Source organism: Sebastes umbrosus, chromosome 10 (assembly GCF_015220745.1).
Source record: "Sebastes umbrosus isolate fSebUmb1 chromosome 10, fSebUmb1.pri, whole genome shotgun sequence".
Lineage (NCBI taxonomy): Eukaryota > Metazoa > Chordata > Actinopteri > Perciformes > Sebastidae > Sebastes > Sebastes umbrosus.
In genome coordinates this window covers 19,419,905-19,564,083 of record NC_051278.1, presented here as the reverse complement: position 1 = coordinate 19,564,083, position 144,179 = coordinate 19,419,905, and the positions used below count along the sequence as shown (strand labels likewise).

The 144,179-nt window shown below is 41.1% G+C and overlaps 7 protein-coding genes and 1 long non-coding RNA gene across 15 annotated transcripts; 4 read left to right on the top strand and 4 right to left on the bottom strand.

The window, feature by feature from the left end:
* Positions 1–13,969: 13,969 nt before the first annotated feature.
* On the bottom strand, positions 13,970–25,268 carry ubac2 (UBA domain containing 2). The gene is made up of 10 exons (XM_037783265.1): positions 24,902–25,268; positions 24,564–24,688; positions 21,310–21,429; positions 20,847–20,953; positions 19,931–20,054; positions 19,735–19,782; positions 18,732–18,840; positions 17,484–17,626; positions 17,139–17,285; positions 13,970–15,340 (listed from the first exon to the last, which is right to left on the bottom strand). Exons 1-10 carry the CDS (start codon positions 24,930–24,932, stop codon positions 15,233–15,235), a joined length of 1,062 nt encoding a protein of 353 aa, XP_037639193.1. The 5' UTR covers positions 24,933–25,268; the 3' UTR covers positions 13,970–15,232.
* A 4,761-nt stretch (positions 25,269–30,029) lies between these two features.
* dachc (dachshund c) lies at positions 30,030–60,536 on the bottom strand. 7 transcript variants are annotated; one of them, XM_037783178.1, is made up of 11 exons: positions 59,371–60,536; positions 51,503–51,651; positions 47,807–47,917; positions 42,697–42,875; positions 41,701–41,821; positions 41,441–41,575; positions 35,413–35,600; positions 33,738–33,888; positions 32,928–33,056; positions 32,645–32,719; positions 30,030–30,642 (listed from the first exon to the last, which is right to left on the bottom strand). In XM_037783178.1, exons 1-11 carry the CDS (start codon positions 59,919–59,921, stop codon positions 30,581–30,583), a joined length of 1,851 nt encoding a protein of 616 aa, XP_037639106.1. In that variant the 5' UTR covers positions 59,922–60,536; the 3' UTR covers positions 30,030–30,580. The 7 variants fall into 7 exon arrangements, with proteins under 7 accessions (XP_037639106.1, XP_037639108.1, XP_037639103.1 ...); XM_037783180.1 differs by having other exon boundaries at positions 30,030–30,618; positions 59,371–60,512; XM_037783175.1 differs by having other exon boundaries at positions 32,645–32,752; positions 59,371–60,336.
* On the top strand, positions 43,216–43,762 carry LOC119496103. Its single transcript, XR_005208633.1, has 2 exons — positions 43,216–43,273; positions 43,394–43,762. It is a non-coding gene; the product is annotated as an uncharacterized LOC119496103 (long non-coding RNA).
* An 11,646-nt stretch (positions 60,537–72,182) lies between the features above and the next one.
* On the bottom strand, positions 72,183–76,576 carry mzt1 (mitotic spindle organizing protein 1). The gene is made up of 3 exons (XM_037783204.1): positions 76,290–76,576; positions 74,000–74,145; positions 72,183–72,733 (listed from the first exon to the last, which is right to left on the bottom strand). Exons 1-3 carry the CDS (start codon positions 76,339–76,341, stop codon positions 72,710–72,712), a joined length of 222 nt encoding a protein of 73 aa, XP_037639132.1. The 5' UTR covers positions 76,342–76,576; the 3' UTR covers positions 72,183–72,709.
* Positions 76,577–76,622: 46 nt separating this feature from the next.
* On the top strand, positions 76,623–83,024 carry bora (bora aurora kinase A activator). 2 transcript variants are annotated; one of them, XM_037783202.1, is made up of 12 exons: positions 76,623–76,771; positions 77,040–77,200; positions 78,654–78,760; positions 79,628–79,673; positions 79,782–79,860; positions 80,010–80,054; positions 80,171–80,227; positions 80,323–80,603; positions 80,763–80,925; positions 81,069–81,652; positions 81,784–81,924; positions 82,258–83,023. In XM_037783202.1, exons 2-12 carry the CDS (start codon positions 77,045–77,047, stop codon positions 82,276–82,278), a joined length of 1,680 nt encoding a protein of 559 aa, XP_037639130.1. In that variant the 5' UTR covers positions 76,623–76,771; positions 77,040–77,044; the 3' UTR covers positions 82,279–83,023. The 2 variants fall into 2 exon arrangements, with proteins under 2 accessions (XP_037639130.1, XP_037639131.1); XM_037783203.1 differs by lacking the exon at positions 76,623–76,771 and adding an exon at positions 76,828–76,927 and having other exon boundaries at positions 82,258–83,024.
* A 1,981-nt stretch (positions 83,025–85,005) lies between these two features.
* On the bottom strand, positions 85,006–93,795 carry dis3 (DIS3 exosome endoribonuclease and 3'-5' exoribonuclease). Its single transcript, XM_037783258.1, has 21 exons — positions 93,371–93,795; positions 92,261–92,418; positions 91,911–92,107; positions 91,593–91,666; positions 91,294–91,461; positions 90,914–91,078; positions 90,369–90,482; positions 90,024–90,161; positions 89,725–89,871; positions 89,472–89,588; positions 89,292–89,393; positions 88,917–88,981; positions 88,664–88,748; positions 88,363–88,490; positions 87,831–87,917; positions 87,532–87,688; positions 86,977–87,191; positions 85,942–86,110; positions 85,650–85,811; positions 85,416–85,538; positions 85,006–85,283 (listed from the first exon to the last, which is right to left on the bottom strand). Exons 1-21 carry the CDS (start codon positions 93,587–93,589, stop codon positions 85,215–85,217), a joined length of 2,859 nt encoding a protein of 952 aa, XP_037639186.1. The 5' UTR covers positions 93,590–93,795; the 3' UTR covers positions 85,006–85,214.
* Positions 93,796–95,898: 2,103 nt separating this feature from the next.
* Positions 95,899–118,953, top strand: pibf1 (progesterone immunomodulatory binding factor 1). Its single transcript, XM_037783334.1, has 18 exons — positions 95,899–96,440; positions 97,460–97,560; positions 98,169–98,367; positions 98,492–98,611; positions 100,484–100,617; positions 100,894–101,002; positions 101,122–101,241; positions 101,345–101,406; positions 101,564–101,689; positions 102,165–102,263; positions 108,644–108,809; positions 110,681–110,831; positions 111,220–111,310; positions 112,472–112,574; positions 114,715–114,845; positions 116,780–116,864; positions 118,304–118,483; positions 118,781–118,953. Exons 1-18 carry the CDS (start codon positions 96,165–96,167, stop codon positions 118,832–118,834), a joined length of 2,307 nt encoding a protein of 768 aa, XP_037639262.1. The 5' UTR covers positions 95,899–96,164; the 3' UTR covers positions 118,835–118,953.
* A 2,173-nt stretch (positions 118,954–121,126) lies between these two features.
* klf5a (Kruppel-like factor 5a) lies at positions 121,127–133,030 on the top strand. Its single transcript, XM_037783042.1, has 4 exons — positions 121,127–121,782; positions 122,758–123,901; positions 125,059–125,118; positions 129,296–133,030. The coding sequence occupies exons 1-4, from the start codon at positions 121,603–121,605 to the stop codon at positions 129,472–129,474; spliced, it is 1,563 nt and encodes a 520-aa protein (XP_037638970.1). The 5' UTR covers positions 121,127–121,602; the 3' UTR covers positions 129,475–133,030.
* The last annotated feature ends 11,149 nt before the right edge of the window (positions 133,031–144,179 follow it).

Genomic DNA, 144,179 nt, shown 5'->3' with positions numbered 1-144,179 from the left:
ACTGATTTTTTCCAGGTTACCTGTTTCATGTACTACTGTCACGATATAGCGACCGTTTTATAAAAATAACTTTTTTTAATCATATTTGCTCGATTCTCGCCTACTTCAGCTTTAATCCATGGATCTGAAGCTGCAAATTGGAGGCCAACTTCAGCGTCTTGTAACATATGATGAAAAGGAAATTTCATCTCTTTGGGGATAAAGTCAGACCTGTTACACAAAAACAATGGACTCTGTAGAGGAAACCCTTATTTTGGCATTCTTTACAACAACATATTACCATCAACCAATCTCTCCATCTTCATCTCCAACTGAGTGTCATTCACTCACACATCATGCTAAACAATGACTAACCGATCCTCCCCTCCATTTCCACCTCCACCGCCTCTAAAATTGCCATTAACACCTCTCCGTCACCATGGCATCCAAAGCTTTGAGTTTAATTTTAGTAGGGTGGGTCAAAGCAGGTCAACAAAACAAAGTGGTAGATACAAAAGCTGTCCTTTTTCACTCAACACCTGCTTTGTACCACATTGTCATCATCACTGTCGACTCGTCACTGCAACTGTGTGCAATAGCAAACTCGTGGCATTTTGATATTTACAGCAGTGATAGATAGATAGATAGATAGATAGATAGATAGATAGATAGATAGATAGATAGATAGATAGATAGATAGATAGATAGATAGATAGATAGAGAGATAGATAGATAGATAGATAGATAGATAGATAGATAGATAGATAGATAGATAGATAGATAGATAGATCGATTGAATGATTGAATGATTGATAGATTGATTGATTGACTTTATTGATCCCCAAAGGGAAATTAAGGTGTTACAGCAGCAGCAATTTACATACATTCAATTGGAAAATTACGTGTATGTTTTTGGCATCATTGGGCAATAATTCCAAAGTAACCTTTCAGCATATTGTAATTCAAGTGTTGTGAGAAAACTAGACTTCTGCACCTCCTCATGGCTCTGTTTTCAGGCTTTAAAAAATCTAGCCCGTGACGGGAGACTTTGGCCAATCACAGGTCATTTCAGAGAGAGAGCGTTCCTATTGGCTGTTCATTCAACGGAGGCAGCTGTCAATCACTCGTGAACTACGATCAAACGGTCAAACTAGGCAGCGCTGAACAAGTATGAATCAATATTCTGTTACTATGATGTCTATTTCTCGTGTAAAATGTTTTCAGAAAGTTTGCTCCGGCTGGTGGGCGGTGCTTTGTATTTCCTCAACTGATCTCAACATGGCTGCCGGGTCACAAACGTTCTCATTTTACAGCTAAACAGTACACTACAAGATGTTTTTGAAAACATTTAATGTGAGAAAAAGGCATTACAGTAACAGAATATTGATTCATATTTGATCAGCGCTGCCTAGTTTGACCGTTTGATCGGAGTTCCCGAGTGATTGACAGCTGCTCAGAGACGGCAGGCTCCAGCTCGGCTCTGATTGGTTGTTTTCTTCCTGTCTGGGAAATCTTGCAGATGCCATTAGGAGCACCGGAGGACACCGGAGGACACCGGAGGACACCGGAGGACACCGGAGGACACAGAGGCACATGATTTTTTTCAGATGTCTCATGCACTACTGTCAGGATATAGTGACCGTTTTAAAAAAAAAAAAAAATTTTCATGTTAATTTCAATCGTATTTGCTCCAATTCTACCCACTGGAGCTTTAACTGCTTCCTGAAATTCCAGTTCACCTGTAATTTGTTTCATACAGTGTTTACTGTAACTGTCAAACCAGATTTCCCCCAATGTCAGTGTTGCCAAATGGTTCCTCTGAAATCTAATGTGAAAAATGTATAAATGGTAGGCCACCCCTCAGACTCCTCACCTCCACCAATAAACCCCTTTTAAACTGAACATCCAAAGGAGATGAAAAATGGGGCCAAGTCTACATATTGACATTTCAGCTTAAGTTGTTAAACGTTGCTTTGTTTTTCTGTGTCGCTATCTTACAATCTGAATGTATGAGAATGTGCGTGTCACAGGATATTGTTTGCACTCTCTGCTTGTCACAACCTGTACCCATCAATCAATGTTGAGCATGGCGTTACTTATCAATACAAGCGGTTTGTTTTTCTCCTCAGATTTGACAGGTCACGTAGTCTCCCTCTGACTGGATAAAAGCCATGTTGCATGCAATGCTAGACAACCAAATTACCCTTCGTTTTTAGACGGAAAATATCATCTCTCTCTCTCTCTCTCTCTCTCTCTCTCTCAGTTTGTCTCCTGTGTACCCACACATCCACACGAACACACACTGAAACACATGGTTGATTCGGGACTGCTGTTCTGCCAGCAACATCATCACTCTCCTTCCCACCCTTGTCTCCATGGAGACAAGCTTCCAGAGCTGGCTGGTTCCAGACCGTTGTGAATCAGCACAGACTAAAAAGGGAAGGGGAGGGAGGAGGGTGAGGGTCTCTTTGTGTTTAAACATGACTAAAAGAAGACTGTGAGCTCTGTGTTATCTTCTTCCCAGCACTGAGGTGATCAAAGCGTCCCACCATTCATGCATGCAGGTGTGAAAAGGAACCAGGAATATTCTGATAAAGATGTCTGTATTGGAGATTTGTGTTGTCATCCATGTATTCATGTGGTACAGGTGCCTGCATCTTTCATTTTGATATCATTTTTATCTGGTGGCATTTTCAGGCACATTAAATGTAATTTCCCCTTTATCTCATGCACTCTAACAGATTAGAAAACATCATAAAATGCAGCGAACATTGTTTTATTGGTTTTATTGGAATGATTGTCCTCTAGTTCAGCATATTGTGTGGCTTTATTAACAGGATGTCTGCATTTTACCTATTTCGCAACTCTACCGAATAAACTTGATTTGTTTTTGACGTCAGTTTATGCTTGCATATGCTCTTTTCCTTTACAATGGGACCAAGGGCTGGAATGACTTTGGACATCCAATTAAAGACAACAGAACATGTATTATCATTGTCTTTCAGCCATGCTAGCGACATTGCTCTAGGAATGGCAATATTGGTCTGGTGGTCAGTCAGTCACTTTGGTCCAGACTGAAATATCTCAACTATTGGATGGATTGCCATGAAATTTGGTACAATTTTGACATTCATGTTCCCCAGTCTTATTCACTTTTGTGATCCCTTGAATTCTCATCTAGCGCCATCATCAGGTCAATAACTTAATCTGTGCAATACTTTGGTTTATGACCAAATATCTGTAAAACTATTGCAAGCTACATGTCATTCAGGCGATGATATACTCTTTCCCTCGCAACATATAGGCCTATTGTATCAGGGTTCAATGTTAATGGTTCTTTTTTCACTCGTTTTGTCGGACAAGTGGGTCAGAAATCGACTTGCCCATATACAAATTGTTGTATTTATTAGCGGCTATAACAACAATAATAACGGAGAACATATTTAATTGTCATGTTTAATCTTTATCTAAAGGTCCAGTGTGTAGGATCTTGCGGTATCTAGCGGTGAGGTGAGGAGATTGCAACCAACTGAAGCCTCTCCTGTGTGCCAAGCGTGTTGGAGAGCTATGGTGGCTGACGTGAAAACGCAAATGGCCCTCTCTAGAGCTATTTCGATCAGAGCCAGTGTGTGTGTGTACATGCAAAGTGAGTGGTGAAGCAAGAGAGACAGAGAGAGTAACGTTATTGACTCCGGCCCAAGCGGGAGAAGTCAACAGTGTTTGGCTACTGTAGAAATATGGCGGTGCAACATGGCGGACTCCGTGGAGAGGACCCGCTCCCTATGTAGATATAAACGGCTCATTCTAAATCATAACATGACAAACTCAAGACCAGCAGATAACAACAGCTGTCAGTGTGTCAGTGTGCTGACTTGACTATGACTTGCCCCAAACTGCATGTGATTATCATAAAGTGGTCATGTCTGTAAAGGGGAGACTTGTGGGTTCCCATAGAACGCATTTTCATTCACATATCTTGAGGTCAGAGGTCAAGGGACCCCTTTGAAAATGGCCATGAGAGTTTTTCCTCGCCAAAATTTAGCAACAAGCTAGTATGACATGGTTGGCACCAAATGGATTTCTTAGGTTTTATAGTTTCATATGATGCCAGTATCTTCACTCTAGCTATAAAACTAAGTCCGCTTCAACCTCTGAAAGATCGATTGTGTTAATGCATTAAAGAAATTAGTGCCATTAAAACGGCTTTGTGTTTATTGCGTTATAATCGCGTTGTTTTTGACAGCCTTACTTTAGAATAATGGGCATTAGGACCCCTTGTATAGACCTGCTGAAGTAGCTGTAGTGACTGGAATAGGATGTTGAGTCCTTGAATTTTAGAAACAGAATACCCATTTAGCACTACTTAGAAAGACCGATGGAGCACAAAAACAGGTAGAGTAAGGTCATTAGTAGGCAGAGAGCAAAAGAGAGTGTTGAAAGAAGATGGGTCTGCTAAAAAAAAAAGCCTCTCTCCCAGTACTTGAGCCAAGGAAATGTCTTCCTGCTGTGTGTCAGCGGTGCGGACAGACAGCCAGAATCAGCTCCAAGCCTCCGTGATAAATGCACTAACAGCTGGACGCTTCCACAGTCAGTACGGACAATGTCGGAAGTGTCTAGTGAAGTATGTTTTAGACCGGATGTAATGGATCTGCTGGAGCTGTGTGTGTATGTGTGTAAAGTTCACTCAGAGGAAGAGAAAGCTTTCATCAGCTTAACACCTTCACCTTAACTAGAGGTCTGAATGGGTACTCTGTGTCCATCACATTTATAGACACACACACATAAGCATGCATAAAAATAAACGCACCCGCGCACGAAGCATGCCTTCATGCCATACCATGTGTGTGTACAATTACAGAGGAAGTGAACCTTATTAAAGGTCAGATGGCACGGAGATTTCTGGGAGTGCAATACAGGGGTACAGAAAGAGCAACGTATAGTTAATGAGGAGGGAGAAAGAAGACTGTTTACTTAAAGCAGCAGTAGGTAGAATTGGAGCAAACATGATTATAAAAGGTTATTTTTCTGAAATGGTCACTTTATCCTGAAAAAAATCATGTGCCTCTGTGTCATCCGGAGCTCCTGATATCATCTGCAAGATTTCATAGACCGGAGGAAAACAACCAATCAGAGCAGAGCTGGAGCCTTGCTGTCTCTGAGCAGCTGTCAATCACTCGCGAACTCCGATCAACGGTCAAACTAGGCAGCATTGATCAAATATGAGTTGATATTCTGTTACTTTAATGCCTATTTCTCAAATAAAATGTTTTCAGAAACATCTTGTAGTGTACTGTTTAGCTGAAATGACCTGTGATTGGCCAAAATCTCCTGTCACCGGGTAGATTTTCTAAAGCCTGAAAATAGAGCCATGAGGAGGTGCAGTCTAGTTATCTCTCAAAACACTTGAAAAACAATATGCTGAAAGGTTATTATGGGATTTTTGCCCAGTGATGCCAAAAACATTCTGCCTACTGCAGCTTTAGGTTTCACTGTGAGTGTCTGTGGTTTCTCAGAGTATCAGAGCAGGAAACGGAGTGAAAAGGAGGGATGGTGAGAGAGCGTAAAGGCCACATTAGCTCATCATTTTTCAGATGACACTTTGCTGGTCCGGTGACTAGTTTTTTTCAGATGAACTCTATTCCAAAACCATTCATTTTGTTTTGCTATGGTCTTTAAATCTCACATAATGACATCTGTTTTTATCTGGAGTTACTTAGGCTTCACCTCAAATAAATTATATCTCCTCCCCGTCACTTCAGCACAAACAAAGATGGTAATCACATCTTTGTCATACGAACAATAAATCCAAATGCTGTTTATGGTGGAAGGACAACTACTCCCAAAGCTTTCATAATTTGGAGAACCATGGATGGGCATGTGCTCGGGGTCAGTGACGGGTGATGGCCAAGAGTGATGGCTGCTTACCTCACAGTAATGCTGATTAGAGAGAGCTAGCAGAGAGTGCTTTTGTGGAGATGCCGGGGTTGCAAATGATTGTTTTCCAAATAAGCATCTTGTGGGATTGTGGCTTTCTTATAATTGGGCTCAGGCAGGTCCAGGCGCAGATCTAGTGAGAGATGTCAACAAACAAAAGGAAAGGAGGGGAAAAAGGAAAAACAAGTCGCCCATCCACAAGCCGTCATCATTGCTGGAAGTTGGAAAACAGGTTGAACAAACCCACAAATCTTAAAGTGAACCCAGCCAAGCCCAGATGATTAAAGAAGATTGCTCTGCTTTCAACGTAACCGAAGCAAGCACAGACTAAACAGACCACAAGTGGCATACAGGAGCCAGCGCACAATGGAAGTGAAATGCCAAACGCCTGAATGGCCTAAGGGCAGGTACATTGTTGTGCCCCATTAACTGTGAAGTTCCTCTGAAAATGACTAGGGGAAAAACATCAGTGGCCTTTGCCGCTCGCTCTCTGCCCTGAGAACGGGATGCAAACATTCACACATGTGCTACACGGTGCACTCACGCACATACAAGTAGATACATGTGGGCAGACATACATGCATGCACACACACATATATATACAAAGACGCAATAACCTGTGAGCGGGAAAGACATGGACAGACTGTAATTGTTAGGAAGGAATCAAGCAAACAAATGATGTCATTATCTCAAAGCGCACTAGCTTCAATATTATTACCATATCAGTGGGAGGCATTTGGCATTCTCGCCTTTCATAGCTTTGGGCTCACAAGTGAGAGCGAAAAAAGAGATGCCATTGTTCTGAATTATTCTCATACATGTGGCATTTGCACATATCAAACATGCAATGTCACAGTGAGAAAGTCATTTTTGGTATTTCTGCCAGCCAGTGAAGCAGCATCATGAATACCTGGACATGTTTCTACAGAAGGCAATCCCTGGGGGCACTCCCCGGTGCTGCTAAAAGCATTAGTGTACAGGAAGCATACAAATGATCATGAAACATGATGAGAGCAGGATGAAAGCTGTAATACGCAGGTCCCCATGGCAACCACACAAAACGGCATGCACTCACCATGGCAACAGAGCTGGCGAGGGAATATAGCGGAGACAGGGTTGGAGCTGGTGCTGGCCTCTGGCTGGTTGAAGTGATACATGCATGCCAGCGGCAGAGCATCAGTAAGTAGTTCACTCACACTGGAACATAAACACTGACACATTACTTCTATGAATATATACTGGTACTGACATGATAGAAGTGTACATTTCAATAATGATTTTATATTGGACCTTAAAGGTGTTGTTGATAACATTGATTACATTCAGCCACTAGATGTCGCATTCTCCCCCGTTCCATTGCATTCACTTCACTACAAGTCATTGCCAGTCAGTCTCTTATCCGTTCTTTCCACACTAACTGACGACCCAGAGATACTGTGATACCAACGTTTTTATATTATTGGCTCACAAGCCTTGTTAGAAGTGGGAACGAAACATCACATATTTTTCACAGAGATAAACAAAACATTCATTTTGGACACGCCAACATTTTTTAAATGATAAATTCACAATCAAAATCCTTTTTTTCTGGAAAAAACATTTTTATTTGGCACCTTTCTAAAAGCTCTGTGGATGTATTATTAAAAAAATATATTTCTCTATGTAAAAATGTTATCAATAAGACCTTTAAAGCTACATTAATCAATATTTATATGTTGACAGCGGATAAATTGATTGAAGTGTAATGTGAAAGAAGCCACTACCACGGAAAACAAACGCTGCAGTTCCCCTTTTAGCATCGTTCAGCTCTTTGTTTTTGTTTTTCTTTACTGTTTTGGTTCACTCTTAGAGCTCTCATCACCTTTCATCAACAAAAAAAAATCTCTAAAAACCCAAATGTACACTACCTTCCCAGCACCAAGCAGTAGACGGACAAAATTAGCAACTAGCTGGCAAACACAGTGGAGCATTTAGCAGCTAAAGAGCCAGATATTTTTCTCAGGAGTTGGTGCAACAGAGATAATAAGAGAGTGAATATTGGACTTGCATTTGCCAGCGTGTCAGAAACATGATTCCAAATGAATGACAATGTTGCTCCATGGCAGCTGGATGTGTAAAAAAAAACTGTTTGCTAACATGTTCACCAATGGTGTGCGTAATAATAGCCCATGCCAGTGTTGTTTTAAGATCTTGTTCCACCCACCCCAAGCCAATTTATTTGTGCTTTAAAGGACTTCTACATTTTTATGAAACGGGCTTAAAGGACTAGTGTGTAACAATTAGGGGGATCTATCGGCTCTATTATTAAGTATGTTTTCTTTAGTGTATAATCACCTGAAAATAAGAATTATTGTGTTTTTGTTACCTTTGAATGATCCGTTTATATCTACATAGGGGGTCCCCTCTCCATGGAGTCTGCCATGTCACCCCGCCATGTTTCTACAGTAGCCCAGAACGGACAAACCAAACACTGTTAACTCTTCCTGCTTGTGCCGGAGTATTACTTGATCCCATCGTCGCCGCTCTCTCTCTCTCTTGCTTCACCACTCACTTCCCACATACACACACTCTAATCACTCTACTCTCACAACAACTGGCTAGAGGGCTATCGCGTTTTCGCGTTGGCCACCTTAGCAATCCTTGGCACACGAGAGAAGTTGTAATCGCAACCTCTCGTTAGATACCAACAGATCCTACGAAGTGTTCCTTTAATCGCATTCTGGCGGCGGAGAGTTAGATGAGAAGATTGATACCACTGTCACATTTGTCTGTTAAATATGAACCTACAGCCAGCAGTTGGTTAGTTTAGCTTTGCTTAGCTTAGCGTAAAGACTTGAAACAGGAGGAAACGGTAAGATTGGCTCTTTCGGAGGGTCGTGTCTATGGGAACACGCAAATTGTGAAATCTGATCTGAGATCTGCAAAAACTTGCAAAAACTCTCGCGAGACTCGCTGCCCAACGACATATCCTAACCTTAACAATCTCACGAAAGTTTCCCCGCTTTTCCTAAACCAATCCTATCCTGACCTTTATAATTATTTTAACCTTAGTCCAGAAGCTAATTAGCCCTAAATAAAATAAAAGAAACTCAAAACTTTTCTCAAATGGGTAGAAGTGCAGGAGCATAAACACACACATAGTTCCTATACAATAGAGGTACATCATGATATAGCCTTCAGTACAGTAGGCCTTGGTTAATAGAGCCGCAGACGGCTTACCTGAAATGACAAATAGCCCGGCACAACTGCTGATACTTCAAGGCCCCAGTCGGCTGTACTGTAAACGATAATGGTTTCCCTGCCAGACAAGGAGAAACCCCCAGAACATACATCATCATCCTGTTACTGTTGCTCCTTTTAAGAGCTTGCTCACACATAAAGTCAAAATAAACCCACTTATGGACACCCATTATGATACATAATTTACCTAATTTTGAAATAAGAAATGACTAAAACGACCTCCCAAAGCTACAAAAAATCTAAATCATTACCCCAAAACGATGCACGATTAGTGCTGCACATTAAGTGGGCATTTCACAAAAGAATCTCCCTAATGAGGTTGGTTGTCAGCGAAGTATTTATTCTTTCATCGGTGCCTTTAATTAAACACTGAAACACAAAGAGACAGATATTAATCACTCTGGTTTAAGCTGCTTTTCAATTCAGCAGCCATTAAAAGTCGCGCCGCTTGACTGGGTTCCACATCAGCTGAGGCTGAATGGAACTGTGTCACGGTGAACTCAGGAGACCCTTCGGTTAAAAAAAAACATGATTTCTTGAGTGTCTGTGGGAGTTCAGACGAGATTCCAGGTGCAGCATGCAAGATGCAAAACATAGGCTGCTCAAAGTGGTGTTTCAGGGAACAAACCATATGCTTTTTGAAATTCTTTGACTTGAAGATGTGCATAATTTGTCTACATTGATATTCAGCCACCCTGGAGCGAGACTGTCTGCTGGAGCTGTCTGCTCAGTGGAATAATCGGAGCGGGTGGGTGTGGCAGAGGGCCAACAGGCAACAACAACACCACAGACCCCACTCAATGTCTCCATCTAGTGACGAAACCAAACTTAACATTAACAGGTGGATTTAAAAAAAAAAAAAAATTAATCATGGTCATGTTGCTTTAAAAAGTATTTCTCAAATCTGTTTTTAGCACAGCTGGACTTTTTTTTTTTTAAATCTTGTATTGTCTTATTTCAGTTGAATGATCTTCTATAGGCTGAAAAAATGTAGCCTATACTTTCCACTGGGATTGTGCAACTCTTTAAATGCCCATAGTGAATATTATTGCTTGTTTAATATCTACTGAAGTCTCCTGAAATACACACAGTATTATGCAAAATATAACAGCGTTACAGATGAATCCTACATACATGTGTAAACCCCACTTCTATTGCTTTCAGAATTATGTAACATTCGAGAAAGATGTGTAGACTGAAGTTACAGAAAGTTTGTATTGTAATAATGCACAGAGGGATATTTCTATTGGGCATCTCTGCTGTGGATTCCATTTAAAAGCCTAAAAAAAGCAGATACAAGTATCCCCTTACAAGGCTCTTGGACAGGCAGTGAGTAAAGGCAGACTAAACACTATAGCATAAGCAAAATTGTCCTGTTTTATATTCACTGGTTTCTGCCTGACAGATCTCGGGTAGTCTTGGAGAAAACAGACCACTTAGAAGGAAGTGGAAGATCCTTAAAACAGTGGCAGCTGCTTTAGTAGAGTTTACTGAGACTTTTTTGGGTTGTGACCTCTTAAAATGGAGCTGTGTCTATTTGTGACCCCTCATCACAGGATACATATGACTATCAGTTGTGAGCAGGTTCACTAAAGTATTTTTTACCTTTTCATTTCATTTCATTCTCACTGTGCATATCATTTTTCCACTTGTGCATTTTTTTAACAGTCTGTTTATTGTCAATACTGTATACTGCTCCTATTTTTATACTTCCTTCTATTTAAATGGTTCATATTTTGTTTAGCTCTTTTTTTTTACTGTGTTAGCTGATGCATCTTGTTTTTTGCACTATCCCCTTTGCTGCTGTACACTGCAAATTTCCCCACTGCGGAACTAATAAAGGAATATCTTATCTTATCTTATCTTATCTAATCTAATTGATTTCCAATAATAAATATCTATATACTGTATTTGCATAAAGCAAGCATGTTTGCCAACTCCCATGATGATACGAGTATTAAATACTTGACAAATCTCCCTTTAAAGTACATTTTGAACAGATAAAAAAATGTGCAATTAATTTGCGATTAATCGTGATTAAATATTTTGATCGACTGACAGCCCTAATTCGAAAACTTGCTAGAGGCATAAAAACTATTATAAAACATTTCACCAGAAAAACAAATCTGACCCTGCGGAACAACTGCTATTGAGTATAACTATAATAAAACTGTGACTTGTTATTAAAACGTATCTGATTCTACTACTACTACAATAAATACTATTTCTCCGACTAGACACAGAGGATTTAAACAAGCCATTATTTCAATTCTATTTTTAAAAGCCAGTCTGAATTATACAGTCTCACCTTTCATTTTGTCGACATTGCTTGTATGTGCTGTGATTTATCATTTTCTCTTGATACCAATGAACCCTAGTCTAATCGTATCACAAGAGTGCCATCATGTGTTGAAAAGTAGTACCACAACAGCGTAGTGATTCCCTGTAAAACTGATAGATTATTGTAATAAATCTATTATTAGAGTATGTTACTCAGATTGTAAATTTGTATTTTTCAAAAGTTTCATATGATAGCGTCATCTCTCTGAATTATTATATATGACATTGCCTGCATGGAAAAGATGTAGGGAATAAACGTCCAGCCCAACAGATGTTTGCATTGCGTCCTCCACTTACTGAAAATTAGAAAAACTCAATATTAGCATGAATGGTATAAGAGTGTGATTAGTAATAGAGAAAACCCTGTAGACTGCTTGTCATAATGAATACCTCCTATAAACTGCAAATATTTCAGTCTGCATGTTGATTTATTCCACAGATCAAACATGATTCATTACAGGTCATCAGAAAGCTGTTCATGCAACAACTCCCTCATCACACCTCATATACTGTTATATCACTCTAAAAAAATACATACACACAAATGACAGACTCATCTCAGTGGTCATATATTATCAATATTATTACGCACGAAATATAAAACTAGCATCTGTCTTTGACATCAATACATAGCGGCTGCAATGTTACTTCTCTTGCACAAAATGTTTGCACGTTTATATACACAAAGTAGTTTACTATGCAGTGCATAGTCTCCATAGATTTCTCTTTGTCATGATATTGCATAATAATAAATATCATCTGTCTTTTAAGACTTGCAATGATTCGGATATGTGAGCTGGCAGAGAAAAGACTCGGTTAAGACAGAATAAATAAAACCTTGAGGAGTGTGTGCATGAAATGATGAATAAAATCAAAACAGTCAAGGGTGTGAAACGTCCTCTTCGAAGGGCTACTGTGTGCATGAGCACTCGTGTCTGTAAATGTGATTATGTCATCAACAGAAGAAGTCGCCTCATAGACCCTGAGATAGCTGTCTGTCACCAACTACAGTATGTACTTGTAGAGTTACAAATGGAAAACAATGTTGCTCCTACAGTAGCTGTCAGTCAGGCTTTGTTAAAACATCTCGAGCAGGAAAGGGTTGAGCCCTGCTACTCCCATGAAACACTGCCAACGTAGACATAATAACTGTGTAATAAAATCATGGTAATGTAGGTTATATTGTTCATGGATACTTAAATCATAAATTCTGAAGTCGTAATCATGACCTCTGCACTTCCTCGTGGAGTTAAACAAACTTCTAGCAGGTGCTGCTTTCCTGTTTTCACTCCTATTGTCTCAGTGAAAAACTAAAAACTATCCAAGAGCGGATGGCCTAAAATAAAAAAAGTCTTTTACTTTATCCAATATAAGATTAAAACATTATGTTCTCTCATTCACTGTCTCAAAAACCTTGTGCACCTTTATCTTTATCTATGTCATACTTATCATCTGTAACCAGTTATCAGGGTCTAATGGTGTGTTCACACCAAGAGCGAAAAGAACATTCTGCACGGCATGATTACATACAAAGTCAATGCAAAGAGGCGAATAGAAGCGAATTCGCGCTGGGCGTCGTGAATGACGCGAATTACGCAACGTGAAATTCATGTCATTCGCGTATTTGCTGGAGTTCAAATATTTCAGCTCGAGCAAGACATTTGCGCAACGCCGTGTCGCGAAAAGCCCATCAGTGTTGAGATTCTCCTCCTGTCGTCACTGAATCAGAAATGGAGGAAAAAAATATTGTATCTGTCTGTGGTCACCCAGAGCTATGATAGTACATCATATCTGTACAGAGACCAGACCAAACTCTGTATACACCGATCAGCCATAACATTAAGACCACTGACAGGTGAATTGAATGACATTGATTATTTCGTTACAATGGCACCTGGCAGTGGGTGGGATGTATTAGGCAGCAAGTGAACATTTTGAACTTTGAACTTTGTGTTGGAAGCAGAAAAAATGGGCAAGCGTAAGGATATGAGCGACTTTGACAAGGGCCAAATTGTGATGGCTAGACGACTGGGTCAGAGCATCTCCAGAACTGCAGCTCTTGGGGGATGTTCCCGGTCTGCAGTGGTCAGGACCTACCAAAAGTGGTCCAAGGAAGGAAAACCGATGAACCGGCCAAGGCTCATTGATGCACGTGGGGAGCGAAGGCTGGCCCGTGTTGTCCGATCCAATAGAAGAGCTACTGTAGCTCAAATTGCTGAAAAAGTTAATGCTGGTTCCGATAGAAAGGTGTCAGAACACACAGTGCATCGCAGTTTGTTACTAACGGGGCTGCGTAGCTGCAGACCGGTCAGGGTGCCCATGCTGTCCTAATGTTATGGCTGATCGGTGTATAAACCCCAGGTTGTCTATGGTAGAAACAACATTTATTGATGCCTAGATGACTTTATCTTGAGTGTTTATGAAGCAGCTGCAAAGCCTGGCACTGATCGATCCGAACTCCATTCAGAAAACAAGCAATTTAAAAGTTATTTAATTGTCTTCTTGCGGACAAACTTGACAAAGCATGAATTCAGACTTTTTACAAATCGGCATCATTATGTTGTTATTTCGGCATACTTTTGATCCGTTTACAACAATGTTGCTGCCGTATTTATGCCTAGATGACGCTATGAGTGTTAAAGGAGCAGCAACAAAGTTAGCATAGCCTGGCACTGATTGATCCAAACTCCATTCAGGAAACAAACATCCTAAAAGTTGTTTGCTTGTCGTCTTGCGGACAGACCTGACAAAATCAGCATTATTATGTTGTTATTTCGGCATCCTTTTGATCTGTTTATTGCAATTAAATCACAGCACAAACTGTTTATGTTGGGTTCATACTGCAGTAGTGGAGTGTGGCTCGCTAGATACAGTCAGTGCAATGGCACTGTTTTTGAATACAGCTCGCCGCAGGGTGATGTTATGAACCCAGACACGACGGCGTTTGGTTTTCTGACATCTGGGACTTCCACAACATGTACAAAGCAGCAACAGTGGTTATTTCTTCCATGGTTGATGGCGAAAATGGTGTTAAGAAAACTTGTTGGTATCTACGGAGACAAGTTCCTTCTCCTCTCCGGTGCGTCTAGCGTAAATGAACACAAATGATACTGGCGGTCCAACTCGTAATGTAAAGCAATGCGAAAATTCGCTTCACTCTTGGTCTGAACACAGCAGAAGATGCTGGTTACACGGTAGCCTTTTTGGAAGTAGAGTGGCAGTACATGACAGTGGTTTGTATAAAACTCTAGTTCACACAGCTATAAGTTGGTATCCCTTTGGAGGGAGGGTGGGATCTCAGCTGATTTGTGTGTTTCAGCATTAGTTCTGTTTGAAAGAAATAACCCACTTTATATTCCCTCCACTGCACTGCAGACTCCTGTTTGGTTTCTGTATATTTTTCATAGGGAACCCCTCGGAGTTAGAGCTCTAACTCGTCTGCCTCGAGCGATGACGTCCGTTTCACACTACGGCGGCCATCGGAAAGCTATGACGCAAATGTCTCCCACTTTGTGCTTCACACCTCTTCATTAATCAGCCTGCTATCGGGCTCGGTTCAGGTTGAGTCAGCCTGACGACTGCTTCGGCGAGCAGTGACACAGACTTCAGATTATCTGTACAAGTTGTCCATCATTCACTGTCTTTCATTCTGTCCATTTTGCTCCTCTGCTTTGGTTGCTTCTCTTCCAGTTTTCTCTCTCTGTTCTCATTTACCTCGCTGAGCTCCCTCGCTCTCTCTCAGTGTTGCAAGAGGAAGTTGGTTGCCATGTTGATGTCGTTGTTTGAAGCTCTGAGGGCCTCGAGGGCATCAGTTCTGGAAAAGCCCATTTCAACCAACCGTGCAACCTGAGGGACAAAAAAAGCATCAGCAGAACGCCTCGGAAGTTCATTCATTCCTATGGCAACCTCCGTGATCTCCGATGTGTTTGCAAAACTCCTCCTTCCTTGTCCGTTTATATCCATGCAGAAACTTGAGATGAATTTCCTTGCGTTGAACACTAGGGGCCGTGATCCATATATTACTATATGGATTAAAGTACACAAAACAAAAGCCTGTGGAAACGAGGCGTATGGCCGGGGACGTTTTTTTCATGCGATTAAGTCGCACGTCAATATATTTTTTCAAACTGTTGTTTTTGTCATGAATACTACAAATATTACTCTGCAAAAAAGCGACATCATTTTTCTTTTTTGGAAGGAGGTCCATTTTTCTGAGCTTTCACACTGCGAATAACGGCATCGACCAATCACAATGTGCGGAACGGACATATTCAAGACACACACTATAGTGTACAACAACACAGAGGCCCAATTCCAAAGCACCCTCTACATCCTCTCCCTACCCACTTCCACTCTGTTTGCACGTTCGCATGGAGGGTACGCCGTATTAAGTGCCATCCCAAACCAATTAGCGGGGAATGGAAGTGGGTTATTAAACCGTCAAACAGCGAGTCTGCATAGATGCCGACTTACCAGCTGCCCTTACTGACGACGTGTAACGCCGTTTTGTGTTCGTCATTTAACAAGCTCCAATGTAAGTTCCGTGTGACTACCGGTACAAACATTTACTCGTAAACTGCTCAAACTAAGAGAGACATTCAATTTATTCTACTTTATTGTCATACAGACGTTCTCAACATAAAATAAATAGATTGTTTTAGGATCAAATATACCCTTGTCTAGTCTAGAAAACGGTGACATGTTCATTTGATTGTAAAGCATATTTATACATATACATATTTCTGATTGGGAGCTAAATGTAACTCAATTTGCCCCCCAGGGATCAATAAAGTATTTATGATTCTGATATTTATTTATAGTTTCCTTGCCGGAGAAAGGGAAGTTCGTCCTCTGAAGTGGCCACTGTATTTATAACCTACACCTTAAAGAAGAGTGCTTCATTGAGCTGTGAGTCTGACTACAACTGGAGTTCACTCCGTTATGGAGTGGGAGGCTGTAAGGACTGGAGTAGAATTGGGCCAGAGGCTCCGTAGTCCGAACAAAGATGGCGAACTTAGTCACAAAGGCAACGCGGACCAGATCCACTCCTTCCGTTCTTACCTTTCACAATAAAAGCCCTAGACAAATACACTGCGTAACTGTTTACCAGAGGCAAATTCACTCACAGCATGTCGCTAAAACGAAACTCAATAAAATAGTTTACAGTAGTTTAGGCTGTACAACAATTTACCTCAGGCAGACACTGCTCTGGGTCTCTCTCTGGGTGTTCTCCTGGTAGTTAGTCCTCTGCCTGCGCAAATCTATTTGAATCTGTTATTGAAAAAGTGTTGCAACTGTCGCAAATTCGCATCACTGCTGGTAAGAATAGTTTTAATGGGTAATATTCGCAGGCGAGTATTTCACATTTTCGTGCCGTTTATTGTGTGTAAAGGCCTTAAGACAGCAGCAGCAGACAAATCACCACCAAGGGTGCCCCGCACAAACTAAGGTGCAGAAGGGAGAGAATCAAGATCTGGTGAACAAGAGTTAGCGGTCTGTCTGTCTAAGAAGATTTTGAGTCATCCAGGTAATAAAATATGTGAAAGAATATCTAGAAATGACACAAAGTAAACCAATACAACCAGCAAAAAACGCATTGCAAAGGATACAGTAAATGAACACAAACACACAGGCGATCACCCACCTGATCCTCTGCGATAGGAGAGTTGTCCGGTAGAGGTGTCTGTGTAGATGGGGGTGTCTGAGCCTGGGGGCGTGGCTGCATTGGGGGTCGGTTCTGTCCTCTTTGTCTCAGGGAGGGGAACAACCTGGTCCACTGTAACAACCCACCCTACACAGACACACACACACACGGAGGCAGAATCAAGTACTTTGTACATACAGTATGTAGATACTGTAAACTGCAATTACTGACATCTGATGCTTGAAGTGAATTAAGTTCTGACATTGTGTGTATTTGTCAGTCTGTGCATCAATGTAGCAATAAGTCTGTATGTGTGTGTGTGTGTGTGTGTGTGTGTCCATCTACCTGTGGCTGTGGTCTGGTGTTCCTCCTGGACTCGTTGTACTGGGCCAGCAGCAGCTGCTGGTCGAGAATGTCCATCCTCTGCTGCCTCTGGATGTCCAGAGTGGCGCCCATCCCCACAGGCGTCTCACTGCTCGGTTGGGAGCCTTGATGACCACAAATGTTCACAACACATTAATAGGCAGACAACAAAAAACATGTAACACTGTGTAAAAGATGAGTACAATCAATGTGTAACATCGTGAGAAAAAATTCTGTTTTTAAAAAAGATTCCTCCAGAGTTGGTGACAGGTTTCAAGATATGCATCCGCTGCTTGTGAATAGCATGAATATTTTACTTCACATTGATGTCCCATCTTTTGGACATAGAAGCACAGCAGTAACCATTTTTTATGCAATTGTCGATTAATATCCTGTTTGCTAATGGTCGGCATCAATAAAATTGGGAACATGATTCTTACTTTAGCCTTATTGTGAGCATAGCAATAATTCTGCATCACAGCACTGTTCAAATGCCTAACTGTACACATACTATTATTCCTTGATTAGACAGAGAGGGACAACAACTCCATGCCAGGCCCTGCAACACTGGTCACTGTGCAAAGTAGGGATTCGTGGATGTTTTTCAGCCGAAAATTTCACATTTTTGTATTTTAAAAGAACTTCATAACCTATAGTTTATGAGACACACCTGAGGTTAAGAACGGCTAAGATGTAGAGAGCAAAGATAGATGATTTTATATTCCATAGCTCCCACCTAACCGAATCTAACTGACATCACTATTGTTAACACAACTAAAACAAAGAACATTTTTGACTCTTCAAATGTTCATTTATTTTTCTAGTAAAGTACATCAATAAACTTTGTGTTATCTTCTTCCGAAACTGTGAAAAACATCCACACCGGCGGCGACGTCTTTGGCTCTCTAGTCAGGGTGCTGCACTTGTTGTTCAGCTTGTTCTCTGTGTTTGTTGGCGGGTCGCAAACCGACTTTAAAAGGTGCATACCGCCACCTACTGTATCGGAGTATGTAGATGTTGCAATAGTTCAGTCAATGAACGCAATTTGACTTTGTGTTATCAGCCGATAATTTATCGTCTATAATTTCATTATTGGAATAATACAATACATAATAATATAAACTTCCCATTATCGACTGATAATTTATCATGCCGGTATATATCGTGCATCCATAGTGCAAAGAGTTTGCACAAGTTTTGCGTCTGATTACTACTAACGGTTGGACTCACTTGAGAAGATTGGCTCCAGAATATACCGTCCAATCCAAGACACCCAGGCGGGTACAAACAGGAGCTTCTGTAACCAGAGAACATTGGAGTGGTACAGTGCGCCTGAGATCTGAAAGACACATAAAAATAGGTATATAATATTGAAGTTACAAGGCAAACCTATATTAAGCAATATTACAATGAATTAAATTACTTATGTGAAACGATAGCTTATAACCTACAGCGAATTAACACCAAACTCTGCATTTTGCAGTATTTTTTAGCCCCTTTAAGCTTGTTGTTTTGATTTTTCAAGATAACAAGCTTAAAGGGGCTAAAAATCTCTGGCCCACACATGTGCTGAGTCCGACTTCAACAAGCACCCCATGTACTGTACCTCCTACTGGTCATAACTCACATATTGCAGTTTTAGGGCGCTTTCACAAGCCAACATTTAGTCTGCTTTAATCAAACCCTGGTGTGGTGCGTTTGGGCGGTTGTGAACGCACTGAAGTAATTGTACTCTCGTGCGGACCAAAACAACCGGTCCGAGACCGCTTGTGAGAGGTGGTCTCGAACCAAAACGCATGCTGCCTGCATGGGCATTTGTTGAGATGGACACAGCTTATTATGAGTGGGAGAGGACTGACCTGGACTTCTGCAGAAGTCCGATATTTTCCTTGGCATCCGGGCCATAAAGAACATACAGAATATGCTAAATAAAGTCCACAAAAATAGTGATGTTTATAAAGACATTCGAGAAAAACTGGAGGAGAAGGGATTTGTGTGTTCAGTAGATCAGTGCAGAGTCAAAGTGAAACCACTTTGACAGCAATATTTTAATGTCTGTGATTCCCTGCATAGAAGTAGCAGCTCTGTAGTCAAAAAATATAAATTCGCTCCTTCGTATCAATTTCACTCTGATTTAGACTAGCTAAACAGACTATGGCTTGTGAGAGCGCCCTTAAAAACCGGTACACTTCCTAGATACACAGTAAATAACAAGAAGAAGTTGGCTACTCACCAGTCCACTGAGTGCAAGGAGCCACATGAAGGGACCAGAAGTCAACAGCTGCACCACAGAAGGAGGGAGGAAGACAGAGACAATCAAGATCAGACTAGTTGGAAAGCGATTATTCTCAAGAACTCATGAGCAGGAAAAGAGAAAGAAAAACAAATACGTACATCCCCTTATACTAACTAGCAGAACATGGGCTTACCTGTAAGCCTACTATGTAGACCAGAGACTTGTTGGTGATGTGGATGTGGCCCAGGACCTGGGTGACTGGCACCCTGGGGATCAACCGGTAGAAAGGCACAAACAGAGAGAAGACTGGAGCGAGCCTGTGAGAGGAGTAAAAGTCAAGAGGATGGGGATGACAGGAAAAGACACGTACAGAATTTAAACAATAATATCAACATTTCAAACTTGACAGTGTAATTATTCGATTTTGTTATATGTGGTTTAATACAAATCACTGAAACAAGTATTCACCAGACATTAAAGGTAGGGTGGGCGATCTTGAGAAACTAGCAAGAGTACACTAGATGTTTAAAAATTATCCAGGTAGTCCATCAAATCACTACATTCGGGTTGAATGAAATGATTGGACGGGATTATTCCAGTCCTGTGACATCCACAGATACCGGATTTGGGTTTTTTTTTTGGTCAGAGCATTTGATGTATTGATTGCTGTCGGGATGTAAAGAAAATTTCAACTAATATAACAAAAAACGTTTCTAAAATCTTGACCAACCCTGCCTTTACCCTCTGAATAACAAGTTATTATTTCACTGTTTGTCAAGACATTTTTATTTCCTTGTCTTTGTGGAGGTGGATTGTATGCTGCTGTCACAGTCCACCACCATCTAAATACCGTATACTCAAATATAATGCAGGCAGGGGATTAAGAAATTAAGAAAATGGATACTGCCCGAGGCTTACATGGTGATATGTGGAGGTGAGAAATGAAGATTTTCCACTTAGGTGACATAAACCTAACTAAATACCAGCCTATTCATATTTTAATTGCAAGATCCTGTCCATAAAAGTGACAAAAAGCTATTCTCTCCTCAGAGATGCAGCACAGACGTTAGTGAAGCTCAGCATGTATTGTGGCTACTGAAGCTACTCACAGTCCTGCAGGCAGTTCCTCCACCTCATAGTCGAACAGATACTGGAAAGCCTGGGCCAGCAGGAAGTCCATCAGCGCAGAGAGACACCAAGTGCCAAACAGGAAGGACTAGAATTAAGAAGAGCACCATATATATGATAATTAGAACAAGTGTTGTCCATGTCTTCAAACAAGTCACCACATTTTCACAAATGGAAAGTCAGTGTCAAATGTGCCAGATAAGGAAGTTGTGTGTCTACTTCCCTAAAAAATGATAGGTGAAGCTCATATTAATGATCATGCTTATAATCCTATTACAAAAGATCTTAACACGTTGCTTTAAGGAAGTTTAAGGAAGTAACTGGAGTGTGAAATGGCAATTCTTCACTAGATTTCGGGAGAATCTAGTTCAGCTAAGAATATCAGCAAGTTCATTAAATTTGTATGGATCTCGTATTCATCTATCAATGGTTTTCTGTACTTACGGCAAATTTCCTGGTGCCAAACCTCCTCTCAAAGATTCGGAAGTTGTAAATGAGCAGGCTGCTACAGAAGGCGTCCTTCACGTCGAGACAGACCAGCCTGCCACACAGCAAACTCCACACCTACAGCACGAAGGAGAGCAAAGTTATGACATACACCTAACACACAGGTGAAGGTGGAAGACATTATGACTTCTCTGAATAACACAGCGTATATATCTCACATATCAGATCCACCAAGAAGAACATTTCAAATAATTTTTAAAACAAAATAATATTAAGTCACTGTCCATTTGGTAGTAGCTTTTTCAGAGCTTTCAACGGCACCATGTGACCAAAATATGGAACTTCAATCACGTTATAACAGGTGGTCATATATGGGGGGTGAGAGAGCAATCCCAGTCTCTGTTCAAAGGTCTTTGGCATCAGATGTGAATGGGCTTGATCTTTCTCCAGCTGTACTCTCTCTTCTGATCCACAACCTTTGACTCCTCCTACCCCCAGTTGATGATGCTCTCACCAGATTTGGTCAGGTGATCACAAACAGCTGGTGTTGTCAGTTTCTAGTGCTGCTTCCGTCTCTTGTCCAGGGTCCTTTTGCAGTCTCACTAATGTGGTTCACACTACAATGCGCCTATTTTTCCTGGTATAGTGTCTTATCGAAGTTCCTCAAGTCTCTCTGTTTTAAAAGCTTATATTTTATGAAATAGTTGCTTCATGTTGGACAGGGGTCTTCTACGCCAAAGTGAATCCAGGTGCTGGGAAGGGTGGTGCGCTCAGCCCGACACATCACCGGGTGCGAGCTGCCCAGTCTGCAGGAGCTGTACACCCAGCGGTGCCTCAGGAAGTCCCTGAGGGTCATTAAGGACAACACAAACCCCCACAACAGCCTGTTCTCCCTCCTGCCCTCTGGTAGAAGATACAGGACCCCCAGGACTCTCACCAGCAGACTGACGAACAGTTTTTACCTCCAGGTCATCAGACCTTTAAATAGATAATTCACACGACACCTTCTCACACAAAAATATATCTTATACTGTATATACTGTATATGTTCTTTATGTATATGTTCTTAATGTGCCTTGTACAAAATATTTTATAATTGTAATATAACTTATTATTTTTAATGGAGCTTCCCAGCAAAAAGCATTTCACACGATGGTACTTGTATAACCGGCGTGACAATAAACATCTTGAATCTTGAAGGTGTTTTGAAAACTCTTGTCCTGATGATGGTTATAATGTATTATTCTCTCCAAGGAAAATCTATTAAAGCAAGACATTAGAAAGAGTCTGGCTGGCATCCAGGCAGAAACATGCACACTATTCTGGAGATAGTAGTCCCCTCACCACTGTGTGTCTCACTCATTAGCACATAGTCACAGTGAGTGAGACACAGTGGTGAAGGACACTGTGTCTCACCACTGTGTCCCTCACTCACTAGCACATAGACACAGTGGTGAGGGACACTGTGTCTCACCACTGTGTCTCACCACTGTGTCCCTCACTCACTAGCACATAGACACAGTGGTGAGGGACACTGTGTCTCACCACTGTCTCACCCACTAGCACATAGACACAGTGAGTGAGGGACACTGTGTCTCACCCACTAGCACATAGACACAGTGGTGAGGGACACAGTGTCTCACCACTGTCTCACCCACTAGCACATAGACACAGTGGTGAGGGACACAGTGTCTCACCACTGAGTCTCAACCACTAGCACATAGACACAGTGAGTGAGGGTCACTGTGTGTCTCACCACTGTGTCTATGTGCTAGTGGGTGAGACACAGTGGTGAGGGACACTGTGTCTCACCACTGTGTCTCACTCACTAGCACATAGACACAGTGAGTGAGGGACTCTGTGTGTCTCATCACTGTGTCTCACTCACTAGCACATAGACACAGTGTTGAGGGACACAGTGTCTCACCACTGTGTCTCACCCACTAGCACATAGACACAGTGAGTGAGGGACACTGTGTCTCATCACTGTGTCTCACTCACTAGCACATAGACACAGTGTTGAGGGGCACTGTGTCTCACTCATTGTGTCTCACCCACTAGCACATAGACACAGTGAGTGAGGGACACCGTGTCTCACCACTGTGTCTCACCCACTAGCACATAGACACAGTGAATGAGGGACACCGTGTCTCACCACTGTGTCTCACTCACTAGCACATAGACACAGTGAGTGAGACACAGTGTCCCTCACCACTGTGTCTCACCCACTAGCACATAGACACAGTGGTGAGGGACACAGTGTCTCACCACTGTGTCTCACTCACTAGCACATAGACAGTGGTGAGGGACACTGTGTCTCACTACTCTGTCTCACCCACTAGCACATAGACACAGTGGTGAGGGACTGTGTGTCTCACTCACTAGCACATAGACACAGTGAGTGAGACACAGTGTCCCTCACCACTGTGTCTCACTCACTAGCACATAGACACAGTGTTGAGGGACACAGTGTCTCACCACTGTGTCTCACCCACTAGCACATAGACACAGTGAGTGAGGGACACTGTGTCTCATCACTGTGTCTCACTCACTAGCACATAGACACAGTGTTGAGGGGCACTGTGTCTCACTCATTGTGTCTCACCCACTAGCACATAGACACAGTGAGTGAGGGACACCGTGTCTCACCACTGTGTCTCACCCACTAGCACATAGACACAGTGAATGAGGGACACCGTGTCTCACCACTGTGTCTCACTCACTAGCACATAGACACAGTGAGTGAGACACAGTGTCCCTCACCACTGTGTCTCACCCACTAGCACATAGACACAGTGGTGAGGGACACAGTGTCTCACCACTGTGTCTCACTCACTAGCACATAGACACAGTGGTGAGGGACACTGTGTCTCACTACTCTGTCTCACCCACTAGCACATAGACACAGTGGTGAGGGACTCTGTGTGTCTCACTCACTAGCACATAGACACAGTGAGTGAGACACAGTGTCCCTCACCACTGTGTCTCACCCACTAGCACATAGACACAGTGAGTGAGGGACACAGTGTCTCACCACTGTCTCACTCACTAGCACATAGACACAGTGGTGAGGGACTCTGTGTGTCTCACTCATTGTGTCTCACTCACTAGCACATAGACACAGTGAGTGAGACACAGTGTCCCTCACCACTGTGTCTCACTCACTGTGTCTCACCACTGTGTCTCACTCACTGTGTGTCTCTCACTGTGTGTCTCTCACTAGCACAGACAGACAGATGACTGGTACCTACCTGTGTCTGCAGGGTGTCAGCCTGCAGGTCGTATGAGAACAGCTCGTGGTAGTGAGGCAGCAGAGTGAGCATCACAGTCAGCCCGTTGAGGACCAGCAGGAGGCCTTTAGACAGAGGAGCCTTGTCTGAGCACAACACAAACACATACAGCAGATTAACGACGGGACAGAGACACTGACCCCTTCTCCAGCGAGCAGCTTTGCATATACTCAGGTATATTAAGGTAAGAGGAGCGGAGAGAAGCGGCTGGTTTGTGTTTGTAACAGCAGAAGCGGTGAGTAGTGGTAGTGGCTGCCACCGCTCCGGTAGTCGGTTAACGGTGTTTCCGGGATACTTACACAGGCCCCGGGAGCCGGTGGTGGTAAACATGGTGTACCGGTGAGTTAACGGGATCCAGACGAACACCGGGAATCCTAAAGCGACCGAGAACTAACGCTAAAACACCGAGATAAAGTTGTAGAAAGGCTCCATGCTGAGGCTGAGAGGAGAAAGAGACAGAGGAGCTGCTACAGGAGCCGGAGAGGACCAAAAGAGTCTCATACGCGTTAATTCGCTAATTTTCAGAATAAAAGTTGCCTGTTGAGATTTCAGAATAATTTGTGTGCCATAGGGTGTTGTCTGTGTTTTATTTATTTTTGTTTTGTTTTTGTGTTTTTGTTTTTTTTCTCCTTTCACTACTTATGTTCTTTTTATTTGATTGTCTCCATTTTGGTTTGCCCTTAGTTCCTAGTATTGTCTGTTTTTTTGTTTTTTTTGTTTGTTTGTTTGTTTTTCCCTTTCACTACTTATGTTCTTTGTATTTTCTTGTCTTCATTTTTGTTTGCCCTTAGTTCCTAGTATTGTCTGTTTTGTTTTTATTTATTTTTTTATTTGTTGTTGTTTTTTGTTTGTTTGTTTTTCCCTTTCACTACTTATGTTCTTTGTATTTTCTTGTCTTCATTTTTGTTTGCCCTTAGTTCCTAGTATTGTCTGTTTTGTTTTTATTTATTTTTTTATTTGTTGTTGTTTTTTGTTTGTTTGTTTTTCTCCTTTCACTACTTATGTTCTTTGTATTTGCTTGTCTTCATTTTTGTTTGCCCTTAGTTCCTAGTATTGTCTGTTTTTTGTTGATGTATATAAAAAATGAGGCATGATACACACCCCACAGAAGTCTGTATCACTGACATTCACATGCTTCCTAATAAAAATATTTGAAACAAAGATTTCAGAATAAATGTTGCCTGTTGAGATTTCAGAATAAAAGTTGCCTAAACATGCAGAAGCAGCGTTCAGTTTTTATGCACCAAATATTTGGAACAAGCTCCCAGAAACCTGCAGGACCAACTCCAACTCTGAGTTCTTTTAAATCAAAGCTTAAAACTTTCCTGTTTGCTGCTGCCTTTTATTAAACCAGATAATGATCTTATACTGCACTACAGCTTTTACTCTTGTGTTATATACTCTATTTTAGCTTCTATCCTAGCTTTTATTTTTAGCTTGTTTTTATTTTCTAATCTTTAATGTTTTTATAGCTGTTTTAATTATGTCTTAATGTTCTTTTCCACTTTGTTGCAATGTTCTTGAATGTTCATGTAAAGCACTTTGAATTGCCCTGTTGCTGAAATGTGCTCTACAAATAAAGCTGCCTTGCCTTGCCTGTTGAGGTCGCTGTTGCTCCACGTTTGAAGACGAGTTGAGGATCCCCAGATATGTTTACAGATAATAACCTTATTCTAATAATCTATACAACACATTTTCATGAAGGTCTTTAATACTGAGGGAACAACAGATAATTAGGAATAACGATAAGTTATTTCAGTGATCAATTGCTGAAGGAATGCAACTAAATAATAATAATAATAACTTAATTTTTCTAAATTATTTAGCAAATAAAGTAACAAGAATGGAAAATTAATTTGGGTCTGCAGTGATAAATTGCTATTACGTACTACTACTAGTACTACTACTACTATTGATAATAATAATAATAATAATAATTGTAATAATTATAATAATAATTAAACAAAATAAGCGAGCAAACACACAAAAAACTAAATATAAATACAAACTAAAGCCACAGTAAAATAATAAAACATAAGAAATAGATTATAATGCAGACTGTGCCTTGGTCCATAAAATGAAATAAGATAAAAAATAAAATAAAATAAAATAAAATAATGTAAAATAAAATAAAATAAAATGAAATAAAATGAAATGAAATGAAATAAAATAATAAAATAAAATAAAATAAAATAAAATAAAATAAAATAAAATTAAAATATTTTTTATATATCTGTTATTGTTTCTAAATGCACACTTAACGCAGTTCAGCATATTTGCTGAAGTTGATGTACTTGCATGATTCTTACAATTTTTGGGTTGTATCCACATGATGGAATGCACTTATTGTAAGCCACTTCGGATAAAAGTGTCAGCTAAATAAATGTAATGTAATGTAATGTACTACTACCAGGCCCACTGCTGCTACTACTACTACTACTACCACTCGTAGTAGCAGTAGTAGTAATAATAATAATTATTATTATTATTATCATTATAATAATAATAATAATGATATGTATTTTCAAAGCAAAGCAGAGAAGAAGAAAACAAGCAGGCAAACAAACAAAAAACAAAACATAAATGCATAAAGTTAATAACATCAAAGTAAAATAATAAAACATACATATAAGAAATAGATATAGAAATAGAAAAAAAGGGTGTTAGTACAATAGAAATAAAACTATGGGAGCACTGGGGGGGAGCAAATTATTCAAGCAAAAACACACCACATCACAGTGCATCTACACACATAGCATTGAGAGCAGGGTCGTCTCCATCTGTAGACTTAGTGACCACTAAGAGGTCTGTACATACTCCCAGGTTAAGAACCACGAGATCTAACGACTGCAGCAGCCCTGCAGCTGGGATTTAGTGTCCTGCTCACAGGCATTCCAGCCGGGATGCTGCAGCCAATGATCCTCCTGATGAAGGACAGCCTCCTTACCCACGATGCCACCCTGCTGTTATCTGATGCACCTCAGACTGGGTATTCCCAGGCCCTGAAGCACTGGTCTAATAATGTTTGATCTTTGTCATCTTTGCTCAGTATGCAATATGTGTTTATGGGTTGGGTATGCATAGAGGCAGCAGACAGGGAGTGTTTCATGTCTTGAAGCCGTGTGGTCAGCTTTCTGACAGAGGGGTAACAGTGTTAATTATCCTTGGGGCCTTGAGCAGGATGTGGCTGCACACAGTCCACATTAATGTCTTTTTCTTATGGTCCTCTTGGCCTTATGCACGCAGTGTCATATCTTGTCAAGGTCCAGACTTCCTTTGCAGAGGCCCTGCTTTGTCTTTACACTACAGGCTGCCAGTTTTCCTCACATCAAACCGAGCGTGTACCTTCATGCCTGGCTGTGATTGCTCCTCAGCCAATTGATCCAATGCTTATGTTACGTCCAAGTACATTTGAAAAGATATGGCGAACAGCTGTCTAATAGTGTTGCATTTCCCCCATCATCCACAGATGCAGCGCGCGTGTTAGTTCCCATTGGTTAGTTCCCACCCATTAGGTCTATTTGGCTGCTTGTGGTCAGATGTGACTGCAAAGCAGAGCTCAGGAACAGCTTGCTAATTGTGTTTCAGACCTTCTCTGTCACTGATGTAGGAGTGAGGTCTAAAAAGGTTGCTTTGCCCCTGTTCTCAATCAAAGATAATCAGATTAAACAGCGCGGAGATGTGCGAATGTGTATGTGTGTGTGCGTGTGTGTGTGTGTGCTTACCAATAAAGAGACTCCAGATTTGGAGACAGCCTTGACTCCTGCTGTTTGCTTTGTTCATTAAGAGGAGATGAGCAGATGGTTTGCTGGTCTGTTGTGCAGTACACACATACGGGCACACACACACACACACACACACATGCAAATACACACACACACACACACACACATGCATGCTCGGTCCTGTCACCTTAGCTTTATCCTCCATTTATCTTTTCCATTACACATCTCTCGGCAGGACAATGCTACTCGGTGAATTGTGAGGGATGTGTGTGTGTGTGTGTGAGAGAGATACAAGGGAGCGTGAAAGACTAGAGCGGTGCTGAATGAAGAAACAAACCTTTTTAGTCAAGACAGACACAGAGGTGGTCATCTGAAAAGCTGATGACTCATTCACACATTCATTTACGTGAATCATTGCTATTCACTTGTCAGCCACTCTGTATTCAGGAAGAATTGCTTGTAACAGAGGTATTGTTTTAGTCCCGGCATCACAGCTTATCTGCCAGTGTCCAGGAAATGGCACGCTGCACATTTACACATGAGCAAAATCTAAGGATTTTTTGTCTTTTTTTGGCACAACAAATAGCTTCAGAACAGTGTTAAATATATATAAATATTACTTAGGACTTAAGAAAATTTGAGAAAAACCTGAGCATCGTGTGTCCTGGAGAAAATTATCTGCTTGAATTATTTCAAAACAGTCAATGTTCAACAACATTTGTGACCCTTGACCTCTTACATGATTCATTACACATTCATTCATTAGTTTTGCAAGTCTCCAGCTACACACTCTTTGCTTTCAAATATCTCTAATATGTATGCTGAAAAAAATGCTAAATTACAAGTTGAGCCTCAATTGATATACGTTACCAGACATTTTCAGGGCCGCAATCCAAATCGAGTCAGAAATTATTATTCATTAGTTTAATTAGATGTGGTTCCGTCTCCTGCAATGCTAATATTTGGCCAGTAAAGATGATAAAATAGCCACAAATTTTCACACATCAAAAATGTTTTTTTTTTTACAGAATTCTTTATCTATTTCTTGTCTTATATTTCTATAAATTTACCAAAAATGTGCTCTCAACTATTTATGTAAAGCTTTTAAAGTCTCTCATCCTTTTCTATCCTGAGAAAGAAACAGAGACAGAGAGAGAGAGAGAGAGAGAGAGAGAGAGAGAGACACACACACACACAGAGGGAGAGAGACAGAGAGCAAGAGAGAGAGAGAGAGTGAGAGAGAAAAAGACACACACACAGAGAGAGAGAGAGACAGAGAACGAGAGAGAGAGAGAGAGAGAGAGAGAGTGCATCGTCATCATGTTTCACTAAAGGACAGCTTACATGTGACCCTGCTCACCAACCTTCTTGTCTGTCTGTCGATACACATACGTGCATGTTTTTGGAGATGGTGCAATAGTCAATGTCACATCACTCCCCACACCCTCACATGTGTACAGATGTGCAAGCACATAATCTTCCCCTCCTCCACACACACACAAAACAAATCTCGAGGGATAATTGTACCACAGAATGCAGTGTTGTCTGTCACTAAAAACCACAACTAAACTGCAATATAAATCCACATTTCAGACAGGTGCAATGTATTTAAAATAAAAAAAATCAATCTTTTCTCATAAAAAACAATTAAAGGAATGATGCGTTCAAAGATTGATATGAAGAAAGAAGCACTGACACAATTTAATAAAAAGGATTTGTATTGTTTTGTATTGTCAAACTGCACTACTGCATAACATACACAATACAAGTCATTTACTGACTGTACAACATGCCATTATGTTTTTGTGATAATAATAATAATAATAATAATAATAATAATAACAAAAATGAAATGACTATATTCTGTATATGTACACAACTCTGGTACAAGTTATATTCATCACTTGTGTCCAGATAAACAGCACTGACAAAAAAAAACAACTAATGGTCATCTTCATCTAGGATCTAAAAACCTTGATTGAAAGAAACACAGTCAAACACATCATCGGAATAAAGTACTGTTCCCACTACGGCCGCTGATGAATGCAATAAATTAAACAAGAGAACAATGGGAAAGTTCAAATGTCACCCTTGGAGCGTAGGGGAGTCCTCTCGGGGAGGCGGAGATGTGTATGTTGGGTGCCACTGAGCGACCGAGCATGCCTGTCGATTGTGTTTCTCATACGTGAGGAGTCTTCGTCACTCCGTTCTTCCATTCTATCCATTCATCCGTCCATTTATTCCACCTCGTCTTCAGTACATCCCGGTGGTCTGCAGGAACACTCTACCCTCTGAAATCCAGAAAGAAATCCAGTCTAATAAAACACAATCAAAATTCTATAAGTTATAATGAATTCAGGAGGAGGAGGAGAAGAAGGAAAAAAATGCTTTATGCTATAAATTCATTCATATAAATATTGAACAAGGTCTCCTACAACCTTGACCTAATATCATTAATAAAAGATCATTATTGAGTAAGGCTCAGTTCAAAGTGTTTTTCGGTCCCTGATCCCTGTTTTTGGCGATAAAACTTCCTGGCACAAAGGAAGCACATCCTGCCCTGCTGTCTGACAGACAATTCCCCTTTAAATGATTTATTACTGGGTGTTAATTATGCAAATGATGTCCAAACAAACTCGTCACGAGGACAATTAAGACAGCCGTTAATTAGTGGCCGGTTCTCTTCTTGCTTCACTGACATTCAATTAAAAATTGGCTTTGAACAAGCACGCTGCCTGGTGCGGCGGTCCTGGCGCCGCACGGAGCATAGGTGGGCTGCAACCGTACACCCTTTTGATGAGGCCGGGCTAGAGATCACGGCCATTTCTCTTTCTGTCTATTTAAGACGTTACATGTGGGATTTTCTCATTAATGTATCCCTGTGAAGACAATAACGTTGGCAAAATAAATATATAAAACGCCCGTCTCCTTTTTAAATGGTAGCCCCGGTGAACTGCCTCATGCTTCATTTCATTTTGTTCAACTTCTCAGGAGCAGTCTCCCCGTGAAATCTCTGAAAACCCTTCCGGTAGACTGGTCAGTTGAGCATCAAAAGCAGCAAGTAATAATGAAATCTGCTCTCCCAGTTCAGTTGATAGGAGCTAAATAAACCCACAGCAGCAGGTATAGCTCTGTTTATTCCACCATTCTAACACTGAAATGGCATTTCTAGTCAGTCAATTTACCACTGTTGATAAGTAAATTATTCCCACAAACTTGGGGCAGTGCCTTTACGAGTGTTTATACACGTAACTTTGCTTTTAAATATATTAATTCATACTATTTTTAAGTACTAGACTCACATTTATCTATTTATGTAGTTGTTATATGTTTTTAATGTAATTTTGTGTCTTCATGGATGTATGTTTTATTTTGTTTATGAGCCCCTAACCTAAGACAATGTTCTATCACTATGTAATAGACAATAGAGTTTTTTGAATCTTTGAATCTTGAATCTTAAAACATCACACATAATTTTAGGGCAGTCAATCGATTAAAATAGTTTGTTAATCGCAAATTAATCACACATTGTTTCATCTGTTCAAAATGTACCTTAAAGGGAGATTTGTCAAGTATTTAATACTCTTATCAACATGGGAGTGGGCAAATATGCTTGCTTTATACAAATGTATGTATATGTTTATTATTGGAAATCAATTACTAACACAAAACAATGACAAATATTGACCAGAAACCCTCACAGGTACTGCATTTAGCATGAAAAATATGCTCAAATCATGGCAGGCAACAATGTGCTGACTTGACTATGACTTGCCCCAAACTGCATGTGATTATCATAAAGTGGTCATGTCTGTAAAGGGGAGACTCGTGGGTACCCATAGAACCCATTTTCATTCACATATCTTGAGGTCAGAGGTCAAGGGACCCCTTTGAAAATGGCTATGACAGTTTTTCCTCGCCAAAATGTAGCCTTTGGAGCATTATTTAACTTGGTGGTATCAATGTATTCCTTAGGTTTTTTAGTTTCATATGATGCCAGTATCTTCACTCTAGCTTTAAAACTGAGCCCGCTATAACCTAAAAACTGCAAGTGGCGTTAATGTGTTAAAGAAATTAGTGGCGTTAAAAAGAATTTGCGTTAACTCGTTATTATCGCGTTAACTTTGACAGCCCTACTTAATTTCCTTTAAGTTGTCATTTGGTGCCAGAACGTTTTAACCGTGACAGCAGCTTTTCCACGTCAGTCTTTTCTGCCTATTAATGGCACGACTACTACATTTTCACTGATCAGAATATGAGGCTGTTTTCACAGCTACACACTGAAGAAGCAGTATTTTGTCATGTGGGCACCTGTACCTTGTACTGTTGCCTTGGTGGTGTCCAGCCTGTTGTCATCGTGACTGCTCCCGTCCACGTCCTGGGTCACAGATTCTGTGTGAGGAGGGGCTGCTGATGATTGATGGCCTGCATTTTGGTCATTAATTAATAAAGACACTTAATTAGAGGCAAATGAACAGTCGAGGCTGTGTTGCACCGAAAGCTTGCTGACATTTAATATGAAAATGAGAGTTGCGTTGGTTGCGATAACTTTAAGATCACAAAAAAAAACATCCTGCAAAAGGGTTTCCGTTGCCTGTACCTGTGTGTGTGTTGGCAGTGTGCAGCAGGGTGTGCTCTGCCTGGTCACGCAGTTTCACCTCCTCCTCCAGGGCCTCCTGTAGTCTCCTCTTACTCCTCTTCTCCTTCTTCAGGCGCTTCTGGATCAGAACTGAATAGAGAAGGAGGAGAAGAAGAGGAAGGAGAAGAAGAGAAAGGAGGAGGAGAAGAAGAAGAAGACGAAGGAGAATGAGAAAGAAAAGAAGAAGGAGAATGAGAAGGAGGAGAAGAAGAAGAACAACAACAACAAAGGATGTCAAGTAAATGTGTTTAGCAAATATTCAGATGCTTCTGGTATTTTTAAACTTTTGTATCTATTGATGTAGGAATGTGTTTATTATATTTCTGCTTCCTGACCGTCGCGGATCTTTACATCAAGGGATGTGAGGGACTTTGAAGGTATTGTGTGCTTGTTGTGGTTTCAATGAGATTTTAATTTTAGAGTAATAGCCTGTAAATGAGGCCAACATGCTCCTGGCTCACGGTTACTAATACTGAAACTACAGTATTCTGTGCATTAAATCAAATTGGATTTAATAAACAGGTATGCCTCCCCGTCCCTATCCCCAAACCCCTTTCCTACATCCCCCTTTTTTTGGTTTAGTTTTGTGTCTCTTAGTTATTTTCTATTATTTATTCATTTAACTTGAATAAAAAGTTTAAAAATTTGCAATGAACTACTGAACTTTGAGGTAAACAATTGTCTTGAAGATGATGAAATGGTGGGTTTGTCTGCAAAGTCAACCCTTGCATTTTCTCCCTAAACGATTGCTGGATGTGGTGCACGGCCTACCTCTGTTTTTCTGCTCCATGCTGAGCTGTCTCTCCAAGGTCTCTCTGAGCTCCCTCTCTCGGACCAGCTCCATCTTCAGCTCCGTCCTCTCCATCTGGTCCTGCTTCTCCTGCGCCCGGGCGTTCTCTATGGCAACCCTCAGCAGACCCTGCTTGGAGACAAACAGGCGCACATCAACAGGTTACACACCGATCGGAAGGAGGAGGAGAGGCGGCTGTCCTCTTCAAGAGAGAACGCCTACTTCGCCTAATCCTAACTAAAGGCGGTGTGTTTTTAAACTTTCAAGATTAAAGTGGCAGTAGGCAGTATATTTTTGGCATCATTGGGCAAAAATTCCATAATAACCTTTCAGCATATTGTAATTCAAGTGTTCTGAGAGATAACTAGACTGCTGCACCTCCTCATGGTTCTGTTTCAGGCTTCAAAAAATAATCTAGCCCGTGACGGGAGACTTTGACCAATCACAGGTCATTTCATTGAGAGAGCGTTCCTATTGGCTGTGCTCCGGTCATGTGACCAGCTAAACTGTATACTACAAGATGATTCTGAAAACATTTGAGGCGAGAAATAGGCATTAACGTAACATAATATTGATTCATATTTTATCAGCGCGGCCTAGTTTGACCACTTGGTCGGAGTTCACGAGTGATTGACAGCCAGCTCTCATGGACAGCAGACCTCAGATCAGCTCTTACTGCTTGTTTTCCTCCGGTCTGTGAAACCTTGCAGATGCCGTTAGGAGCACCGGAGGACACAGAGGCACATGATTTTTTTCAGGTTACCTGTTTCATGTACTACTGTCAGGATATAGCGACCGTTTTATAAAAATAACTTTTTTTTAATCATATTTGCTCCAATCTCGCCTACTTCAGCTTTTAAAGTTGCAATTGATAAAATTCAGCCAATAGATGTCGCATTCTCCCCGTTCCATTGCATTCACCTCACAACAAGTGGTTGCCAGGCACTCACCGTCAATCTCGGCCATTTATCTGTTTTTTCCACACTAACTGACGACACAGAGATACCACATGGCTACTATTGGCTCACAAGCCGTGTCAGAAGTGAGAATCCAACGTCAGATAACTTCCACAGATAAACAAAACATTCATTTTGGACCTGCCAAACTTTTTAAAATGAATAATTCACAGTCATAATATTTTTTAAATAATTCGTCTACATAAAATGTTAGCAATAAGACCTTTAAGATCATTTAAAATGAGCCACAGTTAATATAAAAAGAGCATGTAAACCACCTCACTGTAAAAGTAAAGAGATCACAAATAATTCGGCTCTTGCTCGGGGAATGTTTTGGTCTGATGTTTCACTCAGGTGAATAATTCCTGGATTTACTCAGGCAGGAAAATAAAAATAAATAAATACATTTGGTTTTAACCTCATGAAAGTAAACGCTGATCTTTTAACTACATGCTATCAGAGTCGGATGAGGTTCCTGTGAAAACCCAGCCAGTGAGTGCTTTCTTTCATTGTGACTCTGCTATAACAAAGACATGTAAAATCTGAGAAGCAGGTCAGCACACGCCCATCCCAATTACTGCACATCTTAAATGTCTGCCTCGTCTGCTATTTACCATTTCAGGAAATCCCAGAGAGTGGCTCATCTCCCTTCCTATTCATCTCGGAGCATAATAATAATAAAGCCCCGGCAGAGCCTCACCTGGATGTTCGTGAGCAGGGTCTCTATGGAGGACAAGCCTTCCGGGAAGATGAAGGGAGCGTGGTGGAGACCTGCTGGGAGCTTCTGTCCTGCGGGGTAAGATACCCTCTCGCAGCCCGATGGGGGTTTCTGGTAGACTTGTCGATCACAGCTCTCCCTGGTTGTCTGAGTGGCCAAGGAGCTGGTATCTGGAGGGCCACAGAGACATTTAGATCTCTAGTCAGTTGAATCAGTTCCGCACAAAAGGCTTACAGTTTATTTTACTTTACTTTCACAGACACATTCCATATTTTTCTTGCCATGAAAACACCAACAATGAATTGATCCTACTAACAAGTATTGACCTGTTTTTAAAGATTGTTGTCTTCAGTAGGAACAGGCTTGGGGTTGAGCAGCGGGGTAGGAAAGTCAGAAAGTATTGTTTGTTTTGGTCTTTCTTGGGGTTTGTTGACAATAAGAAAAATAAAGAATACTCCTCAGCCTTATCATTTAACCCCCTGAGATCCACGATCCCGACCGACTTTACGGTCTTTCAGAGGCTGTTGTGGTTCAGTTTTAGAGCTAGAGTGAAGGTACAGATATCATATGATAACTTGAAAACACAAGTAATCTATTAGTGACAACCATATCATGCTATCTTGTCGGGAAGGAGGCTCAGTTACGCTCCAAATTTAGGGAGCCCAATGTATTCACGACTGATGATATTAGTCCCCATAGCAGCCATTTCATAAAGTGAGACCATTTTTTTAAACGTTACCTCACTGTATAAAATGACCTGTGCTGACCTCTAGGATAATCACAGCCCCATGAAATTGTACAACCACAAACTAGAGACCTAGGACATTCAGAGGATGGATGGCTTTCCTATGTAGATTGACAATAAGGGGTTTCTGTGCAGTTTACACAACACAAGTGCTCGCAAGCAAATCACCAAAAAATTGCAAATCTCCAAATGCCAAAAGTTTTTGATAACAAATCACAGCATGGCTTTTTTCTATGTTGTTCCTCAAGTTCCTCAATGTGGTATTTTGGACGAATTTTTGATGATTTTGATCAATTCTTGAGTGGTAAAAAAAATTGTTAAATTTAGCACCAAATCTGTGTAACAAATGGTATCAACTCAAAAATGGATGCATATGCACACTTATGAGAAATAATAGAGCATGGAAATGGCCATTATATACTTCTATGATCATGTTCTAAGCCCTTATACACTTATACACCCCTACAGCAGTGATATACAATAGTGACTATACTTTCTTTTCTGAAATGAGGACACCTTTAAAATTTATATTTTGAGAGTTTTAAATGTAAGTGTAAAGTGCATTTGTAGTGACTACAGATGCAACTGACTGCTCCTCAACAAATCCTCTCACGAAGTCTGCCAAATAATTACACATTTCTAAAAGTCATCTTAAATTAAGATTTTGTGGTTTTCACATTTTGCACATTTGTTATTATACATTGCCTACTCTTTCTACTACTCTTACTACTCTTACATTACATTCATCTGACAGATGCTTTTGTGCAAAGCAACCTGCAATCAGTGCATTCAACTTCAGCATGAACAAGAGCTATAGAAATTTCTTTTTATTGCCTCCTGTAAAGGACTTTAAAAGTGTTGTTTTGAAAAGTGCTATGTAAATTAAAGGGGAACGCCACCTAAATTCAGAATTCTAATATGTTATTCCCATGGAAAGTTCACTCAATATGTATGAACATGAGCTACTCTCTCTCAAAGCCAGAAACCAGATAGAAGTAAGTCTCAAACTTGTGATGTCATTGGGTATAAAGTCTGGAGCTGCTCCATAGACAATGAATGGGAGACTGATTTTGTGGACCCACAGAATGTTTTTCTTTTTTATACCCAGATGAACTTTATTCTATTTTAGTGTAGTCAGTTGTGAAACAGAAAATGTTCCCATATACTCAGATCATTCCCCTGGGTGCGCTCAGTGTCATCTATAACATCTCTCCCCATTCATTGTCTATGGAGTTCCTCACTTTATACCCTATGACATCACAAAGTTGAGTTTAAGCACTCTAGTTTTTGGATTTGGGAGAGAGTTGTTCATGTTTAATAATATTGTTTGGACTGTCTTAGACCATAGGAATAAAATGTATGAATTTTGGTGAAGGTGAGCAGTTCACACTAGCACCACCAACATACAAATGCTTTCCTGTTTAATATATTGCTTCCAAGCATTCAGGTGCCATGTTTGTCTCGAACCTGCAAACAGATCATCATTCCAGCAACAATATGTAAATATAGGCTGAATGCAAATTTATATAATTTATAAATTAGTAATAAATTGACTTAATGTCTTGCAAGCATATCAAGCCCAACAGTGAATAGGTGTTTACACTAATTCCTGTGTGCGTGTACACATACGCAGAAGTCCTGGTTTGGAGTTCTGAAAATGTGGTTACCCTTTATTAGATGGCACTCTGCCTATTGATAATGCATCACAGCTTGACATCTCCCATAAAAACAGCTAAGAAGCTGCATTATGGATGGCCATCTGTTTGTAAACCTGAGAACTGCGTGTTCCCGATTCGTGACAGTAGGGGAGATGAAGATTAGCCATTTTCTGCATTTTTTGCCCCCCCACATCAGGCAGTTGCTCACTTTCTGCGTTCGCCGTCATCCGAGCCACTGAGGACGAAGACGTCCTGGGAGTCCGGCGGTTACTGGAGCGGAGACGGGTGTGAACGTGCGACGCGATATCTGGCACTTTTCTCTGTCTGTGACAAATGACAGTGTTTTCTCCACTTAGCTGACCACAGCATCTTCTGCTCCAAATCCACCCACCTCCCCTACTCCGCCTCGGCCTCACGTCTTGGCAACTGTCACATTCAAGGTGTTTCACAGATGAGAAGCAATACCCCCCCCTCCTCCTCCTCCTCTTTCTCCCTCTTTCTTGCTAAAAGCATTGCTCTGTAGAGAAAGGTAATTAGCAGGTGCTGGCGAGCTCAGCGGAGGGCATCCAACTACACTCCCGTGGCTCACATACAGACACACACACACACACACACACACACATACACACACATTTGTAGCCGCTGAAGTGCGCAGTCAGCAGCGTGGGCTCCCCAGGCTCCTTGGATGTGACTGATCCTTTATTGAGTTACTGTTTTACGCCTACTTTACCTCACACTCACACACACACACACACACACGCGTTTGGCATAAATACTCACACACACACGGCTGCCAGCTCGTTTGATCATTTACCCATCTCCCTAACCAAGGTCACTGTCTGTTTTTCTCTTTTCTCCCAACTTCATCTCTCTTTTCCCCCCCTCTCTTATTCCTCTCCCACCGTCCCCAGGGCTAATGAACTTCACCACGTGAAGACTGCCAGTCAGCGGAAGAGAACAGGAGGGAGGGAGGGAGAAAGAGGAGGAGAGAGACAGACAGAGAATAAAATTCTGCTGATGTTTGGTTAATGGGAGTGAGGTGTCAGGGATGGCCTCTGATCTTTGCTGCATGGATACGTTGTTCAAAGACTACTGAAACAGCACACACAGCCAAAACTGTCTCGCATACACACACTCAGAGATTATCATACAATGGATTGACAGAATGACAGCGCTGAAGTGCTCTTTGAAACTCCGTTCAATCCACGATAAACCTATCTTGTGATGTTGTAGGTCGAATACAAAAGCTTGCAATCCGCCAAATGTACATGTGTTTCATTTGCATGCAGTAAAATCAATTGAAAATCAATTGCATAAATGCGATGTGTGATGCATGGCATTCACGTCGCCGGTGCCATCACTGCTTCGTCAATATGTTCACAGATACCTGACAGCATCTGAAACCTTACCTGGGAGGCCTTTGTGATTTTTAGATTCGATTACTGAATAATGTGATTCAGTATTTGAATACATTTACACAGGCGCGTGCACACACATACAAACTCTCAGTTCCTCTCCCTCTCTCTCTCGCTGTAGATTTCTGCTGACTGTTTGTCCTTGAGCAGTCCTCATTAAGCTAATGCAAACCTCCCTGACAGAGAGAACCAAACAACTGACGTTGCAGCGCCGTGGCAACGCGGGCCCTAACGACAGGGAGGCGGTCGTTATGCAGATGAGGTCCAGCTGAGAGCGCGGGAGGCCGCCTGGCTCGTTAGGCCGCGGCCCGGCAAATGGCTCGCTAATGTAACACTGCTTCCTGGTCTAATGGAGCCCTGTTTTGCAGAATTATTTGTCTTTGCACTCCGCGGGAAGCCGGGAGGGGGGGGGCACCGACGGCAAGGAGGAGAGAAGGAGGTAAGAAGGGGCGAGACGGTGAATCCTTATCGACCTGTTACTGAGATATTTCTTTCTTGTGAAACTGTTAGAAACCATTTCTCTTTTAAAATAAATAGTGTTAAATAAACCATCACACACTTGCCACAAGTGTTTAAATCCTCAGAGTGTAAATGATGATTCAGATGGATGGATTGGATGGAAACTGAGTCCTTGTTGTACCGTATTGACAGACTTTGTCTAGAGGCAATTGATTTGTCTGAGAAATAATCATTACTCATTATGATAATCATTAAATGATTAATGACTGTAACAAGAAATTCTCAGAGAACAGAAAAAGAACTTGACCTTTGACATTGTCATTCAGCAAATTTGAGTAACTAATGCAGTGCTCATTCAAAACGTGCCTATTCAGAACGGACCGATTGCCAGGCCTCCGGCGTTGCTGCTTGCAGCTTTTCTCGATAACCGCTCATTAAAACAGCCTCACACTCGACACTGCGCTCCCTTGGGTCATGAGCAATACACCTGCCATGACAAAGTTGCATGCCCAATGCTAGAGTATACATGTAATTTGGGTGCAAAAGCTCATACAAACATCGACGGAGAGCAAGCTGTACCCAGCATGCAGTTCTATGTCCCGTAGATCTCAAGAGGGTGCACTTGACACTGCACTGCACTTCCTTGGGTCCTCAGCAATAAACCCGCCAAGTGTGAAGTCAATCGGATGAACGGTTGTTGAGCAAATTGAGATGTTTAGATGTAAGACAATAGAGTGGTACAGGATTGAGTCCTAAAACACAGAAATTAGTTAGCATCAGCGCTTCCGGTTCCCTCGTCTGGAAGTCAATGGGTTTTTTTTAATGGGTTTTTAGTTAGATGCTGGAAATAAGGTCTGTGGTTAACACAAGTTTAAGAGATTTTAACGTTTTGTTCTACGACATAAAATAGTAAACATCCCACTTTTTTAAAGAATTTTCAAGCCTTTTTGTGTCTTTAAAAAGGCGGTTGCTAACAAGTGGCTAAAGGAGACTACTAAACGTCATCACACCAACTCGTCCGCCTTTACAGCCTCGTTGTGTATACTCTGTGGTGTAGTTCATTTATAGCCTAACATTAGCTTTTTAATTCTGGCGCTTGCATTCACACTTCAAAAATCATAAAGTGGTGTTCATTTGTGGAGATTATCTTGCTGAACAAAATGTGTAAATATCATAAACTTGCGTTTGCCACAGAGCATATTTTCATTCAATAATCCAAATCCAATGGAAAAATCCCATCGGTATGACTAAAGACATCTAAATACAAGTTAAAAGTTACATTTAAATTTGCTAAAAAAGCAGAGTTCTGCTTAAAGTAGCGGTGTGGATTTAGCGGCATCTAGCGGCGAGGTTGCAGATTGCAGCTAACTGAATATCCGCTACGCTCTCCTCTCCCTTTCCATGTGTGTCAGAGAACTACGGTGGCCTTCAGGCAACATAAAAAAGGCAAAAGGCTCCCGCTAGAACCAGTGTTTGGTTTGTCCATTCTGGGCTACTGTAGAAATTGGGGACTCAGTGGTGAGGACACGTTCCCTATGTAGATATGAAGGGCTCATTCTAAGCTAACGAAAACACAACGATTCTTAGTTTCAGCTGAATATACACATAATGAAAACATAGTTATGAATATTATATTCCATTTCTCTCTATAAATCTCCCTAAATCATACACACTGGTCCAATAACCAGATCCAATGCTGACCCAAGCTATACAAACATAGCAATGAATCTTACCTCTGTCAGTGTGGCCCCTCTTGTTCTCCTTGCTGTACTCCACTGAGGTCCCATCTGTCTCTCTGGCCCCATGCACCACACCAGGTGAGTGTCCCAACACATTGTGACTTGATGACAGGCCGTCATCATGTGGGTCTGAAACGAAAACGTAAAAAGTCAAAACTCACAAATATAATAACTAATAAATTCCTCACTGGTATTGTTACAGCTACAGCATCCTTCATTGTTGTGAGAATACTTTGTCACAGGTAAGTACGTACGTGTGGTTTCTGCAGTGCGTTCTGTGTGAGACGGTGAACTGGACACACTGCTGCTGTGATTGGATGACATCTGAGCTTCCTCCATTGAGGGAGAAGGGGAGGGGCTGTCACGCACTCGCTCCTACCAAACAACAACAAATGTTATTAAAGTGACAAAATAATATGAAGATTATGGTTTATAAATTACAAAACATACAAATAAAGAAACCATAAAACACGGCAGAATAGAGTTATCCACAAATCACCTGTAGTCAAAACAAAATGACATTGTTGGAAAAGCTTGGAAACATAATATGGTATTCTTTGGTGTTAAGAGGAAAATTTGACGCTCATTTCAATAAGCCTCGTAAACTGTCTTTGGGACTCAGCCCAGTGTTTGACAAACAATGGTCTGCATCGTTAAAATTATGGCCGGAGACAGCACTTCCTGCTACTGACGAGGACATGGTGTTGGCTAACGTAAGACTTTGTGAGGACTGACGCCTACAATATGAAATTTTTGGCAAAAAACATCCTTCAAAACCTCCTTTAATTAGTCTTAAGAGTGAAACCACTCGGACTGTTTTTAAGCAAAGTGACCAACTTGGCAAAGAAGGTCGGGGTTTCTGTTTGTACGCAGGACATCTCAAATATTTATAAATAGATATGGGATTGGCCTTAATCCAAAGAACAACTGATTACATTCTGGTAGTGATCCAGAACTTGGATATCCACCGGTAGACAATTAGCATTTTTTAGCCATACTAACCATTGGATGACAGAAATAGAAACCTAATTCAAATGCATGTAAATGATCAAAAGATCTTGAGTTCAAGGGATAGAAAATATGTCTGTTGATGTTGTAAATGTCTTTTGTTTTCCAAATATCCCATTTTAAATTGAAACAATACTTCTATGTAAATACAACTCATATCATTTCATGTCATGAGCTCCCAGGTGTCACATGGACTCTGGCTGGTGGTCAGATCCACCGGGCTGACGAGCCGCTGAGTTCACCTTAATGACGGAGGTGGGAGCCCTGGCAGGGGGCTTGGCGTGGAGCTGCGCCACGTTGGCCATGCTGGCCAGCGTGCTCAGTCGGTTCATCTGGCCCATCGCCATGGAAACGGAGGCCGGGGCCAGGCTGGCAGGGATCAGAGGATGTGACATCATCATGAAGGGCAACTGATCCAGAACTGGTGGGGGAGAATAGAATAAGATATAATAGATAAGAGAAGTATTGAAGCAGGGAGAGTACAGTAGAGTCTGTTGCTTCTCATAGAAGGTCAGACCAGCAGCTCTGTTTAAAGGACATCGAAGCAAAATGAAACAGGTCTCGACTCCTTCTTCTTTAATTTTCGCTTCAGTTGTATTTATCCATCACAACTTAAAGTGGCAGCAGGCAGAATATTTTTGGCATCATTGGGCAAAAAATCCATAATAGCGCTGAATATAGCTTGACCGTCTGATCGGAGTTTGCGAGTGATTGACAGCTGCTCAGAGACAACAAGGCTCCAGCTCGGCTCTGATTGGTTGTTTTCCTCCAGTCTGTGAAATCTTGCAGATGCCATTAGGAGCACCGGAGGACACAGAGGTACATGATTTTTTTTCGGATTACCTGTCTCATGCACTACTGTCAGGATATAGTGACCATTTTATAAAAAATACTTTTTTACTCATATATGCTCCAATTCTACCCACTGCTGCTTTAAAGGCTCTGCTCAGTCCTGTGCTGTGTACTGAACTGAATGCCCACAGCGTCTCCGGTCCTCTGATGACAGGGTTGAAACTGGACACCAATGTCATTCTTCTGTGATGTCAATATTACCTGGATGACTGCTCTGCTTCTAAACCACGACTCGAAAATATGTGTGCATGTGGTTTAGAGATGTCGAGTGTGGAAAAAGAGCAGGAGAAAAGTGGAGGGAGGTGGAAGAGGATATGACGGAGAAACACTCGGCCTGCTCATTACAAACAGTGGTCTAAATATGTTTATGTGATGCTTTAAATGCTTTTCGTGAGTGTCACCTGCAAGAAAACAAACACAGCCTTCTCTGGAATAAATAAAAAGTGTCTAACTTTTCTTCCAGTGCCCCGGTGTTCTTGACGATAACCCAACATGTTTTCAGCGGTTTCAAACCAAACTCTTATTATCTTGGCCAATCTGTTGTTCGCGCTCCTCTCGTTACGACAAGCATCCACTATCTTTCAAGAAAATCCTTCCTCTCAACAGCACCCTAGTGGGTTGTTGCAGTCCCTCTATTCATGAAACAAACAATCCTGTTGGGGGGGGGGGAGAAAATGACATAAATATTTATCATTTAATAAAAGGAAAAACAAAAACAAAAGAAACACAGGGAGGAAGTGGAACAAAAGAAGCTGATGGCAGTCCTGGTTCTGGGCCAGCAATGCACGCTGGGTAATTATAAACACAAAGGAAAAAATCTTGGACTCTATTCCGCACAATTGTCACAAATAATAGAACGAGTGCATGGAAGCAACAAAAAAAAGGGCTATCCAACGAGGAGGGATGAAATAAAACAACGGAGGGAAAGGATAGAAAGAAAGAGAGAAAAAAGAAAGAGAAAGAAAAGGCAAAGTAAGAAATAAAGAGTGAGGCGTTGACTTTATGAGTCGGGCTCGCCGGACATATGTGCAGTGCTTTGTGCATTTGGCAGATTAGTCTCTCACTTGCCCAGAGCAGAAACCAATCCAAACAAAAGATCTGTCTGAATGGAGCTAAACAACCAGATGCTCCGACAATCAACTAGCAGCCAACTCCAAATATTAAGCCTTGGTTGGAAACCAGCGCTCCACTTTTTTGTCACCCTCTCCTCCCCTCCAACTCCACCCCTTCCACCTCTATAATTTAATTTTCACTCTCCTTCTTCTTCTTCTTCTTCCCCCCTCTCTCTCTCTCTCTCTTCACTTTCTCTGCCCTCCCATCACTCTCTCTTATGTTTCATTAAAAAACATCAAAAGTCAAAGTGCCTCTCTTATGTTTATCCAAACAAACCATTACTGTAAACAAACAGTTACTGTAAATTTCCCAGAAGATCTTGTTAAATGCAGAAATGGCTGCTCCCCGCTCTTCCCCTGCCCATAAGGTGTCACACTCAGCATTTGTGAGTGTGTGCGTGTGTGTAATCTGAGATTGCCTTTGTAGTGGTTAAAGCTCTGGTAGGGGCCTACCCTTCCCATAAGGCCGTGGGTGGCGGTATGGAAAAAACACATCCTTCTCATGTGTGTATGTATGACTGCGCTGTGTGTGTGTGTGTGTGTGTGTGTGTGTGTTTCCACTTGACTCTATCATTAACAGTGATTAGGCTTTACAGGTTTATAATGGCTGGTGGTAACCATGCCACCTAACTGCGCACAGATGCTGGCAGTTGTAACTGAGTGTATACAATGGTAAACAATGCTTAAGACTGGGAGTGTTTACAGACACGGGTAGAGAAAAAGATTTACTACACGCACAGTCAAAGCCAAAAACAAAAAGGACTCTGCAGGGCCGGCTCTAGCTCTTTTGGTGCCCTAATCCAGAGGTTCCCCCTGACAAGATAGAGAATATACCGGGGACCCCCTCATGTACTTCACTTGGAATAATTTGACGCAGCCTATTTTTTACTCTTCTATAAGTCTTAGTTATGTGAAAGAAACAACACAAGAGAGATGTATTAGAAAAGATATTAGACATGTATTAAACATATTTGCAGATTCTAAGAGTTATAGATTTGTTAGATTAGAATGTAATATATGAACTAATTATACCAACCCAGTCGTCAGAAAAAATGAAGGCATTGTACGTTTCTGCAAACCACGGGATATGTTCAGTGTCGACATTTCTACACCAAAAAAACGTTTCATTGATACGTTTCATATCAGCCTCATGTGGTTAACGTTGTGAAACAAAAACTACTTGGTTCAAGGTTAGAAAAAAGATCATGGTTTGTGTTAAAATAATAACGTACCGACGTAACTTAACAACAGTAACTAGCGTGAATAAATAACTACCGCCCTTAGTGTACTTAATTTACGGTACAAGCGTCACGTTACGTAAAAAGCGCAAAGTCAACTTTTACTTTTGGTTTCACACGCGGCACAAACAGCGGTCTCCTGGGTGAAAGTCCTGTGTTTGTTTGACACCTCCATCACACCTCTTACACCCCTTAGATGGCTTTCGAGCTTTGTTATACCCGCTATTATACCACATGATTTTCAATAACGGTCACTCGATTCACTTGCTCTGACCGAATACAGAAATGTCCACATGAACTATGACTACATTCTATGAATTACGAAGCCTTTTGTAAAAAAAATTGTGAGAAATTGATAAAGTGAGGATGGGCACCCACCAGCATATTTTACTTCTTTTTTTTTAAATTTGTTTATTTAATTATTTTTTTTAGAGGGCGACCAGCGCCCCCCCCCCAGGGGGTGGCGTCCTAGGCGACTGCCTATATGGCCTATGCCTCAAACCGCACCTACAAACGCTGTATATTTGGGGTAGCCGTATTGTGCACATGAATGCATAATTAAAAGCTAGTAGGCACTCTAACATAGATCCATATACTATGTTTACAATCCATCTATCATTTTTTCTATAGTTTTTCCTTATTTGAATAGAGGGTTTAAGGACCGAGGGTGTCGCATGCTGTACAGATTTTTTATTAACAAATAAGTGCAGCCGGGCAGATGAAAAAGTGTGAAAAAGAGAGTTACTGGGGTGAAAAGTGTATTTCTTTCTTTCTTTCTGTATTTGTTCATTTGTTACCTCAATGCAGAAAAATGAGGAAGGGCGCCCACCAGCATTTTTTTTTTTTTTTTTTTAAAAGGTGTCACCCTAGGTGACCTCTTATATGTCCTATGCCTATGTCGGCCCTGATACTCGACTTAAACATACTGTGATTTTAGTTCTGTCTCCTTCTAACTTCTGAAAAACACAATGACAATATCTTCCTTTTCATTTCTGTCCTATAAAGCCTTGCAGTATACGCGCCTCATGTTAAGTGTGTGTGTACGCGTCCCAGGTTGATCGCGTATTCCACACAGACCCCCATAAGCCCTGTCATCTGTCTAAACACACTGATGTCGCTTTAACCTGTCGATAACAGTGGGGGCGGTGCGTCCCATTTGTTTCTGTGTGTGTGTGTGTGTGTGTGTGTGTGTGTGTGTGTGTGCGTGTGTTCGCGTGTGTGTGTTCGCGTGCGCGTGTCCGTTCCACCATCGATTGTCCAGCATTTGTCGTTTGCATTCAGGATAGTGAATTAGAGAGAAGACTATTGATTTGGCTTCAGCCTCTCATCTTATTCATCTCTCTATCATCCCGGTGCGCTTGCTCTCGTCCACCGGTGCTCCACTTTAGCCGGCTGCTCTCCTTCACTGCAAAGCAGGCGACCAGTGCGGTAAAGAGAACTATTTTTAATATCATATGACTAAATATTACACCTGCACATGTAGCCAGCGGGATGAGAACACACTGCTTACTTAACTCTGAAAATCAAAGGCTTCTTCCAGTAAACCCTAAACTACTGTTACTCAATATGACAGACTGATGCCATGTTGAGCATGACTAACAGAGCTGGTTTGGGTCTACGCTCTCTTGATGTGATGACTAATATGTGCTAATGATTTGCCGGTAACATTTTGGGGGTTGTTTTTCATCATACGTTTCCTGAATCTCCTTGAATCCCACAAGTATGTAAACAAATCCAAGCTGAAGGAAATATTCACCCTTACAGGCATTTATCATTAAAAAAATGGAAATAAAAAACTACAAAACTGGTGATAAAAATATATCTCCTCATGCTTCTTATGTTGTGATGGTTTGGATTACCTGACCCAGATGTCTATTTCTAATTTCATCTGACTCATCGCTGCTGCTGCAGTTTGTTTTTCATTCAGCGTCTCTCAGAGGAAACGCACCGGCAGCCGAGGTGATGTCACATCCTGGTTTTAATCAGCTTGGTTCAGCAGCCGCGCATAAACACAGCTGCTCAAGTCGTATTGACTTGGCATCTCGGATGTGTACAGACAACAACCGTGCGATGTGTTATACGACCGCAATTAAACATTTCGTGATGCTAGTTTGTGTGTGTGTGTGGATGGACAAATGGATGACACTCACCCAGTCCGTGGTTGTGGTCACCGTTCTCTCCGTTTGGCCCGCCATGTTGCTGGTTGCTGTGGTAACTGGCCATCGCCTCTAGCTTGATCTTCTTGGCCAGGGCAGACAGATCTGAGAGGGAGACAGATATAGAGAGAGGAAGAAAAAAAGAAGGGCAGAAGGAAAAGAAGAAGAATCAATAAGAGCCAGATCAATGGCCCCGGTGGAGGATTAGAGCAGTGGGTAGGCAGGAGGTTGTCATGGGAAGACAGAGGCCAGCCATTCATCCTGACTGCACCGCTGCACCGGCCATTTAGTCTGCCAGGGAATCAGCGGTGATAGGAACAAGCCGAGACATTCATCTCTCCCACACAGGGACATCACATCCCACGGCACAGCACACAGGACGACACTCAGCAGCTCCACCTTTTAGCCAGAAAGTACTTCTTCATCAGTATGAATTAGAAGCATTAAGCTAAGAAACCTTTTAATAGGGGTTGTGCACTTTTGGGTAATACGAAATGGAGAGAATGTGGCAGGGAGGGCTGAGCCATATTTTCAGTTGCGTCTTGAACCTCAGAAGGTAGTTTGACCCACAGATCGACCTTTAAAACTCTGTCTTATGCCGGAGAAAATGAAATATCTCTCGCACTAATACAGACAAACACTGTGAATTATTAAAGTTGGACTACTGTGCAAACACGACGGGGGAAATGCAAACAAACCATAAGTCTTAATTTCCTGATCTTGGATACATGGATAAACATTTGCAACAAACTGAGTGTTTTTTTCTTTCTTACACAATGGTTTCATAAAAAGGTGAACAGTCCGTCTGTCCAAGACGTAGACGACCAAAACAAATTGTTCCTTTTCTTCTCATCTTCTCTCCCTCTCTTCCCTGCCCTCCTCCCATCCCCTCTCCTTACTTTACCTTTTCAAATGTCAGCATCACAGCGGGACATAAGCCACCGTGTTGCGCGCGCGTCTGTGTTTGTGTGTGTGTGAGCGCACGAGGCGAGAGAAAGGGACTAAGGAGGATGACATCAAAGATTCTCCCTGCCTTTTACGCTCAAATGTCCTCCCTCTCTTCCGTCTCTTTCTCCCCTCTCATGTGGCCGACTCTAATCAGTAGCGCTGACATTGCCGCCGTGCCCTCTCCTTTGGTGGAAAAAGACTCTTTTCCCACTGAGAAAGATGCTCTTGAACACTCACGCATGCACAACACACACACGTACACACACACTCAAGCACCTTTGAACAGTGAGAGGAAGCGGAGCTAACAGAAAATGGCTTCTTTTGAGGCGGGGAATGAAAAGATCAGGTTGCAGTGAAGAGCACACAAAGCCAAGGGCAACTTTGAGAGCGGTGAGGTGCCAACAATTACTTCTCTCCCTTTCTCTGCGCTGCACACACACACACACACACACACACACACACACACACACCACAATAAGGACTCAAACACACAACTGTTTGTCACAAGAACAAGCAGCGCTATGGCTTTAAGCAGGCAGTGGGCTAAGACTCTTGAAAAATATAAAACAGACTGACAAATAAAATGCTCATCTTTTCACCTGCCACTTCATTAAAAATACTTTAATTATCCTAACTTAATTTCATACTTGACGAGACAATCAATGGGCTTGAGTGTCCTTTACACAAGAAGAATGGGAAATGTTACAGTCACAAATGATTTATTTCTTTTAATCATTATTATTTTTTGAATTTGAATTCCTGTTTGTGTTTTTAAACAAGAGATTTTTAAGGAAATTAAAAGTTTTAAAAGTTGTGAAATAGGTTTCAGAGGCCTAAAGATTATGAATCTTACTCAACTTTACTTTGTGTACTTAGAAGTAAAAGAAAAAAATGCCAACTTGCAAGTTATGAGTTATTTCTCGCGTGTCAGCAGCGTGTATGCTAATTTTATTAATCAACACGCAGGTCGCCTCCCAGAACCCCGCCTCCTCACACTATTGATGATGGGTAAAATGTGTCATTACGGAGGTCTGCAGGAAAAGTAGAAAACCGCCCCGTCCTGTGTCTATACTGCGTGAGCAACCTGCTCTTTTCTTTAATAAACCGACGGGAGGAACTCAGCTGGCTGCCAGGTCATTGCTTTCACTTTTCCGACAGCTGAAATAGAGAACAAAATTTGAACTTTGCCAACAGCTCCTCTGAGGGCCGGAGCAACAATGTGTCACTAATTCACTGTTTACTGCAGCTCAAGGAGCCAAAAGAGGGATTTCCACTGTGACTTCTGTACAGTTCTGAAGAATTACAAACATTGACCTTATGAGAAACCAAAAGGGGGATTTAGAGGGTCAGAGAGGCTTTCTCCTTTTAATGGGTCTTTGATACTGAATACACTGGCATTATGCCAAATGACTGAAGTCTTTTACCATATTATCAAGTTTTGTATGTTGTCTCCCAAATAGCATAGTTATCTATTATACATTTAATTTAAAAAATGCATTTATCAAAAGTCAAAGTCAAAAGAGTCAAATATTTTTTGTTGTACTGATTATTTCTCTTTAAAATATCTCTTTTTTGTAATCATTTGGTTCTTCAATTTATTTTGATCAATTAATTTGAATATTTCCACATTTTGCATTGAAATACTATACATAACTACATACGTGTCCAGGACCGGCTTAAAGCATAGGCCATATAGGCGGTCGCCTAGGGTGCCACCTTCTGGGGGGGGCTGGTCGCCCTCTAAACATTTTTAAATAATTTTTTTTTTTTTTTAAATGCTGGTGGGCGCCCTTCCTCATTTTTTTGCATTGAGGTAACAAATGAACAAATAAAGAAAGAAGGAAAGAAAGAAAAAAATACACTTTTCACCCCTGTAACTCTCTTTCTCACACTTTTCATCTGTCCGACTTAGTTGTTAATAAAAGTGTAAATTGGAGTGAGACTGACTAAACACTTTTAAGCCAACAATATCAGGGATCAGTTGTTTATTTATATAATAATAAATACAGATATTTGAGAAAATAAAAATCTTAATTTTTGTCTATATACCATTGTGATGTCTGATGTGTGTTGCAGTTTACGGGGCTAGGGTTAAGGTTCTGGGGGGTTGAACCCCTCCAAATCCAAATTTTGCCTATAGGGCACCAAAAGAGCTCGAGCAGGCCCTGTACGTGTCAGCAACTGCAAAAACAAGTCCACACATGGAACATTTTGATCTACTTTCCCATTTCCTTGTTCTCCTCAGTACATGTGGTTAGACCACAGGCTCCGTTGTGTCACTGACTGATCATCATTATGGATGAGGTTTGCCTGTAAAAGTATGTTGATTCTTTGATTGGAGACAAACGTATTTATTTTTCACCAGTCTGCTGTAACATCAGTTCAGCAGATGAACTTCTGTGCGATTCAGAACATTGATGTCTGTAGTTTCCTTATTGATATGCAGAGTGAGGGTAGCAGTTACTGTACGGACGGTAGAGAGCCTGATTGGGACTATTTTTGTGACTCTGTGGTTATTGTGGAGCAAGAAATCATGGAGGAAATAAAAAAAATACAAGAGGTAAAAAATTGGGAATCTGTCAAATTTTAAGGTTATAGTTTTGCCCATCAATCATGGAAAATAGGAAAAAGAAATAGTTAAATCTAACAAAACAACAAAATTACATTGTAATTGGTGAGAAAATGTGCCTGTGCCAGTGTGATATTGCATCTACAGTACACGTGTGCACATGGGTAGCTTACATATGTAGTGTATGTGCGTGGTGAGTCCTGGGTGGTCACCTGCAGGAGGTATGATCCCAGCGTGCATCAGACCGCTGTGGGACAGCATGTGGTGCGTCCCGCCCTCTGTCACACTCTGCAGCCTCTTGGGCGGTCGTCCCGGCCTCGAACTGCAGGCAGAAAACACAAGTTAACATTAGTCATTAGGGAGTATAACACTCAATGCTCCCTCAGTTTATCACGCTGAGACTGAGATGGGTGGCCTGGTTAGAGAAACTGCCCTTCAGTCTGTAAACCTCTGATCCTGCTGAAGCGTCAACAAGCAAAACACTGAAACCTGAGCAGCTCCAGGAAGGCTGCTGTACAGCAAATCTGACCTCCCCGTGGATACGAGCAAGCAAAAAAGGAGTTTCCCTATGGCATCAATAAAGCGCCTCATTACTGTTCAGCTTACTCATTCATTTGTTTGCTTATTAAATGTGTTTGCTCTCCTCCTTCCCTCTCCGTCCTTTCCTCATCGGGTCATTCATTCACCCCCCTTTTTTTATTCCCGCCATGTCACAAATTTCCTCAATAAAGGCTGCGACTGCAAGCGGATTCACATGGTTTGATTGAGCCGGGCATGCTCAATCAATCCTTGGAGGAGGTATGTGAAAAGCTGTCAGACATCACTTTGGCTCTGACTAAACGGTGTGAATGTCCTGACAGGGGAAATGACACGGGCCACATCAGGCTTAATGACAACCAGCGCAGCTCATCTCCTTTCATAGCAGCCTGACATTGGATAACATGAGTCTGTGGGCGAGTGTGTGTCTGTGAAGTGTGTGTGTGTGTGTGCGACATTAAAAGACAGAGTGGAGGGAAAAAGAGAGCAAAAGTAACAGAACAATAATGATGAAAACGGAGATGGAGGGAAAGATGTAAAGTGAAAGGAGAAGATGAGAGGATAAAGGGAGAGTCCGAGAAGAGTGAGAAAAGGTGGGAATGAGTAAAAAAAAAAGAGGGAGAGATAGACTAGCAGCAGCAGCAGCAGCTTCCTAGCGTGGGGTGTCTTTGAGCAGATTTTAATTAGAATCTAATCCAGCCGTCATTAAGGCCCCATAAACGAAGCTGTCAGTCAGGAGATTAATGGCGCCTCATTTGCATATTGCATATAATTCATCAATTACCCAGCAGAAAGGACCAATCCCCTGTTGACACACCCACTGGCTGAGAGGTGGGGGGAGATGGAGGGAGACAAAAAGACAGAGAGAAAGATTGGGTAGTCACTAACTGTGGGAGAAAAACAGGTAGCTCTAGTGTGTGTGTGTATGTGTGTGTGCGTGTGTGTGTGAGTGTGAGCGCACGCCAGTGTGTGCTTGTGGTATGTGTGTATGAAGTGTTCAAAGGTTAATTTGATGAGCCGATGAGCTCCACAGTTCCTGCCCTCAGTTTTAATGAGTTGTTATTATTGTCTCTTATTATGGGCCCAGACCGACTGGGATGTGACAGCTGACATCAGATATCACACACACACACACACACACACACACACACACACACACACACACACACACACTATGGCACGTAGACAGTGAGAGAGACACACTCAGGTAGAGATTCACACATACGCACACACACCTTGACAGACAGACATCAGGAATGTGCAAAAGGGATGAAGTTGTGAATGTGTGTTTTTTTAGGAGGCGGGGATGCATTCACATCACACACATTATTTTTTGCAGTGCATATAGAGAGGCATACTGTGCTTAACAAAAGCCGGAAATGTATTTTTAGGCCTCAAGATCGAAGGTAAGGCAACACAGTTCCACTGCAACTGATGTTGAAACACCTCAAACGAACACACACACACACACACACACACACACAAATGCAGAAGCGAACACCGGTCGGGGGAAATAAAATACACAGAGACCAAAAGACTGTGGTTGTTTTTTTACAGCTTCCCTTTCCCTTACTACTGTTTATTTGCACACACTAATTAATGGCCTCTGTGTGTGTGTTGTGTGTGTGTTGTGTGTGTGTGTGTGTGTGTGTGCCTTTGTATATGTTGCATTTTAGGGGGCATAAAGAACTGGAACCTAATTTTGTGTTTAGTCTGCAAGTGCGTTGATACATCAAAGTGACCCGTAGAGGGAGGTCTATGTGTGTGTTGTGCATGCGAGTGTGTTTTGTGTGTGTGTGTGTGAGGTTGGAGAGCACCGGTTCCCTGAGGTAGGATTAATGAAAAAGCCTTTCATGGAAAAGTCATCAAGCTGTGGGGATGGAATGAGAGAGAGGAGGGGGGAGAGAGAAAACAGTTCATTGTGTGTGTGTGTGTATAAGGTGTGTGTGTGTGTGTAGAGGAGGGGGTGTATGGCTTATGACCTCTTTGTCTCAAACTTTAATTAAAATCTCACCCAGACGTCCTCCCTCATGCCAATGCTCTGGCCACACACACACACAAACACACATTTTTGAAAAAAAAAAAAGGTACATTGAGTTCTGCCCTCCATGCTTAGCTTAGCTTACCTTAGCTTAGTGTGTGTGTGTGTGTGTGTTACCTGAAACATGAAACGCCAAACATGGCAGCTGGAGCTTAGCACAGGTGGAACAGAAACAAAACATAACAAAGATGACAGATCTCTCTCTTCCTCGTTAACACACACACTGAGGGGAAAGAGAAAAGCAATGAAAGAAGAGGAAGTGTTACAGTCAAAACAGTGGAACAGCTACTGGCTTTGGAGGGACTGAGGTGCTGATAGGTAGCAGCTGTGTGTGTGTGTGTGTGTGTGTGTGTGTGTGTGTTTATGTGAGTGCGTGTAGGAGAACTAGCTCAAACAAGATTTTGTTTGGAATACATTAGCGCCGGTTTACAGCTCCCATGCTCCCATCCTTTCAATCTGTGTTTATCACACGGGTTTGTATTCGCCGTCACGGTCCAGTTTGATAAATCATATCGTCGTCGCCGCTCTCGGGAAGACTTATGCTGCTGGTCAGAGAAGGCAGGGAAAGATTGATGTTGCGATCTTCCTCTCAAACCGAAAAAAAAAAGCTTTATGCGCCATTGTTAGGAGGAAAGCCTGTGTGATGATGTCATGAAAGAAGCTGGCAGGACAACACACACACACACACACGGTCACACACACACACACAGGACGTTTGATCATGGCAAGAATCTGATCTCCTAAACTGATACCGCCTCGCATTCCTCTCCCACATTCCAGGGTCAAGACGATGTCAAGACTGTGTTTGTGTGTTCAAAAGTGTGTGTGTGCCTGTGTGTACTCCATTATAACCTGTCACACAGTAGAAGACACGGAGGCCCTCTCAATCTCACCGGGCTCTCTTCTCTATAAAACATCAAAAGAGTGCGGAGGTTAAAGTTGAGCTAATCACCCCAACCTAACACACACATGAACACACACACACACACACGAACACACACACACCTCCTCTCCTTCATCCTAAACGCTGCTGACTGACAGTGAGTTATGGCGTGGCAGTGGGGCTCGGCTTTGAGGAGTCCACCTTCCCACACATACACACAACGGCGGCTCGCCGCTGCTAACTTGCGCGGTCGAGGTTTGCCACAGAGAAACACAAAGAGTGGACTTTTGTTGCACTCCGCAGGCCACTTCGTCTCATTTATCATTCATCGTTTGATTTAACTAACTTTTTTTTTGCCCAATGTGTATTCTACACGTGCTTCATATGACCTTTGTAAAGCTGCAAAGAAACACGTGTGAACACATTTTCCAACATATTAACCTAAATTACAAGAACAATTTGGGCTGTCAATCGATTCAAATATTTAATCGTGATTAATCACAAATTAATCACGTATTTTTTATCGTTCAAAATGCATCTTAAAGGGAGATTTGTCAAGTATTTAATACTCTTATCAACATGGGAGTGGACAAATATGCTTGCTTTATGCAAATGTATGTATATATTTATTATTGGAAATCAATTAACAACACAAAACAATGACAGATATTGACCATAAACCCTCACAGGTTGTGCATTTAGCATAAAAAATATGCTCAAATCATAACATGGCAAACTCGAGCCCAACAGACAACAACAGCTGTAAGTGTGTCGGTGTGCTGACTTGACTATGACTTGCCCCAAACTGCATGTGATTATCATAAAGTGGGCATGTCTGTAAAGGGGAGACTCGTGGGTACCCAGAGAACCAATTTTCATTCACATATCTTGAAGTCAGAGGTCAAGGGACCCCTTTGAAAATGGCCATGCCAGTTTTTCCTCGCCAAAATTTTGTGTAAGTTTGGAGCGTTATTTATCTTCCTTTGCGACAAGCTAGTATGACATGGTTGGTACCAATGGATTCCTTAGTTTTTTTTAGTTTCATATGATACAACCTAAAAATCGCAAGTTGCGTTAATGCGTTAAAGAAATTTGTGCCGAATTTGCGTTAACTTTGACAGCCGTAAAGAAAACATGTTTCCCATTTACCTCTTGTGGTATTTATCCGACTTTGATGTCCAGAGGTTTTCTGCTTCCACCCCAATACAATGGAGGTGAAGGGGAATTTTCTTTGTGGTGCTCACACCATTAGAAAATTATATTTTCAGCGACATCTTTTTTTTTTATTCTCAGAAACGGTGTCCATGTAATACACAATGTCAACAGTTTTCATGGGCACTATTTCTTCAGAAGTAGGTCGAAAGAAGAACTAAGTCCTCTGAGAACCGTTATCTGTTCTCCAGAGTAACATGGAAACTGTTTCTGGAAAGGCACTTGTTATATCACCTCTATTTTATTGGGCTGGAAGCAGGAATCTTATCTCAAAATGAGGGCAAACAAAACCAAAACTTTGGTAGATATCAAGTGGCAAATGATAAAATATTTTGTAATGTAGATGGACTAACCCTTTGATATTTTTCAGGTCTGAATGATGTTCACACGCACAAATGCAGAAACTGTGTGTTGTTATCAACACATTCTTTGTTAAAAAGTCACGAGAGATCCTGTTACCTCGCCACATTACACTACCTTTATGTAACGTGTGTGTGTGTGAGGGGGGGGCATTTGTGTACTCTACATAAAGTATACATATATGTACAATATGTGCACACACGCACAGAGTTTGACCTGAGCGCGCTGTTTGATGTGTGTCCCTAACAGAGAATGAAACTGTTCCTTTGTGAGGGAGGAAGAAAAGGACGGAGGATCAGGTTGCCTCCTACACGCCATGTTCTCTCTGTGGAACTAATGTCATTTAGCCGCAAAGCCAGCAAACACACAGGCGTGACCGTGTGAGTGTGTGTGTGTTAGGAGATGACAGAGAGAGTGTGTGTGTTTGTGTGTGCCACCTAGCCCTATGCATGAATTATAACTAGGCTTTGACTGAGGATGAAGTCGGCCCTTCTTCATGGTTTGATGAGTCAGTGGTCAGGGTGTGTGTGTGTGTGTGTGTGTGTATGTGCGTGTGTGTGTGTGTGTGTGTGTGCGTGTGCGCGCAGCAGGAGGGAAAGAGTGAGACAAAGAGGAGAAGGAAAGACAATGATAAACTGAGGACATTTTCATAACCTCTGTTTAGTTTTAATCTTAAAATAATGAAGAAACAGCCAAAAGAATCAACAGCAGGAAAGCATGTAAAGCGTTCTGTTAGTCATGTTAAACTATCAGACGAGGCTGTTATTCCCCCTCCGGCCTGTCTGACTGTACTGGACTGGAAAATAATAAGTGATGGCTGTCGTAATCAGTAACGAAAACCTCACTGAGGCCTGACGCTGTCAGAGAGCCGCAACATCATGTTCTTGGAGATGAACCAGCCTTCAACGATAACCATCTAGAGTCCCACGTTTTGCCCGCTATACTATACATGTACGTTGCTCCATCCACACCGGGGATTACTTAGAAACTTCTACTGCGGGGGGCTGATGCTAATGGCCACCGCAGCACATTAGAAGCCCTCAGACAAAGAATCGCGGAAGTCGTTTGAAGATTTCAGACGAGTGATGTTTTCAGATCTCATTAACTAAAGGCTGTTTGAGTGTTGTGTGGATAATTAGAGACGGCGGAGGCTGTGTATTTTCAGCGGTTGTAATAACAACGTTCCCATTAACACCTGACACAGACGAAATCCCAAAGCAGCCAGAAGATGCATCTGGATTTTGTCTTGGTTGGAGGGCCTCAGATGCTTAAGCGCAGGTGTTAATCCACGCACATGGAGCCGGAAGCTGATTCTCGTAATGCGTTTCTGGCTTTGCTCAACAAGTCAAAGCTTGTGTCAGAGCTTAAAGATAAAAGTAGAACCTGAATGATTTGACCTATACACCCAAGAAACATAAAAATAAGTATATTGCAAAGTCTGTTTTTGGTGTCTATCTGTACACATCTTGGCGCATCCTCTTTCTGTATTTAATGGCAGGTGTAAATTGGATCATTCATGCTCCAAGGAGCAGGGATTAACTATCAAACAATATAAATTCCCCAAACTAAGGCTAATCCACACTGCTCTGGATTCAAACCCATGCTGTTAGGAACATGTGGTCGGCACAAACAGCAGACTGAGGCACCAGGAAACCACAAATCCTCGCCAATTTACAGCCCCCTTTATCCAAACATCTCTGTGGCGCTCTGGATTGATGACCCATGTAGTTGGTCACCATCGGAGTTCTGCAAAACAGCTAATTTACATAATCGCATCATAAATACCGAGAATCCATTTAATCATCTCCTCTGTTCTGATGCTCAGGGCTAAAGAGTGTTGATATGATAAGACAGCGAGTTATTAAGGAGGGAGAGAGAGGGAAAGAGAGAGCAAAGGGATCAGCGAGTGAGTGAGTGAGCTTGTCCTGATTTAAGCTGCCGCTTGGGGCCAAATGAAAATTAATTAATTTCTGTGAAGAATCAATTTCTCAGAATGACAGTGTCAGATTCAATGTGTGCATGTGTGTGTGTGTGTGTGTGTCAGAGAGAGACTGTGTGTGTGTGCATGTCAGAGACAGCGAGAGATCATAGCCTGTGATAACATGACAAACTTTTAAAGATTTTTTTATTAGGATTACTAAAATTCATTATCGGCAACACCATCATCATCATCACAGCGTTTATCATGCGTTAAAATGGTAAATATAGTGACAGGCCCAGCAGCAGCAGCAGCAGCAGTGGTAGAGGTGGTAAATAAAAAGGGGTTAAACATCAAATGGTATAGGACCTCCAATACAAACACAAATAAATCATATTTATATAATCAGATTAATTTAATTTATGGAATATTCCTTTTGTCCATATATGTTTAGCAGTGACCTATTATGCTTTAATTTAGAGGAATATCGTGAAGATATGCAACGTAAAGCTACAGACAAGTCCTTATTACAGAAATATTAGGACATACGAGGCCATAACCCCATAAGGTATTTGCAAACGAATCATTAATTATCACTGACACATAATTTACAATATTATTTAGATTTTTGTGATGAATCCTGGACGTTTTGTTATGATTTGTCATGTCACCACCTCCATGTAAAGTGTACTAAGCTATATAAATGCAAGTTATTATTATTATTATTATTATTTTTATTATGACCTGCAGACTGATATCAGATAGTATAATGATGGGTCAGTAGAAAACCCCCAATATGTTCACTGCCCTTATACCTGCCCTGTTTTTATGTACCTTTTTATGATTTTATGATATATTGTGTTTTTATTCCTGTTATTTCTTAATGTTAATGTAAAGCACTTTGGGTACCTTTTGGTTAATGTAAAGGGCTATACAAATAAATGTTGATTGATTGATTGTACCTGCTTTAGATTGTCTAAGCCCACCTGCTGCACATAAACTGGGTAACCCTTCCTCAACGACCGGGTCACCCCTCTGTGTCACCCCATCCTCTCCCCCCCCTGTGTCCCCCCATGGTCCCCCGCCTCACCTGGCGTTGGTGCAGTCGCTGTAGAGCGTCTCGAAGTCCTGCCTGGAGATGAGTTTGCACCGGTTCACCCCGGGCTGGATGGCCCCGAGCCCCCGCAGCACCCGGACCTGCTCCACGTTGCACACCACGGGGGCAATGTCCAGCCGCTTCAGCTTGGTGTAGACGGTGTGCAGCCCGCCGACCAGGTGCTTGAGAAACACGTCGAAAGCCTGCGGCAGGCAGATGAGCTCCGTGTCTTTGACCGTGAACGAGGCCAGCTTGGCACCTTTCACCTCCACCAGTTTGCACTCGTTGTTCTGCGGCGTGCTCTCCACGGGCGACGGGGTGGCGTACACCGGCTTAGCGCTGCTGCTGCTGGACACTGGAGCTCCGTTAGCGAGCAAGAGGTCCGCCCGGAACTGGTGGAGCAGCGCCGGGTGCGTCGCCACCGGAGGAGCCGGAGAGGAAGCGGCCGCAGGCGGCGGAGAGTTGGTGGTTGCCGGGGAGACGGAGCTCTGAGCCGGGTGGTGACCGAGGAGAGCCGGAGCAGCCGGAGTTGCCATGGTAGCCATGTCCGAGGATTCGAAACAAAAGTAAACTTCTAAAGTACAACTATTTATAAGAAAGTAACTTCGGGTTTCTTTGCGTAAAGGCGCTGCGCATTGAGTGGAGGAGAGAGGAGAGGAGAGAGGAGAGGAGAGGAGTCAGGGTCCGTGTGTGTAAAAACACATCACATAGTTGAATGAGAGAAAGAGAGAGGAGGCTTGTCTCCTGAGCTGGAGATGCTACTGTCACATTATCATAAAGAGGTGGAGCCATGGCTTTATTCTTAGAGAGAGAGACACTTTCACAGAGAGAGGAGAGAGAGAGGAGAGAGAGAGAGGAGAGATTAGCCCACATAAACTTTGGATAAGCCTATTTATGAACGCCTTTAACGACACTTTAATATTAATGCTGTCTTCTTTATAGCATTTAAAACCTTCATGGCATCCCTGTAATCTTCCCACAACATTGTTTGTGACTAATAGTTGTATATAATCTTTGAAAAAAAAAAAAAATATGGCTTGATTATAGCCTATACTGTTGCTATTTGTCTTGAAAGCAAATATTTAATCTTTAAAATACTAGTTAATATGGATACCATAAGAGAGACTTGGTTAAATGTGATTGTGCTTTGGAATAAAATACAAAAAGAGACTTGAGAAGAGACTTGAATAAAGACATATATATATGATTTTATATTTTGTTTCTAAACAAAATATAAAATCATATCACTTTATACAGAAGTGACCAGGGCCGGCTCTAGCCCTTTTGGGGTTAGGGCTATTTATGAACGCCTTTAACGACACTTTAATATTAATGCTGGTGCTCAATCTTGTCTTCTTTATAGCAATTTAAACCTTCACTGTAATCTTCCCACAACATTGTTTGTGACTAATAGTTGTATATAATCTTTGGGGGGGAAAAATATGGCTTGATTAGTTGCTATTTGTCTTGAAAGCAAATATTTAATGTTTAAAATATTAGTTAATATTGGATACCATAAGAGAGACTTAGTTAAATGTGATTGTGCTTTGGAATAAAATACAAAAAGAGACTTGAGAAGAGACTTGAATAAAGACATATATAGTCTAAACAAAGTATAAAATCATATCAGTTCATACAGAAGTGAACAGGGCCGGCTCTAGCCCTTTTGGTGCCCCATAAACTTTGGATAAGCCTATTTATGAACGCCTTTAACGACACTTTAATATTAATGCATTTTCAACCTTCATGGCATCACTGTAATCTTCCCACAACATTGTTTGAGACTAATAGTTGTATATAATCTTTGGAAAAAAAAATATGGCTTGATTAGTTGCCATTTGTCTTGAAAAGAAAATATTTAATGTTTAAAATACTAGTTAATATGGATACCATAAGAGAGACTTGATTAAATGTGATTGTGCTATGGAATAAAATACAAAAATAAAGTAAAAGTAAAACTGGCATGGCCATTTTCAAAGGGGTCCCTCGACATCTGACCTCTAGATATGTGAATGTAAATGGGTTCTATGGGTACCCATGAGTCTCCCCTTTACAGACATGCCCACTTTATGATAATCACATGCAGTTTGGGGCAAGTCATAGTCAAGTCAGCACACTGACACACTGACAGCTGTTGTTGTCTGTTGGGCTGCAGTTTGCCATGTTATGATTTTAGCATATTTTTTATGCTAAATGCAGTACCTGTGAGGGTTTCTGGACAATATTTGTCATTGTTTTGTGTTGTTAATTGATTTCCAATAATAAATATATACATACATTTATATATACATACATTTGCATAAAGCAAGCATATTTGCCCACTATATATGTATATTTGAATAAGAGTATTAAATACTTTACACTTTCTAGGGTTGGGGTTCAACCCCCCAGAACCCTAACCCTAGCCCTGTAAAACTGCAACACATACAGACATCACAATGGTTTTAAGACCAAAATGAAGATCTTTTCATTTTCATAAATAACTTTATTTATTATAATATAAATAAACAGTTCGTCCCTGATATTGTTGGATTAAAAGTGTTTGTCAGTTTCACTACAATTTACACTTTTATTAACAAATAAGTGTGGCTTTGCAGATGAAAAAGTGTGAGAAAGAGAGTTACAGAGGTGAAAAGTTTCTTTCTGTCTTTCTTTCTTTCTTTCTTTCTTACTTACTTTATTTGTTCATGTGTGACCTCAATGCAGAAAATGAGGAAGGGTGTCCACCAGCATTTCTTAATATTATTATTATTATTATTATTATTATTTTGTACCCCCCACATGCGGGAAGCCGGCCCATAAACTCTGAGGTGTGTCAGGGTGTGATGTTTATGTTCAATTTATCAGAAACAAGCGTTTAAAATGGACATTAATTGATATAAAGTCAAAATAATTTATGTTGCACCTCATTCCTGCCAGGCGCCATTTTTCACCATCATTATGTTGTTTGTGCCGTCATGATCTCAAATCAACATCTGTATCTGAATTTGAATCGAAAGGATCCAAAAAAAAGAGTCTAACCAGAGAGACGAGGGACTGTACAAAAGCTCATAAGGGGGGCAATAACCTTGTCTTGACAAATTGACCCCCTTTACCTGTTCTCTGTACTGTTTCCTCATCCAGTCTACCACACACACACACACACACACACACACACACACACACACACGCTGCCATCATTTACATATGGAGCTCGCAGTCCTTTTCAAAGTGGCTTTCACGGAACATTGTGCTGATAATGATCTTGGTCGTGAGGGAGAGAGAGACACAGATCTCCAGAGACCATCTCACCATAAGACAAGGGGGAAGAGGATAAAACTCCGACTGTACTCCAACTCAAAGGACTTTAACACTCTTTTCCTCCCAACCCCCCAACCCCCTCCCTCTCTCTCTCCAATAAGCCCTCTTGTGTTTTTTAATTGGCAGAAATTAATCTTTAGGATGTAGATGGTAGATTTACATTCATTAAAAGTCAAGAGAGGAAGCCAGGCTTGATGCTAATCAAATCTGCTTAATTATGCTTAACATGAGTATCTCCAGGGGGAGAGAGAGAGAGAGAGAGAGAGAGAGGGAGAGAGAGAGATAGCTAACTCGAACTTTTTACTTTTTGCCTTTGATAACTCCTGCTGAGTATGGCCTTTTCCTTGCCAAAAAGAAATGTCACGACTCTCTTTCTCCATCTGTAGAAAATACACCAATAAAGCCATCAGTGTTAAGCACAGCTGATTCATGTAGTAAATTCCCACCTTTAAGTGTTTAATATAAAACGTTCAGTTTTTCACCTTCTAGGCTGCAGTGCGCTGCGACTTTCTAGGCTTGTGGCGACATCTGATAATAGATTTAATGATATGAACCCAGTTAGCCTACAATGGGTGACAAGACCAAGGACCCGATGAGTAATATGTCAGCCTAAAGAAATGACCTGTGATTATAACCTAAAATGTTTGGTTTAATTTTTAATTTTAGTTCATTCATCCACGGTCTGCTAAGCAACCAGTGTTTTAAGTGAACCCTGTTAGCACTAAGTTGCAGGATGCCCTGGTGGGAAGTGACTTTGTCTCACAACAGGAAGGTCACAGGTTTAATTCCTACAGCAGCTATTGTGCTTAAACTCCCATGAAATGAAACAATGAACCGATACTTACTAATTCTCTCCAGTTACCGACGTAGGCTATAAAATGACAGTGTACCATGCAGAGGAGAAGAAAGAAACATATTCATACTTAAACTGTGTAATATTAAAGAAACTCCACTGATTTTTACACGTCTTGGGGATTACTTACCTTGCACAACAGCTGGATTCTTGCGATATCACAAGATCACATAATGTTTCCGCACTTCTCCACACTGGCTTGGGCAAGAGTTTGATCGACAGATGGTTCAGCCAATCACCTGCCAAGTATTTTTTGAAAGTGCCTGCCCTTTTCCACACAGTCATCAATGACGGCTTCTCAGACGGTTCTGTGTAACCAGTGAGTAAATCCATGGTCTGAGAAGTGAAGCCAATTCGAAAGTGCCTTAAACTTGCATTCTTTCTAATAGCCAGCAGGGGGCGACTCCTCTGGTTGCAAAAAGAAGTCTGATTGTATAGAAGTCTATGAGAAAATGACCCTACTTCTTTCTTGATTTATTACCTCAGTAAACATTGTAAACATGGGTTTATGGTCTCAATCGCTAGTTTCAAGTCTTCTTCAATACAGCATGATGTTCATTTAGTAAATTATGGTCCCATTTAGAGTCAAATAGACCATAAAGCAGGGTATGCTTCAGGGCGTGGCTACCTTGTGATTGACAGGTGGCTACCACAGCCAATCACGCTCGAATAAGTTTGGTTGTCTGCAGGTAAACAGTCCGTGTGGAGAGCAAAAGAGGCGGAACGCAATCTCTGAACCCACCGGCAATCATCTGATGATGTTTACGTTTTTTATTGGTTTGAAATTAGCTTGTAAACTGGCTACTTGTGGAACAATACGGTCATGCACATCGTCTTTGAACTTCAGCTCCAGCCTCGCATCTCAAGCCAGCCCCAAGGAAGAGCACCAGGCTTTGAAGCAAATTTTACATAGTGGTGGAATTACAACTTCCGTGTCCGTCACGTGATGCCTTTGGGCCCAAGAAGTTTTTCCCATAAACATTCATTGGGAAAGAGACGTCTGTAACTCAGCGGATATTTTTTTTTAGGTAAATCAACTTTCCAGTACGAACACTTATATAACCCTTATTTAAGTCATTAGGTCCTGAAAGTTGTAAAATGCACTAATAGCCGAATCCAGAGTTATTTCCCTTCCTCCATTCAATGGATGCGGAAGATTGCAGGGAGATCTGGGTCATTTTATACCTGGAAGTCTAGCTTTTTTTTCTAGCGCCACTGAGCAACTTTCATAGGAACGAACAGGGCCCGCCTCCGATGCTGTATCCAGTTCTCGTTTTACATCCATGAACTCAAGCTGCTATTCGGACTCTAAACAATGATCCATCGTCAGACCGATAGCTGTTGTGTTTTGAAATTGGTTTGTTGTTTGAATGTTTTTGGAGGAAATAGGTGACCTAGCTTGTGTTTGCCATTTTTTGTATGTTTCGATTTCAGGTGGACTTACTGATTAAATTAAAGATTCACTGAAACAACAGTCAGATCCCAAGGGAGTAGCCACCCTGGACCATTTGAATCTGCTTTCAAACACCTTTTCCTTACCGTTTTTACTGTCTGAGACGAATACACACAGCCTCCTTAAAGAAACTAAATACAGTTTTCCTGTTTTAACAGTTCATATCTTGCCGTATGCGCCTTCATGAGCCAAAGAGCCAAAGATAAAGCTCATGTTGTGTCGCTGTTTGAAAGCCAAGCTCTGGTCCTTTCCACATGTCTGTTTTGGCCAGTGAGCAGCAGAAGCATGAGGGAAATGTGTAGGTGGTTAGATCAGCCGATGAAGTGTAAATACCACTCAATCTGTTCTCATTAGAGGAGTAAAAACATACGAATCACTTCGCCTCTATTAAAAATGCCCCAGGGTCCCGGTTAAGTGTGTGCGTGCGAGTGTGGCTGTATATGTGGCTGTGTGAGAGAGAGAAGGAGGGGATGACAGAATGATGTTTTGGCATTTGTGTCTGCGGAGGGGATCTGAAATGCCACCACCATCAACGCTGCTTAATTCTCAGAAACACACTCTTAATCTGAACAGACAATCCGTTCCGACAGCCACTGTTATGGTTCAAATCAACTTGGAGTGAAGGGTGTGTGTGTGTGTGTGTGTGTGTGTGCTCTTGTGAGTGAGAGTGTGTGTCATCGTGTTTTGGTATGTGATTAGGTGTCTGCGTGTGTGTGTGTGCTCATCTCTGAATGTGTGTGTATGACCAAGATATCACACATCCATTCCACATTCCCCTATGATAATGTGGATTGATTATGGATATGATAATGAGAGGCCGGCGCGGCGTCGCGACCTTCACAAGGTCTAATTGAAACAAGCGTTGGTCCTCCGAAGCACTTATCAAGTCACACAGCACATCATTAATCACGGAGAATACAAGCTGTCACTGCAACACACATGCACACACACGCACTCACACATTCTCTATTTTTCTGTTTTTCTAACACACACATGCTCTCTCTCCTGTCTCTTCTCTCCCTCTCTTTCTCTTGAACACACACACGCAGACACACACAATGCAAGCTGTCACTACAATATGCCTGGCATTGTCTTCTTTTAAGGAGAGTGGACAGCTAGTCCACCCTCCATCTCTATTTTCTACAAGAAAAGTTGGAGAACAAACAGGCTGTTGGAGTTAAACCTTTAAAAAAAGAAGAAAACAAGAGAGGGAATGTTAAAACAATTCAACAAACACGAACAGCTGTTCCCTTCACCCAAACTCGCCTGAAATTGCATTAACTCGAGTTGTTTTACTACCTGCTTTTATTGGAAGACAATTTAACAACCAAATGTGATTCCAATGTCTGATTAAGGCAGCATATGGTGCCTACCTGTTAACACGACGTGCTCAACACCAGCTTAACGCCCCAGTGAGCCACTCGAATAAACTAATAAGCCCAATATCATATTAGTCATTACATAGTCCAACACACAAAATTCCAATCTGATAAAAAGGTGGTTTCATTATCATCATCGTAGGGAAAACACAAGGGAGTTTGCACGCGCTGCGTCGATGCCATCGCCCAACTTTGTTAATTGTTATTCAATTAACTGCTTTTGTTAATGAAACCAATTAATACTTTAAAACAAGCAGGGAGATATATGATTATTATGCATCTATGCAGAAGACGGCTAATTACAACTGTAAATCAATCAATTCTACATTAATCAGCTTGGAAAATGTCCAAAAATAACAAAGTCACTAAAAGACTTTGGAAGTTTTTTTTTTTTTTTTTTACATATTTTGATTGCCATGCCATTATCCTGTCTAATGATTGTTAACGATCCTTTAAAGAGTTTATGGTCCAATATCCTTGCTGTGAATTTAATTGGGACCTAAATAGTATAATCTTATGGTGTTAAAGTGTGGCCCGCAATCGAGGGTGGTGTGTCGGGGTGAGATCTAACAAGGTCACAGAGCTCCTCTCAGGGCAAATACAGTCAGTGGAGCTTCACGTTAGTGAAGGATGAGGGCCAGACAGGCTCCATCAGTTACAGAAATATTAATAAATCACTGCAGGGCCAGAATGCCTATATAAGTATATAATCTCTTCAGGATATACACGGCTTTAAATGAGTCTCAGGGCATTAAGAATATGCTGCTATCTATTTAGTTAGATAGTTAGTCATTTATTGTCAGTAGTAGAAGTATTCACATTCTTTTCTTAATTAAAAGTAGAAATACCACAATGTAAAAATCCAGTCCTGCCTTCAAACTTTTACTTAAGCAGTAGGGGAGAGCAGGGTCGGTTGGGACACTTTTGTATCGACACCAAATAACCTTCCACTACTCACAGACTGCTTGAACAGTAATGAAATGTATTTGATCCCTGAACAGATACAAGTGTCTGTTGACAACATATCAGGTTTTTTGGAGCCCAACCCAAATGTGAAAGGCACTATTTTGTTAAATGTATAAGGAGTGCATTGTCCTGGGACAGTTGGGGCACCTTGTTCTGGGCTAAAAAAAAAAAATTAAATTGAAAAAATGTAGTCTAAATTTGAAGACCTTATATGTACAATGTCACTTGTTCACAAATTTCTTTGAGAAAAAGAAAACATTTTTAAAATTATTATTTTTTCATAAATTACTGAGGTATGGACACACTTTGGACTCATATAGTTACCAACAAAAATCTGACTGCTAACACTAGCATCAACTGATAGGCCAGAAAATAAGCTCTCCAACAATACGTTTTTTATTATGTGGCATAACTAAAACAATATTGTAGAAGAAAAATAACAAAAGAGACAAAAATTTACTTACATGCTGTATATTTCAAATCTATGAATACAATGTGAGGAATAGTCAGAAAGTCTCCACTTACAGGTTGAAAATCAAGAGGGTGTGGATGACTATGAGCATGGTGAATGGCACTCTCCTCCTGTCCCAACCGACCCCGCTGTCCCCTACTATGTAACCTTTGAAAGAAGAAATAACGCAACCTCCCTCCTACAAATTAAAGCTGCATGGTCTGTTAAAGCTAAAGTTAAAGCTGTTAAAGTCAAAGCTGGCCGCTGTGAAGCTAATTCCACTTATTTTACACACTGTGGTTAAATCTAGTGTATAACGATCCATCGTATTTTATATGCATATTACAGTGTTTTAAACTCTTGAACAGCGAAGTAACTACAGCTGTCAGATACATGTAGGGGAGTAAACAGTTCCCCTCTGAAATATAGTGGTGGCACAATTAAAATACGGAAGTAGAGTTAAAGTACTTCTGAATTGTACTCAGTACATGAGTAAATATTATTTGTGTGTCATGCACATACAAGTTCCCAGCCCAGTGACCCCCACATGGATTTATAAGACAATAAAAATACAGTTAGTGAAACATAGGATAGAACAGACGTCTTTATTATCCACTTGCATGGAAATTTGGCTTTGACTTCACAGATATGCACACACTTAAAGCAGCAGTGGGTAGAATTGGAGCAAATATGATTAAAAAAAGTTATTTTTATAAAGCGGTCACTATATCCTGACAGTAGTGCATGAGACGTAATCTAAAAAAAATAATTTGCCGCTGTGTCCTCCGGTGCTCCTAATGGCATCTGCAAGATTTCACAGACCGGAGGAAATCAACCAATCAGAGCCGAGCTGGAGCCTTGCCATCTCTGAGCAGCTGTCAATCACTCACATCTCCGATTCAAACGGTCTAACTAGGCAGCGCTGATCAAATATGAGTCAATATTCTGTTACTGTAATGCCTATTTCTCACGTGAAATGTTTTCAGAAACATTTTTTTAGTGTGCTACTTAGCTGTAAAATTAAAAAGTTTGTGACCCGGCAGCCATGTTGAGATCAGTTGAGGAACTACCAAGCACCGCCCACCAGCTGAAGCAAACTCAAATTTATTCATATTTGATCAGCGCTGCTTAGTTTGACCATATGATCGGATTTTGCGAGTGATTGACAGCTGCCTCCGTTGAATGAACAGCCAATAGGAACGCTCTCTCTCTCTGAAATGACCTGTGATTGGCCAAAGCCTCCCGTCACGGGCTAGATTATCTAAAGCCTGAAAAACAGAGCCATGAGGAGGTGCAGAAGTCTAGTTTTCTCTCAGAATACTTGAATTACAATATGCTGAAAGGTTATTATGGAACTTTTGCCCAGTGATGCCAAATACATTCTGCTTACCCTTGCTTTAAATTACATGAGACAAAGAAAAAAAAAAAAGTAAGGCGCCTAAGTGGGCAAACAAACAAACAAAACAAAGAGCTTAAAATCGCCCTCAAAAAAGTTCCCTTCCTAAAACACAAGTTGTTTTTTTTTTTTAATTATCATCCAACCAGAAGAACTCATCAGAAATAAAGTCTTATAACTTAAAATTCTATCCCTGACATTATCATATAATTTGCAATGAAATGGACATAAGAAACAAAGCCTTGTCTCTGCAGGGAGACCATTAGTCCTACCTGTTTATGGCTGATGGTAATTAGTGACCTAAATATAACTGTGCACATAGAGATCTTTGACTTTTGGTTAAACTCTCCTTCTACTCTCCACTGTGGTTGTTTTCATGATGTTTGTAATTTAGTTATGTACAAACATCAACAGACCGTCTTTCCTTATGCATAATCTAATCAGTCCACTCTAATTATTTTTTCTAATATCCATTGCGCACACCTGAACCGTAATCTTTCACTTTTAAATGAGACTGCCCTCATTTATCAGAAAATAATAATCCTCAGCCCGGATAATTATCAGACATACAAACATAAACACCTTTAGAAGTTCAGATGTGAGGACCTGCCTTGCCTTTATACAGTCATGTGACCTGACCAGTGGCCTAGTTGAACACCTCTTAGATGTTTATGCATATATGGACGCTAATCTCTCAGTCAGGACTATGGGATTTGAGAATATTTTGTTTTACAGAGATCAAAGTAGCTGGCTAGTATCGGGAGGAACCCTTCAAACACATCAAACAGAGAGCAATGCATCCCGAGTCCCACGCCCACAGTAGCCAATCAAGCCGTGCATAACTCTTTGTAAAAGAAAAGCATTCTCAATGTGGGTCCGTCAACATCTCCTGCAGCTCACCCCCCACGGAGGCCAGGGGTTGTTTTAGGCTCTCGAGCTATCAAGGAGAGCCATATCTGTATGCCTCTCATACTCGGCTGACACGATGCTGGTATTGAGGAACAGGGAGATACTGTGTTAAGAGATCAAAGCGGCGGTACAGAGATTTAGACTCACGGCCTGTCACTCAAGATGGCGAGACAAAGCAGAGGAAGACAGAAATGCTTACACACACACACACGCTCCCCTGCTCACTCGCTGGGTTTCTCCGTGGTGTGCCTGTGAGGGGTGAGGCGTGACTGTCAGATGGCTTAGGGGCTACTCATTTGTAGACATCTACAGCGCTGCATGAACACCTAAACTCTCACACACACATAGGGACACACACACACATTCAAAAGCTACTGATTCAAGCCCTTTCGGATGAGAGGTCGCTTCTAGCCTGTATATTGGCCTGTGGAGGAATGTTTTGTGCTCTCAGCATTTTCCCCTCGTCTCCAAGATGAATAGAGCTATTTCACAGACGGTGGAGAAACAAAAACAATACTCTGTGTGGTTGGACACATGATGTAGGGGCTTCATTTGTGGTTGATCAAAGATGTTTTTTTTTTGTCAAGTTTGCAATAAATCTCTTTTTTGTGTGTGGATAAAGTACAGACACAAAGGGGGTAAGATTTCAGTTCAACAGGACATCCTGCTGTAAAGAATGACCCTTGTTCATGTCTTCTCTTTTGTACACGTTGATGTGATCACCCCCTGCATGGTCTGTGTTTGTATCTTTGTCCCTTTCACCTAATAGTGTGACAGGAAAGATCATTTCCTTTGTAAAAAAATCCTTCAGAAAATTTCAGGTCCCATTTGAAAGCCTGTAGGAATTACATCACTGGGGAAAAATGCTTTGCTATATTCTACAATGGGATCAAGGCAACACAGAAAAAGACGTCATGGTAAATAAATAGGGAAAATGTCAAAAAAGTACCTCATAAAATCATAGTATTTAATTGCTCTTAACCCTCCTACTAATCTTAAGTAGTAGGAAGATACTGATATCATATGAAACTACAAAACATTAGGAATCCATTGTTACCAACCACGTTATGCTAGATTGTTGGGAAGAACGCTAAATAATGCTACAAATTTACGCTAAATTTTGGTGAGGAAAAACTGGCATGGGCATTTTCAAAGGGGTCCCTTGACCTCTGACCTCAAGATATGTGAATGAAAATGGGTTCTATGGGTACCCACGAGTCTCCCCTTTAAAGACTTTATGATAATCACATGTTCACAGTTTTTTTTTTAATGCAGTACAAATGTGTTATTTTCGCCTATTCTAAAATGGTGTTTGAGTATTTCTGCATACTGGGGTCAATAAACAGTCTTGGAATTACATAAATTGGGTATCACTGTAAAAGTGAGACTCTTGTGGATCCAATGAGCACAAATGTATTCATGTGTGATGATGTTAATCCCACAACTCATGGAACTTTACAACCACAAACTAGAGACCTCAGAGGATGGATGGCTTTCCTATAAGGGGGTTTCTGAGCAGTTTCCAGAACAGAAATGCTCGCCATCCAATCGACGAAAAATGCAATTCTTGCAGAAATCTCAAAACTTAAAAACTTTTTGATACCAAATTACGGCATGACTTTTTCTATGGTGCTCCTAGTTAAATTTAGCACCAAATCTGTCTAATGGTATCAACCCCAAAATTTCTGCAACAACTTATGATACATACTGTAAGTGAGCATGGGAATGGTCATCATATATACTTATGTTCTAAGCCCTTATACACTTTCACAATTTATTTTAATTCATTCATTCATTCTTATTTCTGATTTATGACTAGAACAACTTGACACAGTGCTGGTCTTAAATGAATCTTCAGGTTCCCAGCTTTCAGATGATATACACCACTTCTATGTGGCATTTACTGTTGATTATTTATCTACCCCTGAACATCTCTTGTCCCCCACCACTACCAGTCTAAAAAAAAAGAGGGCAGAATGGTAAGGGGTTGAACATCAGGTAAACTATGAGACTGGAAACTTGCACTGTTAGAACGTAACACCCAATGTACTGTATACCTGCGCCTCAGATAAGAATAATAATGACACAGCACCACCTTGTGGCCGTTTACTGTAACATTTTAATTTAGATTTTGTTCCATCATTGATGGACATTTAACAGACAATGGAAATGCCAAAATAATTAAGTTGAAAAAATGCATTATGCTTACATAAAGTTAAAAACAATTCATAATGATATACTTCAAAACATCATAAAAACATTTCCTCATGAAAAGTGCGACACAAGTTAGAAGTATGCTCTTAAATTAAGGCAGGATGTCAAAGCCAATACTTTACAAATGGCTGTAGGAGAAACTTGCAAGCAAATCTGAGGCAGAATGGCCGAGCATGCCCTTGTGCCGAGAGAAGACTTGTGTTCAGGAAGAGGACTGAGGTTGATATACCTCCACACAAAAACTCAAGACACATGTCAAAGCACAGAACAGGAACCGTCGCCGTGGAGACGCAGAGGACAGAGTGCCAACACACAGGCAAGTGTGATTGGCTGGAGAGCCCATCGTAGGTACAGATCCAGGAACAGGGCATGATCCCATTAAAGTTCAAACTGAGGAGATCAGATGGCAACTTCAGTTAGTGCAGTTTTCAGAAGCCTGAAAGAAAAGAAAAAATAAAGTAGTAGTGATGCATCATCATGATTACTTATATACAATATATGTGTATATATAATATGTGAATATTTAACTTTAACTTTTCATGCTCTCTGTGATGACAAATGTCTTGCCTGGATGACAATACATTTTCCTATTACCAGTTGTCCTCAATAGTGACAGGAATGTTCATGATTTAGTCACAAGATGCAAGCCCCATATCCCAAATTGTATCTTGCCATTTTGTTTAGCAGGAAAATTTAGTTATGGTTCATGAGTGCATATGCTCATGGAAAACATTTGACAGGTTGCGACATGAAAAAGGAGGCTAAATTCAACAGTCCAAACAAAACAAAATGATGTCACCTTGGGAGGGAGAGATATGGATAGACTACTATTATCTATGTGGAATTTTATATTGTGTTATAATACATTTGCTGGAAAATCAACTGTTTATGGATAGAATATCTAGACAGAAATGTCACATTTTTGGGGGATAATCGACCAAACACCTCATGAATCAAGACCATGTCACTGAAACATTCACATCTAATGGCTTTGTTAAAGGAACAATATGTAGAACTGACAGCTAGTGTTTTAAATGAGTAACAGCAGTCCAAATTTAAAATATAGGACTGTGGCCCATCCACTCCGCCAGTGTCACTGATAGCAGCACACATTTTCGCAATTTGAGAGTTACCTTCTAGACCTGTCTTTAATCTCTGATGACATTTCATGGTCATTTTATGATTTATTACAGTAAATATATTACATATTAGTCCTGTAACTATTTTCTTTTTCAGAAGATATCTAATTTGTGACACCAAAACCATGATGTAGATAGCAGCTGTAGGTATCTCAGTTTCCACTTTGACACTACATTAGATTTCAATGCTGGTGGCTGTTGTATTGACATACATTCAACATCTGAATGGGTGCTGAAACTATTGGTTGATTAATTGATTAGTTGACCAATAGAAAATGTATGACAATTTAATTTATTCAATTGCAAAAACTTCACAACACACTGGTTACAGATTCTAAATTGTAATGATTCGCTGCTTTTCTCCATGTTATATCATTGCAAACTGAGGATGTTTTTGGATTTAGACATTGTAAGACACCACATTGAGGTCTGGTAATCTCACTTTGACATTTGACATCACTAGTGTTTGTAAACAACGGGACTGGGACTTAAACCCTCAACAGATAAACATTTTCTCTTGAATGATATGAAAAGGTTAGCTCTTTGGGAGCCTGTTTCTGTACCTTGAGGGTTTCAGAAGCTTTACGCAGCTCTTTGATGACTGCAGACAAAGCTTCTGGGTTGATGCCCTGCTCACACAGTCTCACACATATGGACAAAGACTCCATGTCCAAACCTGTGTTCAGCAACCTGGAGATCTCCAGTAGCACTGTTGGAGGAAGAAAGTGACATGTTACCCTAGGTCAGGGGTCAGCAACCTTTACTATCAAAAGAGACATTTTAGGCAAAAAAAAAAAAAAAATGTCTGGAGCCGGAAAACATTTGAGCATTGTGCTGAAGGTAACATAGTTTATAGTCTAAGTATATAGTATATAAGTCTAATGCAGTGAGGGCCAAAGAGCAAATGTACTACGGAGTATTAGGGCCACATTGAGGGGAAAAAAATAGGAGATTTCCAGAATAAAGTCATAATATTACGACTTTTTGTAGTCTTAATATTACGGGAAAAAATTCCTAACTTTACGAGAAAAAAGTCGTAATATTACGAGAATAAAGTTATAACTTAACGAGAAAAAAGTCGTAATATTACGTGAATAAAGTCACAACTTGACGAGAAAATAAGAAAATAACACGTAGAATGACTACTTTATAATATTATGACTTTATTTTCATAATGCTACGACTTTTTTCTCTTAAACTTCTGACTTTATTCTCATAATATTCTGACTTTATTCTCATAATACGACGACTTTATTCTCATAAACTTCTGACTTTATTCTCATAATATTATGACTTTATTCTCATAATACTATGACTTTATTCTCATAAACTTCTGACTTTATTCTCATAATATTATGACTTTATTCTCATAATACTATGACTTTATTCTCATAAACTTCTGACTTTATACTCATAATATTATGACTTTATTCTCATAATACTATGACTTTTTTCTCTTAAACTTCTGACTTTATTCTCTTAAACTTCTGACTTTATTCTCATAATATTCTGACTTTATTCTCATAATACTACGACTTTTTTCTCTTAAACTTCTGACTTTATTCTCTTAAACTTCTGACTTTATTCTCATAATACTACGACTTTTTTCTCTTAAACTTCTGACTTTATACTCATAATATTATGACTTTATTCTCATAATACTACGACTTTTTTCTCTTAAACTTCTGACTTTATTCTCATAATATTATGACTTTATTCTCATAATATGACTTTATTCTCATAATATTATGACTTTATTCTCATAATATGACTTTATTCTCATAATATTATGACTTTATTCTCATAATATGACTTTATTCTCATAATATGACTTTATTCTCATAATATTATGACTTTATTCTCATAAACTTCTGACTTTATTTCTCATAATATTCTGACTTTATTCTCATAATACTACGACTTTTTTCTCTTAAAATTCTGACTTTATTCTCACAAACTTGTGACTTTAATTTCACAATATTACGACTTTATTCTCGTAATCTCAGATTTATTTATTTGTTCCTCAATGTGGCCCTAATACTCCGTCGTACCATATACCTACAACAATGATAAATAAAAAATGAAAATGTAAACAAAAAACAATTATTAATTTCCATGTTTATAAATCCACAGGGAGCCACAGGAGAGGAGCTGAAGAGAGGAGCTGAAGAGAGGAGCTGAAGAGAGGCGCTGAAGAGAGGAGGTGAAGAGAGGAGCTGGAGAGAGGAGCTGAAGAGAGGAGCTGGAGAGAGGAGCTGAAGAGAGGAGCTGAAGAGAGGAGCTGAAGAGAGGCGCTGAAGAGAGGAGGTGAAGAGAGGAGCTGGAGAGAGGAGCTGAAGAGAGGAGCTGGAGAGAGGAGCTGAAGAGAGGAGCTAAAGAGAGGAGCTGGAGAGAGGAGCTGAAGAGAGGAGCTGGAGAGAGGAGCTGAAGAGAGGCGCTGAAGAGAGGAGCTGAAGAGAGGAGCTGAAGAGAGGAGCTAAAGAGAGGAGCTGGAGAGAGGAGCTGAAGAGAGGCGCTGAAGAGAGGAGCTGAAGAGAGGAGCTAAAGAGAGGAGCTGGAGAGAGGAGCTGAAGAGAGGAGCTGGAGAGAGGAGCTGAAGAGAGGCGCTGAAGAGAGGAGCTGAAGAGAGGAGCTAAAGAGAGGAGCTGAAGAGAGGAGCTGAAGAGAGGAGCTGAAGAGAGGAGCTGGAGAGAGGAGGTGAAGAGAGGCAGGTGACCCCTGAATTAGGTCCTATGCATTTATCATTACAAACCAGCTAGGGGTTAGCAAAACAGACAGTTTATCTGCAACTAAATTTAAGAGTTATTCACAATCACATAAACTCCTGCATGTGTATTAAATGTATATATTTACCGTCCATGGTCTCGCGGACTGCATGAAGGTTTGCATTAGCTGCACTTGCCATGATGTGTAGACTGAACAGAGCTAGCTAGCTAGCAGGTGGCTAATAAATAAGACTTGAAGAAGCTCTCTGGTGCGACACAATATCTACAAGTACAGTTCAGCCAGTCGTTAAACGTTTTGTTTTCATTCTACACACACAATCTCTCCAAAAAAATATAAAACGCTTAACAATAAAAGTGTAATATTAGCAGCTGAGCTAGCTGGTTAGCTGCTAAACTAGCTCATGAAACGCTAGCACTGTAAGCGGAAGTGACGTCACGTCTTCACTGATTGGTCCCCAGCAACTTCCGGCAGCGTTCCTATTGGCTGCTGGGTCTGATGGGCGAAATTGAAATAAACGTTTGAAACCTCTCGGTGCTAAATTGTTTGCCAACTCTTCAATGACGATTGTTTTCTAGCCGTGTGTTCACAGTCCTGGCTCATTAACACGTGTAAGTACCAGCAGAAGAGCGTTATATGGTTAGTAATCAAATGTACCTTTTATTTTGTGAGTAAAGTGTGTTAAGAGAGAGGAGAGGAGGAAACTAGTAGCTAGCTAACTTCTTCCGTCCAAGGATAATGTTCTTACTGCTATAGAAACAGTCAAAGTAATGTAGCTAAATGTACCAAACTAAACATATTGACTCACTATATAACAACATATAGGCTGTGGTTTGTCAGTTGTGTGTCTGAAATGTCCTTTTCCCTTTCCTTCCACAGCTAAGATGATGGACCATGTTGAGCTAACGTCAGAGATCACTCCAGAGACTCCTGGCAGACCTTCAATCAGAAACCCCTTTGAGAGTCCTAATGACTACCACCACCTCCGGGAAACCCTGGTGCCAAGCCCATCTGTCTTCAAGTCCAAGCCTTGTAAAGCTGTGAGTTTGAACACACCTCACACCTATCACCTCAAATCTTTTAGACCTACTACTAGATAGATAAATAGATAGATAGATACAGTAGATAGATGGATGGATAGATAGATAGATAGATACAGTAGATAGATGGATAGATAGATAGATAGATACAGTAGATAGATGGATAGATAGATAGATAGATAGATAGATAGATAGATAGATAGATAGATAGATACAGTAGATAGATGGATAGATAGATAGATAGATAGATAGATACAGTAGATAGATAGATAGATAAATAGATAGATAGATAGATAGATACAGTAGATAGATGGATAGATAGATAGATAGATAGATAGATAGATAGATAGATAGATAGATAGATACAGTAGATAGATGGATAGATAGATAGATAGATAGATAGATAGATAGATACAGTAGATAGATAGATAGATAGATAGATAGATAGATAGATAGATACAGTAGATAGATGGATAGATAGATACAGTAGATAGATAGATACAGTAGATAGATGGATAGATAGATAGATAGATAGATAGATAGATAGATAGATAGATACAGTAGATAGATGGATAGATAGATACAGTAGATAGATAGATAGATACAGTAGATAGATAGATGGATAGATGGATGGATGGATGGATAGATACAGTAGATAGATACACTAGATATATACAGTAGATAGATAGATAGATAGATAGATGGATAGGTAGATAGGTAGATAGATAGATAGTAACTTTATTGATCCCGAGGGAAATTCAAGTTTCCAGCATCACAGCTCCATAGTGCAAAACATGTTAGTAAAAAGGCAGTAAAAAAGTTAGTAGTGCAAAGTACAAAAATATATACCAGATATAAAAATACAAGGAGATGAAGAAAACTGTTAAAGCTGAATATAGTGCAGGGTAACAGCTGTGATACAGGACTATTAAAAAAAAGTGAATATAGTGCAGAAGAGACTGTTAAAAGTGAGTATAGTGCAGGGTAACTCACACACGCTGAAGACATCGCGGGAGCAACAAAGAGTCCTTAGACCTACTACTAGGTGACACATCTCTTGCGGCATATATATATATATAAATGCTGTTTAATGTCCACATGTTTGGCTCTACTGATGATATGTAGATTCAAGATTCAAGCCCTTTATTGTCATTGTGTAGTACAATGAAATTAGATTGTGAAAATCCCATAGGTGCTAATGAAAAGGTAATATAATAAAAGAGAGGGATATATAATAAATATAAAAATACAATATGTATATTGATGATGTGACAGTTTTGCCAGATTATTGCACAAAGTGTCTGTCAGATAATTATATAATTATTGCACAGCATCATATAATTATTGCACAGAGTGATCAGCATATGTTATTGCACATATCCGTAACAGTAGATTTAGAGTATTATATAGATTTATAGTCTTTTATTCACTTCCTCATCTGTCTCTCCCTCAGACTCCACCCAAGTTTAACTGGTCAATTGATGAAATGGCCAGTCTGCTCCCAGTACACATAGACCAAGAGGAAATCCAACGACAGTCTTTTTACCTCAGCCAGACAAGGTTTGTACTGAAACACAGTAGTCTTGGTAGATATGCAGCTTATAAGGATGACATTGTGACAAAACTGAACTTGCTTGAAGAGGTAAGCCCATCCTGATGTATGAAATGCAGAGAGCAAGTCAAAGATGGCACTGGCAGGGAGTTCTCACATGCACGTCCCCACATCAACATATAACTCCAATTTTTCTTCTTACTTCATGTTCCCTCCCGCATTGAGTACAAAGTCCTAACGTTAACCTACAAAGCTGCTCATGGATCTGCGCCCCATTATCTCTGTGAACACATTCAGCTGAAAACTATGGGCAACAGAGCCTTCTGCTGCAATGCCCCCCGACTCTGAGATACTCTGCCTGAAAAACGGGGTGGCTGTAGCTCAGTGGGTTGAGCGGGTCGTCCTTTAAGCACAGGGTTTGCGATTCGATCCCCGGCTCCTACTGTCTGCATGTCAAAGTGTCCTTGAGCAAGACACTGAACCCCAAGTTGCTCCCCGGGCGCTTCAGAGCAGCCCACTGCTCCTAACTGCTTAGGATGGATTAAATGCAGAGGTCAAATGTACCTACAGTTTATGTATATGATGATTCTAATAAAGTTTAATTTAAGCTCATGATTGCACCCAGTCACCTTAGCTTTAAGAAACTTCTTAAAACACATCTTTTCATCACCATCAAACAACATGCTTTTAACAACAGCTGTTAGAAATCTTGTCATCTGCCCCCATCGCTTCCTGCAATGTTATGTGTTTTTATGCCTGATGTTCTTGTTTTTGTCTGCTACTTTGGTTCGAGAAAAGCACTTTACAATTTATAACATTTATTACTGCAAATAAATGTATTATTAAGTCACAAATCCTTTCTTCCAAACATCTAGGATGGATTCTGACATTGAGGAAAAGCGTCAGAGTGCCATTGAGCAGGTATGGGATTCTAATCAAGTCTAATCACATTGTTTAATGATAGAGAAGTTCATTTATTAATGATTTGTTTATTCATTTTGTAATTCATTTGTCTGTTTCCCAATAAAGTTTTTCACCAAAGGAGCCATTGTGCCTTCGCCCTGGGCAGCACCAGACAGCCGTAAAGCCCCTCAGATGTATATGAAAAGTAAGTTTATCTTAATGTGTATATTACTTTTTAACTCCTAAAAGTATTATGTAGTAATTTTCCTTCCTGCATTTTTGTTTATTGTGGTTTTATACATTATTCAAGCATTTCATGTTCATGTTACTGTATTGTGTCTTTTGCACTTGTAGGTTCCAAGTCTTCAATGATTGCAGAGGAGCCAGAAAAGATCTCAGGTCGGTGTGTTCTTTGAGAGGGTTTGACTTCTACAAACAGTGCCCCATCTCTTTTGTCTTCCCTTCACTATCTACTAACGTGTTTTTGAGCTATCTTTATTATGTTTCTTTTACAGTTGCTTGTCAGACAACGCTTTCGTTACCTTTGGCTTTTGATTTGGAGAAAATACTAGGTAAGTCTCTAATAGATGCCTACAGAGTGTGTTATGACAGAGTATTGTAATATCAAGTCACCATGTTAATCTGTCTGTTTGTTCCCTCTCCTCAGGGGATTATTACCGCGACGAGGTAGCGTGTGACGCCGTGCAGGAGAGTCTCAGTTCTTCCTCCCTAAGACGAAAACTCTTCCTCGATGGCCAGGGCACTTACAGTGGTTCTGACAGCTCCAGCCCGCCAAGCCCAGAGAGAAGCCATGCCACTCAGGAGAGGACGTCTCTAAACCGAGTAGAGGGAGCTGTAGGAGGGGTTGCAAGTTCTGACGGAGAAGCTATATTGTCTATCTTTTGCTCCCCTTTGTCCTGTGGTGTGTCAGTTCCGACTCCCTCGACGGTGAGTAGAAAAGTGTAGGGAAGCAAAATGATAATTATTTCGGTAATACATCTTCTGTTAATTGACTAATCCTTTTCTTGCTAGAGAACTGCAGATTTCGGTCCTTCTCAAAAGCAGTAGCGTAACTACAAACATGTATGTGCATTGTCTTTACTGTAGGGTCAGTTCTCGTCCAGTCCCATCCAGCATGGCTGCTTCCGGGACTGCAGCCTCGGCAGCATCACCAGTCCTCTGTTCCCTGATAGGTCGTCTCCTGCTGGCCTCGTCTCCCCCACAATTTCTCCTATTGTTGCACATGCAGCACGCACACCCATATGCTCAGGTAGATAATTTATCTGTTCAAAATGTAGTATGCAAGTATTTAATACTCTTATCAACATGGTAATGGGCAAATATGTGCGAAATCAGTGCGATGTTAACTAAGTTTCTCTTCAAACTGATTCTCAATCTGTGTTCTTTCTTTAGCTGAGAGGAAGCAGCCGAGCAATTTGACTCCACGCGGTGCTCCGCTGGACACACATGTCACTCCCTGCAATGTGAGTCCTTTTGTCGAGGGTTGCTCTCCCATTCGTAGCTGCTCCCCACACCAGCTCCATTGCCACAACGAGCCCCAGCACAACGGCAGACCCAAGCCCCGGCCCAGAGTCCGCTGCTGGGCATCCCCTCCCCTCATCTCACCGATCCTCAACCCTAAGCTCATAGACAACCAGGAGGCTGAGCACCAACACCCCTTCTCCTCACCCACCTCCTCGTCTTCGTCCACTTCTCTCCCCCCTATGGAACTAGATCCAGCTTCACCTCTGGCCTGCGACGCTCACCCCGCTGACACTGAGAGAGTTAGCCTGGATCCTATGGAACCCATGAAAATGGAGGAGGGCAAGGAGGCAGAGATAGAAGGGAGGATAGAGGATGAAGAGGAGGAAGGCGGAGGGCTTTCGGGACAGCTGACCAGCTCTCGTATGGGCAATGTGTCAGTAACGGAGAACTCTCATATGTTTGTATCTCTTCTGGCAGAGGGAAGCAGCATACGCTACGATTCCAGCATGCAGGTTTGTGTGAGCAATTTCATCCAGGCAAAAACTAAGAGCTACTAACTTACTCTTCAATGAATGATTTCTTATTTGTCATTTCATATTGGTATGTTTGTCTAATTGAATATTTGCTTTTTGTGTGTGTTCAGGTGGACAGTGGATACAACACTACCTCAGCAGGCACAGCCAGTCTTATAGATGGCCTCAGTTCAGACTGTCACGGCAAAGAGTCCTTCAGTTCAAACCTGGCAGAGGAAGTCTTCCATCTCACTCGACACACTAAAGTAAAGGTAGGTTAACCCGTTACACACAAACACAATCTGGTGGATACGTGAGTTTGTGTTTTTAGATCTAGTGCCAGCACTTCTTTTAAATACATTCCTGAAATTATCTAAGTATCATAAATGCTTGTTTGCCACAGAACTTATTTTCTGCAATAATCCGAAACCCAATGGAAAAATCCCATTGTCTTTTTGTTGAGGGAACCCAGGGTGATGCTAACTTCCTGGTTGGCCTACAAAAACACGTCATCCCTGGAGCACTTTATTGTGCATGCTTCAAGGCGTTATAGTCTTTTAGTTACTTTTTCCTTTTCATATCACTAAAAGTATCTTCTTTTCCAGGTATTTTATCCTCACCACTGAGCCATCTGATCGATGCATTTAAAGGGATGCCTCTTCCAGTGGAAGCTTAAGGTGATTATTTTGCAATTAAATACAGCAAAGTTTACACTATGTTTTGAAGCATTTACGTTGCATTAATATGGTTAGGGTGAATGGGGTCAGCTGTTAAATGCAGTATGAACTGAGGGGGTTCACAAGTGGTTATTAGTTCTTTTTCAAGGTTTAAAGTTCAAGTTGCTCTACCATAATACGTTTCATTATCACAGGTTAGAAGGGAGAACCCATACCCTATCTTAGTCCCACTGTAAGACACTGAAAAGCTATACTTATACATCAACACTTTTGGACCCAGTACTGTATACTGGTGTGATAAAGGGGAAGAAAAACATGTCAATTCTGTATCATTTGCACAACGGTAACCTCCTTGAATGCTGTATTGATGCTGATGTCATAATTTCAATTTTATTTGGTGATGGACCTGATAGAGCTTCACTTTCAGATGACATAAGATTTGTACTGTATTTATCTTTTTACAGTTTATCATGTTTTTATATGATGAAAGCTTTTTTCTTTTATTGAATGAGTAAGAATTCTTAAAGTTCAGGTTACTTGTGGATGTTATTTGAATTGTTAGAATATTTATTCCTGAATAAGACATAATGAATAATGCCACTAATGAATTAAAAGCTGACTGAGCCATTTTTTTTTTTAATATGTTTAAAAACGTGGGTTGGATCGTTGTCACATTAAATGAACTTGAATTCTTTGTCTGGCTTGAGAAGATTATTTTATTTTACATTATTAAAGAAGTTATTTTTGAGTTGGGTGTTTCCACAATGTATTGTGTGTATTTAACTAAATGGCTTGGTCCAGACATAAGATCATATTCAGGGTTGAGCACCCAATAATTCAATAACATGTATAATCACTCCATGTAACTGCATTCTGACAATTCTCATATTGTGGTTCACAAATCTGTTCAAAATATGTCAGTGTTAGAATAGAGGATATTTGAGAATATACAATAGTGACACGTTTCTAGACCCATTTTTGTCTTTTTTTAGGGAGGACAGGGGGTCTTTAGGGGGAGATAGCAGGTCAGCAGTAGATGTCACATAGAAGTGGTGTACATCATCTGAAAGCTGGGAACCTGAAGATTAATTTAAGATGCAGCACAGCACTGTGTGTCTAGTTGATCTAGTCATGAAATAGAAATAAACAAATTAAATAATTAAAATAAATAGAAAGAGTGACAGAAGTATATGATGGCCATTCCCGTGCTTGGTTATGTCTCATAAGTTGTTGCAGCAATTTTTGGGTTGATACCATTTGTTACACAGATTTGGTGCTAAATTTAAACATTTTTTACCACTTGAAAATTGATAAAAAATGATCAATAATCTCTCCAAAACACCACATTAAGACACAAAGACCTTGAGGAACACCATAGAAAAAGCCATGCTGTGATTTGGTATCAAAAACTTTTGACATTCTGAGATTTCTACAAGAATTGCGTTTTTCTGCAATTGGATGGTGAGCGCTCCTGTCCTGGAAACTGCTCAGAAACCTATCTATCTAATCTACCTAGGAAAGCCATCCATCCTCTGAATGCCCCTAGGTCTCTAGTTTGTGGTTGTCAAGTTTCATGAGGCTGTGATTATCCTAGAGGTCACCAAACGTCATTTTACACAGTGAGGTCAAATTCCCCAAAAATTGTTTCACTATGTGAAATGACTACTATGGGGACTAACATCATCACACATGGAAACAACTGGGCTCATTGGATCCACAAGAGTCTCAGCTTTACAGTGATGCAGTGAATAGACTTCTAGAAAGTAGAATTTGGATGGAATGAACCTTTACAACTATAAGTCGTTGGACAGAAAGTATTTTGGTGGAATGAACCTTTAAGTTGTTAGAATGTAGTATTTGGGTAGAATTAACTTTTATTTTGAAATATTAGGTCCATCCCTAGTTTCCTGTTAACATACAGTGAGAGTTGATGAGACGGATAGGAAAAGGCTCTTTGCCTGAAAATCTCCAAGTCCTGAGTGTGTGTGTGTGCATCTGAAAAAAGCATGCAATTTAAACTGATCATTCAAAAACTGTAACAGATATCAAAAAGCTGACCGACAGTTTAATAGTTCAAAGTCTTGTAACCCGTTCAAAATTGAAATGGTGTCTGTAGCTGAAACTTTGTGGAAGCAGTTGAAGTTCAAAGTGCAGTAGGTTTAAGAGGATTTGAAGATTATTTCCATAGACTTCCTTTGGAAAAGAAGGAAGGACGAGGAGGAGAAGAAGAAGAAGCTGTACAGCATTCACACAATTATATGACTACACTGACAACTCCATCATACTGTCCCCTGGCCTTCCCTCAATCACTCCCCACCTACCTGACTGGACCTGGAGCTCTCTGAAGACCTGCTATTAGCCCCACTAATGGATTTTCCTGTTGAACATGTACATGTAACTATCTAACACGGTATAAGGATTAATGTGCCTTTCAGAGAGTAACTTAGTAAAATGTAAATGAGTAATGTGATTACTTTCCTCATTCAATCAAAACATAGTTTTCTAGATTTACTTTGTGTTGTTACATACATGATGTGCTGATTCAGCATTCCCACAATAAAGTCGGTCAGGATCGCCGGCGGGCCTCAGGCAGTTATGAACCACTTTCTGTGCAAGTACTTCTACAGATTAAGATTCCTGCTGGGCGAGCTTACAAAACACACAGAAACAAATAGGTAAAAATAAAAAACACTTTAATGATTGAGTCGCCTACTACATTGTTGACAAGTTACACTGCGTTTATGACTTGTAGTCCCTGTCCTTGTCAATGTACCAATAAGTGTTTCATATATAAAAAGAGCAGTGTGGTGAATGTGAGGTTGGAGCATCATCATCACGGAGGATCAGCTGGTGGTTTCAGGTGATTTACTGTGCTGCTTTCTGCATCAGCGGTCCAGTTTTGGTTTCTTAGCCTGTGGTTCAACATCTGGGGCTGGAACACTCACACCAGTGATCTGAAATAAAGACAATTAACTGAAAAGGCTGGTAGTTTTGAGTAAATCCAACGAATTCTCCTATTAGGACAAACTGAAAACATGTTAACCCTCCTCAATCGAAACCCATATTCACTTTTAGTCAGTCCTTACCACCGGGTCAATCAGAGCCATGCGGATCTTCTGGTGCTGAATATTGGAGGCGTCCAGGCTGATGGTGACCTTCACCGTGTCAAATATGTGGAAGGTGTGCTGCTCTACCTTCAGAGTGGGACCCTAAACACGCATATAGAAGAGATGTTTTAAGCAACACATCCTGTGATGGTTTTAGTTTATCAGTGTTGATCTAACCAGCTTTAAAAAAAAAAACAACACATTTTTTTATACCTCTTCATCAAAAACAAGTTTTGGGGCTGCCTTGTCTTTGGCCTTGTCAAAGAAGACCGTTCCCTCCAGGCCAAACTTGGGGATGAGCACGATGATTGCGTTCTTCCTCACAAACAGAACAAACCCCTCTTCGTTCAGTATGCCTCGGCTCTTGAAGAACAACTGGAAAGAGATCATTAAAAGCGTGAATTTGCAGCGAGTTATGCAGTAATGGTGTGGGGTCCGTTTGATTCCAAAGGTTGGAGACGTGTCGTCCATCTATATATACAGTCTGTGGTCCACATGTGTTTACCTGTGAGTGGAAGGCCACAGATGCCCTCTGTGCATACTGAGACATTTTATGTCTGTAGTTGAGGTTGTTGGAGAGGGCTGACTGCTTCTGTTTGTCCATCAGATCTGGGTAGGTGCTGTCTGCTCCTATGGCCACTGCCAGCAGGCGGTGGACTATAATATCTGCGTACCTGTACAGGAGGGCAGATAAAGAGGGTGGAGGGGGAGGACGGGAGGAGGTAGAGGTTTAGATGGAGAGAAAAAGGGAAGAATATGGATGACAAAAGGAGGTTAGTAAGAACCGTGCTGTGGTAGTTTCTCAATTTGTGCACCTCTGTGTTAGAAAAGGTCTGACCCAATATATTAATAGTTAGGGTGTGTTGAAGTAGGGATATATGAGGTACTGATCCACAGTCAGTGTATTACCTAGAGTACATGATGTTAGTAGATCTCCGGTTTGGAGAAACGGACAGGAGCAATGTACTGCTGTGGATGGAATATAGATAGAATATTTCCGGTGCTTTACCTTGCCGTCAGACAGCCTTTTCCAACAGAGAACTAAAGTTGTTTTATCCATCTATGCCTTCGCCAAAGCCACCAGACTCCATTGAAAAAAACTGTAATTTTACCTCGCAGAACACGGGAGTTTGCCGGTCTACCGCTGCCTCGATCGGTTAGTTTGTTTGTGTTATTACAAGCAACTCCTGTGCTCTGTGAGGTCAAATTACTGTCTTTTTTCCAATGGAGTCTGGTTGCTTTGGCGAGAGCATAGATAGCTGCTTCAGTTCCCCGTCGGAAACATAGACTGTATAGCTGTCTCATGGCAAGGTTACCCAGCAAACATATTCTAAATATAGCGTACACTTAAACTGATATAGATTTTTTTTAAGTGAGCGACCACAGCAGTACATTGCTTTGCTTCCGTGCGGTAACTCCTGTCTGCTTCTCCAAATTGGGGGTGATGCCGACCTTCATCCACTGTAATTATTAAACTGACTATGGATAAGTACCTCATACAGCCCAAATTCAAAAAACCTGAACAATCTGTTTTTCATACCTCCTAATAGGTGACGTGAAGTGTGTATAAATGGGTGAAGCGAGGCCGTAGTGGTGGAAATCGCTGTCCATGCCAGAACAAAAATAGACAGCCTGCATCATGCAGCGAGTGGCCAAGATGCGCAGTAGCGTGTTAAAGTACGGGAAGCCGTCCACTCTGGCCACGTCAAGGGAGTCAGCCAGCGCCTTGGCCGAATCTGTGTGAATCTCCACATCCTGGAGAGAAAAGGAAACAAAAGTGTTGACACCTTAAAATATAGTTATGGTACAAATCATGAGCATGGTTGTTTTTATGTAGGTAATGTTTTATCATTGATTTTCATTCACTTCTGTTTGAGTCACTGATTAAATCTGAGATATGGGCAGTGATTCAACAGTCTGGAACCAGGTTTGAATGTGATTCAGCTCATATTTTGAAAATCTAAAGCTACTGCCAAGCAATGGACAACATCCTTCATTCATTACAGGGGCAAATTGATCAAATTAGCTCAAGAAACAAGCATATAACTTGAAAACCAGAGCAAAATGTTCTGCACGACCATCCAACTCCACTCACCTTGGACTTTGCAGCCTTGAGCAGGATGTCGTAGTTAGATGGAGGCGGTGCCGGATGTTTCCTCAGCATGGCACAGTCTGGGAATTCATCGTAAATCTTCTGGGCGACTGAAATATTGGCCAGCAACATGAACTCCTCTACCATGGAGTTTGTCTCCCTAATAGCCAAGAGATGGGTTTATTTGCACATGTCCAAATCACAAAGCGTTACACACTAAACAAATCATTAAAGATGAGCTTTTGTGAAGAAAAGGGTTTCAAAAAGGATTCTGCAGAGTGCTCCTCTTTGAAGTTACCTACATGAGTTCTTTGGTCTGGAGGTCAATGGGGTCGTGGGTTTCACTGTCTATGTGGAATCGGACCTCTAAGGATGACAGCGTCAGCGCCCTGAAAGATATCAAATGCAGCATTAAACACAATGCATGTTAAAGTCCCAGTGAAATGGAGGTTGGAGTCTTTAGCTTCTGTACTATGAGTGTTTTCCAGTGAAACAGAATATTTGAGTGATGTACAGTTCAAGAGGGATTTAAATCAAATCCTTCGCATTTGATTGGACCGCTAAAAAGTGGGCGGGTACATACATTAAAATACTTGAGGTCAGAGGTAAAGTGAGAAAACTGAGCCCGCTATAAACTAAAAATCACAAATTGGGTTAATGCGTTAAAGAGATTAGTGGCAGAAAAACTAATTTGCATTAATGCGTTATCACGTTAACTTTGCCCAAATAAAAACTCGAACCAATAGCATTTTCTGCCCGCAGCATTAGAATCTACCATCCTACATTTTGTAAATCTATTCTCCGCCTCTACTACTCCTAACTCCCTGCCCTTACCCTTTCTCTATCCTATGCCTCTTGAGGACTTTGGCTAGTTTGTTGAGACCTCGCAGGCTCTTGGTGATATCATCATTCTTGGTGGCGTCATCAATCCTCATTTGGGCCTCAGCGTAGGTCAAAGATGCCTGTGAAACAAGGAAACATTAACAAAAATCATACTTGAAAATATCTTGACCCTGTAATTTTGTGTCTTACAAATGGATAATGAAAGCAGGTGGTATTAGCATCACTTGCAGTGCATTTGATTCACACATCACCGCAAATAACATTGAGTATATTTTCTCTGTTGCTACTATACCTTGGAGTTAATGACACTTTTTGTGAACCGGGTCTTAAGAATTTCAGCTTTGTGGTTTATCTCCCAGATACATGAGAAAGCCAGCCTGGTAAAAAAAAAAAAAAAAATAGAATCAGAGACAAACATTTTAAATGCATTCAGTTGAAATCAGTCAACTGGAAAAGCAAAAACTATGATCTACTGTATTTATTCACTGAAGGATCAGTGTTGATATTGATTAATGTGTGAGTGTGTATGTGTCTCTAGTCCTCACCTTTCCACATTGGAGCGTAGAGAACAAAGATTGGAGCTGAGCAGCTCAGGAACCATATCTATCCTCTGATGGACACAATATTAAAATGATTTTAGTTTTTTTGGAGTCAAAAATTTAATTTCATGAATCAATCAAATACTAAAATCAACTATTTAGTGACCAAGGGAAATCATTTGTTACAATATCCAAAATTTCTTGACTGAATTCATAAATAGATTTTTATAAACATTCAATACTGTCACCAAGTGTGTTTGGCACATTCAGACGGCATATATTCAGAGATTAAAAGATGAATGGAATAGTGAAAAGGGGTTCTTGTGAAATTTAATGTTGGTAGTGAAGTTTAAATTCTGATGTTGTGAAAACACTCCTTACTTTGCCACACAAGTAGACAGTGGTGCCGCGGTTCGCAGCCTCTTTGTCCATAGCGTTGCAAGGTCTGATGAAGTGACTGACATCAGCAATGTGGACGCCCACCTACAAAACAAACACATACTTTAGGCTCATATGAAGTATAAACACAAATATTTTTTCTACTTTATAATGTATGTGTACCTCAAAGTTTCCATTGTCCAGCTCTCTGCAGTGCAAGGCATCATCTATGTCTGTGCATCCAGGAGGATCCACACTGCACACGGTCAGATTCCTCAGGTCCTCTCTCCTGCCCATGTCCTGTTGTACAAAACATCAACATCAATAAATACACAGACCTATACATACATACGGATGATAGACGCCTACTGATAAATGATCAACAAAACTGTGACTAGAATACTGCTCAGTGTATCTCAAGAAAAAGCTGTCAAACCTCTGGTGTGATGGCCCACGGCATCGTGGGAAGGAAGCTGAGCACAGCCTGAGAGAAGGCCTGATGTGGGACGTCGTGCTCCAGCAGCAGCACCTCCTGCTCCGTGTCCTTGTCGCCAGCACATCCCAGACTGCGCACAAAGTGACCCTGGCCAAGAAAAAAAAAAAAGACTAAATTATCTGTCATGCTAGAGAAGTGTGGCGTCATATGAATGTAACATAATAATTCAATTTCCTGTCAAACTTTTGGCAAGTGGAGATGAGGGATAACTAAGTTCCAAAGATTTGGTCCCAACTCACATTTGGATATCTGGAGTGTTTGGGCCAGCCATCGATGGCCACCATGATCCTCTGGCCTGCCAGTGTGGATGCCTGACGGGTTTCGATGCGAATGCGTGGAATACGGCGGTCTGCCGGGGTGAAGAGGTGACGGGTCGACTGTACGAAAAAAAAAGAGAAGAAAAGGGATGGTCAATTCTGAGGCTAAGAGAAAAGGAAGTGCTAGTAAGTTTGTACAGTATACAGAGATTTATTCATTTAAATAAAACATTGCATACCAATTTTGAGGACAGCTTTAAAATTTTCAAGCCAAACAAAAAATAAACTGTGTATAATATTTGGTATTATAGAGCAGTCTAGACTTACCTCTTTAATGTGGGAGAGATTGAGCATGCCGCAGAATGGCCTCCAGTTCCTTTTGATGATTCCCACTACTTTGCCTGTGGGCTTCCTGGCTGCTTCAGCTGCTGATATCCTCAACTGCTCAGACACACAGGGACACGCAGGTCATTAAAGGTACAGTGTGTTGGGTTGGGCACCATCTAGTGGTGTGGTTGCAGATTGCAACCAACTGAGTAGCCCTCCGCTCACTCCTCCCTTTCCAAGACTGCGGTAACTTGAGCCGCCCAGTGCAAAAACTGTGGTAATGCCGTTGGCCTCGCTCAGAGGCCATCTTCATCATAATAACTACTTTAGGAGAAACGGAAGTCGGCTGGCTGGCGGTACCACGGTTTTGCACTCTGCGGCTCACATTACCGCAGTTTCACAAGCGTGTTGGAGAACTACGGTGGCCTTCAGGTAATGTAAAAAAGCAAAATGCTCTCTCTAGAAAGGACGGAGGCTGTGGACATGTACCATAAGAGAGATAGCTCAGTCTATTAACGCTTCATTTCAGTCAAACCTAAACTCACCGCTTTCTCCTCCTCCTCCTCTTCCTCGTCATCGTCCTTTGCTGCGCCTTCGTCCTGCAGCACGACTGAGGAGGGCGCCACCCACTGATCGCGCGGCAACAGCTGCACGGCAACCACATCCTGGTACACTGCTCGGTTGAGGTTCTGAAGACCCTGGAGGAGAACCTGGCAGCGAGCCGAATGGACAGTACAGAGCTTTTAACATTCACATGCACTTTCCTATTTTATGACAGTCAACTAATTTGTAGTAAATCCTCTAACTGGAAACTCACTAGATGACAAATTCTCACCTGAACCGAGATGAGGTCTGAGAGATTCTTACATGTCCAGATTTTGGATAATTGTTCAGACAAACATTGTACATTCAGAGACAAACAAACCTCTGTGCTGTCTTCCCCCTCTCCCTGGACAAAGACTGTGGCCTCCAGATAGTTGTCCCTGCTGGCCCTAAAGGTGCCCTGGAGGAAAGAGCCACTCTTGATTCCTGCTTGGATCCTGGACAGAGGGAGGTGCTCTGGGAATATCACCCTGCTGCTAGTGATCTCATTCTGAGAGAGGAATGAAAAATAAATTAAAGGAAGGAGAAAAGTGCAAAGAAAAGGCAGAGGCGTAAAACAGGAGATACAGATACAAAAATAGCTTTTATTTCTACATGGAAATAGTACAAAACTGTTTTTACCTTGTCATCATTGGACAAAGCTAGACGATCCACAAGCTCAGAGTTCCCTATCAGACTCTTGATGTACTCTTCACCTAGAATGGAAGTGAATAAATGCTTGTGACAAAGTGGTAAATACTAAATACAGCTAAATACAGGCCTTAGGAGGCTTCAACTTGCTGAAACATTGATGGTGGTTGAATCCGAGCGACTGTTAACGCACTGCCTGCAAGTTGTGGTAGAATTTACAACAATGTTTTTTGTGTTCTTGATATGCAGAGCAAACAAATTGCGATTGTGCCCCATGATATTCTCTTTCTCTGAAGAAAGACCACTTACATCTGTACACCAGCAGGCCGCTCTCTTCTGCCTTCTGCTTGTTCCCTTGATCATTGGTAAGGAGGACCACCTTGAGTCCGTCTGCGTCGGACTCGGACATCTTCAGGTGCTGGCCGTACCATTTTGCCGCCACACGGATTGCACGGTCGTTGCGGTCATTGGCGCTCTCCCCCGGTTCCCGTTCAATGAATGTCTCTCTGGAAGAATAGAAATTATAAGGGCATAAGGGTGACAAGCAGTCAAACACTTGTGTCATGCTTTTCACACTGATTACTTTTACTTTTTACATATTACAGTCATGCAATTAAGATGTTGTGATGCAGTAAAAAAGGTCAGTGGTGTGTCAGTACCTGTGGTGTTCATTGGTAAAGGTGTAGAAGTGTTTCTCTTTCTCATGTATGATGTCCTTCAAGCGTTTATAGACCGGTGCACTGCGGTGGCGTACTTCCTGCAGCACAGTCTGCAATATGATCACATTACGAATCACAGGGTCTTCCAACACGTCGATCTGAGGGGACATAGAAATTGCAAAGAGTAGAATCAGAGCTGTTCAGAATCAGGTGCAAAGGTTGTATGGGTGGTGTGAATGGAGAAAAGGGATGTTATAATGGCCAAGAATCTAGGAACCACCATCACCTAAAGTTATGTCAGACCTCCACTGCAACTGGTCAACATACTGACATTTTACAGTCATTTAAAGGTCCCATATTGTGCTCATCATCAGGTTCATACTTGTATTTTGTGTTTCTACTAGAACATGTTTACATGCTGTAATGTTCCAAAAAAAACTTTATTTTTCTCATACTGTCTGTCTGAAAATACCTGTATTCACCCTCTGTCTGAAACGCTCCGTTTTAGTGCATTTCCACGGAATTGCGTTGCTAGGCACAACACTTTGGGTCCATGTTTACTACCTGTCAGCTGATGTTATTCACATACACTGCAACCAGGAAATAAACTGGGACCCATTTAGAATATTTACGTTTAAAACCGTGTAACAATATTGTATATTTGTGACATCACAAATGGACAGAAATCCAAACGGCTTGTTTCAAACGCACAATTTCTGAATACGGGGCTGTGTGTGTATTTCTCCATATATATTGAGCGTTTTGATAGTTCAACAGGATTTATAAAGCACTTAAACCTGCTATATAATATAAAAGACATGCAAATCTCGTTTTTTTTTACAATATGGGACCTTTAAACACCAGCTAAGGACACACACAAATAACACTATATAGCTATGTGAAAAGAAAAACATTAACAGCACAATAACCACAAGATGTGATAATGCATTTTGTATTATCACAATACATGAGAGCCACAAAACTGGGGCTACAACTCTGTATAGAAAAAAAATACATGTTAAGATGTCTGTGAATCATCATATTAGACTGCTTAATGATCAAAAGGCCCTTTTTGTTTGAGTGCACAAATAAAATGGATTTGCATTTTACCTGATGCAGCACCACATTGGTGTCAGGCATCACATAGTGTGGATAAGCGCACAGGTTGCTCTCTATAGTGGCGTCTCTCTGCAGCTCTGGGGACTCCTGTTTGCATTCAGAGCACACTTCACTTCCACACCAGATATCATCTCTTAAATAATGCTCCCGCACTATCTTCATCACCCCACCAGCCCGGGTCTTCTTCATGAAGGTTTTAGACTTCAACATGATGGCAGTAAATGCCTAAAAAAGGTTAGATCCTGATGTTTTTCCTCTTAGCATTTGATGACAAGCAATGAGCTGCTAGCTGCACATGTGTAAACTAACTAACTGAGTGGGCCGACAAAAGCTTTCCCAGAGTTTTGATAAACACACGAAGGCGGATTTCAGTTACTCGTTACCGTGTGTTAATATCTATTAAGAACCCATGTCAGAAAATAACTCATAAGTTATGCATTAAAACACATTTTACGTTTTTTTTTATGTAAAGCAATAAAACTCTGGGTTTAGTTTTGGTTGGCCATCTAATGCTTGTTCAATGAAAACAGAGCAGAAGAAGGCAGAAGAGGGATAGTTCATAAGGAGTAGTTGGTTTTATAGCGCCCCCCTGCGGTCAGGAGGAGGTACTGCATGCTCTGTTCATTGTAACGCCCCACAGGCGAGTGGGCGTTCATTGTACTGCAGGCTCATCACCACAGAGGGCGCTGTAGTCAAGTCAACGTCACTCAACTAGTGATGGGAATTCCGGCTCTTTTAAGTGAGCCAGATCATTTGGCTCAGCTCACCAAGAAGAGCCGGCTCTTTCGGCTCCCAAACGGCTCTTCATTTTACCACTTCTGCCTTTAGTAATTCAGCAAAATTTAGCTTAAGCTGTTTTGACCTATGATTAGTGTGTGTTCACATATATCACTTAAAGGGACTGTTTGTAACTTTCAGAAATGCTTGTTAACAGCGACACCTGTGGCCGTTAAGTCAACGAAAGTCAGCGTCGGGCTCGCGCTTGTGCTTGCTCTACATAGACATGAACGAACATTGCTCAAAACAGTGAGGCGACACACGTCAGCTAAAACCACAATATCACTCTATATTTCACCTGCTTGGCAGTAATGTTAGCTGACCAGACGAAGGTCTCTCCATGAATCACTGCTGATCCTAGTGTTGGCTTTTCCTGCTTCAGCCTCCGGGGCAGGAAGAGAAGCGTTATCGTCTCCGACTGCGTCCGCAGGGAGACACCGGCACCCGGTCGGAGATGATAACGTTTCTCTCTGCGGAGCCCCGTCACTTCACAAGACACGGAAAACCTCTGTTGGTCTGGAGGAGCTGCAGCATTTATTTCTGCACAAACGTCCACTGTACATTCACTAGATATTCTCAGAGCTACGAACTCTTCTGCAATGTGTAGTGTGCGCGCATGCACGTGAGGTGGAGCGAGCTGTGAGTGAAGGCAAGCAGGCAGAGGAGCAGAGGAGCAGAGTACAGCAGAGACTCCGGCCCTGGAGACCAAAGCTACGGTCTCCTTCTGGCCACGGTCAGGGGGTTGGAGCAGGAAGAGTTGACACTGTTTTGCAAGACGGGCTTCACTAGATATAAAGTTTTTTTGGTGCTTCCGTGTAGTTTGTGTTGGGAGTCTGAGTCTGAACAGCGTAGCCTCACGCGCATGGGAAACCGACCCGGTAGATCTATACTTGTAAAAAGTTACAAACAGTCCCTTTACTTAAAGGGACTGTTTGTAACTTTGTACGCGCATAAATGTAGCAGGTCGTCACACATGCGCGCTCACATATGCGCGTTCGCGTGTGGCCGCTGCCTCTCCAACTCTGCCTGCCTGCCTTCACTCAGAGAGCATGCGCGTTCTCACCTCGCTCCACCTCTAGACGTGAACGCGCGCTCACTCCTCACTGCAGAAGAATTAGTTTAGCTCTGAGAATATCTAGTGAATGCACAGTGGACGTTTGTGAAAAAAAATGCTGCAGCTCCTCCAGACCAACAGAGGTTTCCCGTGTCTTGTGAAGTGACGGAGCTCCTTAGCTAGTAACGTTACCCTCTCGTTACCGACCGGGTGCCGGTGTCTCCTCTGCTCTCTCCGGCTGCGGGAGGAGAGAGCAGGGAGACACGCTGCAGAGCCCCGCTGCTTCAGCCTGCACTTAGGCAGGAAAAGCCAACACTAGGATCAGATCTAAATCATGTTCATGGAGAGACCTTCGTCTGGTCAGCTAACATTACTGCCAAGCAGCTGAAATATAGAGTGATATTGTGGTTTTAGCTGACTTGTGTCGCCTCACTGTTTTGAGCGATGCTCGTTCAGGTATATTGAGAGCGAGCAAGCGCGAGCCCGACGCTGACTTTCGTTGATTTCACGGCCACAGGTGTCGCTGTTAAGAAGCATTTCTGAAAGTTACAAATATTCCCTTTAAAGAAAAAAGAAAGAAAAAAAAAACGTCTCTCGGACGGGAGCCGGCTCTTATCGTTCACTTAAAAGAGCCGGCTCTTAGAACCGGCTCTTTGAACCGGCTCTTAGAACCGGCTCGTTCGCAACCAACACATCGTTGTGTAGCCTGTTGGCGGTTAGCAGGCGGCTTGAAGCGGGACCCTTAAACATAAAAACACTCCGTCAGCTCCGGGGTGTCACTTTAACACTGTTTTGGGGTGTAGCGGTATATTATACTTTACTTTATGAGTACATTTCTAGTCTGTTTGAAGCGATATATGCTAACTAGACTGGTGTTCAGTGCGGGTTTGTTCTGGTTGCTACAGTAACTGTAGCTAGTTAACGTTATCTAGCTTTGACCACAACAACACAAACATGCCTCCCAAGAAGCAACAGCTGAGGCCGACAGCAGCCAACGCGTCCAGCTCCCTGGACCTGGAGTCGGAGGACATCAGCCTGGAGACCACCGTGCCCACCACCGAGGACATCTCCTCGTCCGACGAGCAGCAGCAGCAGCGGGACGGATCCCAGAAGGTGACCCGCCAGCTGATCGAGAGGAAGCAGCTGCTGCACAACGTCCAGCTGCTGAAGATAGAGATGTCTCAGAAGACACTCATCATAGACAACATGAAGGCTGACCACATGGCCAAGGTAGAGAGGAGGAGGAGGAGGAGGAGAGAGATTTCATTTCATTATGTAGAATACAAAAAAATAAAAAATATATGTGTATGTATACAGTGTATTGCATGTTGTATTGCATGTGCATATTGTCTATTATAAATTGTATATTATCAATAATAATTTGTGCATATAAGAAAAGATAACAAAAGTCAATATGATTAAGTTAAATATGTAAGTAATGACTTGGTATTGTGATTAAGTTATATTATAAGTAATGAATTGGTATTCTGGATTGATACATTTATATTTTGATAAGGATAATTATATCAGAAATGAATTTATATTTCTGTGTGACACAGATTAAAGGTAATAATTATAAATAATAATAATTATAGTTAGAAAAATTTAATTAGACTATATGTATGGCTCAATGAGGAAGCTGGTTAATAATTAATAATTTACTTATGGAGAAGGGGTGGGATTAAATAAGTTTATATTTCTTCTCACTCCTTTTCAAATATGTAAATTAAGGCATCAAGTGTTTGACAATTTGTTTTTCTTATGCTTTTCATTGTATGTAAATACTACTTGTTTCTGACTGTCCACTTGTTGGTTTGATCATTCTTTTTCTTTATTTTTTATTAATCATATTGACTATTTGTTATCTTTTCTTATATGCGCAAATTATTATTTATAATATACAATTTATAATATACAATATGCACATGCAGTACAACATGCAATATATACATACACATATATATATACACATACATACAACGCACATTGCACAGCATGCGCACACTGCATACCACATATACATATATATAGACATATATACATGTATACAATACACAGCATCCGCTTATGTGGATATGTGGGTGTAACTTATCCCCAGCTTGTGCCTCATATATCATATTATTCTCACATTATGAGAGGCACGAGTTACTTGTAGCTACATATGCCCACCTGACAAAGACAGATTTCCAACATTTTATTTGTCGGAATAACCCCCGTGATTGTTTCCATGCATGTGTTTTATATGTCAGACTGAGGAGCTGGAGGAGAGGCTGAATGATGCTCTACATCAGAAGCAAGTTTTGGCCCTGAGACTGGACAGCCAGCTGAAACTGACTCAAGAGGACAACAGGTGAGAAAAAAGTGGAGGTGGCGATGGACAGTGAAATATGCTTTAGGAAAACTGCCAGGCCACTGTAGTTGTTGATTTTTGTTGTTTTGAACTATGTATATTTATTAAGAAAAGAAATAACTCTTGAAAAGGATGATGAAAGTGCAGAAAAACTGACAAATTTATACACAGTTTGAGCAATTCATACTTGATTGTTTCTCATTTAACATATTTTTTGTTTTCAATAATTTTCTACAGCTACAGTCGTGTTTTGACAGTCATCTGGTCTAGCCACAATTAGAAAACACATCTTACTGGACAAACGGAAAAACCAAACACTGGCTCTAGATAAGGCGATTCTCGCTTTCACATCGGCCACCATTCTCCTACACGCTTGGCTCAAGGGAGAAGCTTCAGTTGGATGCAATCTGCAACCTCACCACTAGATGCCGCCAGATCCCACACACTGCACCTTTTAAGATGATCTAGAAAATATGAAAACTTGAATAGCAATATGTATTTGAAGCATGAAAAAGGTTTTAACCAGGATAACTCTACCTGTGTTAAATTATCTATCCCGTCACTTATCTGGTAAGCACGAATGTGCTAACAAAGATTGTCATCACCAGGAAGCAGCAGGCTCTGCGTAAGCAAGAGATGGAGGCCATCCTGCTCAGGCAGCAGCAGCTGGAGGAGACCAACCGGCAGCTGTGTGAGAAGGCTGGAGAGCTGCGGAGGTCTTTCAGGGACCTAGACATCTCCCAGGACAGGTACCAGGAGCTCCGCGACCTCCCTGACGACAGAATCTCTATACAGGAATACATAGCTGTGAGTATATGGGAGCTTGCCCTGATCTCTACAGCACCTTGTTGAAACAGAAAGACAAGATATGATACAGTAACATGTATGATGAAGCTGAAATGGCGACCCTTTCTCTGCGCTGTATGTTTAGATGCGTTTCTACGAGGTGGTGACTCCTCTGCAGGTTCAGCTGGCTGAGCTCAGCGTGAAGAGAGGCAGTTTGACTGAAGACCTGGATACACACAGAACCCAGATGAGGGCTTTGATGGAGGTACGGCACACATACACAAGCTTGTACCAAAGATGCTCTATAACAAAGATGACGATGGTCCAATATAAGGCTGTCACGAATATCATATTTTGGGCTTCGAAGCTTCGGTGAGAAATATTCAAAGGTATTCAAAGCTTTGCGGCGCGGCGCAGCAGGCTGACATGTTCTTCTGTCTGTCTGTGTCCATCTCCCCCGTTTCTGTATCCGGGACCGTGCCGCTGCCGCACTACTGTACACACACACACACACACACCTCTACACACAACAAACAGCGATATCCATCTGAGAATCACTAATAATGATTAATGTTGAATATTAATATTGAATAATGATGTGGAATTATTTCTTACTTCATGGGTTATTTTGTGATTTATACATTATTATTACATACTTATATATGAAAAAACAAGCGAAACAAAAAACAAAGCATTCGAATACTGATTTAGAGGTCGATTACCATGGCAACAGTCGAAGCTCCGAAGCATTCGGGTCAGCCTTAGTCCAGTCAGTGGTTCCCAAACCTTTTCTGCAGGGCCCCCCTTTGCAGTTAAAAACTTGTATCAAGCCCCCCCACAGGCCAGTGCAGAACCATGCATCGTTAATATTTAGCCTCGCCATGCCCGCCTTTTTATAACTCTGGGCCCTCTTTAGGGGTCGCACCCCTCCAGTTCCTAGTCCAATACTTATTTTGGTGACTATGGGGCGAAAGATTCGGTCATAATCTGTGTTCACTTTTTCCATTAGAGTTAATAGACTCAGGACCTGTCGCTAGTCTCTTAAAAGGGCGGGGCAGTGGGGAAAACCCACGTGACACAGATACAGGAAACTGACTCCCAGTGCACCATCTCCTTTCTGTACTGTCTCTGCTTCTACTACACCTCTGTGTTGCATTCTCTCATCTTTCTGTACGAGTTTACATGTTTTGACCCATTTTATCTCACTCACTCGTGCATTGTATTCTTTATGTTCCATCACCATTTTTTATTTCTACTTCATCTCTGTTGAAATCATAGACTGTGTGTACAGTGTACAGTTCAAATAAACATAACTGTTGAACAGCATATCATCAACAATGCCCTGCTTTTTGCAGCCTTTTCATGTGTTTCATAAATCCAGAATACCAATCATCAGCTGCATTTTTTTGCTTTTTTTTAAATGCTCAAGAACAAACGCACTTTAAACAACCACTCTCTCCTCCAGGTGTCGAGTCACATATTTAGAAAGCATAGTCATGAAGAATGCAGAAAGGTTCAAGAGGTGCAGTTACCTTTAACCTAAATGTGAACAGGCACGAGACACGTAAGCCACCTGAAACGTTAATGCTAGACGTGTCAGTTACTCAACCTCGAAATGGTAATTTTCACAACCTGCAGTGTTTAGAATGAGAGCGGTGTGATTTACAAAAAAATGCCATCCAGTCAATCAAGTCAGCAGTAGCCCTGTAGACATACAGTTAATGACACGTTGATGAGATAATGAAGTAGCACAGAAGGCAGGGTAAGAATCAGTGACAATCATGAGACCCTTTGAGAGTGAATGAGCGTCGTTTGAATGCCACAGAGTATCTAGACGGTGCTACTGAACAGGTGCTTGATGTTACAGTTTATTTTTTTTCCCCCACTTAAATACATCCAGCAGTTAAATTACCCATCAGCTCAAGAGCGCTCGAGAAAAAGGATGTGATGTTCACTGCATGAATTTGCTATTATAGAATCGTCAGGGACTATATGACACTGTTAAGACAGCATGCAGTGAGATGCTTGTGGACATTTTCTTGACAGGGATTCTTACTGAATTCCTGCTTATTGCACAGAGTAGCTAATAATATGAAAACACCATGTAATGAAATGTTCTGTGTTTGTGTTTCCACAGAGCTACGAGGAGGAGCGGCGGTTACGTACTGAGTTGGAGTTGAGGAGCCAGAGACTGACCCTGGAGCTGGCCGATACCAAACAGCAGATACAAGAAGGAGACTACCGCCGAGACAACTACCCTGCTGTCAAACGGTGTGTGTGTGGGGGATAAGTTTGGGATTAAGTCAGCCGTCTACCTTTGACTCCATTTGAACGCTACAGTGCAGTTTCGGAGAACTTATGAAGGAGAATCGGAGCAGAAGTTTTTGAATGTTGCATGCATCATTACTTTAGTATTATTTAGTGTTTTAGGTATCATGAAAACAAAACTCCAGAACACTTTTAGTCTAGTCTAGTTTCCCACCTATATTTAAATTGTGGATATGAATGTTGCAAGTTCAAATGTATGTTTTACACTGTGGTTTATAGTGAGCGGGACAACTTCGAGGCAGAACTGAAGGAGTTAAAGAGAAGATTTGAGACACTAGACTCGACTCACACCGCAGTGACCAGAGAAAGGAACACACTCGGCAAAGAGGTGCTCCACTCACATACACACACACTCACCGTATATTTAAAGTCTCTTTGGTTGTACTGTATTCTGTTAGTTAGTTTATATTTATAGTTAATAGTCATTTTTCTCTTCTTGGCCTCCAGGGGGCGACATTGCAGCAGTCAGTGACTCTCCTGCAGAAGGACAAGGAGTACCTCCACAGGCAGAACATGGAGCTGAGTGTCCGCTCTGCACATGGAGAAGACCGCCTGGAGAGACTGCAGGTCCATACAGTTGATCAGCTAGGAGGCTCATCTAATACAACAAGCATTCAATGATAGGAAGGAGTCTTCTAACGTGCTCTCATTTCTTGATTCTGTGGTCCAGGTGCAACTAGAAGACACTAAGAAGGCGAGGGAGGATGCCTACGAAAAATATGTAGCATCCAGGTTAGGCTCTGCTGTTTTACACCGGTCACTGACAGCCAATGTTCTAGTGTTTTTTAATGTGGGAGACCTAAGCTGTGCCAAAACACTGATATTGAATGTTTTATCTGCCAGCGACATTATGATTCAGTCTGTTTAAAGTTTCATCTTTCCTCTACAGAGACCTTTACAAGTCAGAGTACGAGACCAAGTTGAGAGAGGAGCTGGAGAACATCAGGCTGAAAACCAGTCAGGAGATAGACAATCTGCAGAGAACGTCCAGGGAGATGTATGAGAGGGAGAACAGGTATCTGTCTTTTTTTATAAAGAAACAGAATGTATGTATGTTGGTAAAAACTATGAACAAATATCGAGTGCTATTCAGACTAGATTATTATTTAGCTGACCAGTTTTCAGACAAGACTTCAACACTGGTGTTGTGTATCTAAAAACAGAAGTCATTTCATGATGTTCATTCTTAATGATCATGTGCAGGTGTAGCCTGTAATGTTATTGCAGAAAGCTGTGTCTTCATTTGTTTTTATATATTGGGGCAATGTTTTAGGGAAGAGATGAATTGTGCACACACCAAAATTAATAAAGACAATATGGTTTTTTTTTCAACCACTCATCTAACATAAGCAGCAATTGAAATAATAAACACATATGCAAATATTTCAGAAGAGGAAGAACATCATAATAAAAGAATAAAGGCTTTTTTATAATGCACGTCATACCAGAACACGCTGATGCCTTTGTACTATTTGCGTGTATTTGATCAGGAACTTGCGTGAGGCCAGAGACAATGCGGTGCTGGAGAAGGACAGAGCAGTGGCTGCTGATAGAGACACCCAGTCCAGATATGACCAACTGCTGGAACAGTGAGTTTTACCATCCATCACACACACAGGTGCCCATACAGTTCATATCATACTATGTTTACATATATGTTGAACATTGACAGGTGGGTACAATTTAGTTTTCTGCTTTTTCTTTTGACAACAACTCAGACAGTAAAGTTTGAAGTGTCAGTCAAAGGATTAGTTCACCTGATTTACAACAAAAAACACATTTTCTTCCTCACTTCTAGTGTTATCTAGCCATGCAGATGAATTGTATTTGTTTATCATAAAGGAAATACCTCCTTTATTTAGGGACAAAGGCTGAAAACAAAAACAAACCAGACCCCTCAAAACCTGGACAAATAAATCCAAACATACAGTATATACCACTAGAAGGAAGGGACAAAGTAGTTTTTTTTGTGACTTGGGTGAACTAACCCTTTAATATGGTTTAAAGTGGGAGCCAGTAAACAATATATAAGCTGCGTTCCGATCCACAGTGTACATAAACAGTAGTCCCTACCCCCTGCTCCCTGTTCCGGGAATGCCAGTTAAGGGAACTTCCCTCTACAAAATTCCTCCATTCAGAACACCCTGCAACGTCACCAACGCAGACATCACTTCCTCTGTGCGTTGGTAACGTAAACACCTCGGATTCCTGTTGCTGCTACTGTGGAAATTTTACACTATTGAAATAAAATATTGAATATCTCCTGCCGGGACCCTGAATTAATAGTTGGATATCAATAACATTATCATTTAACTCAGCAATATTCAGCGAACAGCGATGTCTCCAGAGCACAACGCCGACCGCAGTTAACATTAGCGGCAAGCATAGCCCTATGCTTGCGCTCCAGCGAGGCGCAATAACTGATTGGTAATCATGCTTGTCAACTTGCGGTGAGGTGAAAAGCCGTTCTTCAGTTCTTCCCTACACAGTTCACAGTTCTCTTTGAACTGAACATTTTTACTCCCTACGGTTTGGAATCTTACTTTACATGGCTGAATACCTTGTGCCACATCCACTTCGCAGGGAACTATTAGGCGATTGGAACGCACCCCTAGTATAGTAAAAGCTTCTTTATGACTAACATAGTTTCATTTTTTAAAATAAAATCTTTTGTCTTATTCTTCTTCTTAGTATTCACCATTTCTCAAATCTGCAGCAGCTACCTGCAGACCAAGTTGCACTCAATACTTTTAGATATGAATAAGTAATTAATACAAGATGTAGTATTTTAGCAAACATCGCCATTTGACAGTTAAACACTAAAAACTAAAGTTGTAGTCCAATAAAAACCTCATACAACAGCGGCTTTTACTTCCTGAATGCATTCAGGCTGTAATAAGGAGAGGAACTTCACCTGAGGGTATCTGTTAAACTGTCAAGACAACCTGGACTATTTGGTGCAATTTTCTGTTGTCAAGCATGTGTGAATTCCAAATATGACGGCACGTAGTTGAACCACATCATTCCGCATCTCTGTAGTGTTAGCTTGTTGTATGCGGGGGGGTGGCCAAAGCCAAATTTAGCAGGCATCATTGTAGGGATCGACTGATTATCGGCCGATATTCGTCATTTTGCCGATTATTGGTATCGTTATTTTCTTTAACCGATAAAATAAATGAGTTTATAGATGCGCTACTTTGGCTCTGATCAGCCTCCTCTCTGTGTCAGCCTGCTGTCAGTGCTCTCCACTGTGCAGTCTGGCTCAATGTCCCGCCCACAGCACTATCTGATTGGTTACACATCATTAGCAATAACCAATCAACACTGAAAGCTGCCGCTCCACAGACGTGCAGAGAAAACACACAGACTCAGCTCTGTTGAGCGAGCGGGAGCCGAGTCCTCTCTGTAAGACGGAAGATATTGAAGTTGCAAAAACACCACAATCTTATGATCTATTTATATGATGACAAGCGTGCCTAGTTTCCCAGTTACACTGCTGAAAATGTCAGAATAATGCAGTTGTTGCAGTGATATTCAGTTAACGAGATAATGGTGTTTATTTATGTAGCGTTAATTATATCTCTGAGTAATGTTAGTGACGGTGCAACTGAAACTTATTTTAGCTGCTAATTAGCGAACGTAAAAATTACTCGCCCGTATGAGTTGGTGTGCTGAGATTTTCATTTTTACTGCAAATGTATATCGGTTCAAAATATCGGTTATCGGTCTCCTTGAGTATTAATAATCGGTATCGGTCGTGAAAAAAACATATCGGTCGATCCCTACATCATTGCTGTGTCTTAGTTCTAAATGTATTTATTATTATACCATAACTTATATTCAGCTTGAGATCCTCTGTACCTCCCTGACAGCTGTGAGCTTGTTGTTGCTCTGATGCTGATGTGTGAGCCAGTGGCAGTCTGTCATTAGCACATGTTGTGGGAGCGGCAGGGCTTTGGTGGCTGTGGTTCACCGTCTCTGAGTAAAGATCACATGAACGCTTTGCTTTAACTGGGGGAGGAGGGGGTCCCGAGGTCAAAAGGAATTCAGAGTTTGCTGAAGGGCAGTTTAATACTAGCAACTGGTGTCACTGGCCCGGTCACATTTTAAAGGACTCCTCCTCCTCTACCTTCGGGTAAAAGGCTGCGCAGTATTATGACAAAAACATCTCACTTTCACAATATCACTTATCCCGAAGCAACCCACATCATAAATGCTCCACTGGTTGCATAAACACTTTAAGGGCATGAGCCATCTGGTCGCACTGCTGTATTTATTACGGTTACTGTATTGTAATTATGGCAATGTGTTAGTAGAGTATAATACTTTCAGTGCAGATTTAATGCAAAGTGAGAGTAGGGCTGCAACTAACAATTATTTTTAGGGATGCACCGATACGACTTTTTCAGTGCCGATAGCAATACCTTGGCTCTGGGTGTCGACCGATGCCGAGTATCGATCCGATACCAGCGTTTGATCAGCTGTTTGCCTCACTGTGTGAGAGTCACTGGGATCATTCTTTTATGTGTAAGGCAACATCAGGCCTGACTTAAACACCGTTTTCCTAACTTTGTAAGACAAAATGTAACAAATAAATACATAGATATAAATTTACTGTATTGTTATTTATTATTAAAATAATAAATCGTACACCAGCAACTTGGTAAAAAATCTTCAAAATTAACAGGATCAATTTAAATAAAAAAAAAAATTAAACATTAAACCTTTTTAATGCAGCAACAAATTGGTCAAAACTTAAACAGGAATTCAAATTCTAGTATATAATGTATATAGTATATAAACATACAACTGAATTGAATAGATCGGCCCGATTGTCACCGATACCCGATCCAGCTCTTTTAGTCAGTATCGTCCCGATATCCAATCCGGTATCGGTATCGTTGCATCCCTAAGTATTTTCATTGTCGATTAATCTGTCCATTATTTTCTCAATTAATCGATTAGTTGTTTGGTCTATAAAATGTAAGTAAATGGTGGGAATTGTCAATCAGTATTTCCCAAAGCCCAAGATGACGTCCTCAAATGTCTTGCTTTGTTCACAACTCTATTATATTCAGATAAAATATTCAGTTTACTGTCATGGAGGAGTAATGAAACCAGAACATATTCACATTTAAGAAGCTGGAATCAGAGAATTTTTTTCCCCTTAAAAAACTACTCAAACTGATTAATCGATTATCAAAATAGTTGGCAATTAATTTAATAGTTCAAAACGAATCGATTAAATTGTTGCAGTTCTAAGTGAGAGAAAGGATACTGTGTAATTCTGAAGACTATTTTGATGCTGAGGAAATCCCCTTAAACTGTGGCTAAGGATTTTAATTAGCTTCTTCAGACTTGCTTCAATTTTTTTCTTGTTCTCCACAAAGCTGTTGCATTGACAAAGCCCTTTTGTTTTTTTGTTTTTTTCAGATTTTGCATATTTTAATTTAATGCTACTTTGTAGTAATTTCTAAGCATTCCCAAACATCCTCTCAATAATTTGTATCCAAGTTGCTTGTCACTATCTCTGCCCCAAGCAAAAATGCCCATCTCAGTATAGCCTCCAAAGGTGCCTCTGGGTCATGGTCTTGTAGGAAGTTTCAAATCTTGCGTGGAAATTGCAACAGCTATATTGTGAGCCCTGCTGCGCGCACGCACACACATGCACACACATACTTTAAGCTGGCAATTTTTTTTTCTTTTTGGAGGAGTTATTTCAGTCAGCCTCCTGATTGCAACGTGTCCTGTTTTTGTGCTGCATACAAACGTATCTGTCTATGAACAAATGATGTGTATTTGCACCAGATTTTTCTAATCAGACACACATTTTGGAAATATCGAAAGGAATTATGTCGAAAAAATGTGTTTCATGTCTTAATGTACACTCATGTTTCGGTACTTAGTGAAGCATTTTTGATTTTGTTTTAGAATATTGTATCTTTAACAGACAGACAGAGACGCTCACACATACACACACACACACACACACACACGCACACACACACACACACACACACACACACACACACACACACACACACACACACACACACGCAGCAGCAGCAGCAGCAGCAGCAGTAGTGTCCCTGTCCTGGGTTACTACTACATACCAGTCATTTCTCCAGATCCAAACCACCAGCTGTTGATCTTTCCATACACACACACATACACGCACACTTCACTCTCCCTTGCTCTCTCTCTCTCTCTCTCTCTCTGCTGCGATCACATTCCCTCTCTGTGTCCTATCGCAAGCCAGCAATGACAGATGCGAGCCACAAGCCCTTAACCCCTAACCCCACGCATGCCCCTATTTTTGGGGCAAAGAATGAGGCGGAGAGGCTTGAAATGGCGTCAGATGATTGTAGCATAGAGGAGCAGCTTGAATCTCAGCGCTCTTGTTTCAGAATGCTGGCTAACAGGCCAGTTACGGTGATTGACTTGTTCAAAACAAAAGACAAAGTACTGAGTATGGTTTTCCATTTTCACCTCTCCAACAGACCTGAACTTTGCTGTGACGAAATTGCCTCACGGGGGCCCCAGAGTCATGTGCTCTGTAGCTGTCAATGTTGGCATTAGAATAAATTATAATTTGAAAGTACAGAGAAAGACTGTGGCTCGCTATACACTCCTCTGATAAAGTACGTTTTTATTAGGAACGTTTTTCGTCTTCGCATCTAGATCGCAGCCGCCCATTGATACAAGAAGCCATGAAATGTCGACCATGTGTACATGTCTGTCACTGTGAGCACCCAGCTCAGGCCTGCGCTCTATGGATGATGAAATCCTATCAGGTCAGCTGTAATCGGGAGTTATTAATATTATCCAACCAACCTCCATGGTTTAATAGAGTCTGTGTGTGTTGGGGCTTGAAAGCTCCCTGAGGAAGAGCACTAGGCTCAATGACCGTCGCCTGTCTTTGGTTTACTTTAAGGGCTGCAGCTTTCGGTTGATCTGTTGATTAATTATTGTTATTAATCAATTAATTGTTTAGTCTGTAAAACATCTGAAAATAATGAAAAACGCCCTTCATAATTTCCCAGAGCATAAAGGGATGTGTTTGAATTAGAGATGTTCCGAAGGCTTTTTTTGTCCTTCCTGATACTGAGTCCGATACTTGCGTTATAAAAACAAATATTGTTATCATTATTATTATTTAACAGCTTGTTGGATTTTCCTCTGTGAAATATTATCTGATAAATGACTTAAAAGATCAATCTTTTATCAAAATTATCAACCATCTCTGTTCATCTTGTGTTCTGTTTGAAATGTAATGTTGATTGACATAAGAAAGTTTGAAGGTGCTTTTAACTGTCTCTGTGTTCTGTGCGTACTTTCCCATCCACACTCAGTTATGCAACAAGACGTTGACTTAATCCAGAATTATGTCATCTGAAAACCGAGAATACATTCCGTTTCTTTTCTAATTACCAGAACACTAACTACTAAAATTACTAGCACTTAAGTTGAAACACGTTTCTCCAGCTGCCAACAAGAATCATGAAAGATCAAACAAGACCAAACATTGCTGCAGGTGTCATTGAGAAATACGTGCAACCAAATAATTGAAGACCTGCCTTCCCGCTTGGTGACTAATAGTAATACTGTAGTTGCCAAGCTGTCAGGCACCACAGAACACTTTGAACATAAAAACGCACCGTAAAAAATGTTCTTTGCTCAAGGCACGCTAAATAGGGTCTTCCTTGCCAAATCCAAAACAAACATGTCATCATGCTTATATCATCAAATGTGATTGTATCTATATGAAAGAATACACTGCAACATATGTTTGAAACCACCAGTCGTGCCTGAGCTCAACCAGGAGCCCAGAGCTGAGGCTACTTTCTGCATCTGTCTGCACCAAAACACATTATCTCACTTTATTAACACACCAACTCACATTCATATTTAGGGATCGAAGTGTGTGTCTAACAGTCTACGCTCCACCTGTGTGTCTCCATCCATGCAGGTTCCGTCAGCTCCAGCTGGGTACTGACGGCCGGGTATCAGAACTATCCAGCCAGGCCAAGCTGCACTCCTTCGAAGCTGAGCGCGCTCAGATGGTCAAGGAGGAGACGGAGAAGGCGCTGGCCCAGTGCCAGGTGGAGTGTGAGAAACAGCAAAAGAAACTGGAGGTACTCTAAACATAAAGATAAAAAGGACAAGATGTTTTACTTGTTATAGGGGTATATCCATTTACTAGTCTATCGTAGTGCACTCTTAATTACTGCGTGCCTCTCCCTCTCGTGATTTGATTTTGGCCAATTAAAACTAGGGTTGGTAATGTTGAGATACTAGCAAGAGTATGCTAGATTTTTTAAATTATCCAATGTACATATTTTTTCATAGGGGCGGGACTTCTCTATTGTTAGTACTTTTTGTGAGAGCATTTGATTTATTGATTGCTGTCGGGATGTAATGAGAATTTCAACTAATATAAATGAAAATGTTTACGAAGAATACTACCAACCCTACCTTTAACTTTACTCATTGGTTTGAAGTTTAGATAGATATTAAATAATGAAATGTGTGCATATGCCATTAACAGATTCAGAAATCCCCCTTTGTTCATTCAAATTCAATATTTTCAACAGCAAATAATAATCAATATAACTGTGCTCAGATTTGCAGATTGTCACCTTGAGTGTTTCTTTAATGAAAGTCTCAAGGTTCTTCATTACTCCTCAGTAACATTGTGAAAGCTAAAGTAGTACTAACATTGCTTACATGCTGCAAACATCATATGAATACAACCAAAAATGATGCGTTAATCATTGTTCTGTTCACTTAGGGAGTCCAGCCGTAGTACTTAAAGATTAATGTTCCACTCTCTGGAATATGTCTATCTCTCTTTGTATGTCGGTCCGGTGGCTCCATTCTTATCTCTGTCCACTGTAGCACACCCATTTATACAAGAAGTTAATTGAGTGCAGATTGTTCCTGATGTCTGGATGCACTTAGCCGAGGTCCACCTCTTCACCTGTATTTAACCCTGTCCTGCTCGCCAGAGGGACATGCATGGTGAAACGATGTATTGCACATGATCATGGAGGGAAAAAGGGAAGGATGAAGATCTTTTCTCTTTTTAAAAACACAGTGAATGAAGAGCTAGTTTAGGTTTGGAATTTGTTGTTTAGCTTTGCTTTTGTTTCAGTTCTTTATAACAGTGAGGTTTAAAACTATTTTTGTAATAAAAGGCCTTTTTTATTTCGATTTTTTTTCTCCTCTTGTCCTTTCACTTCCGCCTTGTTGTGAATGTTTTTGTCTATGCTTGTAATGAAAATGAGGAATGGTAGAGGTCAACATTTTTTAGTAAATGTACACTTCTATACTTTTCATATTTACTATGACAGCAACTCTGAAAGACTAACAGGAGTTTCAGTGTGAATAACATAAAATACATTTCAATCTTTCAAACTGATTGAATGAAAATTGAGAATGTTATTTAATTTAATTTCAGCTGATAATTAGTGCTTCAATATTGTTTCAACAATATTTTTCTTTTTGTTTAAAATTTTAAAAAAAAACTAACACAATTTGAAGGTTGAAAATTTCCCTTTTGTGTATTATATAGTTTTTTGTGCATGTAAAATGACTGCAATGTTACAAAGCCCAAAGTCCACACCAAAAGGGAGTTACTCTCCCCCACAGAAACACTGCTCCTGAACTGCCTGAAACGCCTCGATGGAAGTCCTGTCTTTTCTTCCGTAACATGGTGATGTCACCAAGTAACACATTTGCATAATACCTGCCTAGCGGCTAGTATAAATATAAAATACAAATATGCACCTGAAAATGAGCATCAAAGGTATTTTATTATGAGCATTATTATGAGCATAAAAGGTCCTATATTATTATTTAACATTATTTTGACATCATTTTGTAAAATAAAAAAAAAATTCAACTGGTCACCACAGTTAACAATGCTGAAATAACCGTCATTTGCTCTCTATCTCCCCCAACTCCTCTCTATCTTTTCTCTCTCTCCTGTCCTCCTGTCCCTCAGCTCCTGACCCAGGAGTTTTACAGGCTGCAGACATCATCAGAGAAGCGGTCGGCGGAGCTGCATGTTCAGAATGCCGAGCAGGCATCTCGGCTGGAGACGTACGAAAAGCTTGAGCAAGAGTTGGACGAAGTCACCATGCAGGCTGCCGAGAGTAAGAACCGTACTCATTAGGTTACACACATTACTGTGAGGTCAGAAAGATAAAAGCAGGAACAAACACACACTGCTTCCTTCAAATTTCTTGGTCTGGCATAAGAGAACGTGTGTAATAATGTTAACAGATAGCATCGTATTGGATTAAGATGAAGGGAACAATAATGGGAAAATTAGTAATTGCTATTGTGGAGCTTTAATTGATGTCTTTGTGACAGTGAAACAGAAATTAAGGAGAATAGAAAGATGTTGTGTAGCACGACAGAATTTTACTACAGGCTTGTCTGGTATTTTTACAAAATCCTAACACAGTAGCAGGACAGATGAAAAACAGCCACACGTTGGAGATGTATATAGACCGTATGTGTGTTTCTGTCTGTTGACAGTTGAGAATGAAGAGGAGGCAGAGAGAGTTCTGTTCTCATACGGCTACGGAGCCAACGTTCCCACAACGGCCAAAAGAAGGCTAAAACAGAGGTACAGCACATGACACACTTCACATTTCAAGGAGAGGACACATTGGCCCTGTTCAGACCTGATATTAACATGCGTCTTGAGTGATCCGATCACAAGTGGACAGCTCTAAGTACAGGTCTGAACGCACTCAAGACGCATTGAGGACTCATTGAGATTCCGATCGCTCAGACCACATTCAGAGGTGGTCTGAATGTACCGTATACGATAGTGTATGGCCACATTCTTTTAGCAGTGTGTACGCGAATGTTTCCTGGGCCACGTTAAGGACCGCCTACTCAACTGACATCCGGCTTGGATCCGCGGGGTCTCACTGCGCTCCTCATGTGAATAGACAGGCAGACGCGAGTGCTTGTCTCTCGGACTTGCAGCATGGAAACGGCTTCTCTGCACAATTATTGTATCCTGTCGGTACAACAGGAAGTACAGGAAGTGCATTATTATCATACTGTCGCATGCTTCATCACCCAAGACGCATGTTAATGCCAGGTTATATCAGGCAGATATTGGATTTGTGCCAATACTTATTTGGTCGTGGTCACCAGCCGCCAACCGCAGTATACCTAGCTGGTATTGTTTTTACCTTGAGTCTGTGTCTTCGTGTATGTGTCATCATGGCAAAATGTTGTCATGGAGACAACTACTGTATCGGGAACTACCACAGAGGAGGTTTTGAGTACTTTGCCAGGTGTTTATATTGCTGTCTGTCTGTGGACAGATATAGTCACCGCAATAGCGTCACAACAATGCAAGATGCAGTCACGAAACCTCATAGGTGTGTAGTTGAGATCAAATTGAATTTCGTAGATGGGTGTGGTCTGAGCAATCGCACCGGAAGTAGGGGCTAGGAATTGGGGAAGCCCTCGGCCCAATTTGACGTCACAGCTGGTTTCAATCGCAACGTGGTCTCTAGTTTTTGCATGTTGTTTTTTCTTTTGTTTGTTTCTTTTCTAAAGGTGACACCGAATACGCTTGCATTTTACTCCACACTCCACACTTGATTTGAAGCATTCTTTTTTAGCCAAAAACTCAAATTGATCCCAACTGCTGTGGTTGCATAAACTGTAGGGGTAAACAACGTGGAGGTACACACGAGTGTAAACTTGTTGGTGTTGTCATGTTTTGGAATTTCCAAAACTGTGATCGTGTTTGTGTGTTGTGCAGCGTTCACCTGGCCCGCAGGGTGCTGCAGCTCGAGAGGCAGAACACGTCACTGAGGAGAGAGCTGGAGCGACACAAGTCACAGGCAGGACAGATATCTGAAGAGGTAAACACACACACACACACAGCATGCAGGTGTGTGCCTGCCTGGGGACCGTCATTAATGATATAAAGTTGAATTCAACATTTAAAAAAAACAAGACTCAAATCACTGCAAGTCAGTACCTGCAACACACACTTGTTTTCCCACTGTCACACGTCTCCTACAGCAACTCAGATTATGTTTATTCCACAGCTTCTATCAAAGCCATATGATTTATTTCAACTGGTTTTTACCTCTCTCTGATGACATTACACGCTCTCTTAAAAGTGCTAAATTCAATATCCAGAGCATTAATATAGCAGCAAACAACTATTTGCAATGTAAAGATATATAGGAGTAATGTCTACCTAAGCAGAGAATGAAGTCACTCTCTCTGTATATGTTGTAATATGAGCTTCTCCTTGCTTTGTTGACATCGCGCGTGCCTTTTAGTGCATGTTCGTGCATGTGAGCGTGCCCCACTGGCTAGCTTATGTACGCTGCTCTGCGCTGCTCTCATACGGCGGTTACAGCTGATGGACGGTGTCGTCATGGAAGCGCAGCATCCACCCTCCGGTTCCCCCTCACGTTAACAGTTATCTTTCTGTCGGAACTTTCCCCGTTTTTTGTTCTGTTAGCACCGTGTTAAGAGACCATGCTAAGAGCAATTGAGAGGCAATAGAAATGCTCCCAATCCCGTATTTAGCACCTTTAAAGACAGACTACAAAACAAAAACGAGAATTTAGCAGCTGGTGAGGTCGGTCGCCACATCAAATACATTTCAGGATTCCTTAATGAGAGTGTCCTCTGCCTTTTTTTGAGACTTTAAACAAAGTTTAACAATGGTCCTGCGTCTCTGATTCTCTGAATCTCCGTTTAAAGCCGTGCCAGGAAAATGACAGGTTGTTTGGGAGCAGACAGCAGACATCTCATGTTATAAGAGAAGAGCGAGGAGTTTGTCTTAGTACCTGTCACACTTGTTGGCACAGTGGGAAACAGTGCCAGAGACCGTGACGGCCACGCTCTTTACTCTCCCAACAACCCACCAGGCCAATCATTGAGGCTTTTGTTGTGTTTGGCATATCGTGTGCAATGCTGAGACTTTAATTTTGGGTGTGTGTATTTTGTCTGTGCGTGACTGTGTGTGAAGTGAAGTCACATGTCTACTGCTCATGCCCTGACGCTGAAAATCATCCAATAAGGTTGAGAGCTTTTGCTTTGCTTGAGAGAACGACAGCTCTGGCTACCAGTGCGCTTGCTTCTTTTTCTTACTCCTTATTATAATCTCAATGAGAGGAGAGATTGTGCAAGCTAGAATAGAGAGGCCAGGCAGGTTTGAGACTAAATAAGCCAGCCATTCAACTGTCAGGTGTGACTGACTGGTAATCGTCTGGAATGCCTCATTATTCATCAGGCGTGAAAGAAAAGGGTGAAAAATTATACTTTTTATTCACTAGGAAGGGTGTTAACCACTTAACCACCCACACAGACGCCCTGACTAAGTAACTATTGTCCTTACCCTCCCACCCAGTACTACTCACTCACTACAGGCTGACTGTAAAAGTGGTTTAATGTGTAACACCCTAATTGTTTGGCAGATTTTTTGCATGATACTGACTGAGTAATATTGTATTACACACAGTACATTTTGACTCTTACATAAGGGATCATCAAAAAAAAAACTATAAAGGCGCTTTTCTGACAGTGATTGCAAGAAAAAGGTTGTTAAGATTATGAACGTACACTGACTACTTTTAATAAAAAGGATACAACTTGGATACGCCTTCATAAAAACTCACATTTATGGGCACTCAAGCAACCCCTGATGACATCAGAGATAAGGATATTTTGGCCGTGGTTGTTGCTTCAAGAGTCATTCATACATATCAGACAGAATTGCTCTATTTTATAACATTAACCACATGTAAAGTCATTTTTAAAGTGGAAATATTGCTATGTCATGTTCAGTGTAATGAACATCATGATGACAGACGTTCAGTTCTCCACGGATCGTTGACTCGCACAGCACGTTAAAAAAATGTAGACCAGAGTCTCAGGTGTATTATTAACTGAATTGGGACCTTAGTCGACCCTGACATCGTGTACGCAAACTCATTTCTCTTATAATTGGTCAATTTTGCACATATTTGTGTTGTTCCACAGTTGATGGCAGCCAACCAGCTGTTACAGCAGACGCAGCAGCCCTATAGCTACCTGATCGAGACCGTGAGACAAAAGGAAACGCAGATCGCCGCGCTGAAGGAACGCCTCGCCTCGCTTGAGGACGATGTCAGGTACATGTACAGAACACTCCTTCACACAAGAGGAACACGCCACGCTATACGAGAAGGAACTGAACCGAAAAAGAAAATGAATACGCATGATTTTTTTTTTTTTAATTGAAAGTGATTAGGTTTCATGTTGTGCCAAACTCTTTGTTTATTTTATTAATCACATTTTGTATCTTGTAATTTACTCATCATGGCAGCAGGCCATACCTCTCCACCCTTGGGTGTCTCTGCTTTATCCCTAGCTCCCTTTGTCTTCTTCTGTGCCTCTCACACCATCATCATGTCTTTATGCAATGCTGCATGTGTGCATGCGTTTGTCTATGCCAAATAAGTGAGCGTTTCACATCAGCTTCCTGGCACTGACCTAAATCTCCCCTGTCCCCCCCTCTGTATTTTAACATGAGAAATATGCGAACTGACAGACTGCAGGTTTTCTCTTGCTGCTCACTACCACTGAGCTCTCACCTGAGGCAAGCAGCAGAGCGAAAAAAAAATCCTTTAAAATCCCAATAAGCTTCTCAAATCTCCCCATCTGACAGAGATATTGAAGTCTTCCTGTGGCTATGCACTGCTATCAGTTTAACAGCAGAGACACATATTCTCACTTGATGTCCTACAGTCTCTCTGTCTTCTTAAGTATTGATTTTATTCACACTTTGTTTGGTGATATTCAAAACTGACAACAACAGTGTTTCAGCAGAGGCAGATCTCAGTCTATAAGACCCACAAGTTTAAAGGTTTAGTCCAGACTTCTCCGTGAACAGCGGCGAAGCTACCAAGCCACTGTTTCAAGAGATGCAAGATGATTTGCTTTAAAGCACCACCATCACAAGCTCCTGCCTGTGTGTTTCACAACCCCGGGAAAGAACACTTGGACAGTACTGTAGAGAGTTTTTCCCACAATATAGAAGCCTAACAACCTTGTAAAAAATATTATGTAGTATGTTTTAGAAATTCATGACTCGTGTTTAATTTATGGCTTGGCTGTTGAGGGTTTTATTCCACTGATTTATACTCACAGCACTAGTAAACCAAACTGCTGCCATTTAGATATGTTTGGTTTATAGTCCAGCATTTTTTGCATACTTAAAGGTGCTAAATGCAATATTGGGAGCATTTCTGTTGCCTTTACATAATAAATAGTTGTTTGCTGCTATATTAATGCTCAACATTCAAATAATAATGTATACCACAGCTCCACACCTGATCCCGTGTTGACCCTAACCTGACCCCTACCTAAAGCAAAATAAAAACAAATCTAATTAACAATGGACATCTACTATATACAGTTTATATTACCCCCCCTCCCCCCTCCATTTTCTAACGTCATCACTCTAAAAGAAATGACAAATCCTCAATTTGCGTAAAGTGATTCAGTGTATTAAATTACTTTTTTTTTTAATAAATCAACTTTCTTTAATGAATAGAATGACGTCAGTGCCTCCCTCTGTGTGCAGCGGGCAGGAGAGCAAAGTGAAAATGTTGTTTTTGAAAGGCTAATATAATACTAATAATATTAGTGGAGTCTGATCTTTATCTGCAACTGTGCAGAACTAATGGGTTTAAACAGCATGTAGTCTACTAAGTAGCAAAAAAGACTTTTGTATAAATTATCAAGTAAGTGTGTTATTATGATTTTAATTATACATGTGCAAATGTAATTTTGACAACCTCAGAGCAGACAAATCCTGGCACACCCCCTGTGAACTTTGGTACCACCCGAAGGGGGGCCCGAACCCCAGGTTGGGAAACACTGCCTTAAAGAATCTCATATACCATCAATCAGTGATTCACAGACTAACTTGTTCAAAAGGTTTCCCATGACGCTTTAATTAATTAGAATGTTGAGTTAATTGGCTTGCAGGAAGTACAGTAGTGTTTTTCTCTTAACTCGAGATGTGCTCTCTGTCTCTGCCTGTTTTTGGGTGTAACCCCAGTTCTCTGAGGAAAGAACGGACTGCATTGCAACAGGTGAAAAACAGCATGGCTGCCGATCTGGAGAGACTCCTCAACCATCGAGAGGTACCTCATGATGAAGATATTCGCCGTTTTCTTTTTTTTGTTAGCTACGATCATATGTAGTTGTGACAACCACATTCAATGTCTTCCATTCTATTCCAGTACATTGGGCTGTTTCAGATTGTTGAGGAACAGTAAAGTCCAGCAAAACCTCCCTTTGAAAATAGAGATTTATTAGTGAAACCAACATGTTGCAGCACATGGCTGCTGTCTGCGTCTGACAAGGTCAGAGTACTGCGGTTGATGATGTAACTGCTAAACCGTTCTGTGGAAACTCAAATTCTCTTTTCCACTTTTCAAACTGTAGCGAAATATGAAAATCTTTGGCCATTTTCAAAGGGGTACCTGTGAGGGTTTCTGGACAATATTTGTCATAGTTTTGTGTTCTTAATTAATTTCCAATAATAAATATATACATACATTTGCATAAAGCAAGCATATTTGCCCAATCCCATGTTGATAAAAGTATTAAATACTTGACAAATCTCCCTTTACGGTACATTTTGAACCGATAAAAAATGTGCGATTCGTTTGTGACTAATCGTGATTAACTATGGACAACCATGTAATTAATCGCGATTAAATATTTTAATCGACTGACAACCGTACTAAAAATATTTAAATATAACTTAAGACAAGGAGGAGCAACAAATTCTCACATTTGGGAACGTGGAACCATTAGATGTTTGGTATTTTTGCTTGAAAAATGCAATTAATCAATTATCAAAATAGATGCTGATTAAGTTTCCGTTGATCAACTAATTGATAAAAACAACTAATCGCAGCGGCTCTAAAATACACAGCCTTTTAATATCCAGACAAGTTATTGCACTGTGTTGCAACGCTTCCTTCAAGATTGCGTGTGCTCGTATGCACGTGAGAGTGTATGTCCCCCCCCCAAGCCAGCCGTTTGCTGTTTGAAGTATGTGCCCTGTCACAGACAGCTGTTCCTCAGCTTGGCTGTTTGGGATACCACTGGTGTGCGCGTGTGTTTTTGTGTACGTGTGTGCGCTCGTGCGTGTGTGTGACATGCCAGGGCTCATGTCCTCAGGGGTGATAAATAGAACCGTGAAATGGCCCAGAGTCCTCCCCTCTGCCCTGCTGCCACCCCTGCAGACCCCTTGAGCTTGTTGAGCTTATTGCAAGTCGTCCCATAGTTGGAGTTCAGCAGACAAAACATGTCACCGGAAAGCAGCAATAAAAATTCCTGAAAACATACATTTTAAAGCAAATGTTTCACAAAATGTTGAAAAAGTATTATCTTAAGATATATACTATTTCAAACATACAAAATATTTGTAATACAGAATTTCCGTCAAAATGTACCTGGTGATTACTGGCATTTCGACATTACACTCGCAGTTATGACTCATAAAGATTCCTGTTTATTGGTTCACCTTTGTTTTCACATCCCTTTTTTCATGAACCATGTGATTCTCCAGGAGTTGGCGGTGATGAAGCAGGTCATGATCAGCATGCGGTCCGTACAGGGAGAAGCTCTAAACCTGTTGGAAACAGATAAAACTGCTGTCAGGTCCTCTGGTGCTGGAAAACACCAGTCCAAACGTATCACCAGGACCACAGAAGAAGAGTCACCAAACAAACCCAAACCCACTGTGTTTGTAAGTGTCTGACTTGGCAACACCCTTATATGAGTCACACCACCTTAACCTGCCTGGACAGAAGTTCAGAGAAAGGAGCGCTAGGAGTTGACATGAAATCATAAATTGCATTTTTTTCATTTAGTTTCATTTGAGCTTTTCACTGCAGTCGGCTGAGCAAAGATAAGCTGTAGTGTAAATCTATGAATCATGAGAAAGTCAAATAGGTGAGAATATCTTAAGAATCCAAACTCCTGCTTGTATGCACTTCATACTTTTCTAATCATCATTTTTCCTCTCTGTTTCTTTCATTTGCAGACTAATAAAGAAGTTCCTGATTGGCACCACAAACTGAAGCAGAAACCCAAATGAACACCCATTTCTGTTATTACTGGTGCTATGAATTGTCACTCAGGGCTTTAATAATATTATGATTTTATCAATGTTTTTCAAATTTCAACAACTTTTGAAATACAAAAACAGAAACCGTTGCTGGTGTCTGAGTGTTTTGTTGTTCTCATCCTTGGTTACATATTGTTCAGAGAGGATAAATTCCCCGCGGACTGGTCCAAAACCAGAGGTATTACCTTCCACGGGGTACACATTCCTAGCTAACTGACTGCCCAAAAATTCCTCTTTCTTGGCAGTGGTCTATTTTATTAGGTCTGTCTATCATTATTTCCTCATCTTTTCCAGGTTCGCAGATACTGGTGGCTACAGACAAACAGCATTGCAGGAACCTTAGCCTCTGATTTGCACGAGCTGAGGCTCCTTTGGGTTTAAATATAGACATAGTAGGCATACCTTTATCATTTCAGACCATGTTCTTATCGGTGTCATATTAAACTCGACCAGAGGACTGCTTTAAAGCTGTTTTGCCTACAATACTTCACAGTACACCACCTTCTTTTCCTGTTATTGGACATGGACAGAACATGCAATATATTAGAATTTGTTTTAAAAACAATGTGTATCACTTGTATGACAAATCAGCTTTTTCGTACAAACTGAAATGTGTGTCTGAGTTGCCATAGAAGGTGTTATCCATCCAGTTCACACAACAAAGATGTCCTGTTAAAAAATGATTTAAAACCTCTCATTATCACATATTAAAGAGGACCTTACATGCTTATTTTCAGGTGCATACTTGTATTTTGGGTTTCTACTAGAACATGTTTACATGCTTTAATGTTCAAAAAAACGGTTTATTTTTCTTAAACCGGCTGTGCTGCAGCACCTCTTTTAAAATTAATGAGTTTGACAACCTGTATTACATAGTGGAGGTGTGAGGTTTGAAAGAAGCAGGCATTTAAAAAGGCTTTGGGGTGTGTAATGAGAGACTTACTTGCTGAGTCCATTCTTGTTTTAATGCGTCTCTTTTACAACACCCAGCTTTATGAAAGCGACATAAATTGCCAGAATATGCCCTTAAGGGTTTACAGTAGACAAGGAGGTATTTAGATATATGTAGTGACGTTATGGCAAAAACAAAATAGAATATTAAGAATTTGATCATAGTTCCTGTAAAATTGATCTCTATATAAATTATTCCATTTATTAGTGCTATTAACATGATAATAACGCGTGATCGCAAATTTGTTTAAATGCCACTAATTTCTTTAACGCATTAACACAACCGATCTTTCGGAGGTTGTAGCGGGCTTTTTAAAGCCAGAAGAAACCGGCTTCATACACAATTATAACTAGAAAACCTAAGGAAGCCATTGGTACCAACCATGTCATACTAGCTTGTTGATAAGGAGGCTAAAAAATGCTCCAAAGTTACTCTAAATTTTGGCGATTAAAAACTGTCATAGCCATTTTCAAAGGGGTCCCTTGATACGACGGAGTATTAGGGCCACACTGAGGGAAAAAAAAACGAGAATTCGAGAATAAAGTCATGAATTTACGAGAAAAAAAGTCGTAAAATTACGAGAATAAAGTTATAAATTTACGAGAAAAAAAGTCGTAATATTACGAAAATAAAGTCGTAATTTTACGAGAAAAAAAATCGTAATATTACGCCGTACCTTGACCTCAAGATATGTGAATGAAAATGGGTTCTCTGGGTACCCAGGAGTCTCCCCTTTACAGACATGCCCACTTTATGATAATCACATGCAATTTGGGGCAAGTCATAGTCAAGTCAGCACACTGACACACTGACAGCTGTTGTTGCCATGTTATGATTTGAGCATATTTGTTATGCCAAATGCAGTACCTGTGAGGGTTTCTGGACAATGTTTGTCATTGTTTTGTATGTTAATTGATTTTCCAGTAATATATATTTACATACATTTGCATAAAAGCAAGTATATGCCCACTCCCATGTTGAAAAGAGTAATAAATACTTGACAAATCTCCCTTTAAGGTACATTTTGAACAGATAAAAAAAATGTGTCATTAATTTGTAATTAATATTTAATTAATTTAAATAAATATTTAATCCATTGACAGTCCTAATATTTATATATTTTTGATATAAGATAAATACACAGGATTTTGGTTTTGAATGTTGAGGTTGTTTTCTTTAGTGTACTTGATGGGTTTTATCTGTAAGCTCATCTACTTAAAAGTTGGTTTACAGACTGTTGTAATTACAAACAGTGGATTGCATATATGAAAACAGCTTTGAAAAAAGGGAAAAAATAAAGTATAAAAAAAAGATAAATACACAGGAGGGGGGGGAAAAAATCACAAAAATATGTTGTTTAAAAAAAAAAAAAATTGGTTTAGGTGAGTTTAACCTTTATCCTTTATGGGTTGTGTGTATGTGGTCTGGCTGGTCCTGTGTTTCACTTTACAACACTGTTGTCAGTGCATGTAGATGGAGCAGTAGGGCGGTGGCCAGTGAATGAATGATCAAAGCCTCTTTAAAGGCTCGTGGGCGGTGCGTGTTTCTGTATTTACACTGAGCCGCTCCGCCCTGCAGGCAGCACATAGAAAACTGTCTGCGGGCCGGTGGAGGGATGAAACAAGTGGAAGGAGATGTAGCAAGACGGGCACGCATTAATAACAACTCCTCCACCACCACCAACACACACACCTCGTCAACTCCTCTCTCTCTCTCTCTCTCTCCACCGCTCACCAGCATCCTCCTCTTGGCATAGCGAGCATTAGCGGTGCAGCATCGGAGCTTCATGGCCGCGACTATGGCGCTGAGCGGCGGCGGTGGAGGCTCCGGCTGCAGCGGGCAGGAGGAGCACTTCTTCCCGCTGCAGAAGACGAGTCTGCCCGCTGGGTTCCCTCTGGAGGACTCGGCGCTGTTTGGGTTGGACTGCAAGATCACAGACAAGACTGGACACAACGACTACGCACAGGTTAGAAAAACAAACCTTATAGTGATGTATTGCATTGAATGGGCGTGGCAGATTGGTTGTAGATATATATATATATTTATATATATATATATATATTTTTTTTTTTTATACTGGCCTCCTAAATTTCCATCCATTTTGCATTATTTGTGCATATGATAAAGCTCGCAGGCTGCAACCAGCTGAGCCTGTAAACGCATTCACTGCATGTTTTCTGTGGCAGCCAGTTGCTCCACCAGTTGTTGGTTGGTTTCTCCCCCTCCTCCTCTCCCCATCATACCATGCTGACAACAACTGACTCCAGCTTCGGACAGAATTAAAGCTCCCAGCAACTCTGTGCCTCAGTTAAGCAAGAAACTTGTGCAGCAGCAGCAGCAGCAGCAGCAGCAGAGGAGAGAGCTGCTATATAACAACAGCTGGTAGGATCAGGAGCCCTAGAAATAGCAGCCCATCCCCAGACTGCTGCTGCTGCTGCTGCTGCTGCTACTGCAGCGGACTAGTGAGGCTATGGGTGTTTCCCTTATTCCCTTTCATGTTGCTGTTTCATCCTCTGCTGCAGGGCTTCTCCAACTTTTATACCTTGCCTTCAGATTCACAGGACCACAAAGTTGTTCATGCCAGTTTGATCAACCCTCCGTAACTGCAGATGTGCAAAATATCCCTAATGTTTTTATACGAGAGAGGTTATTAGATCAGATTTCCGTGGCCTGATCCCCAACTGTTGTTGGCCTGACACAGCTGGCGGGTTTTTGAGTTCAGCCTTGCAGCCAGAGAGGGAATGTGGCAACTGCCTATTGATGACTACTTGATAAATGTTTTAGCGGTGACGGTCCTATCAAAACCTTTTGTCTTCTCGAAATAGCGCCTCAGAATAGTTTCACGGTGGCTCACGAGAAGTCAGAAGTCCAAAGCTGGATGCATTTCATTTCACCTCTAAAAGCTAACTTCTTGTTTGTGTTTTTTTTTTTGTGTCAACAGGCAAAGTGTGAGATGGACAGGTATCTCTCCCCTCTTCCCCTTCCATCTCATGCGGACGGCCAGCAGAAGTCACAGAGAGACGGTGCATCTACGCTGGACCAGTTCTTCACTGGCGATCACAACGGGGCTCCCTACACCCTCAACATGAATCTTTATTTCCCCGACGCTGCCTACCTGAGGATGGGCTTGTGTCAGCAAGTGCGGCACCCTCAGCACCAGAACCACACGGGTCTCGCCCATATCAAAACAGAATCTGCCTCCCCGTGTTTCTCCCCCAACATACAGCTGCACTGCCCCAGCACGACGCCCACCGGTAGCTGCAGCACATCTGGGCACGGCCCCGGCAGTATTGCCATGGAAACCTCAGCCATAAACATGTCGTTAACAGGGTTACCGGACTTCACCAGTGTTTTCAACCAGTCGGGAGGCAGCCGCGACGGCGATCCGGTGCCGGAGGTGTTCATCAAACAGGAAATGTCACCGCAGTTCGAGCAGCACGCTCTCCACCACCATGACAACAGCGGCTCGCTGTTTCAGCTACTAAACTCCGGCTTGGACCATCACCATGGCAACGGTATGGAGGCTCAGCATCAGCAGCAGCAGCAGCATCATCATCATCATCATCAGCAGCAGATACAACACACTTCCACTTCCACACTCCACACGCCTTTCCACGGTTTGCCGGTAGCTTCTTCTGCATCCCAGCAAGAGCAGACTGCCAAGCCTGCCTACTGCGGCCTGGGTGGCGGGGCGTACACTCATCCTCATGCTCAGGCGCACCCCCATTTCCTCCAGCAGCAGGTGCCCTACCTGCCGCCCTCACCGCCGAGCTCAGAGCCCGGCAGCCCCGACAGGCAGAAGGAGCTGCTCCACACTATGTCCCCTCCTCCCTCATATGCAGCCACCATCGCCTCCAAGTTGGCAGGTAGTACCCCTGGACTCGGACCCGACCCGGGACCAGGCAGCCTAACCCTGCCCCTCGCTACAGGTCCCACGCCGGTCCCAGGCCAAGCCGCAGGCCTTCCCCAAGGGCCTGCGACAACCCCAGTCCCAACCCCAGCTCAGACCACCGTGCCTGCCCGCTACAACCGGCGGAACAACCCGGACTTGGAGAAACGACGGATCCACCACTGTGATTACCCAGGTTAGAACAATAACAATAGCATGCTGATTCTTGTCACAGTTGTGTACATGTGGGTTCATTTTTAGGTTAATATCTGGTCACCCACAAAGGTCTGCTTTAAGGAAGCCTGCTTTATTTTAACACACCCATGCATTTTTTAAAATGATATGTTGTGTGTAGGATGACTTTCCCAGGCTTATGAGTCACAATATGTACTATAGTCAAAGCAGAGCTCGCGCTGCACTGATATTAAGATATTTTGGCAAAGCAGAACATCAGTCACTACCTTTCAATTAAGCGTTTGGTTTATCACCTCAAACGGCTCGGGCACGCTCAGCCGTGAGTCCTCACGCATTGTTGTGGCTTCTTTAAACTGGTATGATTGTGTAATGAACCTGTGTGGGTGTGTTAATTAAATGTCTGTATATAATAAGTAATAAGTAATTTGATCACACATAATTTGCGTACACAACGATGCACACTTTAAATTGTTGGCTTTGATCGTTGTTGTACGATGTGCAGCTACTTGTAGGACATGTAATGTCAACTAGCCTGTGGCGGCGTGTAAAATAGGCTTAAGCGGAGCCTCCTGCAGCATGTTGCCACACGTCGGATTTCTATTCCATCATATCCACACACACTTCATCCAAGTGTATATTAGTCACGCTGCTGCAGCTGCTCACTGTCTAATGTTTGTGAAATTCAGTCATTTCCTTATTTAAAGTCTGAATGAATCTGAAGAATATCTCTCTAAATGTCATTCAAATGACCTAATGACCTTTTTGACATTGGAATTTACGTATTTTGTATAATATAATATGCAAAAGGTTTGGTAATCCTGAACTTCAAATATCTTGAGTTTGATGTCAGACTAACAGGTATAGTTAGCAGTTTTGAACAAAGTAGTATTCTGTGCGATTTTCTTGTAAATACGGCAAATTTAAACAGTGTTAATACCAAATACGACTGCGTGGGCCGCTTTTAAACACAGTTATGTACTTTTTGAAAATCCGAAAACAAACATTTACTATATCTCTTTCCAAACAGCTTCTGCTTTTCATTAGTTCACATTTCTAGCATACCACAGCTCAGTTTATTGGGTAAGCACATATCTGACACGTGAATGATTTGGATTAAGCCTTCTGTTTGTGTTTATCTCCCTCCCTGTCTGTCGTCAGGCTGCAAGAAGGTCTACACCAAGTCGTCCCATCTGAAAGCCCACCTCAGGACTCACACGGGTAAGACATTCCTCCAATTATTGTCGCTTTTTTAAAACGAGGACTCGTCCCAAAAAAAAGAAAAGAAATGACGCTGCCCACACGACTCATATTTCGGTATCTGCGCTGGCACCATGTTGCTAGGCAGAGTGTTGTGTTCCTGGCATGTGTATGTAAATGTATCCTACCCCATTCCCATCCTCTGCCCAATATACTATTCCATCAAAACAGGTGGAAGTGACACACTTCTGCCAGGGGATGACTCTCAGACTATGCGGTCAGCGCTAGACGCATGGTGCCATCTCTCTTAGGATGCCTGTTCAGACATCGATGTTTAAATGCTTTAATACGTGCTTGTGTGGCTCGTTGGCCACTATAAATATATACAAGATCCGTCTGCGCGGATACAAAAATATCTTAGATCGTCTTGTTCCTAATGCCACTTCAACCACCCAGAGCCTGGTTCTGCCCAAGGTCCCGTTAAAGGGGAGTTTTTTCTTGTCCTAAGAATGCATGCTCATGGGGGATTTCTTGTTGGGTCTCTAGATTATAGAGTACGATCTAGACCTGCTCTATATGAAAAGCATCTTGAGATAACATCTGTTATGATTTGATGCTTTATAAAAATAAATTGAATTGAGTCATTGTGTATTTTGGCACAAGAATCTGACGATACGATTCAATATATTGTGATATATTGCAATACTGTAAGCAAGGCGATATATTGTGATTTTTTTTAAATCTAATTTTTTAGGAAAACTGTCATAGTATAAAGAACCATACACCAGAAATACACCGTTTTAGAATAGGCAAAAATTGATTGATCATTATATGATTGTGACATGTCTGTAAAGGGGAGACTCGTGGTTACCCATAGAACACATTTTCATTCACATATCTTGAGGTCAGAGGTCAAGGGACCCCTTCGAAAGTGGCCATTCCGTTTTTTCTTCGCCAAAAGTTAGTGTGAATTTGAAGCGTTATTTAGCGCCCCTTCCCGACAAGCTAGTATGACATGGTTGGTACCAATGGATTCCTTCAGTGTTGTTAATTTCATATGATGTCAGTATCTTCACTCTAGCTTTAAAACTGAGCCTGGTACAACCTCTGAAAGATCAAATAGCGACCGGGCCCGACAGCAGGCCGTCCCATTTTTAATAGATTAATTAAAAATCGATACAGTATCACAACACATAATATCGCGATACTCATGTGTATCGATATTTTCACACAACCCTAATCATGACTGTGTGCACATCAGGGTCCGTTTTTCCCTTTTTCTTTCCTTCCCTCTCTTCTCATCTTTCTTTCAATCTGTCTCCTTCTTTCACATTTAGATATGAACTATTAGTTTTAGATGAGCGAAGTCAACAAACAAGCGCTTAGGTGTTGGGCCCCACCTCACTCCAGCTAACAAAACAAAGCTTCTGTTGATATCTACGCATTCCTCACTCATCTGGACACACACACACACACACACAAACTCACTGTTACCACTTTTACGATCCAGAGTTTGTTCCATTTATGAATCTGAACTGCTTGTTCAGAACATCGTTGTGGGTGTGCGTGCCTCGCATTTCAGTTTTGGGAACATGACACGACAATTAGAACTGGCGTCATTCAAGCTGCAGGCTGATTGTGGTTATTGCAGTTATTATAGACCGCAAGATGAGGACACGACACGTAAAGAGGGATGTTGCAGCAACTTCCTTATCCTCTCCGCTTTTGTCGGCCTCGCTTAGTTATTTTCTCCTCTTTTTTTTCTATCTCTTTCATTCATTTGATCATCCTCTTGTGTGCTTTGTGCCATCCTCCCACCTTCAACCCCCCCCCCATTTCTATCTTTGTCTGTTACTCATTCTACTTCTCTCTTATTCAGCTGCTTGAATGCACACTTACTCATACACACACGCACACACACACACACACACACCTGTCAGTAATCTGTATGAGATGATTCCTAATGCGTTTGGGTCCCCGTGGGAGTTCCCACTCTAATCTCCATCAACATCCATTACCCTGATTGTTTGTGTGTCCGTCTGTGTGTGTGCGTGTATGTGTGTGTGTGTGTGTGTGTGTGTGTGTGTGTGTACTGAACACTCCTCCCAGTTCACTCTTTTTTTTTTCTGTCTTTTCATTGCGTCTCCTCATTGTGTTCAGCTTCAGGTGTGTGTTTCTCAGTTTGATGACGATGTGGTTAATTTCGTAACAGGATAACTGTTGTTGTTTTAGCGTTTAGACGCTGCAGAGCTTGCTGTGCTTGTTTAATAGGAGTAAGGTTCACCAAAATGACAAGAAAACAAAACATTTTCTTTTTTAACTTCTCGTTTAGGCTACATTTTATCTGTCCAGGTTTTGATTTCTGCTGATATATCCCCAATTTAATTTTTTTTTAGAAGTATTTTTTAACGAAACTCTTCGTAGCGAGGTCTGTGGACTATCCAGAGTTATGGGGACATTGTAGAGACACACTGTTGTTGAATTATTATTTGAGATGTGCAGGAGGATTACAAATAGTCTACATATTTCTCACTCTGTTTTTGATCATTAGAAACACGTAAATAGATGTTAAAAAACGAAGGAGGAAAAGAAAAAAAAAAGTCCAACCAGACAGCCCAGCTTCCATTAGATTCCATTATAATTGCTCTCGCAGCACTGTGGCTCCCTTTCAAGGTGCTCTTTAATCAATTACACAAAGAGGCAAACACATTTTTAACTTGAATAGAATGTTATCTCACCTGACATTTAAAATGCAAATACCAAAAGGGACCAAAGAATGAAGAAGGAAATAGGCGAATTACTCATCAAGAATTAAGTTCTTTACCAACTGGCCATATTTCTTAAGCATCCATTGTTCCCAGACAGAGCTAAATTGGGATTTGTCACGGAAGACATTTTGGCTTGCCACAGCAGGTAAAGCACAGGTATAAATAATAACAATAACAATGACTGAATTCCATTGAGCTGCTTTGATTTCAGGTTCCTGGTATCGTGCGTGCTGGCTCACTGTCGCTCTCACTGGAACACTTGAATAGAATGGAGCCACCGTTACTAGGAACTAGGGCTGTCAATCGATTCAAATATTTAATCGCATGATTGTCAATAGTTAATCGCAATTAATCACAAATTAATTTGTTAATTCTGTTCAAAATGTACCTTAAAGGAAGATTTGTCAAGTATTTAACAGAGAACATCAACATGGGAGTGGGCAAATATGCTTGCTTTATGCAAATGAATGTATAAATGTATTATTACTGCATTTATCATAAAAAATATGCTCAAATCATAACATGGCAAACTCAAGCTCAACAGGCAACAACAGCTGTCAGTGTGTCAGTGTGCTGACTTGACTATGACTTGCCCCAAAACTGCATGTGATTATCATAAAGTGGGCATGTCTGTAAAGGGGAGACTCGTGGGTACCCATAGAACCCATTTTCATTCACATATCTGGAGGTCAGAGGTCAAGGGATCCCTTTGAAAATGGCCACGACAGTTTTTCCTCACCAAGATTTAACGCAAGTTTGAAGCGTTTTTAAGCCTCCTTTGTGACAAGTTAGTATGACATGGTTGGTACCTATGGATTTATTAGGTTTTCTAGCTTCATAGGATGCATCTTCACACTAGCTTTAAAACTGAGCCTGCTACAACCTTAAAATCCAAATGTCAAAATGTCTGCCACTGGGTGAACAAATCCTTTACGCGCACCTTTGGGCCACTAGACCTGGGTTGGTAGTTGTGCTTTAGAGGGTGCAAGGTCAAGTCGCAGGCCTGGGGCTGAAAGAGACAGGTCATACAAGTTTTCAAAAAGCGTCTGAAGCTGAACATTATTGGAATGACAGAGTGACAGCAGAGAGACAGACTGCATCCGTCAAAGAGAAATGCAGAGGTTAAGACAGACAATGCAGACGAGTCGGCCGTGGGAAACTTGTGCAGCGTTAGTGCTTGATGAATGTCTGTGGCAGCGCTATGACTGTATACGCTGATAGACAACTAGACTTTTCAGTAAAGCCTGTTCCCCCAGTTCCTCCACCCAACTGTATGAATCATGTAACTCAGGGAATTAACGTCTGTTTTGTCATCACTTCTTACAATCACACATTGACACATCTCGGCCTCAGTGCTGCTGTTTGCTCCGTTTTTTTTCAAAGAGCAGCTGCACTCACTCATGCTTTCTCTCTTTTCTCCCGTCCTGCAGGTGAGAAGCCGTACAGGTGCACGTGGGACAGCTGCGACTGGCGCTTCGCTCGTTCGGATGAGCTGACGCGTCATTTCCGGAAGCACACGGGCGCCAAGCCCTTCCAGTGCGCCGTCTGCTCGCGCTCCTTCTCCCGATCCGACCACCTCGCCCTGCACATGAAGAGACACCAGAACTAGCAGCGTTTACACACACACACACACACACACACACACACACACACACACTACAAAAACACAAGCACTATCTTGAAACACACACTCCCATCTCCCACAAGTTACAAGCTGCCTGATGACACCACAGCTGCTCCTGGTGCTGCTATCCTGTGCTGAAAACGGTACGATAGCCTAACAAACATGTTGTTTTCTTAATCCAGAGTGGGACGATTCCGAGGTTGTAAAGCAGAGAGATAACGGCCAGATGAAGTTCCTGGTCCCTTAAAACCTCCAGATATACTTGGTATAGGTTTCTTTGGATGAATGCAAAGAAGAAAGAATTGTAACAAAAAGAAAACGGTAGCTCCAAAATGTGTCTCCAGTCCAATTGGACTCTTTTGTGTGACTGGAATGAAAGCACTTACCACTCAAAACTTGTACATCTTTTGTCTCTGTCCTAACATAGAACTGGCTTCATATTTGTCTTTTCATAAAGGAGAAGCTTTTGTTTGCAAAACTAGTCAAGCCAAATCTTTGTTTACTCCGTGGTTTGTTAGTTTGTTCATATAACTGGAATATCCAGGTGTTTTTTTTTTTTGTTTTTTTTAACCAAATCCTTTGGTTTGCACTAGAATTGCTAATCTAAGCCTTTTTTGGCCCATGCATCTCATTCACCACTGGAACGATCATTATCACTACTGGACTGAATCTCCACACAAATCATTGCTGTTCAGATATTAAAAATTGAAGGCATTTATACTCTGGAGAGAGGGAAGATAGTGCAGGAAAAAAAGACGAGGGAGGGGTGGAGATGAAGACATAGGAAGATTTTTTGTTTTTCGAGAGAGGAGATCTGAGGACGACTGAGAAACAGAGGAAGGTGGATGGTTGCTAAAGAGCAGCAATTAGGTGATGAATTATTCATGTTGTCTTTCGGTGGATTTCCAACCAGAGAAATGTAAGCAGAACCTGTAGACGTATCCCAGAATTCACTCAGTTCAAACAGAATTGACTGTATTTGATGCACAAGCTTGAATTAAGCGTCTTCAAAATACAATTACTGTATCTCATCCAGCCTTTTTTTTTTTTTTTTTTTTTACTTCTTTAAAATGTTTTAACCAAAGTATCATCGTCATCACAGACACCTTATTAAGTGCCTCCTCTGATTTATGTGTTTTTGTTCAGTGGTAGCAGAGCTGTGATCAACGTAGACAGTACTTTTAAACACATGTGGTGCTGTTTTTATTTCTTAATCTATTGAAATCTCTAGAAAAAAAGTGAATTTCTTTTTTTAAATTACAAAGTTTATCCATCATTCATTGTGATTTAACAGGCCAGGCCACTTTAGGGACATCCTGACATTATGTGGAAATTTTTTTTATTTTTTATTAAACTGACAGTCAGTCCTCTCTCTGAGGGATTTCACCCTCTGACTCTGTACACACTAACTTGCAATTTGGCTCTATCAGTCAATCGAACATGGACATGTGTTTTGTTAAAGGACAAGTTCACATTTTTTCTTAAAACAATATGCCCATATGTGCATTGCGAGAGTTATTGACTGCTGCAAGTGTTCCTCAAGCGACGTCCTCGTTCTGTGTAAAAATGCATTGTGAAGTTCAGCTGAAGATAATGTGAGGCTTCATCATCTTTCAAAGTTATTAGTGCAAAATTCACTCTATGCCAGCGATTAGCCATGTTTCCATAAACATATTTTTATGCACATTTGAAGTATCACATTAGAAAAGCTGTATGGGAACGGCAAAGTTCGATAAAACTTCCTTGATTACGCAAAAACGTTTTAACACTCACTTGAGAAAGAGTTGACGCGCAGAATGGGATGTGGAAACATTTTTGGCAAATGAAGTCTGACGTAGCGAACATTTAACCCACACGACTGATCAGCCGTTTCCGCTTGGGGCGGCTGTGGCTCAGGAGGTAGAGCGGGTCGTCCACTTATCGGAAAATCGGTGGTGCAATCCACGGCTCCTCCAGTCCGCATGTCAAAGTGTCCTTGGGCAAGATACTGACCCCCATATTGCTCCCAAAGGCCGTGCCATCGGTGTGTGAGTGTGTGTGAATGAGTATTTAGATTAGATCCTGATGGGCAGGTTGGCACCTTGTATGTATGGCAGCCATCAGTGTATGAATGTGTGTGTGAAGGGTAAATGTTGGCAAGTAGTGTTAAGCGATTTGAGTGGTCGCTACTCCGGTTTACTGGAGGATTACATCCATGCTTAAAGCGTAGCCTATACCGCCAACTTCTGACAAAACTCGTTTTGCATTGCTGAGTTTATTCGCTCCAAACCAGTTGACGGAAGTTTCACACTTCTTTTTTGCGACATATCAAAAGCTCGCTTAAAATTCGCTTGACAATTGAACGGAAATACGACTAGTGTTGTTGTTGAGCTGTTGTAAGGAATAACACAAAGAGAGGATACAAAGTACTGAAAAGTAGGGGTGTAACGATACATTGATCAGTATCAGTGAACAACAATCCAATATCATCGATTCAAAGGGAAAATATCGATACTTATCGTCATCTTTAAGATACACCTTTATTTTGAAATTCACCCTTTATATTTATTGTTTTCATTCAATTTTTTTTATTGTTTTCCATTTAAATGTCTAAAAGAGCCCAGTAATAAAACTGTCAAATCATGTTTTAGTTGATTTTTTGTGAGTTGATATAAATGTAACTGATGGGCATATGATATCGTTTCTTATCGATCGCAGAACCTTGAATTGAATCGGATCAAAATCATATCATGGCAGACTTTGTGATATCAGCAAATATCGTATCGTTGTCCAAAGAATCGATAATGTATTGTATCGTTATGAAACTTACACCCCTACTAAAAAGAAAGTAACATTGGAGTTTATTATCAGCGTATAGTAACTTTGGTTGAAGTCATTCTGTCCCCCATCACTTGCATTAAAATCGCTCTAGGAACGGATCTCGTCACAGTCGGTGGGGACAATAGGAGCAATTGCCTCAATCCAAAACTCTTTTAATGTACATATGGACACGAGAGTAGCGTTTTAAGACAGACTTGAAAAAATGTGAACCTGTCCTTTAATATACCCTTGAATGTCCATTTTGATGGTGTGATTTAGTCTGCGCCTATAACTGTATTTGTTCATTCACTGCAGGTAGCATAAAGATAATATAGCACTGTAATGTATCATGGTAAATCTGACTATTTATTTGATTGTGTAGAAGTGGGGGTTGTATCAGATCAACCGTCTTTCTCCCCAGCAAAAATGCCTTAATGTAAATATATGCACTGTAAATAACTATTGATTTTTTTGTTTGTTTTCCTCTTTTGTTATTGTTTTGTAAACAAAAGGGCAAAAAAAGAGAAAAATGCCCTGCATCCAAAAATATTTGAGCCTTTTTTTCTTTGGTTTTGTTCTCTTGTCAAAGATATTTTGATGCCATTGTTTTATATATTGTCCTTCCAACAACTTATTTTGTAGATTTGTTTTCTTCCTAGTTAAACGTTCCAAAGACAAAAGTTGTTTTTTTCTTCAACTGAGTGAAACCGATCCTAATAAAGTCAACTGACACTTTTACAGATGTGCTGAAGTTAATGGGGAGATTTCTTTTGTTACCTGCTAACAGCGACTGAATTCCAGCTATTATGTGCGATCAAACTTTGTGGTGCATTTGTTCATGAGTTTCGTATTAAAGCAGTTTTTTGAAGAGTAAGCCATGCTGTGCAAATAGAGAGTGTGGTGCCTGTGGTACATTAAAACAAGCCTCGCCAAGGCCTAAATGAAACGAATGAGACATAACCACACTTTAATCTCTTAAAATCTAAACATGGTCTCTGTGGAAGTGCTGATCCTCTGTGTCTGGGGTTTTCCGCGGAGATCCGACATGCTTAAAAGTTTCAATAAAAGGAGATAAGAAGGGGAAGATGTGGAGGAGAGGCCGTTCTCGTCCGGGACCTGCGAGTAACCTGCAGCACCCTTGCTGATCAACAAACAATAGTCCTTTGATGTCCCAGCAAGAGACAATGGACAAGAAAATAAATTTGACCAGCACTCAGGGACCGGAGGGGAATCCCACAGCATTGAAATGGACGTACACACACACACACACACACACACACACACACACACACACACCATATGTTCTTGATTTAAGTCATAAATGTGACCCAGGGTCTCTGCTGTAATCTACCTCAGATGTCAGAGAAGAGGGAGGTGGAGGGGAGAGAGTGAAAGAAGTGAAATGCAGAACAATCTAAACAAAAGAATCTCTGGGGGGACCCAATCAACCACTTCCGTCCTCCTACATCTCCTCTCGTTCTCCTCCTCCGCCTTTCTGATTTAATTTCATTTTCTCTCTCTCTTTGTCTTTCCACGCACCGTATCCCCCTCTCCTCCCCGGTGGAAAGTATTGTATGAAAGTCCAGGGGCGCAGCTCCACGGGTCAGAGTGGAGACCGTTCTCATAACCTGCTCCGCTCCTCATCTTTCCCCACCCCCCTTTTTTTTTAATCACACACCTCGTCTCCCTTTAGTCCTCTCTGCTCCATCTTCCCCTCCACCTAAAACTCAAGAGGGGGAATTTTCTTCCTTCTTTGCCAAGTTTTCTGAATTATACAGAATATATGAAAATGTGAACTTGCAGTTGAATTTCTGAGTGTGAGGATATTAAAAAGTTAGCATGAATATTTCACACGCACACAAACACACACACACACACACACACACACACACACACACAGTGGTGATGAGTGAGTGGGAGCTACCGGTTCATGTTTTGGATCAACTAAATTAATGTCACACATCTGGAAGAAGGCTCCTGCCTGCTCCACCCTCTGCTGTGCTGCGTTGGTGTGATTCCCAGTTTCCCTTCGTGTGTGTGCGTGTATTTGTGTGTGTGTGTGTATGTAGGTATAATGTTTCCAGTGCTCCTCTCTTGGAACGGACCACCCACTCAGAAGACCAATAGAAGGACTACGGGGGAGCCCGGATAGACACAGACACATACATACACACACACACACACACACACACACACATGCAACTCCCTCTAAAGTCAACCATTCCCAATATTCTCAGAATAGAACATGTTGTTATCAGAGATTGAAGAGATACCAGAACAGCTGACAAGCTATCAAGAAGTAAAAAACAAAAAAGATAATATCGGAAAAATCAAGGAGGGTTACATTCCAAGACGCTAAGTTCATTTTCAAAAAATGTAGCTTCAGGTCAACTCAGTAGTTAGAAATGTTAAAGGTTTGGAATCAAATATCAGTTTCTCATCGTGGCTGCTGATACAAACCATAGACTGTATATAAGAAGTGGACGTAGTCACCGTGACGTCACCCATTGGTTTGTGGACTGACGTTTTGAAGCCTCAAGTTCGACATGTTTACCGATGCATCTTGGTTTCTGGGTGTAGCCATCTTGGTTTTTTGCAACCAGAATTGACACAAGAGGGTGGAGATAAGTACAACTGAATGCTGAATGAAACATTTTTAGTCGACCAAAATGTTACAATTCACTTTCATGAACTGAAAACACACTGTGAACGGGTTAAAGTTCTACGACGAAAACTCAGACAACTCCCAGATCGGACAATGCCGTGGTAGCAACCTGTCAATCACAAGGTAGCCACGCCCTAAAGCATACCCTGCTTTATGGTCTGTTTGACTCTAAATGGGACCATAATTTACTAAATGAACATCATGCTGCATTGAAGAAGACTTGAAACTAACAATTGAGACCATAGGCTCATGTTTACAATGTTTACTGAGGTAATAAATCAAGTGAGAAGTAGGCTCATTTTCTCATAGACTTCTATACAATCAGACTTCTTTTTGCAACCAGAGGAGTCGCCCCCTGCTGGCTGTTAGAAAGAATGAAAGTTTAAGGCACTTCTGCATTGGCTTCACTTCTCAGACCTGGAGGTTGCCCACTATAGGAACTATAGCGGTTCTCTATAGGGGACTGCAACTTTAAGTTCTCCATAGAGAACCGCTATTCACTGCTGGAGGTTCACCCTGAGCACCATCTGAACCAGACGTTGGAGGCTCAGCAGGTTTCTCCACTATTCGCAGGGTTGGTGGGTCGATCTCTGGCTCCTCCTGCCCACATGTCGAAGAACCCTTGAGCAAAACACTGAACCCCATGATGGTTAGGCCAGCGTCTTGCATGGCAGCTTGCTGCCATCTGTGTGTGTGTGTGTGTGTGTGTGTGAATGGGTGAACAAGAAGTAAAGCACTTTGGATAAAAGCACTACATAAATGCAGCATTTCACTCAGCTCAACATTAGCCTCAGCTAAAGATGAATTATTAACTGGGTAAATGGGGAAACTGGAACGAGGGCCCGAGACCCCCCCAGAGGCCCCATGATCATTTGTTTGTGCTTTGATTAATTGCAAATTTGTTTGACAGTGTGCACCACTAAACCAAATGTATAGTAAAATATAAGGTGTGAAGATGTTTATATAATCATAATCCTTTCTTTTAGAAGGTCAAAATCTAGTTTTACTGTAACCCCTTAACAAGTAGCGGCCAGCTGTTGGACCCAACCGGTCATTACAAACGGATCTTAAATCCAAGACAGTTTTCTATTTTGGGAGATATTAAAAGCAACCTTTATCTTTGTGATTGTTTGAACCCATCGCAGTTTATTTTAAGATCTAGTGGAGATCCTAAATGTTTCATAGACCAGAGATGACAGGATGAATTTGAAGTCTTAGGTTTATATATTTTACTCAGCGTAAACATCACGATGCAGTATATGATGCAGTCACACAGGGTGGAATAAGGGGATTTCTTCCTACTGTACGTACAGTGATGGGAAACAAAAGGGGAAAACTATGTTACAGAATAGCTTTATTATTCCAGTTGATATTATGCTTACATGGTTCATATTTCCTGTTATATTTGTGTTGGAATAACCACAATCTAACTGGCGCACAGCAATCCTCCTTGGGTCAGGTTGTATTCCTCAAGCACTGCTTAGTTTGTGGGGCTCAAAGTAAATGAAGTTGGCTTGTGTAGTCTGCCATGTGCTCCATACCTGATGAGTGCCTAAAAGCAACAGGATACTTATACACAATGTACAGAGATTTGGAGGAAGGTATCTTAGTTCTAGACCTCTATATCACCACATTTCTGAATCTTTTCGGGGATTTTTGGTCGAGTGTTGTGCTCATTAACTGTTTCTCCAGTTGGAAAAACAACAGTCATTGGGCCTCATGAAGGAAGTGATATAAGAACAAATTTCCTCTTATTTTTGTTCGTATCAACGATTTCTTCTTATTTTTTTAGTACCCACTGATTTCTGGGATTCACCAATGTTTTCTTATTTTTGCTCTTTTCTTAGGTAAGAGAATATCTTACTTAAGTGGTCGAGAGCACTCTTACCAAGACAAGAAAAATAAAATTGTTTTCATAAGCTTGTATATTTTTTTTTTAATTTGAGGGACATAAAAAAACATGAATATAATATAATCAGAATTATTAATTTAGATCATTATATGTTTATATTTTTACATTTGTGGGCTAAAGAAACACTATTGGTCCATTGATCCAAATTAAGACTATAAAAACCTTCGGATGATATTGGGTGCGTTCAGCTTCTGAGTGTTTTATACTGCTACTACTTTCCTGTAACACCAGCACTGACGGAAAATTTTACTTTGTTTAAGTTTATTTAACCTCAATTTCACTACTGCTGAACTTCTTCTTACAGACATTCTTTGGTGGCATCTCTCCAATGCTTGGGCATGTGCCAGAGTATTTGCATATAGCACGACAGCTGCCTTTATAAAGTGTTTAAGGGGCGTTACCTATGCTAATAATCGGCCACATGCCTCCAATTTTTCATCATTCAACACACCTGGGTAAGAGCAGATTTGGATGGTTAAGAAAATGTGGTGCATCTGGAGTTGACTTCTCTTAAAGTGTCTCTTAACAGAAAACATGAGAGAAATTTACAGTTTTTCTCAATCGCTTTGGCTCATTTTTCAAAACAGTCTTAACTTTCTCTAAACTGTAAATGCAATTGTGACAACTGTTTGATGGGACATCACAACTCTATTGCATGTTTGCAAAAGGTAGTAACTCAGCCAAAACACTTCATTCATTCTTCAAAACCAAGTTATTGTGTCAATAAATTGGCCAACGCCACCAAAATAGAAAGTTGTTTTGTCATCGTGTGGTCAAAATGTTTAGGTGTTTTTTCACCATTACAGTCAACTGGAAATGTTTCAGTACATAAAAACAGTATAAACAAATCTCTGTTTTGTTCTACTTGTTTATTGACACTGACTACTTACTGTACAATGCAAGAATGTCAGTTTTGTCTATCTATGGTTGCTGTTGTGTATCACACTGAGCTTTTTAGATTCCCATTTCAACAGTAGGTCAACGTTTACAGGGAAAAGTCAATACTGTAATAGTTACACAGAAAAAGGTAATGCACATTTGTATGTATACAGTACATTTATTTGTGTAGCAACGTGTTACATGTTGTAAACAGACAATTCACCTTTAATCTTTCATGTAAAGTCATATAGAGTGAACAGAACATTTTGCCACAAAATGACATCTATGCTAAAAAAACAACAACAACCCTGCGTCAAAGAAAAAAACATGGTTCAGTTCAAAAACAACAAATCGTACCTCATCGTCATAGACATTTACGGAATATACATGCATGTCTGACAGATTTTGATAATCGAATGGATCATTTTGCATGTGATGGCTCAAACGATGACAAAGTGTGAGAACTTCGCTGAGAATCAACTCATCAGTTTTGATCAGCAAGACGTGTGCAAGTGGTCATTGTGCATACTCTTTTGCACAGATGTGCCAAAACACGTGCAATTTGCTTGAATGAATGAAACATTCAAATCTGCTGTGAACAACAAACTAATTGTTCAGAGATTTGAACTCACTGTTTTGAAATAAAAAAACAATTCTCATTCAAGAATTGAGCCAAAGCGAATGAGAAAAACTGTAAGAGAGTGTTGCCGCATGAGGCCCAATGAGAGCTTTGTACACAGCATTGATAAGGCTATACAAGTCAACATACAGAAACAGAAATTCTTAAATGGGCATATTTTCTAAGATCGACATAACAAACTGCTCTGCTATCCCTGATTCTGTCCTGACTGAAAATGATGCCAGGATGGATTATGTTACATCACTACTGACTGGTTCAGGCGAAGTAACAACCGCTCCCAAACATGGAAATGTCAGATTGAACAATGACGTGAAATTGCAATGCAGTCTGACTATCATGCTTGGAGAAAAGGTAGATTACATGGTTAATTTTTGCCCCCCAGCAGGTTGATTCCTCCCTGACATCGACATCATTATGTGGAGGTAATAATCAAATCAGAATCAGCACTGCTTCACCGATGATTGTACAGCAGATCAAAAGGGGTTCAGCAGGTATGTATGGCTTAAATACACTCTCAGCGGAATAGTGATTTCATAATCTCTCATTTTTCAAATAAAATACTTGAAATAATAACCAGCAAAACAAAATATTCCTAAGTAGTTTCAGCTGCTGCTCTAAATGGCCAAGTCTTGTTTTAGTCAAAATCACAAGTTGTTTTATTTATTTACTTTTTCAAGTTCAAATTCTTTGTCCCTGCCTCAGCGTGTGAAACGTAACAATGAAGCATCAGTTGTCAAGGAGTTTTAACATCACTCTGCAGTGACTAATAAGAAAAACATGACGAATCCTACGAACCACAAACCATCATGATAGTCTTAGTCACAGTTCCTGATAGAGCAAACATTCTGGTAATAATTCAGCTATTAGGTCCAACTCTTGCAGAAATCCATTGATATCCTTGAGCCTCCCAAAGCTATACTCCTTGGGTAGATTCCTCTGCGTGTAAAATGGGTTCAAAGGACGAACCCATTAGGCTTCCCTCCGTATCAGGCAAATGTCTTTGCACCTGCTAAACACTCAGGGCGACACCCTGCGTGGGCCTTCAGAGGATACAACAAAACCCTTTTGCTTTCACACTTGAAGTGCGGAAGTGGAGGCCCTTTTTTTTTGTGAGTTCTTATCGTGATTTGTGAGAAGAGAAAAGGGTCTGCAGGCTATATATCGTCCATACACTTAATCAAAGATGTTTGCTCACCGTTAACTCCTTAAGTATCGGGCTGTACTGGAAGCCTCCCTGACCAAACAGCTGATAGTTTCCTCTTGTCCTCTCACATGTTTTATGGTTTCACAGATTAGGGGCGATGAAGCACATGTGGTCGCCGTTTGGTTAGTCATACTGTCTTATAACTGGAAGCACACAGGTTCAGCCCAGTTTGAGGAGTCAGCTGTGAGACTCAATCACTCAAATCACCACAAATCTGAAACTCTCTACTGCATAAATTCTATTTTTAGGGGGGAGATTTGGTTCTCATGATAATAAAAACAAGCAAAACAAGTTTTATTAGAACATACTGTACATATGACCCCCTGTTTCTTTATGTAATAATTCAATATTCTTTCCAAATATATTTTATGAACCACAGCCTTTATTTTCTGGTTTCTAATTCCATGTTGAACCTCAGTAGGGGAGAGCGGGGTCGGTTGGGACAGAGCCTTTTTAGCAAGTTAGAAAGCAACTATTCCTACAGGTGTATGCTATTCACCATGCTCATAGTCATCCACACCCTCTTCACTTACAACCTCACAGTGGAGACCTTCTGTCTATTCCTCACATTTTATTCACAGTTTTTAAATATACAGCATGTCAGTCAATTTTGGGCTATTTTGTTATTTTTCTTCTCCCATACTATTTTTAGTTATGCCACATACAAAAAGCATATTAGTTTCTGTCAGTTGATGCTGGTGTTAGCTGTCTGAACTTTTGTTGGTAGCTAGCAAATGAGTCCAAAGTTTGTTTGATCTCCCTGAGACGGTTGGGACAGTATGTTTATAGTTCCTAGCTTGTTACAAATAACCAAAAAGCAGGCAAAAACAAGACTAGGGATTTCCCTAATTGAATAAGACCCACTGTGAAATTGCACAAGAGCACAACCCACTTGAATATGCGCGCTCGCGAGTGGCTACACTGTTCAGACTCAGACTCCAACACAAACTACACGGAAGCACCAAAACCGCAAAGTTATATCTAGTGAAGCCCGTCTTGCAAAACAGCGCTGGCGGCGGTTGGAGGACACAGGGGAGACCGTAGCTTTGGTCTCCAGGGCTGGAGTCTTTGCTGTACTCTGTTCATCTGCCTGCCTGCTTGCCTTCACTCAGCTCGCTCCACCTCACGTGCATGCGCGCACACTACACACTGCAGAAGACTTCGTAGCTTTAGGGTTTTGCACAGATATTAATAACATGAATAGTAAGCAGTAGTGTTAGCAATGGTCTGTGACTGTCACGCATAAACCCCACTTCGACCTATTCCCCTCTACACCAATCCTCCCGGTCCTCATCCCACCCACCTACCCAGGAGTTCCATTCACACACATGCATACCAAGACAGGAAAAAGAAGAAGGGAGAACAAAACAAGACAAAAAAAAGCCTAATATTAATTAAAATAGAATAATTAAATAAAATAACTAAATAGGCGCAGTACATTTTGAACAGATAAAAAATTTAACTATAGACAATCATGCGACTAATCAATCATTAAATATTTAAAACGCTTGACAGCCCTAATGAAAATATTATCATTTTAAAAAGGTTTTCTTTTTCTCCAAGAATTCTGTGAACAAGTGACATTGTAGATATAAGGTGTTCAAATTTTAATTTTCTATTTAATTTATTTTTTTTAGCCCAGAATAAGGTGTCCCAACCGACCCTATACCACTGTCCCAACTCCTTGTACGTTTAACAGAATAGTGCCTTTCACAATTGGGTTGGGCTCTAAAAATCTTAAGTTAGCACACACCCGTATCTGTTCAGGGATCAAATTATTTTCATTGCCGTTCAAGTAGTCTGTGAGTAATGGAAGATTATTTGGTGTCGATCATGAAACAGAAATGGATCTCACATTTTCTCTTCTATTTCGTAACTGTACAACATTGCATTGAGTCAACAAATAGAAAATCACAGCTTCGGAACATAAATGAAAATAAGTCTTGAAACCATCAATTATGCTTCTGTGGAAATTCATGCACATGCTTGTCTTGATTTAAAAATGTTAAATAGTCTAATTGATGTCGACCTTTTCAGACATAGCGCAGCTCTGCTTAATCCCCAAAGAATTCCCACCACAAAATGCCACATTCCACCCACTTGAACTCCTCATTTGATTAATCGGAAACATTAGATATTGCAGCTTGTAAAACAGCAAATATTTGTAAGTGGGAGAGTCAGAAAGACCTTCTGTTGGGGGATATTATATGCAGTAGAGGGTCAGTGACTTGTCAGATACTGATGACTTAAACCTGGGGCTAAAACACCACTGATTGTGCTCTCTTGTGTTATTCTAGGAGTGAATTTGTTCTGTTTTAATGTAAATGTTCATGGGGGAACCTTTGGTTCTTGTCATAACAAAAACCTACAGTCCACACACTAATAAAATACAATAGTGTCATTGTTAAGTTGTTTTTTTAAATACTGATCGCTCATTCTTTGGAAGACAAACTCCAAAATTTAAAGTCCCAATGAGCCAGTACTGTTGAGACTATCTGACATTCCTAATTTGATGTATTTCTATTGAAACATTATGCTCAGGCAGGACATAAAGCAGACATTATTCACAATTATGCACCAGTGGAAAACAAAGGTAGTTATGTTACAGGAGGAAAAAGAAATACATGTGATGGTTTTATTGCTGGGAGTTTTTAATTCTCACCAGTAATGAATCATCGTTTTCCAGGAAGCAGAAAGTAATGACATTTTGATTTAAAGGAAATAAAATTGAATCTATAAATGCATAAGATGAGTTGAAAAAGTCTCTTATTTGATTTCATTGTAATTTTAAAGTCACCATTTTAACTCATCGATTTGTTTTTACATGTATGAGTACTTTTTTTTATAATTACTTAAGCAGGCGTTATTAACTCAAACTGGTCACTCAGGTTTGTGCTTTGATTTGCATAAACTCACTGGGACATTTTCAACTTCTGGTTTGCAGCCAACACTGACAAAGGCACCGATGACAACCTGACATCAATTGAGGAGTAAAGTCTTGCGTCAGCTGTTGGCACATCACCCAGTTTCTATGAGGGTTTCCTCCAGTTTCATCCCACAGTTCAAACACGTGCAGGAGGCGTGGATTACAAACTCCTAACATCAATTAACATCAAAGGCAAATTTGTGATATAAAGAAAAAAAATAAAAACTGACTTGATTTAAAGTTGCTCAATACGAAAATCAGAGCATTTCTATTGCCTCCGCATGGCTCTCAATATGGCGACGACTGAGCCGGTGGCTCGCAGCTAAAGGTGCTAACAGCGCTAACAGTGAAAACAACAGTAACAGTGCTGACAGAGCTAACAGTGTTAACCTGGGGGGGAACTGGAGGGTGGGTGCTGAGCGGCGGCCGTGAGCTAGCCAGTGGGGCACGCTAACCATAACTGACGTAACCAACGAGTCATGTGCCTAACAACGTATGTGACAAAATAAGTCAATGCTGTTAATACTACGGCACTTGCTCCGACCGTCGAATAACGCCGCAAGAGGGTTTACATTAGAGTTAGTTGAAAGTCCGGTTCGTCACAAACTGCTCTAAAGGGTGCCTCCATGCGTTGGTTTCCGATGCCGAGGAGCGCTGCCCAATCGGCAGTGTTTGACGAGTTGGGAGTGAGAACGGGTTGTATTACAACACACACAGAGGGAGAGAGACTTTATTCTCTGCTCAGGTAGACATTACTCCTTTGTATCTTTACATAGCAAATAGTTGTTTTCTGCTATATTTATGGATATCGTATAGAGCACCTTTAAATTTACAACATTCCCATCACATAAAACTCATACCTTTGAAAATCCTTACTTAACCGTGACTATGAGCACCTTGTTATTTTCATAATCTAATCTAACTGGCAGCATACACACACACACACACACACACACACACACACTGACAGACATGCAGTCTCTTGTACCTAAAGGATAAGCACATAATTCTCGATGTGACATAATGAAAAGAAGTTCCTATTGCTTGTCCTAACCTGTCTGGCCAGATACTACCCTGTGTACACAATATTAATGTGTGAGTGAGTACTACACACGTCAAACAGGTTGTAAAGTTCTGTGGGTGGACAACCATGCCAGATCTGCTTCGTGAAAATAATCAGCCTTCTCTTCCCTTTCTCATTACCCCCCCCTCTTCCCTCCTCCTCTTCCGATGAGATAAAACATTATCCTATTATATGACGAAGGCCTCTCTCATGCCTGAATCCCCCTGCTGCAGCCAAAATATCCCCTAACACCTACACACAGTCACTGAACACATGGCTTACACGCACACACACGTAAGGAGGCTAAGAATCACACATCCCCTACCTCTCAGCCCCCTCCTTGCCTCCTCCGCTCTCTCCCCTTTCTTCTTCGCCAGCTGCGCGTCATTTTAACTGTTCTCTATGAAACCTGGTATTCATAACTGCTGGTCATGATTCCACCCTGGAGTCCTACTAACATCATGATGGTAACAGTTTAATCTGTCTGGTCTTGACCCTGTCCTGTTGTTTAGATGTGACCTGAGTGGGAGACAAGAGGCTCCCTCAGCACATGCAAAACACACACACACACACACACACACACTACAGCTGGGAGCCATTGT

Excerpts from the sequence above, each read along its gene's own strand:
- ubac2 (XM_037783265.1), bottom strand. The coding sequence starts at position 24,932 with ATGTTTACCACCACCGGCTCCCGGGGCCTGT. Across the intron at positions 24,689-24,901 it reads CACCGGCTCCCGGGGCCTGT|ACAAGGCTCCTCTGTCTAAA; the intron begins GTAAGTATCCCG and ends TGTTGTGCTCAG. Across the intron at positions 17,627-18,731 it reads TCTGGAGCCAATCTTCTCAA|GCTCCCAACCGAGCAGTGAG; the intron begins GTGAGTCCAACC and ends GTGGTCATCAAG.
- dachc (XM_037783175.1), bottom strand. The coding sequence starts at position 59,921 with ATGGCTACCATGGCAACTCCGGCTGCTCCGGCTCTCCTCGGTCACCAC. Across the intron at positions 51,652-59,370 it reads AGCGACTGCACCAACGCCAG|TTCGAGGCCGGGACGACCGC; the intron begins GTGAGGCGGGGG and ends TTCTGCCTGCAG. Across the intron at positions 33,889-35,412 it reads CCCTGCTCACGAACATCCAG|CAGGGTCTGCTGAGGGTTGC; the intron begins GTGAGGCTCTGC and ends TTTGTCTCCAAG.
- mzt1 (XM_037783204.1), bottom strand. The coding sequence starts at position 76,341 with ATGGCAAGTGCAGCTAATGCAAACCTTCATGCAGTCCGCGAGACCATG. Across the intron at positions 74,146-76,289 it reads AGTCCGCGAGACCATGGACG|TGCTACTGGAGATCTCCAGG; the intron begins GTAAATATATAC and ends TTCCTCCAACAG. Across the intron at positions 72,734-73,999 it reads AAGCTTCTGAAACCCTCAAG|GCTTCTGAAAACTGCACTAA; the intron begins GTACAGAAACAG and ends CTTTTCTTTCAG.
- bora (XM_037783203.1), top strand. The coding sequence starts at position 77,045 with ATGATGGACCATGTTGAGCTAACGTCAGAGATCACTCCAGAGACTCCT. Across the intron at positions 78,761-79,627 it reads TTTTACCTCAGCCAGACAAG|GATGGATTCTGACATTGAGG; the intron begins GTTTGTACTGAA and ends CCAAACATCTAG. Across the intron at positions 81,653-81,783 it reads GCTACGATTCCAGCATGCAG|GTGGACAGTGGATACAACAC; the intron begins GTTTGTGTGAGC and ends GTGTGTGTTCAG.
- dis3 (XM_037783258.1), bottom strand. The coding sequence starts at position 93,589 with ATGTTGAAGTCTAAAACCTTCATGAAGAAGACCCGGGCTGGTGGGGTG. Across the intron at positions 91,079-91,293 it reads AGGGGGAAGACAGCACAGAG|GTTCTCCTCCAGGGTCTTCA; the intron begins GTTTGTTTGTCT and ends GCTCGCTGCCAG. Across the intron at positions 90,483-90,913 it reads AGGAGGAGGAGGAGAAAGCG|TTGAGGATATCAGCAGCTGA; the intron begins GTGAGTTTAGGT and ends GTGTCTGAGCAG.
- pibf1 (XM_037783334.1), top strand. The coding sequence starts at position 96,165 with ATGCCTCCCAAGAAGCAACAGCTGAGGCCGACAGCAGCCAACGCGTCC. Across the intron at positions 102,264-108,643 it reads TATGACCAACTGCTGGAACA|GTTCCGTCAGCTCCAGCTGG; the intron begins GTGAGTTTTACC and ends CCATCCATGCAG. Across the intron at positions 111,311-112,471 it reads AAAAGAAGGCTAAAACAGAG|CGTTCACCTGGCCCGCAGGG; the intron begins GTACAGCACATG and ends TGTGTTGTGCAG.
- klf5a (XM_037783042.1), top strand. The coding sequence starts at position 121,603 with ATGGCCGCGACTATGGCGCTGAGCGGCGGCGGTGGAGGCTCCGGCTGC. Across the intron at positions 121,783-122,757 it reads GACACAACGACTACGCACAG|GCAAAGTGTGAGATGGACAG; the intron begins GTTAGAAAAACA and ends TTGTGTCAACAG. Across the intron at positions 123,902-125,058 it reads CCACCACTGTGATTACCCAG|GCTGCAAGAAGGTCTACACC; the intron begins GTTAGAACAATA and ends GTCTGTCGTCAG.